Genomic DNA, 144,179 nt, shown 5'->3' with positions numbered 1-144,179 from the left:
TTAGAGAAGGATAGCTGGTGGTGATTTAACCTGAACTAGGTCCTGCAGCTGGTGTGGGAATAGAACTTGCACTATTAGAGTTTGTCTGTATCACAAACCACTATCTAGCTAACTGAGAATCAATCCTCCCTCTCCACCACCCTCTCCCCCCCTAAACTCCTATCATCTTTCTTATGACAGATGTCTAGCTAAATGATTTTTATAATTTCTTGCTATGTTACCCCCACCACCCTGCCTTTTTTAATAAAGGAGATATATTCGCTGGTTTCAATTTAATGAAACCTTCCCTGAGTCTCAAAGTTTGGACATTCAAACCAACAAATCAATGATCTCACTCGCCACTTCGGTTAAAATGCTCGAATGCAGTTGAATAGAAGGATCGGATCTCATAGAAAACCTTGATAATTCTAACAGGATTTCATTGGGTAAACACAGGACAGATGTTCCCGATGACTGGGGAGCCCATTAGCAAGTGGCCCAGTGTAAATGATAGGAATTGACCTTTTCGGATTGAGAACGAGGAGAAATTTCTTCACCCAGAAGTGGCAGGTCTGTGGAATGTTTTGCCATTGAAAGCAGTTTCAAGGAGGAGGTAGATATAGCTCTTAGGGATCAAAAGGAGAAACGGGAACATTGCAGTTAATCAACCAACACAGTACAATCATATCGGCATATTCCTGTTCCAATTGTTTTGTTTTAAAGTCCGTTAGTGGTGGGGACCTGTCAGACTGCACTGCCAATGTTTTACTCAGTACTGTTTCCCTGGGGATTGTAATTTTCTTGAGTTCCTCCATCCCTACATGTTCTGATTTACCGTTATTTCGGGGATGTGACTTGTTCATTGCTCACTGACTTATTTTTTTTTAAGTACTCGTTTTTAGAAACTCTTACTATATTTCTAGCTATTTTTCTCTCTAAATTTTCCCTTTATTGACCTTTTTAGACATGCCTTGATGTTCTTTCACATTCTGCCCAATCTTCTGGCCTGCCACCCATATTTGTGTAATTCGATGTTTTGTCTTTCAGTCTAATTTTTAATTAAACTGTTGTTTAATTTTTTTTAAGTTAATAATGGCTGTAGGGTGCTCACCATGGAAGTTTTACAGAGAATAAGATATAGAAACAGAGAAGATAGCAGCAGGAGGAGGCCATTCGGCCCTTCTAGCCTACTCCGCTATTCATCACGATCAGGGCTGATTGTCCCACTCAAAATAGCCGAATCCTGCTTTCTCCCCATAACCTTTGACCCCATTCACCTCAAGTGCTACATCTAGCTGCCTCTTAAATGCGTTCAATGTTTTGGCATCAACGACTTCCTGAGGTAATGAATTCCACAGGCTCACCATTTTTTGAGTGAAGAAATGTCTCCTCATCTCTGTCCTAAATGGTCCACCCCAAGTCCTCAGACTGTGACCCCTGGTTCTGGACACACCCACCATCGGGAACAGCCTCCCTGCATCTACCCTGTCTAGTCCTGTTGGAGTTTTATAAGTCTCTCTGAGATCCTCCCTCATTCCCTAACCTAGTCAATCTCTCCTCATATGTCACTCCCACCATCCCCGGAGACAGCCTGGGAAACCTTCACTGCACTCCCTGGAGAGCAAGAGGCATCCTTCCTCCAAACAGGAGACCAAAACTGCACACAATATTCGAGGTGTGGCCTCACCAAGGCCCTGTATAACTGCAACAACACATCCCTGCTCCTGGACTCAAAACATCTCTCAATGCAGGCCAAGATACCATTTACCTTCTTTGTTGCCTGCTGTACCTGCACGCTTACCTTCAGTGAGTGGTACACAAGGACACCCAGGTCCCACTGCAGACTGTCGACATCTTACAGGTAGTAATCTGCTGCCTTATTTTTGCTTCCAAAGTAAATAACCTCCCATTCATCCAAATTATGCTGCATCTGTCACTGATTTGCCCACTCAACCCAACCTGTCCAGATCATGCTGAAGGATCTCTGTGTCCTTCCCACCCAACTTGGTATCATTTGCAAACTTTGAGATGTTACGTTTTGTTCCCTCATCCAAATCATTAATGTATGTTATGAATAGCTGGGGTCCCAGCACCGGTCCCTGTGGCATCACTAGTTACTGCTTGCCAGTTTGAAAAGGACCCGTTAATTCATAATCTTTGTTCCCTCTTTCTTCTTTCCAGTTTTTTATCCATCTTCATACACTTGCCCCACTCCCATGCACTTTAATCTCGCATAATAATCTCTTTTGTAGGACTTTGGGCTTTCAGAAAGCATTTGACAAATATACCACATTGATTGTCTCCCCTTTGTCAACTCTACGAGTTACAACTTCATAGAATTCCAACAGATTTGTCAAGCATGGTTAAGGAACAGAATTAAAGCTGTTTAGCCCATCGAGTCTGCCATTCAATCACGGCTGATATGTTTCTCAGTTCCATTCTCCTGTCTTCTCTCTGTAACCCTGATCCCCGTATTGTCAAAAGCCTATCCTTCTTTGTCTTAAATACACTCAATGACTTGGCCTCCACAGCCTTCTGTGGCAATGAGCTTCACAGATCAACCAACCTCTGGCTGAAGAAATTCCTCCTTCTCTCAGTTCTAAAGGATCGTCCCTTCACCATGAGGCTGTGCCTCAAGTCCTAGTCTCACCTTCTAGTAGGAGACATAGATTTAGGGTGAGAGGGGAAAGATATAAAAGGGACATAAGAGGCAGCCTTTGCACACAGAGGATGGCGTGTGTATGGAATGAGCTGCCAGAGGAAGTGGTGGAGGCTGGTACAATTACAACATTTAAGAGGCATTTGGATGGGTATATGAATAGGAAGGGTTTGGAGGGATATGGGCCGGGTGCTGGCAGGTGGGACTAGATTGGGTTGGGATATCTAGATTAGATTACTTACAGTGTGGAAACAGGCCCTTCAGTCCACACCGACGCTCCGAAGAGCAACCCACCCAGACCCATTCCCCCACATTTACCCCTTCACCTAACACTACGGGCAATTTAGCATGGCCAATTCACCTGACCTGCACATCTTTGGACTGTGGGAGGAAACCGGAGCACCCGGAGGAAACTCACGCAGACACGGGGAAAACGTGCAAACTCCACACAGACAGCCGCCTGAGGTGGGAATTGAACCCGGGTCCCTGGCGCTGTGAGGCAGCAGTGCTAACCACTGTGCCACTGGTCAGCATGGACAGGTTGAACCGAAGGGTGGAGTTGTGGATAGTGAGGAAGGAAGTGACAGGTTACAGCGGGATATAGATAAGTTGCAGAGCTGGGCGGAAATGTGGCAAATGGAATTCAATGTAGCTAAGTGTGAAGTCATTCACTTTGGTAGGAGTAACAAGAAGATGGATTACTGGGCTAATGGTAGGCTACTTGGTAGTGTGGATGAGCAGAGGGATCTTGGTGTCCATGTACACAGATCTCTGAAAGTTGCCACCCAGGTAAATAGTGCTGTGAGGAAGGCATATGGTGTACTGGGCTTTATTGGTAGAGGAATTGAGTTCCGGAGTCCTGAGGTCATGTTGCAGTTGTATAAGACTCTGGTGAGGCCTCATCTGGAGTATTGTGTGCAGTTTTGGTCGCCATACTATAGGAAGTATGTGGAAGCTTTAGAACGAGTGCAGAGGAGGTTTACCAGGATGTTGCCTGGAATGGTAGGAAAATCTTATGAGGAAAGGCTGAGGCACTTGGGGCTGTTCTCATTGGAGAAGAGAAGGTTTAGGGGAGATCTGATAGAAGTGTATAAGATGATTAGGGATTTAGATAGGGTAGATACTAAGAACCTTTTACCGCTAATGGAGTCAGGTGTTACTAGGGGACATAGCTTTAAATTAAGGGGTGGTAGGTATAGGACAGATGTTAGGGGTAGATTCTTCACACAGCGGGTTGTGAGTTCATGGAATGCCCTGCCCGTATCAGTGGTGAACTCTCCTTCTTTATGGTCATTTAAGCGGGCATTGGATAGGCATTTGGAAGTTATTGGGCTAGTATAGGTTAGGTAGGATTTGGTCGGCGCAACATCGAGGGCCGAAGGGCCTGTACTGCGCTGTATCCTTCTATGTTCTATGTTCTATGGGTCTGTTTCCATGCTGTACATCTCTATGACTCTATGTTCTTCACATTTCCAAAATCTGCCTCCCAATCTGCTCCTCCATGTCTCTGTTGCTATTGGGGGTGGGGGGTGTCTGTCAAAATTCCCAATAAAGTGACTGCTCCTTCCCTGTTTCTGACTTCCACCCATAATGACTCAGTGGACAAACCCTCCTCAATGACCTCCCTTTCTGCAGCTGTAATACCATCCCTGATCAGCAATGCCTCTCCTCCACCTCTGATCTCCCTCCCTATTCCTTTTGAAACATCTAATCCCTGGAACATCCAACAGCCATTCCTGCCCCCGTGATATCCAAGTCTCTATAATGGCCACAGCATCCTAGCTCCAAGTACTGATCCCTGCTCTAAGTTCATCACCCGCATTCCTGACACTTCTTGCATTAAAATGGACACACTTCAACCCATCACACTGACTGCAACTTTGCCCTATCAACTGTCTGTCCTTCCTCACAGACCGTCTGCACGCTGCATCACCAGCTACTCCATCCTCTGATCTGTCGCTCTAGTTCCCAGCTCCCTGCCAAACTAGCTTAAACCTTCCCGAAGAGGCCTAGCCAACCTCCCGCCCAGGATATTGGTGTCCCTCCAGTTCAGGTGCAACCCGTCCTCCTTGTACAGCTGCCACCTTCCCCAGAAGGTATCCCAATGATCCATATCTCCGAAGCCCTCCCTCCTATGCCGGCCCTGCAGCCACGTGTTCATCTGCACTCGCTCTCTGTTCCTAGCCTCACTAGCACGTGACATTACTACTCTGCTTGGCCTGCCTTTTAGCTTCCAACCTATATTCACTTTTCAGATCCTCATCCCTTTCGCTGCCTCTGTCATTGGTTTCGATGCAGACCATGTCTTCTGGCTGCTCTCCCTCCCCCTTAAGAATCCTGTAGACTCGATCCGAGACACCCCTGACGCTGGGAGGTAACTTACCATCCCGGAGTCACGTGCAGGACCACAGAATCGCCTGTCTGTTCCTCAATGCCAGAGACCTGGCCGCTGTGGCTTTCCCCTGGTAACTTGTACCCCGCAACAGTATCCGAAACGGTATACTTACTATTGAGGGGAACGGTCACAGGGGGTCCCTGCACTGTCTGCCTATTCCCTTTCCCTCTCCTGATGGTCACCCAGCTCCCTTTATCCTGTAATTTAGGTGTGACTCACTCCCTATAACCCCTCTCTGTCACCCCCTCTGCCTGCCAAATGATTCAAAGCTCATCCAGATCTAGCTGCAGTTCCCTAGCGCGGTCTGTGAGGAGCTGGAGTTGGGTGCACTTTCCACAGATAAAGTCAGCAGGGACATCAGTGGTAACCCTCACCTCCCACATCCTGCAGGAGGAACACTCAACTGCCCTAACCTCCATTCCCACTGTTCTGAATTACAAAAGAGACAAAAAAAAAACAAACTTACCTTACCAACCCTCTACCCATTTATTTGATTTTAAATAAATTCTTCTTGTCTGGCTGAGAGCGTAGAATATCGAACAGCACAGGAACAGGCCCTTCGGCCCACCATGTTGTGCCAAACATGAGGCCAAGTTAAACTAATCCCTTCCGCCTGCCCTTGGCCCATATCCCAGCATTCCTTACATATTGATGTGCTTATCTAAAAGCCCCCACTGAATCTGCTTCCACCACCAGCCCTGGCAGTGGGTTCCAGACCCCTATCACCCTCTGTGCAAATAACCTGCCCCTCACATCTCCTTTGAACTCTCCTGCTCTCATCTTAAGTGCATGTCCCCTCGTATCAGACATTTCAACTCTGGGGGGGGAAAAGGTACTGACCGTCAACCCAATCGATGCATCTCGTAGTTTTATAGACTTCTATCCAATCCCTTCAGTCCATGCTGACCAGGTATCCTAACTTCATCTGGTGCCATTTGCCAGCACTTGGCAATAAATCTGCCAACGTCGTTGACTCTTAACTGCCCTCTGGGCAATAAATGCTGGCCTGGACAGTGATGCCCATACTGTATGAATATACAAAGAAGGCATGCAGTGTTGGTACAGTATTTGCCTGCAAAAAATGAGGTCTGCAGATGCTGGAGATCACAGCTGCAAATGTGTTGCTGGTCAAAGCACAGCAGGCCAGGCAGCATCTCAGGAATAGAGAATTCGACGTTTCGAGCATCACATTTGCAACAGTATTTGCCTGTGTTTAGCAATCTCACCAACTGGCAGAGAGCAGGGCAGCTGAAGCAGGTGGTGAAACTTTGGGTATTTTTCCATCCCCCACCACTGCCCGGGCAGTGCTTTGGCACCAGTGTTTCTCCCTCTGCCAGCTGAGTAACACCCACTGGCCACCTCATTTGCAAGTGAAATCTCTATGAGGGCACCAGTAGGCAAGTTGGCAAACTGCCCGCTGCATGGAATAATCCCTCGGCCCCGACAAAACTGCTTTTAGTGACCGAAGTCCTGGCAGCTGCTGGTCTGTGTCTCGAGTCCGTTGTCGTTAGGGTGACCCTGAGGTAGCTGAGCAAGCGATTCAGTTGTGGGAAACCGGGGGATGGGCAGGAAACGTCAGCCTTGCCCGCGCTGCCCACATCCCATTAACCTCAAATTCCCACTCAGCTCTTTCATCATTCCCACAAGCAACTGTGGGGACTTCCCAGATCCGAATCAGGGTTAACCACATTTGTTTCTTCAGCCTACTGATGGAATTACCAGGCTGATTTGCACACAGGAAGATCCCACCGGCAACAGCGCTTTTGGCAACGTTGGCCAAGGGATAAATATCGATCAGTACACCCTGGGCTGCTCTTCGGAATAGTGCCACGGGATCTCCCCCACCCACCTGAGTCTTGGTTGAACCCATTGAAGGAATGGAAGCTTACACACTGACATACCACCATGTTGGAGTGAGGGATGAATTGGCCTGCATTTGGGATCGGAACCATTTTTGATTATTGTTGTTCAACCAATCCATGAAACACAGAACTGTAGAATCCCTACAGTGGGGAAACGGGCCGTTTGGCCCGACAAATCCATACTGACCCTCCGAAGAGTAACCCCACCCCCTCCCAGACCCATTCCCCTTACCCTATCACCATACATTTACCCCTGACTAATGCTCCTAACCTATGGACACAGTGGGACAACTTAGCATGGCCGATCCATCCTATCCTGCCCATTTTTGGACTGTGGGAGGAAACCGGAGCACCCCCACGCAGACACGGGGAGAATGTGCACGCAGACAGTCACCCAAGGCTGGAATCGGACCTGGGACCCTGGTGCTGTGAGGCAGCAGTGCTAACCACTGAGCCACCGTGCCGCCCAGAAGCTCCTCTTGGTTGGGGTTGGGGGTGGGGGAGTACAAATAGAGAGCGAGAGATCTCCGTTTTTAAGGGGGAGGCAAGGGGACAGTCTCCTTTTATCGGAGGCCCCAGAGCCTGTGGAATTCTTGCTCTCTCAGACAGCAGGTGGGGAGTGGGCTCCTTGAATCTAGCCTGGGTTTGGCAGGTTATTGACAAATGAGCAAGGCGTAGACTGAGTACAGAAAGAGTCGGTGCCACCTAAAATACACTGCTAACTACCACTCGATTCACTTTCCCCAATTAGGCCCCAAAGCCTTCAATGTTATGAATTTTCAGGTTCTCATCCAAGTACTTTTTAAAGTTTGTGAGGATTCCCCCCTCAGTTATCCTCCCAGGCAGTGCCTTCCAGACTCCTACCACCCTCTGGGTGAAAGGAGGTTTCCTCAAACCCCCCTCTTAAACTTCCTGCCTTCCACCTTAAAATGGTGCCCCCTTGTTATTGACCCTTCTACTAAGGGGACCTACACTGCTTCCTATCCACCTTGTCTGTGTTCCTCATAACCTTGTACACCTCCATCAGGTCCTTGCTCTCAGCTCTATAGAAAACAACCCCTGCCTACCCAGTCTCTCTTCCTCGCTAAACTGCTCCATCCCAGGCAACATCTTGGTGATCCTCCTGTGCACCCCCGTGCAGTGCTATCTCATCCTTCCTATAGTGTGGGGACCAGAACTGCACACAGTCCTCCAGCTGGGGCCTGACCAGAGTCATGTACAGCTCCCACCTCACCTCCCTGTCCTAATCATCTATAGTGTTTCTCATTATCGATGAGTTGGAGGGCAGTAGAAATGAGACCACACAGCCATGGTTGGATTGAATGGTGGAGCAGGCTTGGGGGCCTGAAATGGCCACCTTCTCTTCCTAAGTCCTATGTTCTTGGCTTCAGATGGTAAAAGGGTGATACTGCACCACATCAGCACGACAGGTTTGATTGATCCCTGGTCTATCCTGTAAATCAGTGACTGAAAGCCAATTGCGGAGCCTTCTGACAGCGCCCCATTCCCCCTCCCCTCCCGCTCCTTCCTCACTGCAGAGGACTCCCAGACGTCAGATCCTCAATGGGACCCGGGCTGAGGTCTGTGTGTGGCTCAGTTTCACAAGGAGCATTTGCTAATGTCACCATCAGGGGGCGGCCTGAGCTTAGCTTTGCACAGCCCCCCCCCCAAGTCACACAAAGCCAGCCTGCTGCCGAAATTATTGCAGGAGTCCCTTGACCGGTCTCTGTTGTCATCTTTGTGTTGAATTACTTTCAGTGGAATATCCTCTGGATGCCTCTCTCTCACCCTCCCCTTGTTTCAGACGCTTCCAACACTGCCCTATAGCCTCTTTAGGCGGATTTAAGTGACACTACTGTTGTGAAATGCCTTCAAAGGCACTACGCAAATGCACGCTGTTGTTGTTGAATGGTTCCATTCAAGTCCCTGTACTCCCAGCGAGGGGACTAGCTTGGAACCAAAGGCCAGGACATGGCGAGGGGGCAAAGGTCCATGATAAATCGCGACCTGAGGTACAGCGCAGTAAAGTTCCCTCCCGAATGGAGGCCAGAAACCCAAGCACTTTGTCTTGTGAGGAGAATCGAAGGGTGAGGTGCCAGAACTGACACTGGGGGAAAAGAACCTCTGCTTCAAGGCAGATGCAAAAGGGTCAAGTTAAACAAAGAACTGCAGATGCTGGAAATCTGGCCCTGCGAGGCAGAACACACAGCACAACAGGCCCTTCAGCCCAACCCATCCATGCAGACCAGGCTTCCTGAACTAATCTCGTCCCATTTCACCATGTGGACTCAACCTGATTACCTCGAACCTTTCGAAATGCCCTGCTCTAACATCTTTAATAAGAGTGTCTCAAATCTCCCCTAAGGGTTTGAGTTATAAGGAGACGCTGATGCACAGAGGGTGGTGTGTGTGTGGAATGAGCTGCCAGAGGAAGTGGTGGAGGCTGGTACAATTGCAACATTTAAAAGGCATCTGGATGGGTATATGAATAGGAAGGGTTTGGAGGGAGATGGGCCGAATGCTGGGAAACGGGACTGGGTGAGGTTGGGATATCTGGGTCGGCATGGACGGGGTTGGGCTGAGGGGTCTGTTTCCGTGCTGTGTGACTCTATGCCACAGATGTTGAGCTAACTGGTCTGTCGTTTCCAGCTTGCTGCCTGCCTCCACTTTGTCCAAAGGGCTTACCTTCTCTGCTTTCCTTCTCCGAATCGAGAGTGTTTTGGAAAGTTTAAACCAATTACTACCCCACAAGCCATTACTAAGATTCTGAGGATGAACTCCATCATATCCATCCGTTTGCTCTGTGTCACTTCCCTGGTGATTGTGGTCTCTCTGATTTCCTCCCTCACTTCCATTTCCTACTTCATGTCGAGATCTGACCTGTTACAGAGATGTTATTTTACATCATGAAACCGATGTGAAATTCCTGCTCAATTCCTCTGCCATCTCTTTATTTTTAATTCCCCATACTCCCTTTCTATTGGGCCAATGGTCACTTTGTTCACCCAGTCCTTAGAGTGTAGGAGTTGACGACGTCATGTTGAGGTTGTACAGGACATTGGTGAGGTCTCGTCTGGAGAACTGTGTCCAGTTCTGGTCGCCCTGTTACAGGAAGGATATTATTACGCTGGAGAGGGTTCAGAAGAGATTTACCAGGATGTTGCCGGGATTGGAGGGCTTGAGTTAGAAGAAGAGGCTGGATAGGCTGGGAGTTTCTTTCACTGGAGCGTCAGAGGTTGAGGGATGACCTTATAGAGGTTTATAAAATCATGAGGGGTATAGATAAGGTGAATGGCAGGGGTATTTTCTCTAGGACAGGAGATTTCAAGACTAGGGGGCATATTGGGAGAAAGATTTTAAAAAGACTTGAGAGGCAATTGTTTTACACAGAGAGTGGTTCATGTGTGGAATGAACTTCCTGAGGAAGTGGTGGGTGTGGGGACAGTTACAATGTTTAAAAGACATTTGGATAAGGACATGGATAGGAAAGGTTTGGAGGGAGATGGGCCAGGAGCAGGCAGGTGGGACTGGTTCAGTTTGGGATTAGGGTCGGCACAGAGTGGTTGGGCCAAAGGGTCTGTTTCTGTGCTGTATGATTCTATGACTCGTTTATTTCCCCCCTTTTCACATAGAATCATAGAATCCTTGCAGCGTGGAAACAGGCCACTCGGTGCAACAAGTCCATACTGACCCTCTGAAGAGCATCCCACGCAGACCCACTCCCACGTTCTATCCCCCTAATCCGACATTCCCCACAGCTAATCCACCTAATTTACAGATCCCTGGAAACTATGGGCAATGTAGCATGGCCAACCCACCCGAACGTGCACGTGTATCAATAGTAACTCTTACTACCTTCTGTTTGTATTTGCAGCTGGCTTTCCCTTGCTCGCCAGTGATTCCCTCCACATCAGTGTTTTTGCCATTTCGTCTTTTCTACTCCACTTTCTGACCCTTCACGTTTGACGTGATGAGAGACCGCGTGAGTCAGGTCAATACTCCCCGGATTTGAGGAAAATGAGGTTGAGACAGACTTGATTCTGAAGGGTTTCGACAGAGTCGAGACTGAGGGGTTGTCATCTCCAGGCTGGGGAACTCAATGGTGGGGGGGGGGGGAGGAGAGCACAGTCTCAGGGTAGGGGGATAGTCATTCTGGACTAGATCAGGAGATATTTCTCCCCTCGGGGGAGTGGGGGAATCAATGAAATTCTCTCTCCCAGAGAGTGATGCATACTTCACTGTAGAGTACACTCAGGGGGTGATGTAGACAAGAGTTTCAGTCAAGGAAGCAAAAAGATGGAGGGAGGGAGTGGTCAATCTGTCTTGAATGGTGAAGCAACTGAAAGGCTCCCATTTTGGACACGGTGTTTTTGTAAGTGCTGAGGGTTCTCGTGTTTAATGCTGCTGGACTGGGGTTTGCCGAGTGTTACAGAGAGGGCAGGGAAGGGATTCAAACCTGCTCTCATTCCTCCTTGCATTTCTCCCTCCCAGGGATCACAGAAGAGTACAGGCCTCCGTTCTACGACGTGGTGCCCACTGACCCCACTTTCGAGGACATGAGGAAAGTTGTCTGCACCGACCAGTACAGACCCAGTGTTCCCAACAAGTGGCTCTCCGATCCGGTAGGCAGCCCGCGTCTTTCCGGGCGGTATTTCCCCTCCTCCGGGGGGGGAGGGGGGGGAGGGGCCACGCGTGTTGTGAGCAGGCCCAGCTCGCAGGCCGAAGCCCGGGCAACGATCTTGCATTTGGGTCGTGCCACCCAACCCCTCCCCCAGGCCGGACACAGCCCCTTCACTGGGACACTCAGCAGACCACACAAGGAGGCATCGGTTTTAAGCGGCACCTTAAATGCGGAAAGGGAGGGCAATCCAGAGCAGATTCCCCAGAAAACGAAAGGCACGGCGATGGGCCATGTCATGGGGGGGGGGAGGATTCTCGGAGCACGGCGATCCCGGAGGGTCGGGGAGGGTGCTGGAGGAGATGACACAGATAGGGAGGGCTACAGCCACAGAGGGATTGGAACAAGACCAACCCAGTTTGTCGGACTCCCAGAGCCGGATTGATAGGAAGCACACATCAGGTTCCTGACCTGAACAAGAGCCCCAATTTATTACAGGGGATCAGACTTTAGCAACAGGGAAATAAGTCTAAACTATTGCTGGATAACATTCCTAGTTAAAACTCTAATCCCCTTCTCAACTCCCCACTACATGTAAATACACACACACTTACACACACTCACTCACTCACTCACACACACACTCACTCACACACTCCCACGCACACTCACTCCGTCAAACACACTCCCTCACACACACACGTTCCCTCACACACACTCCCTCACACACACACACACACACACACACACACACTCAGTCCCTCACACACTCACGCTCACTCCCTCACACACACACGCTCCCTCACACACACTCCCTCACACACACAAACACACTCCCTCACACACACACTCCCTCACACGCACAGACTCCCTCACACACACACGCACACACACACTCCCTCACACACACACACACTCACTCCCTCAAACACACTCCCTCACACACACACGCTCCCTCACACACACTCCCTCACACACACACACACACACTCACTCCCTCACACACACACGCTCCCTCACACACACTCCCTCACACACACAAACACACTCCCTCACACACACACTCCCTCACACACACAGACTCCCTCACACACACACGCACACACACACACACACACTCAGTCACATACACTCACACATACTTCCCCGCACACACACATACTCTCACACTCACATAGACACACGCACATACTCTCGAACACACACTCACGCACACACATACACGCACACACACACTCTCACACACACACACACACACACACACACACACACACACACACACACACACACACACACACACACACACACACACACACCTACAAAAACAGAACTTGCTGAAGAGAGTCAGCAGATTCAGGCAGAATATCTGAAGGGCGGTCCCTGGACCTGAGACATTAACTCTGCTTCTCTCTCCACAGATGCTGTCAGACCTGCTGAGTTTCTTCAGCAATTGCCCTAATTGTTTCCGATTTCCACAGATTTACTTCAGAATAAAGTGGTTCATGATAGGGGGACGGTCAGCTCAGGGTCAAAGGGCGATGCCGAGATTGGGGAAGACTGGCTCACAATCTGAGTGTCACCAAACATATCCTGGGGCTATTTTCCTCCAAATCTCTGTTGCTAATGAAAACAAAGAAAGGTGTGCTTGTTGATAGAGGTACCCAATGTCTCAAAGCACCTTACACCCCAGGAACCCCTTTCCCAGTGTAGCGTCCTGTTCTCTTGTTAATTGGCCTCATAAGACTCCCGGAAACTCTGACACTGATCAGATGATCTATTTTAGTGATGTTGGTCGTTATTTGGGATCAATATTCACGACAACACCCTTCTCCACTTGGAATAGTGCCATGCGATCAGACCATTTGCCAGCACTGGGCCCATATCCCTCCAAACCCTTCCTATTCATATACCCATCCAGATACCTTTTAAATGTTGCAATTGTACCAGCCTCCACCACTTCCTCTGGCAGCTCATTCCATACACGCACCACCCTCAGCGTGAAAAAGTTGCCCCTTAGGTCCCTTTTATATCTTTCCCCTCTCACCCTGAACCTATGCCCCTCTAGTTCTGGACTCCCAACCCCAGGGAAAAGACTTTGTCTATTTACCCTATCCATGCCCCTCATGATTTTATAAACCTCTATAAGGTTACCCCTCAGTCTCCCACGCTCCAGCCCCAGCCTGTTCAGCCTCTCCCTGTAGCTCAGATCCTCCAACCCCGGCAACATCCTTGTAAATCTTTTCTGAACCCTTTCAAGTTTCATAACATCTTTCCAATAGGAAAGAGACCAGAATTACACGCAATATTCCAACAGTGGCCTAACCAATGTCCTGTACAGCTGCAACATGACCTCCCAACTCCTGTACTCAATACTCTGACCAATAAAGGAAAGCATACCAAACGCCTTCTTCACTATCCTATCTACCTGCAACTCCACTTTCAAGGAGCTATGAACCTGCACTCCAAGGTCTCTTTGTTCAGCAACACTCCCCAGGACCTTACCATTAACCATTCCTTCTTTATTGTTGAGGAATTCCCTGGGAAATGATATCCCTCCTTCTTGGACTGCACTCAATGAGCCATTCTTTTCAGGCACACCATGTCGGGGAAGAGGAGCTATTTGAGTACAGGAGGTACCGCCACATCTCCCGCCTTCGGGATGTGTGTGGGCCCAGGCAGCAGGAGTCACTGGCGAGGAGTAGGGCCCCTGGGAGGACCGGGGGAGGGGGAGCTGCTGAGTGGAGTGGCTGCCCATAGCTGTCCCAGTTTTGGCTCAGCATTGTTTGGGAATTAGCTGTGAGGCTGCAGTGGTCAGAGTGCCCTCTCTGATCTTGGTGGACACCCAGGCCCGCCCCACTCGCAGTCGGAACACACTGAAGTAATTCCAGCCTGGCCTCTCGATGACTCACTCCCAACTGCATTCAGTAAGTGAGCCACTAGGTGGAGCCACACTCCACCTGACGTTGGGAAGTGGGACACAAGAACAACTTACTGTCCCTCAATGGACCACCCTGAGGCAGCTCTACCAACCCCTGGCAAACCTGGAATCAATGGGTATCAGGGGGCAAACTCTCCGCTGGTTGGAGTCATACCTGGCACATAGGAAGATGGTTGTGGTTGTTGGAGGTCAGTCATCTCAGCTCCAGGACATCTCTGCAGGAGTCCCTCAGGGTAGTGTCCTGGGCCCAACCATCTTCAGCTGCTTCATCAATGACCTTCCCTCCATCATAAGGTCAGAAGTGGGGGATGTTCACTGATGATTGTACAGTGTTCAGCACCATTCGCAGCTCCTCAGGTACTGAAGCAGTCTGTGTTCAAATGCAACAAGATCTGGGCAATACCCAGGCTTGGGCTGATAGATGACAAGTAACATTCATATCACAAAAGTTAGGCAATGATCATCTCTAATAAGAGACAGTTTAATCACCGCCCCTAGACATTCAATACTGTTACTGTCACTGAATTCCCCACTAGCAACATCCTCGGGGTTACCACTGACCAGAAACTTAAATGGATTCACCACATAAACACAGTGGCTACAAAAGCAGATCAAAGTCTAAGAATCCTGCAGTGAGTAACTCCCCTCCTGTCTCCCCAAAGCCTGTCCCACCATCTACAAGGCATAAGTCAGGAGGGTGATGGAATACTCCCCACTTGCCCCTGGATGGGGGCAGCTCCAACAACACTCAAGAAGCTCGACACCATCCAGGACAAAGCAGCCGCTTGATTGGCCCCACATCCACAAACATCCCCTCCCTCCCCCCCACCGACGCTCAGTAACAGCAGTGTGTACCATCTACAAGATGCACTGCAGGAATTCACCAAAGATCCTCAGGCAGCACCTTCCAAACCCACCACCACTTCCATCGAGAAGGACAAGGGCAGCAGATACATGGGAACACCACCCCCTACAAGTTCCCCTCCGAGCCCCTCACCATCCTGACTTGGAAATATATCGCCGTTCCTTCAGTGTCACTGGGTCAGAATCCTGGAATTCCCTCCCTCAGGGCATTGTGGGTCAACCCACAGCACACGGACTGCAGCGGTTCAAGATGGCAGCTCACCCCCACCTTCTCAAGGGGGCAACTAGGGACAGTCAATAAATGCTGGGCCCAGCCAGTGACACCCACATCCCATAAGTGAATTAAAACGTCACAGGAAGTCCTTATCTGCATGAGTGGATAATCTTACCCAACAAATATACAATGTCTGCCAACCTCAGTCACTGTGGTCAAGATGTTTGGTTATTGAAACAGTTGCACAGGGTGAAGCTCCCTGGCCCATCCTACCTGTGGTGGCCGTGAGGAAGGCCAGCCAGCCAGATTCCACCTTTTAACCCGGCGGATTGAGAGTTATCACGCTTCAAATGCAGAGCCCAAGTGCTTTTCCACGACAGCGTCTCATCCGCTTGTTCAGAGGATTACCACTCCCACTGCACCACAAGAGCCCATCCTCTCCAAGCCCCTCACCATGATGAAGCTGTCTCTCGGCCTTCCCTGGTTTGAAGGAAACGAGCCCAGCCTTGCCTTGTTGCTGACAGTCTCCATTCCTGACGCACCCTTGTACATCACCTCAGTACTCTCTCGAGTGGGGCCACGTCCTTCCTGCATGGTGGTCACCAGAATTGTCCTCTCGCTGCAGGCTATCCTGTGTTTTATACAGCTCGGGATTAACCCCCTTGAACCATGTACTCTTGGCCTCAGGTAAAAACGTTTTCATTCTCCGCTACCCCAAGCGAATATAGTCACATTCTCATCAACCTCTCCTTCCCGCGCAGTCCGACCCTCCCAGGATTCAGTCTGGCGGACCTCCATGGCAATCCCATCCTGCCTTAGAGTCCCTCACCTTGTTTGAATTAGACCTCATCAACTAAGGCTTGCGGGTCAGATAATCTAGTCATTTGTTTTGTTTCCTGTTCGTTCCCAAATGGGCCTGTCAGGCAGCAGTGACGCCATTACAACAGCGCACCCCTGGCTGTAAAGCACTTTGGAGAGTCCTAAAATTGCAAACGGCGCCATCTAAATGCAAGCCTCTCCTTCACTGCGAACCTCCTAGCAGAGCGCTTTAGGGAACATCTCCGGGACACTGCACCAATCAACCACACTGCCCTGTGGCCCAACATTTCAACTCCCCCTCCCACTCTGCTGAGGACATGGAGGTCCTGGGCCTCCTTCACCACCGCTCCCTCACCACCAGATGCCTGGAGGAAGAACGCCTCATCTTCCGCCTCGGAACACTTCAACCCCAGGGCATCAATGTGGACTTCAACAGTTTCCTCATTTCCCCTTCCCCCACCTCACCCTAGTTCCAAACTTCCAGCTCAGCACTGTCCCCATGACTTGTCCGGACCTGTCCGACCTGCCTAGCTCCTTTTCCACCTATCCACTCCACCCTCTCCTCCCTGACCTATCACCTTCATCCCCTCCTCCACTCACCCATTGTACTCTATGCTACTTTCTCCCCACCCCCACCCTCCTCTAGCTTATCTCTCCACGCTTCAGGCTCACTGTCTTTATTCCTGATGAAGGGCTTTTGCCCGAAACGTCGATTTCGCTGCTCGTTGGATGCTGCCTGAACTGCTGTGCTCTTCCAGCACCACTGATCCAGAATCTGGTTTCCAGCATCTGCAGTTTTTACCCTGCTATGTCAACTGTCATGGAGCAGTTGCAGCCTGTGGCCACCAGGTGGTGGTATCTTACTGGATTGTCTCTCCCGAATGGTGTTAGATTGTCCTGTGGACAGTGAGGCATTGACTGGCTGCAGACAAAGCCAAGGGCGATGTATTCATTTCTGGCTTCCTTTTTTTTTCGCTGTCGTTTGGCTCACGGTTTTGTTTGCTGGCTTTCTTTAGATTCTCTTCTCCCTGGCCAAGCTGATGAAGGAGTCGTGGTACCAGAACCCAACAGCTCGGCTGACTGCCCTCCGCATTAAGAAGACGCTAAGCTCCTTGGCCAGTTCAGGCAACCTGCTGCACAAACTCAAAACAGACAGCTAGCTCTTCTTAACTCAGTCCCCCCCAAAAAATACAACGACAACAAGCAGAGGTCTGACAGACCTTCTCAGACGGCAGCTGCCAGTTCATCTACCGCAACCCCTGTCCAATCCCCCCACCCTCTTCCTGACCTGCCATACAATTTCTGCCTCTTCTGCAGCGCTGGCTTTAATTCTGTCTGGAGTCTGCCTCGCAGTGAGATCTGTGCACTGGCTGGTGTGTCAGGATCAAGGCGTTTTGGGAATTGGCTGTGCTCATCTAGGGGGAATGGTGTGGTCCTGGTGTCGTCCATTCCAACACATTGAGAGTGTGTGTGTGTGTGTGTGTGAGAGAGAGAATCGATGTGTTTCTATGTAATTGTGTGTGTATGAGTCTGTGCGTGTGTCCCCATATGTGTGTGTATCAGTGCCAATGTGTGTCCATGACTGTATAATAATGCCTGTGGTAACTCAGTACCTGTGTGCCTAGTGTGTCCTTATCTATGACAGTGCCTGTGGTGAGTCAGTACATTGTACATCAATGCTTGAGTGTGTCCGTGTGTGTGTGTGACAGTTCCTCAGTGTGTGTTTGTCAGTGCCTTTGTGACTATGTCTGTCTGTGTCCACCTGTGTGTGCGTCAGTCTGTGTACCTCTATGTGTCTGTTTGCAGTATCTTGTTGTTGTACATGTGCCTCTGTTTGTGAGTAAGTCTCTCTGTATATGCCTGTGTGTGTCAGAATTGACCAGTGTATGTTCGTACGCACACTAATGTCTGTGTCCACATCCGTGTGTAAGGCTACATGTCTGTCTGTGTATGTTGATGTGTTTGTGTTCATGTGTGCACACATGTATGTGTGCTCATATGCCTGTGTATGTGTATCTGTGTTACTCTGTGTATGTGTGTGTACCTGTAGCTGTGTGACTCTGTATGTGTCTGTGAAAGTGTGTTTCTGTGAGTGTGTGTGGGCGTCTGAATGTTTTTGTATGTGAGTGTGTCTCTGTGTGAGTGTGCCTCTGTGTGAGTGTGTGGCTCTGTGAGTGTCTTAGGTCAGTATGAATCTGCGTGTGCCTGTATGTGGATGACTGTGCATATATGTGAGTGTGTCTGTGTATCTCTATGTTTATTTGTGTGTGCGTGTATATCTGTGTGTGTCAATCTGTGTGTGTATGCATATGCGCGCGTGCCTGTGTGTGTTTGCATGTATGTGTGTGTGCATATGCGTGCGCGTCTGTGTGCGTGTGTATCTGTGTCAGTGTGTGTGGATGTGTGAGTGTGTGTGCGTATGTGTAACTGTCTGTGTGTGTGCGCGTGTATCTGTGCCTGTGTGTGTGTATGCATGTGTCTGTGTGTGTGTGTGTGTGCACATGTGTCTGTGAGTACGTGTGTATGTGTGGATGTGTGTGTGTGCGTATGTGTGGATGTGTGTGTGCATGTGTGCATGTATCTGTGTCTGTGAGTGTGAGTGCGTGTGCGTGTATCTGTGTCTGTGAGTGTATGTGTGTGAGTGCGTGTATCTGTGTGTGTGTGTGAGTGCGTGTGAGTGTATCTGTGTCTGTGTGTGCGTGTGTGTATCTGTGTCTGTGAGTGTGTGTGTGTGAGTGCGTGTATCTGTGTCTGAGTGTGTGTGTGTGTATCTGTGTATGTGTGAGTGCGTGTGCGTGTATCTGTGTCTGAGTGCGTGTGTGTGTGTGCGCGAGTGTGTGCGTGTATCTGTGTCTGTGAGTGTGTGTGAGTGCGTCTGCGTGTATCTGTGTATGTGAGTGTGCGTGTATCTGTGTCTGTGAGTGTGTGTGTGAGAGTGCGTGTATCTGTGTCCGAGTGTGTGTGTGTATATCTGTGTATGTGTGAGTGCGTGTGCGTGTATCTGTGTCTGAGTGCGTGTGTGTGTGTGCGCGAGTGCGTGCGTGTATCTGTGTCTGCGAGTGTGTGTGAGTGCGTGTGCGTGTATCTGTGTGAATGTGTGTATGTGTGAGTGCACGTGTATCTATGTCTGTGTGTGTATCTGTGCAAGTGTGAGTGTGCCTATCTGTGCAAGTGTGTGTGTGTGTGTGTGTGAGTGTGCGTGTGTCTATGTGTATCTGTGCGAGTGTGTGTGTGTACATGTGAGTGTGCGTGTGTCTATGTCTGTGTGTGTGTGTGTGTGTGTGTACATGTGTGTGTGCGTGTGTCTATGTCTGTGTGTGTGTGTGTCAGAATTGGCTTCAGCAGTGATGCCCTTCCCAGTCTTTGGGTCTGGATCAATATCAGCTTCAGCAGCACAGGTATGGGGAGCAGGAAATAAAAGGCTATTGTGGGATTTGGTGAGGAAAATGAATTCACTCTAGACACCTTGTGCATTCTCAGTGCTCTGTGATGCTGCCAGTGAGAGATTAAGTAAAATAAAAACGCATCTATTTTGTTTGCATTAATGTTATTCTAATTAATCCCATAATCATCATATTTGAAGTATACTTTATTAATTGCACTTTCACAGGAACAATAAAGCAAATGAAATCCAAAGCAAGAAATATGTGTCAGTTGCTTTATTTTTGCTTCTGTTTTGTTATTTTAATTAAATTTAATGTAAATTCTCTTTCTGGATCCCACTTGCACCCTCACATATACATCCACCCTGTCATTCTGACGTCAGAGTGTGGTATAACCCAGGCCAGTAATTCTTAAAATGCACTGAAGGAGAAGTCTAGACTTGGCTGAGTGCTGTACTCCAGTAAGTGCATCAAAAGACAAAACTCTGGAATGCCTTACCTACCTTAAAATTTTCCCTCTGACAAACTTTGGTTTTTTTTAAAAGAAACTTCATCAGAGATCCATCTTGGCTTTGCATTGTGCTATGTTCTCAGTTATAGAATCCCTACAGTTTGGGAAACAGGCGAAACGATTCCATACCAACCCTCTGAAGAGGATCCCATCCGAACCCCATTTCCCCCTGACTAATGCACCTAACCTACACATCCCCGAACACTATGGGCAATTTAGCATGGCCAATTCACCCTAACTTGCACATCCCTGGACTGTGGGAGGAAACGAGAGCACCCAGAGGGGGCTCACACAGACAAGGGGAGAATGTGCAAACTCCACACAGACAGTCACCCGAGGCTGGAATCGAACCTGGGACCCTGGTGCTGTGAGGCAGCCGTGCTAACCACTGAGCCACCATGCCACTCATACAGGTGTACAGGATGGAAATGGACCCTTTGGTCCAAACATCATGGTGAATTCCTGCAGGGCATCTTGTAGATGGTACACACTGCTGTTACTGAGCGTCGGTGGGGAGGAGGGGGTGTTTGTGGATGTGGGGCCAATCAAGCGGCTGCTTTGTCCTGGATAGTGTCGAGTTTCTTGAGTGTTGTTGGAGCTGCCCCCATCCAGGGGCAAGTGGGAAGTATTCCCTCACATTCCTGACTTGTGCCTTGGAGATGGTGGGACAGGCTTTGGGGAGTCAGGAGGGGAGTTACTCACTGCAGGATTCCCAGCCTCTGACCTACTCTGGTGAGTCCAGTTGAGTTACTGGTCAATGGTATCCCCCAGGATGTTGTTAGAGATTCAGTGACAGGAACACCATTGAATATCAACGGGCAATGGTTTGATTCTCTCTTGTTGGAGATGGTCATTGCCTGGCACTTGTATGTCACAGATATGATTAGCTTTTTAATCAGCCCAAGTCTAAATGCTGTGCAAGTCTTACTGCATTTGGGACTGCTTCAGTATCTGAGGAGCTGCAAATGGTGCTGAACACTGTACAATCATCAGTGAACATCCCCCACTTCTGACCTTATGATGGGGGGAAGGTCATTGATGAAGCAGCTGAAGATGGTTGGGCCCAGGACACTACCCTGAGGGACTCCTGCAGAGATGTCCTGGAGCTGAGATGACTGACCTCCAACAACCACAACCATCTTCCTATGTGCCAGGTATGACTTCAACCAGCGGAGAGTTTGCCCCCTGATACCCATTGATTCCAGGTTTGCCAGGGCTCCTTGATACCACACTCGGCCGAATGCCGCCTTGATGTCAAGGGCTGTCCCTCTCCCCTCCCCTCTGGAGTTCAGCTCTTTTGTCCATGTTTGACCCAAGGCTGTAATGAGGTCAGGAGCTGAGTGACCCTGGTGGGACCCAAACTGGGCATCACGGAGCAGGTTATTGCTGGGCAGGTGCTGCTTGATAGCCCTGTTGGTGACCCCTTCCATCACTTTCCTGATGATCGAGAGGAGACCGATGGGGACGGTAATTGGCCGGGTTGGAGTTGTCCTGCTTTTTTGTACAGGACACACCTGGGCAACTTTCCACATTGTCGGGTAGATGCCAGTGTTATAACTGTACTGGAACAGCTTGGCTGGGGGAGCAGCAAGTTCTGGAGCCCAAGTCTTCAGTCCCATTGCTGGAATGTTGTCAGGGCCCATAGCCTTTGCAGTATCCAGTGTCTCCAACCGTTGCTGATATCACATGGAGTGAATCGGATTGACTGGAGGCTGGTATCTGAAATGCTGGGGATCACTGGAGGAGGCCGAGATGGATCATCCACTCAGCGTTTTTATTCTCATTGGTAAGGCTTGAATGTGTTGCTCATCCCTAATTGCCCCTTGAATGGAATGGCTTGCTCAGCCCTTTCAGAGGACAGTTAAGCGTTATTGCTGTGGCTCTGGTGTTACATGTAGGCTACCCCAAGTAAGGACAGCAGATTTCCTTCCCTGGAGGGTGTGAGTGAACCAGGTGGGTTTTTATAACAATTCATAATAGCCAGTCATGGTCACCATTAAACTAGCTTTTAATTCCAGCTTTTCATTGCATTGTGTTTTGACTATGTACCATGGGGGGGATTTGGATGGATTAGCCCCAGCCTCTGCCTTACTTTCCCGCTGATAGTACCACGTTCCCAATGACTCTGTGGCTTACACATTGTTGGAGTGCTTCAGCCTGGTCTTTTACACTGATTGCAACACTGAGGAAGGAGCCACCTTCACCTTGTCACTGAAAATCGAGGCCACCTGCTAAATCCTTGCTGGGTATCGGATTTGGGAGCAGAGGGTGAGGTTAAAGTGCCAGGGACACGAAGAAAACTTCAATCATTGAATCACTGCAGCGTGGAAGCAGGCCATTCGGCCCATCGCGTCTACCCTGGCCCTTCAAAGAGCATTCCACCCAGACTTATCTCATCCCTGTAACCCTGTATTTTCCTCCTAGACTAATCCACCTTAACCCGCACATCCCTGGGCACTATGTGACAATTTAGCACGGCCAATCCACCCTAACCTGTACATCCCTGGGCACTATGTGACAATTTAGCATGGCCAATCCACCCAAACCTGCACATCAGGCGACTGACTGCGTGGAGTTTGCACGTTCTCCCCGTGTCTGCATGGGTTTCCTCCGGTTTCTTCCCACAGTCCAAAGACGTGCAGGTTAGGGGAAGTGGCCATGCTAAAATGCCCGTAGTGTTAGGTGAAGGGGTAAATGTAGGGGAATGGGTCTGGGTGGGTTGCTCTTCGGAGGGTCGGTGTAGACTTGTTGGGCCGAAGGGCCTGTTTCCACACTGTAAGTAATCTAATCCCTGGGCACTATGGGGCAATTTAGCATGGCCAATCCATCCTAACCTGTACATCTTTAGATTTTGGGAGGAAACCGGAGCACCCGGAGCAAACCCACGCAGACACGGGGAGAATGTGCAAATTCCACACAGACAGTTACCCAAGGCTGGGATTGAACCCTTGTGCCTAGTGCTGTGAGGCAGCAGTGCTAACCACTGAGCCACCTTAAATCGACGGGAGGTTACACCCCGAAGGTGATGGAGAGAATGTTCAGACAGTCGAAAGTGTTTAATGGGCTCAGTCAGGGAATTGGTAAGGCCACTGTTGTGCCCTTCCGAAACTCCCTGGATTCAGGAATTGTCTAGGCCTGGGTCCCTGAGAGTGTGGTGGAGGCAGGCTCCATTGGAAAAATTGTCTCATTGCGCAGCACGCATGGGGGCAGGGGTGGGAGCTGTGAACGGCACGAGGGGCTGAATGGTCTTGTTTGGTTCTGTAACAATTCTGAGGTACATTAAAACGTCAAGTCATAGCTGTACCAGGTTCAGCTCATTCAGTCCTGAGCTGACACGCATATTTTATGAGGAGGCTGTCGCGATTGTCACAGGGGCTGCCACACAGAATACGAGTTCCCTGATTGGGGCTGTTAATCTGGGCCGATCAAGGAGCCCTGGCTGACAGATACAAACAGGAGGGTCAGAGTTTCAGTTCACTCGGAGAGCTGGCTCTGAAGGAGCTGTAACATGCACGTGGAAATAAAGGGGAACTGGGTGATAGGATCCGTGGACTTACTTCAGCTTGACATGAAATGGGTTGGACCGCCATCCTTTGGACCATGCAAGACCATGAGGAGAACACTGAAACACAGTGGGTCGGAGACGATAGCCAGAGAGTGTTTCCTTTTGTGGGAGAGATAGCAGCTTTTCTTTAAGGCCGAGATCCATCCTGTCTTCTCTCAGAGGATGGGTGAAATGTGGAATCCCAGCTCCCCGGAGGCTAGATTTTTAAATTCATTCTGGACATGTCACTACGGTCCATTACAAAGCAACGAGTGTGTAACTGATTTAAACTGACTGGGGAGTTAGCACGGAGATCACGAGGGTGAAGACGGGGGAAGTAGGCAGTGAAACGATGAACATGGGAATGCCTTAGAGTCATCCAGCACGGAAACAGACCCTTCGGCCCAACTCGTCCATGCTGATCATATTTCCGAAACTGAATTAGTCCATTTGCCGGCACCTGGCCCATATCCCTCTAACCCCTTCCTATTCATAAACCCATCCAGATGCCTTTTAAATGTTGCAATTGTACCAGCCTCCACCACTTCCTCTGGCAGCTCATTCCATACACGAACCACCCTCTGTGTGAAAAAGTTGCCCCTCAGGTCCCTTTTAAATCTTTTCCCCTAACACCTTAAACCTATGCCCTTTAGTTCTGGATTCCCCAACCCCAGGGAAAAGACATTGTCTGTTTACCCTATCCATGCCCCTCATGATTTTATAAACCTCTATAAAGTCACCCCCTCAGCCTCCGACGCTCCAGGGAAAACAGGCCCAGCCTGTTCAGCCTCTCCCTTTAGCTCAAACCCTCCAACCCTGGCAACATCCTTGTAAATCTTTTCTGAACCCTTTCAAGTTTCACAACATCCTTCCGATAGGAAGGAGACCAGAATTGCACGCAATATTCCAACAGTGGCCTAACCAATGTCCTGTACAACCGCAACATGACCTCCCAACTCATATACTTAACACTGTGACCAATAAAGGAAAGCATACCAAACACCTTCACTATCCTATCTACCTGCGACTCCACTTTCAAGGAGCTATGAACCTGCACTCCAAGGTCTCTGTGTTCAGCAACACTCCCCAGGACCTTACTATTAAGTGTATAAGTCCTGCTATGATTTGCTTTCCCAAAATGCAACACCTCGCATTTATCTAAATTAAACTCCATCTGCCACTTCTCAGCCCATTGGCCCATCTGGTCCAGATCCTGTTGTAATCTGAGGTAACCCTCTTAGCTGTCCACTACACCTCCAATTTTGGTGTCATCTGCAAACTTATTAACTGTACCTCTTATGCTCGCATCCAAATCATTTATATAAATGACAATAAGTAGTGGGCCCAGCACCGATCCTTGTGTCAAAACCAGAGGGATGAGTGGTAGTTTTGTTGTGCGGAGAATGATTGGGGTGCTGGGATTGATGTTGGCAGGTCTGCAGGAGAAGGGGGATATAAGATAGGGAGAGACAATCAGTAACACCATGAGGACTGGGTAGAGAAGACAGCTGCTCAGGGGTTTGGTGGGAATAGGGATGGAAGTGGGTCTCGTAGGGTGTTGGAGTGAGAACATAAACCAGTGGAGGTCCAGCCCTACGACAGAGAGAGAGAGAGAGAAAACTTGGAGAAGTGGACAGATACCCTTCTGATATTTACTGTCCACCCAGATCAAAACTGGACCGGTGTACATCGTCAGAATCAATCACTCCCATAATGCGAGGTGAGATGACAGAGTTACAACCACAAAGGCTGACTACCTCACTTGCAAAGTCCATCTATCGCTGTGACTCTGTCATGTGTGAAATGCATATTTACTGAGCAGTTAAATGGTGCAATGAGTGTACAAAACGGTGGATCAGGCAAGACTTAGCGACTTGAAAGGATGAATTCAACCAGCAGTTGAAGAGTAAAGGTACACATCCCATGCTCACTCACAAACAATCTTTTTCCAGGAAACATGAGCCTGTGCTCAAATCCCAGCAGATTAAAAGGCCTTTCGCTTTTCAAACAGCACACAGGAACTGTCCTTAGCCTTCCTAGAATCCCTATAGTGTGAAAACAGGCCATTTGGTCCATTGTGTCCACACTGACCCTCCACAAAGCATCCCATCCAGACCCACTCCTCTACAGCATCCCTGTAACCCTGCACTCCCCACGGCAAATTCACCCTCACATGCACATTCTTGAACACTATGGGACAATTTAGCATGGCCAATCCACCCTAACCTGCACATCCCTGGGCACTATGGGACAATTTAGCATGGCCAATCCACCCTAACCTGCACATCCCTGGGCACTATGGGACAATTTAGCATGGCCAATCCACCCTAACCTGCACATCCCTGGACACTATGGGACAATTTAGCATGGCCAATCCACCCTAGCCTGCACATCCCTGGGCACTATGGGACAATTTAGCATGGCCAATCCACCCTAACCTGCACATCCCTGGGCACTATGGGACAATTTAGCATGGCCAATCCACCCTAGCCTGCACATCCCTGGGCACTATGGGACAATTTAGCACGGCCAATCCACCCTAACCTGCACATCCCTGGGCACTATGGGACAATTTAGCATGACCAATCCCACCCTAACCTGCACCTCCCTGGGCACTATGGGACAATTTAGCATGGCCAATCCCACCCTAACCTGTACATCCCTGGGCACTATGGGACAATTTAGCACGGCCAATCCACCCTAACCTGCACATCCCTGGACTGTGGGAGGAAACCGGAGCACCTGGAGGAAACCCTCACAGACACTGGGGTAATGGTTAAACTCCCTAATAGATGTTGAATGTTTAGATGCCAGTGCCAGTCACTGCCTGTTTGTTTTGAACCGTCCCTGGGGCCCTAGAATAATTGCATTCACTCTTTCCTATACACGAGATCAAAAAAACCAAACAAACAGAGTCTAAAAAGCCCACAGCAATACCTTTTCTAAAAAGTCTTACATGGGATGTGCCTGTTGCTGGCTGGGCCTGGGTGGTTATTGCCCGTCCCACATTGCCCAGAGGGAATGGTTTTCGGGTGAACCGTGTGCCCGTTCGGGACTGTATTGCCGAACCCAATCTTGCAAGTCATGGGACCCAACCTCGTGTCACCCTCACTGCGTACCCATACAGGACCTTCCCCATGGATCCTGCACCAGACTGCATCCCTCTCACTCCCAGGAGGCCCAGAATTGGTGTTCCTGATGCTATTTCACCCTCCCTCTCCACGTCTGGGAATATCAAAGTCTTCTCCCCATCAGCAACTTTGCTGGAGCTGTCCCTGTTGTTGCGTGAAGGGTCGTCCTATAGTTAAACAGGGACTGAGACAGTTGGCTATGGAGTCATGCTGTAGGCTGCTTCTTTTAGCCTGCCTTCAACTTTTGGACCGCCCTTTCTGCTAGATCATTGGACGATGGCTGGTATGGAGCTGTCCTTATGTACCGTATGCTTTTGGACTTTAGGAAGTATTCGGATTCGCTGCTGGTAAATGACATCCCATTGTCCGTGACCAATACTTCCAGGAGACTGCATATCGTGAACGATGGGCGCAGTGTCATCCTGGAGTTTGCTGAATGAACTTTCTGCACGTCCAACCACTTTGAATGGGTGCCCACAAATGATCAGGAACGTCGAGCCCATGAGAGGACCAGCATAGTCAACATATAACTGAGTCCAGGGATTTCCCAGCCATTCCCACAAAAGTGGGGGCCCCGTTGGTGGTGATTATTGTCCTTGTTGGCACTCTGGGCACTGCCCCACCAGTGCAGCTATGTCGGCAGCCAATCCTGGCCACCAGATATAGCTTCTTGCCAGCATCTTCACTTTGGAAGCCCTTGGTGAGGTTTGGCCAGTATCTGGCAGGACCGTTTACTCAGGACAATGGCCTGTGTCTCCCACAGTAATATACTGTCCTCTACGGTGTGTCTGGACTCGCCGGGTCACAGGAAGGTTCCAATTCCGGTTGCGATGGCCAATCTGTTTCCCCCATTACCCCCAGCTGTTTTCGTTTCACCAGCACAGGATCTTTGTGTCCACAGTCGGATATTGTCGGTGGTGACCAGAAAGGTGCCCAGGCGTTTATAACCAAAACGGACTCTTCCATGGAAGGCACCACCAGATGGACTATCTGCCAAGGAGAGGTGGCTCAAGGCTTCCGCACGAACCGCTTGGTTTCCTGGATGGTGTTCTAACATGTACATGTGTGGCAGCATCTGGTCTTCTTTCGGTAGCCCTAGCAGGACTCTGTGATTGGTCACGACGACAAATCCGTTGGTGGAACATTCCTCACACCTAAGATGGCCACCAAACCTTCCTTCTCTATCTGGGCATGTTTGCATTCGGCGTTAACCAAGGTCCAGGAAGTATATGCTATCGGGCATTCCTCTCCATTGGGCCAACAGTGATCTAACACTGTCCCGATATTGTACAGGGAGGCATCGCATGTCAGCACTACCTCGGACTGTGCCCAACGCCTTCGACAATGACAGCTGCTTTCTCACTTCCCTAAAGGCCACTTTTTGGCTACTTCTTCTAAAGCTGACCCTTTCTCAACAGCAGGTGTAATGGTGCCAAGGTGGAGGCCAGGTTATGTATTAATTTTTTCTGTAATAATTCACTAACCCAAGGAAAGGCCTGTGCTCCAGTACAGCTGGGGCGACTCACCTCTCCTTCTCTTCCAATGGGTGTAACCTGGTCTTGTTGACCCTGTAACCCAAGTAGGTCAGTTGGGTCACCTGGAACATACATTTTTCCCTTCTAAAGGCACCTGGGAGAAACACTTAAGGGCGATGTCCCAAGTTCTCTTTATTGGTCTTCCCTGTTATTAGTACGTCATCCAGATAAACGGCCACCTAGGGGAGCCCTTGTAAAATGTTCCCCGTGGTCTGATGATCCCCCAAATGGCCATCTTGGGTATGTCGGTGCAAACCCTTATGGCTATTAATTGTAGCATATTCCTGGGGCTCCCCCTCCAGTCGCAATTGCAGGCAGGTGTGGCTCATGTCCAGTTGTGGAGCAGTCCACTGTGAGGGCTGGGGTATTAACCAGCTGGGAGGAGGGCTTTACCATTGGTTTAAAATCCCCACAACCAGCAAACTGAGCCATCGGCTTCACGATCAGGGTGACTGCCGCTGCCCATTCTGCCAGCTGGTTGGATGATTCCTCCGCGCTCCAGCCACTCCTTTTGCCCGCAAGGCAATTGGCACCGGGAGGGCCTTGCGAAATCTCGGGTTCACTTCCTGGTCAATGTGAAAACTGATGTTGGCCCTTTTGATAGCTCCAAGCCCTTCCTGAAATACCCCTGGGTCTTGCACGAGGAGTTCACTCAGACAGCCCTTTTCCAATTGAAAAATGTTGAGGTGAATCTTTCTCGACCAATTCCACCCCAATAGGCTGGGCCGAAGCCTTTTACTCCCATCACAGGAGACTGGAACCAAAGTCCTACTCTTAATCTGCAACGGTTCCTCAGTGTACGTTCTCAGTCTGACTGAGGTCTTGAGCAAACTTAAGGGTTGGAGTCCCAAGTGAATCTTGTTCAAGACCAGTTCTGCAACCACAGAGACAGCGTCACTGGTATCAACCTCCATCAGAACTGGGTGATCATTTAACGAAACTTTAATTTGAATCGGTTCCAATTTGGCCGTCACTAAGCAACTTATTTGTTCGAACCCACACGTAGGGGGACTTTCCAGGGTGTGCACTCTCCTGGGTACCGGCCTACGAGTTTTCTTCCCCAAGTCAGGCCTCCTCTGCTGTCTCGAGTCCAAATACCGCAGCAACTCCAATGGCTCACCGGCCCAGCTCCTGAAGAACTGTTTAGCCACTTGGGCCAAGGCTTGGCTTTGTTGTGGGGTCCTGCTGTGGGCTGGCCTAAGGTCCCCCTGCTTCAGATATACCTTGCAGAAGGCTCAGCGATTGCCTGCATTCAAGTGGTGCTCCCCAAGCTCAGTCCAACAGGTGAGGGAGTCCACGTCCACTGGGATGGCCTGTAGCTGCCACGTTCCACTTGGTGCATTTTCTAATGAGAAAGCCAGTTGGAGGGCCTGTTTGAAATCTAGTTGGGCTTCAGTTAGTCGGCGCTTCTGCATGGTTACATCATTTATCCCACATAGCGAACGTCAGGGTTAACCCAAAATCACATACCTCAGCCAATCGTCTCAAACTTGTCGAATTTCCCAATACAGATTCCCCCTAGTTCTCTAACAGCCGAATAAAACCCACAGTGTCTCAGGATTTGAGGTGGTTTGGGGTTGTCATATTCCTTAACCAACTCTTGGACGTTCTTAGCGTCTGGTTTCTCTGCGAAAGCGATCATTGAAAATGCTGCAGGTCCACCAGCAGGCAGCAGGATTACTCGTTGCTTTTTACCTGTCCCAGAGTTATTTTGCCCAGAAACAATATCGCATTCTTTCCACATCCTGGGCTCAGTCTTCAACAGCAGGATCAAACAAGTCAAACAAAGGCATAATGCCAGAACTGCTTACCTCAACTGGCTATCGCAAGCAAATGTTCTTCAGGCATGTACTATCCCACTCTCATCACCACCGAGAGGCAGGTTCCCATCATCAAGCGACTCGTTACTTACTCGTATATAGTATACTGGCTGTGGTCAGCCAATTCAGAATCAGGCCCCTGAACTGAGGAGATTCCAAAACTCCCCTGGTTATGTTGCTTTTAAAATACTGGAGTGCTTTAATAATTTAATTCATATTGCACACTTACATGACAGTTATGCTCCATTGGAACACAAACATACATTATTCACGCCAGGTCAGGGCTACATTAGAAACTGCGAATACAGAATGCCACAACTCAGACAGTGTTGTCTGGGCACGTTAGTCAGTCAGGGCTTTCCAGATTGCAACCCCCAGTCAAGAACCTCATAATCAACAAGATCCACCTGGTTCCAATCGCGACAAAATCTTAGGTACAAATAAAATAGAGAGAAAAAGGTTACCCAGACAGGGTTTTTCCTGATTTGGACAAGAAAGGGCCTTTTTGTTTTATTTACAGGTTTTTGTTTAAGTGACTGAATTCAAATTTCACCATCTGCCACAGCAGGATTCCAACCCTTGTTGGCCTAGGGCCTCTGGATTCTAATTCAGAGGCTGGGACAGGAATCATAGGCCCCAATTCCCAAAGACAGGCCCAGGCCTTGGTTATTGGGCTCCAAGTGACTGGGTCACTATGTTCCCCCTGGCAATGGTGGATGTGTTTTATCTGTATTCAGGAGCTACCAGCCTTTCATTAACACCCCGCCTGTCTTATCGGGAAAGATACGGCTGTTACGTTATGAGGAGCTGACTCATCATTGATGGGATTGGTGGAATCCTGGGCTTTCCAGTGGATTGCAGCATCAAGGTCAAACTATTTAGGGATCGACTCTGACAACAATTTGTGGCATTGCGAAACCTGCTGAGTTTACAATCTGGAATGCATGCTACCTCACAAGACTGGCTCCCTTTGTCCCCACCGCACCTAACGTTTCCCTGGAAATGGATTCACCGTGGTGCGGACAGATCCTCAAACACTTCCTGTCTGGCCCGCCATCGGTATTGTTTGTCTGTTGGGAATATGCCCTGGCACCTGGTCAGATTTGTGTGCGGGCTGAGGTTTGTCCCATCGGGAATGGGCACTGTAAGTGGATCTAAACAACTCGGCAATGATACAGGAAAGGACAGGGAGGCTAAAACCCCAAGTAATTGGTGAGATTTGTCCCTTTCTTGTCCAAATATTAGAACATTGAACAGTACAGCACAGGAAGGGGCCCTTTGGCCTACTACGTTGAGCTGAACATGACGCCAAATTAAACTAATCCCCTCTGCCTACCCTTGGCCCATATGACTGTATCCCCTGAATGTTCATGTGTTTATCTAAAAGCCTCTTAAAAGTCCCTGTCATGCCTGCCTCCACCAGCACCCATGGCAGCCCGTTCCGGACTCCTACCACTCTCTATTTTAAAAACAATCTGCCCCTCACATCTCCTTTGAACTCTTCCCTCCTCATCTCAAATGCATGCCCCCTAGCTTTCGCCATTTCGTCTCTGGGAAAAAAATTCTGCCTCTTAACCCTATCTATGCATCTCGTCATTTTGTAGACTTCTATCGAGTCTCCCCCTCAGCCTCTGCTGCTCCAGAGAAAACAACCCTGGGTTTTTCTAGCCTCTCCTTATAGCTCAGCCCCTCTTGGGCAGCACGGTGGCACAGTGGTTAGCACTGCTGCCTCACAGCTCAAGGGGCTCAGGTTCAATTCCTGCCTCAGGCAACTGGCTGTGTGGAGTTTGCACATTCTCCCCGTGTCTGTGTGGGTTTCCTCCGGGTGCTCCGGTTTCCTCCCACTGTCCAAAGATGTGCAGGTCAGGGTGGATTGGCCGTTGTAAATTGCCCGTAGTGTTAGGTGCATTAGTCAGGGGGTGAATGGGTCTGGGTGGGTCGCTCTTTGGAAGGCCGGTGTGGACTTGTTGGGCCGAAGGGCCTGTTTCCACACTGTAGGGAATCTAATCTAAACTAAACCCCTTCCACACCCCCTTCTTAGCCTCCACATCTTTCCTGTAATGTAGTGACCAGAATTAATGTTAAATTGACCTTACTGAATGATGCTTCAGCTCTCCTGGTAGCACTCATATCTCTGAGGGAGGAGAGCGGTGGGTTGGAGTATCCTGACACAGTCTTAAGCCCAAACACGTGAACTGGTATTTTCATAGGGTACAAAGGGCTGTTCAGCATTTGTCTTCTCCCAGATGTCCATTTCATTTCCCAGACCTGGCGAAGCTTATTGGCGTGAAAACAGAAGCACTCCTTTCAAACTGGCATGGCACGGAGCCCGGACTCATTTAATGAACGTCACAGGACCACAGAAATCAATCCCATCTTCCTGGCAATGAAGTCTTTGAAATCCGGAAAATTTACAAGGTGTAGGGTGTAGGTTTGCTCGCTGGGCTGTACGTTTGATATCCAGACGTTTCATTACCTGGCTATTACTCCACAAGGTGTGGAGTACAATAAAGTCACAGCAGTGTTGACTGGAAGGGCATTTATGAGAGAATTTGTAAAGTTGTCTCCATGAGGGAGAGAAAGAGAGCGTATGACTGCAGGAAGAGTGCCTGCTTTATCCCATGGTATTAGCAGTCCTTAGCTCACATCTCTCACAACAGCTTCCAAATTACTTGACATCTCACCTCTTTGATGGCCATTCAGCCCATCGAGACCACACTGACCCTCCAAAGAGCGTTCTCCACCCCCCACCCCTCAAAAACCTTGCATTTCCCACGGCTAATCCGCCTCGCCTGCACAATTTAGCAAGGCTAATCCACCCCAACCTGCACGTTGTTGGAGGGAATCAGAGCACCCGGAGGAAACCCACACAGACACGGGGAGAATGTGCAAACTCCACGCAGACGGTCACCCGAGGCTGGAATTGAATCCGGGTCCCTGGCGCTGTCGGGCAGCAGTGCTAACCACTGTGCCACCGTGCCATCCCCTTGTGCAGCCCTCATCTTAATAGCTCCAGTATCAGCCATCATGTCTTCAGCTGTCGAGCCCCTAAACTGTGGGGACCTCTCCTTAAACCTCACCATCCCCTCTCTCTTTCACCTTTAAAATTCACTTTAAAACCTACCTCTTTGACAAAGCTTTTGATCATCTGCTCTATTATCTCCCTAAGTGCCAGCAAAGTGCCTTGAGATGTCTGATTATGTTAAACTGCTGCAAAAATGTGAGTGATGTTAGCTTTTGAATGCTTGCATGTTTCTTTGGGTGTGAGTGCCTGTATGTCTGTGAACACAAACGTGCACGTGTGTAGGAGTGTATACCCGAGTGGCATATCCCTCCCCAGTGCAGATAACCATGTGTATCTGCCGGAGTGTGTCAACATGACTGCATATCTGTGGGTGCATATACTGTATATATACACATATAGGAACAGCAGTAGGCCATTCAGCCCCTCAAACCTGTTCCTCCATTCAAAAGACAGAAGTCACACGACACAAGGTTATAGTTCAACAGGTTTAGTTGGAATCACAAGCTTTTGGGGTGCTGCTCCTTTGCCTGATGAAGGGGCAGCGCTCCAAAAGCTTGTGATTTCCAATAAACCTGTTGGACTACAACCTGGTATCGTGTGACTTCTGACCTTGCCCACCCCAGTCCAACACTGGTCCCTCTACTCCATTCAATGAGAACATGGCTGATCCGTGGCCTAAGGGTAACTGGACAAAGGGAAGAAGTTATGCGTGGAGTCAGAGAAAATGGGTGAGATTCTTAATGAGTACTTTGCCTTGAGGAGAGGGTCATGATGGATGTTGAATTTAGGGATAAATGTTTGATTACTCTAGGTCAAGTCGACAGAAGGAGGGAGGAAGTGTTAGGTGTTCTAAAAGGCATTTTAGAACATAAGGTGGACAGGTTCCCAGGTTTGGATGGGATTAATGCCAGGTTACTGAGGGAAGCGAGAGAGGAAATAGCTGGGGCCTTAACAGGTATCTTTGCAGCATCCTTGAACACGGGTGAGGTCCCAGAGGACTGGAGAATTGTTAATGTTGTCCCCTTGTTTAAGAAGAGTAACACGGATAATCCAGGTAATTATAGACCGGTGTGCCTGACGTCAGTGGTAGGGAAGCTGCTGGAGAAGATACTGAGGGATAGGACCTATTTACATTTGGAAGAAAATGGGCTTATCAGTGATAGGCAGCATGGTTTTGTGCGGGGAAGGTCATATCTTACCAACTTAATAGAATTCTTTGAGGAAGTGACAGAGTTGATTGATGAGGGAAGAGCTGTAGATGTCATATACATGGGCTTCAGTAAGGCATTTGATAAGGGTCCCCATGGTAGGCTGATGGAGAAAGTGAAGTTGCGTGGGGTCCAGGGGGTATTAGCTAGACAGATAGAGAACTAGCTGGGTAACAGGAGGCCGAGAGTTGGACTGGAAGGGAGTTTCTCAAAATGGAGACCTGTGACCAGTGGTGTTCCGTAGAGATCCTTGCTGGGACCACTATTGTTTGTGATACACATAAATGATCTGGATGAAGGCATAGGTGGACTGATTAGCAAGTTTTCAGATGACACTAAGATTGGTGTAGGGGCAGATAGTGAAGGGACTGTCAGAGAGTGCAGCAGAATATAGATAGATGGGAGAGATGGGCAGAGAAATGGCAGATGGAATTCAATCTGGGCAAATGTGAGGTGATGCATTTTGGAAGATCCAATTCCCAAGCAAACTAGACCGCAAATAGAAAAGCCTGGAGGAAAATTGATGTACAGAGAGATCTGGGTGTTCAGATCCATTGCCACCTTCAAGGAACAACGCAGGTCGATAGAGTGGTCAAGAAGGCATGCGGCATGCCTTCATCGGACGGGGTATTGAGTACAAGAGTTGGCGGGTCATGTTACAGTTGTATAGGGCTTTGGTTCAGCCACATTTGGAATACTGCGTACAGTTCTGGTCGCCACATTACCAAAAGGATGTGGATGCTTTGGAGAGGGTGCAGAGGAGGTTCACCAGGATGTTACCTGGTATGGAGGATGATTTGAATAAATGAAGAGAGATTGAGTAGTTTAGGATTATTTTCGTTAGAAAGGAGGAGGTTGAGGGGGGACCTGGTTGAGGTCTACAAAATCATGAGAGGTATAGACAGGATGGATAGCAAGAAGCTTTTTCCCAGAGTGGGGGACTCAATTACTAGGGGTCACAAGTTCAAGGTGAGATGGAACAGTTGAAGAGAGATATGCATGGAATGTTTTTTATGCAGATGGTGATGGGTGCCTGGAACGTGTTGCCAGTGGAGGTGGTAGAGGTGGGCACAATAGTGTCATTTAAGATGTATCTAGACAGATACATGAATGGGCAGGGAACAGAGGGATACAAATCCTTAGAAAATAGGCAACAGGTTGAGATAGAGGATCCGGATCAGCGCAGGCTTGGAGGGCCGAAGGGCCTGTTCCTGTACTTTGTTCAAATTACATCGGCCTGCCTTTGGCCCATATCCATTAATACCTGAGCTTAACAACAAAAAAAAATGCACCTCAGACTTAAAATTAACATCTGAAATACATACATGTGAGTGCATACATGTCTGTGCGATTGTGGATATGTGTAAGTGTGTGTAGGTGAGTATATCCGAGCGTGTATATGTATATACATTTGTGTATGCATGTATATCTGAATGAGTGTGTACATGTGTGTATCAATATACATGGGTGTATGGATATGTGAGAGTTTGTGTATTATAATTTGTCCTTTTGTTCATTCACCCTGTTCTCACATGTTTCTGCTCTACCTTCTCCCCTTCAGGCACTGCCGGTCTCCCGTGGTTACAGCTTGTTTGTGTTCAAGCCCACACAGTGCCAAGGACAATGCAGCAGAGCCCGATAACATCCTTGACCCAGGTTGCCATTGAGAGGCAAGGTCAGAAAGCCTGGCAGCCAGTGAAACTCCCAGAGCCGGTCATTGCCGAGTTAGTTCATCAGGATTTTACAGTTGGTCCCTTGGCCGCAGCATTATTCAGCTCTGAATGAGGGTCGCCGGACTGGAGGCATGAACTCTGTGTCGGTAACTAAGATTTTGTGCCTGAGATAGTGCTGTGTACACTTCTCCCTGTACTCTTGCACTTGAGTACACATGACAATAAAACCTCAACCTAAATCTCGATCTAATCTCTGCACACATGCTGTCAGACCTGCTGAGCTTCCCCAGCACTTGCTGGCTTTCCTGCTTCTGCGCCATTGTTCAGTAACATCTCAGATTCGACAGAGTAAGCTCCAGACTAAAGACTTGAGAAAGTAATCTGGGCTGATGATGCCACACTGCTAATTGCCCTTCCAATGAGGGCCCGTCTGGTCTCTTAGCGGGACGTAGATGATCCCAAGTCACGATTATTGAAGGTTATGACATTCCCAACTAATACTTACCACTTCGACTGACGTCACAAGACCAATTCTCTGGGCCATTATCAGATTGTTGTTGATAGGAGCTCCCTGTGGGCAGGTTTGGCTACCACATTTTGGGGTGGCACAGTGGTTAGCACTGCTGCCACACAGCGCCAGAGACCCGGGTTCAATTCCCGCCTCAGATGACTGACTGTGTGGAGTTTGCACGTTCTCCCCGTGTCTGCGTGGGTGTCCTCCGGGTGCTCCCGTTTCCTCTCAAAGTCCAAAGATGTGCAGGTTAGGTGAATTGGCCATGCTAAATTGCCCTGAGTGTTAGATAAGGGGTATGGGTGGGTTGCGGGTCGGTGTGGACTGGTTGGGCTGAAGGGCCTGTTTCCACACTGTAAGTAATCTAATCTAATTTCAATATTAAGAAGGAAAAAAGACTTATCGTTAATTTATTCATAGGATGTGGGCATCCCTGACCAGGCCAACATCTACTGCCCATCCCTAATTGCCCAGAGGACAGCTAAGAGTCAACCCCATTGGCTGTGGGTCTGGAGTCACATCCAGTTCAGACCAGGTAAGGAGAGCAGTTTCCTTCCCTAAAGGGCACTATTAAACCAGGTGGGGTTTTCGGACTATGGATTTGTGGTCATCATTCGACTCTTAGTTCCAGGTTTTTTTGCATTCCAATTCCACCATCTGCCGGGTCCCCGGAACATACCTGGACCTCTGGGTTACGAGTCTAACAATAAAACCAAAATGTTTATCCTCTTTCACAACCCTGGATCATACCACAGTGCCAATTCAGTAAGCCAACTGCAGAGGTGGGGTGGATGGGAAAGCATCAGTCCCATTAGCAGAAGGGTCAATAACCAGGGTGGGGCATCCATTTAACTTTGAAGGTGAAGGGAAGAGTTGGCAAGAATTGGTTTCGGGGGAACTCACTGCCTGAACAGACAGATGACGGAGAGGCTCTTGTAGTGGGCGGCACGGCGGTTAGCAGTGCTGCCTCACAGCACCAGGGACCTGGGTTCAATTCCTGCCTCAGACAACTGTCTGTGTAGAGTTTGCACATTCTCCCCATGGGTTTGCTCCCACAGTCCAAAGATGTGCAGGTTGGGTGAATTGGCCGTGCTAAATTGCCCATCGTGTTAGGTGAAGGGGTAAATGTAAGGGGGGTGGGGGGCGGGTTGGTGTGGACCTGTTGGGCCGAAGGGCCTGGTTCCACACTCTTAATTAATCTAATCAAACATTTCAGCAGTATTTAGACATTCACTTGCATTGCCATAGCCTCCAAGGATATGGGCTAAGAGCTGGAAACTGGGACTGGGATGATCCGACCTTTGTTGACTTGTGCATCCCAGTGGGCCAAATGTCAACGTGAATGAGTCTACAATCCAACGATTTGGGGGTGTGAGGTTTGTGGGGACGTCTACCATGCATGGAGGCTGGAGGATTCTTTCACTGAAGTCTTTCTTCGTGCTTCAGTTGGCGTGGAAGAAATGTGCACGGAGACACGTTTCCATCATTAGACGTTGGGTGGGCCCCTTCCCCTTCCTTTTCATTGGGCTTTCAAGGATAGACCCTACTGTGTATTCCCCTCTCCCCCTCCAATCACCACAATATGGGAAAGAGCCGTGACCAACCTGCATCAACCTGACTGGTTTTCCAGCACAGAAACGATGGGGCCAATGGCTGCACCATCCTCTAGTGTTGAATATGGCTGGCTGGCTGAGCTGATGGAGGTGCTTCAGCCATTCCCAGTTTTCACTGGGAGAGATGCAGGGAAACGACTCAAGGAGTCAAAAACGGGAGCGCGCCCATTGTTCGGATTGAAATCAGGAAATGCTTTCCTTTCCAACAGCAAATCAGGAATTCAAGACTGAGATGATTAGATTTTTAATCGGGGAAGTGTGTATAGGTGGGTGCAGTGGCAGTGCCCCCTGCATTAGTAAGCCAGGGGCGAATGCTAATGCAGTGCTCCCTGTCCCCTTTTCCTACTGTGTCCCCGCTTTGAGGCCTGAAAGCTGTCGGGATCCCCTGAGGGATCTCAGAGAGACTGGGAGGACAGCGGAACAGCTGCTCAAGCTTGCTCATTGCAACCTCAGGCTCATGGGCAGCAAACGCTCTGACTGTGACCCTGTGTTTTCAGCTCGGGCGCTCAGACCCCGATTGTGGGAAACACTGCTTTATACTTGGGGCACACAGGTTCAAATCCCACAACAGCGGCTGGTGGAGTTTAACCTCAGTGACAACATCTGGGATTGAAAGACTCAGTGTTGGCGACCATGACAACTATCTGTTGTTGTAAGAGCCTATCTGGTTCCCTTTTGAGAAGGAAATCTGCTGTCCTTACCTGGTCTGGCCCACATATGACTCAAGACCCCACAGCGATGTGGTCGTCTCTGAAATCAGCAAGCAACTCAGCTCAAGGGCATTTAAGGATGATGCTAGGGAGGGGAATTCCAGGGGTTTGACCCAGGGACACTGAAGGAACGGTGATATATTTCCAAATCAGGATGGTGAGGGGCTCAGAGGGGAACTTGGTGTTCCCATTTATCTGCTGCCCTTGTCCTTCTAGGGGTGGTGTGGTACCTCACAGTACCAGGGACCTGGGTTCAATTCTAGACTTGGGGGACTGTCTGGGTGGAGCTATTGGAGCTGGCTATTGCCTGACATTCATGTGGTGTGAATGGGACTTGCCACTTGTCAGGTCAAGCCTGAATATTGCCCAGATCTTGTTGCATTGGAGTGTGGATTGCGGAGTTTGTGAATGGTGCTGATCATTATGCAAACACCCCCCACTTCGGACCTTATGACAGAGGGAAGGTCATTGATGAAGCAGCTGAAGATGGTTGGGCCTGGGACACTACCCTGAGGGACTCCTGCAGAGATGTCCTGGGGCTGAGAACATCCCCAGCTTTAGACCATAAGACATAGGAGTGGAAGTAAGGCCATTCGGCCCATCAAGTCCACTCTGCCATTCAATCATGGCTGATGGGCATTTCAACTCCACTTACCTGCATTCTCCCCGTAGCCCTTAATTCCTCGTGACATCAAGCATTTATCAATCTCTGCCTTGAAGACATTTAGCGTCCCAGCCTCCACTGCACTCTGCGGCAATGAATTCCACAGGCCCACCACTCTCTGGCTGAAGAAATGTCTCCGCATTTCTGTTCTGAATTGACCCCCTCTAATTCTAAGGCTGTGTCCACGGGTCCTCGTCTCCTCGCCTAATGGAAACAATTTCCTAGCGTCCACCTTTTCCAAGCCATGTATTATCTTGTACGTTTCTATTAAGTCTCCCCTTAATCTTCTAAACTCCAATGAATACAATCCCAGTATCCTCAGCCGTTCCTCGTATGTTAGACCAACCATTCCAGGGATCATCCGTGTAAATCTCTGCTGGACACGCTCCAGTGCCAGTGTGTCCTTCCTGAGGTGTGGGGACCAAAACTGGACACAGTACTCCAAATGGGGCCTAACCAGAGCTTTATAAAGTCTCAGTAGCACAACCCTCTTGAGAAAGCTTTGACCTCACGATGGGACGGGCGGGGAGAGGGGAGGTGTTTATTTGTTCCGATAGGTCATTCATGTGGAATTTTTAACTCTTAGTTTCTCTCTGTCCACATTCCTTTTGTAGGTTAGAGATATTTTTACACATCTCTGGAGTGGGTCGGACCTGAGGCCGGGAAGAAGACCCCAGATCGGCGTCTTTTGATTTGTGTCAGGACCAGGGCGACTGCAAAGGGCTCGGAGAGGTGAATGCACGCCCCTGTTGAGGTCTCTCCGCAGCATCTTGTCAACATTGAGCACGCCGCGGGAGCGGAAGGGTTACAATGTACAGCTAGAGTAAAAAAAAGGTCAAAGCCGAAGGGCCCCTCCCCTCCTGGGGGCTGGTTATTTGTGAATTGCATCGGTGAGAAGGCGGAGTGATCCCTTCTTGTAGATTTCACTCTGTGAGGCGGCCCCGTAGTTGGTTAATTTCAACCCCCCTCTCCCTATCCTCTAGTCAGTTTCACCCACGCCGCATCTCCCGGGCGATGGCAAGCTGCAGGAATGGCTAAAGGCTACCCGTTCTATGCGGTTTTTTTCCTCTTCAACGTCCACACCGGCGCCGGTAAGTTCTCTCGGGGAGTTCACCTGCTGTGAGGGGGAAGGAAGAGGACGGCGCCCGGGTCCTGTTTGGTTTTGAGAGAGGAGGCGGGTGGTGTTGCTAAAGAAAACAGAAGGCGTCTAAAATGTTTATTTACATCTCTGTTCTCGCAACATGGCGCCCGGAATCGGATACAATGTTGTTTACAAAGGGGGGGGGGGGCTGGCACCTCGAGAGATTTGCCAAAAATAAGAGGAGCCAGTGAACCGCTTGGATTTAGACCTAATTTCTTATGGCCAGCCACCCGCATTGTGCATGTGTGTGATCTCTCTCTCTCTCTCTCTCTCTCCATTTCGCTTCCATTTTCACTGATGCTTTGTCTCAATTGTTGCGACTGGTTGAAACAATCCATCTTGTTTTCCCTCCTCCCACCCATGCGCGCACACATAAACGACAGGTATTTTCTTCCTACAGGGGCCTTTGTCTTGGCCCTGCTGAATAAGTCACTGAAGTCCCAAATCACAATGAATCTCTCTCTCTTTCCCCCCCCCTTCACTTTAATTGTTTCCCCCACACGTCACCAGTTCTGTGTAAATCCAGTGCGGGGGAGGGGGAGTCGGATGTTTATTGTCAGAGGCAAAGGGAGGGCGGGGGGTATTTTCTGAGATGAGGTGTTTAATTGGTGGCTCCCAGTCATTACTGACATGAACACCTCATCACCACAACGCCCGCTTCCCCCCGTGGGCATTGGGTGACCCTGTGTTTGGACTGTGTCCCGGTGTGACCCCTGCTTTCTAACTGAGTGAGAATGATCAGCACTGATGCAATTTTTTTAAAATTTTATTTTTCTGGGTTCAGTTCCTTTTTGAACCTCCTGTCGCCCCCCCCCCTTATGTTTTTGAAGTGCCTGTGCCCCCTGGGCACTTTGCCCAAAAAGTGCCCTTTTTTTTGGTGGGGTGGTGTTTTGTGACCCTGGCCAGTGAGTCCTGGGTCACCACAATGCTGTGTTGATAAACATGCCTTTATTGTTTTTAAAAAGGAAGAGTTTCCAGAAGGCTCAGATTTGTTTTTTTTTTAATTTCTTTACTTTCAACTAGTCAGAATTTTTACAGCAGGGGAAGAGGCCCTTCGGCCCATTGCGTCTGTTGCAGTCATCCAATCCGTTCCCATCTTCCAGCACTTGACCCAGAGCCTTGTATGCTAGAGCATTTCAAGAGCTCGTCAAAATATTTCTGCTCTCAATCTCCTGCTCCTGACCTTAAAACTATGCCTCCTGGTCATTGACCCCTCTGCTAAAGGGAGAGGTTTCTCCCTGTCTATTCTGTCTTTCTGCCCTTCAGTATTTGTACATCCCCAGCAGGTTCCCCCTCCACCTTCTCTGCTTCAAGGAAAACCACCCCAGTGTATCCAGCGCTGAAATGCTCCATCCCAGGCAACATCCTGGTGAATCTCTGCACCTTTCTACCCCCCCCCCCCCCCCCCCCCAATCATTTCTATGGTGTGGTGGCCAGAATTGCACACAGTACTCAAGCTGGGGTCTATTAGCACTGCTGCCTCACAGCGCCAGAGACCTGGGTTCAATTCCCGCCTCAGGCGACTGACTGTGTGGAGTTTGCACGTTCTCCCCGTGTCTGTGTGGGTTTCCTCCGGGTGCTCCGGTTTCCTCCCACAGTCCAAAGATGTGCGGGTCAGGTGAATTGGCCATGCTAAATTGCCTGTAGTGTTAGGTAAGGGGTAAATGTAGGGGTATGGGTGGGTTGCACTTCGGTGGGTTGGTGTGGACTTGTTGGGCTGAAGGGCCTGTTTCCACACTAAGTAATCTTGAAAAAGAAGCTCCATCATAACCTCCCTGCTCCACTGTCTTGACTAATACCTGCAAGTATCCTATATGCTGCCTTAACCCACCTTTCACTTCCTATGGATGTGACCACTGATGTTACACCAATTTTTTTTACTCTTCCTTGGATCCAACCATTCGCTGGGTACTCCTTTGCCTTCCCAAAATGCAATTTGTAGCACAAACCCAGGCCAGAGTTGGGCAATACTATCTATTACAGAGACTGGCATATACACGTGCACACAGACATGCACCATGACACCACCTTTTTTTTTGAGCTCCATGCTACAATTGTCTTTCTGTTGGGACTACTTTGGGGAAGGAGGTGATATTGATGGGAAAAGGAAGATAGGTGCTCCGTTTTCACTTTGGAACTGCCGGCCCAAATCTGAACTCGGACGACAAGTTGACACTTGTTCATACTCCAAGAACATCTGAAGAAACTCAGCAGGTCTGACAGCATCTGGGGAAGAGAGAAATTGAGTTAATGTCGAGTCCAGTGACCCTTTAGAACTATAAAGCCATAAGACATAGGAACAGCAGTCGGCCATTCAGCCCATCGAGTTTGCTCCTGCATTCAATGATGTCATGGCTGCTCTGTTACCCCCCAACTCCCACACTCCTGCCTTTTCCCCATCACCCCTCCATTCCCCTTCCTGATTAAACATCCCTCTGTCTCAGCCTTGAATATACTCACTGACCCAGCTCCGACAGCCCTCTGTGGGAAAGAATTCCACAGACTCACTCCCCTCAGAGAAGAAATTCCTCCTCATCTCTGTCTGCAATGGGTGACCCCTTATTCTGGGATTGTACCCTCTGGTCCTAGACTCTCTCCCACAAGGGGAAACAACCTCTCTGCATCCCCCCTGTCAAGTCCCCCAGGGAATCTTGGATGTTTCAATAAGGTCACCTCTCCTCCTAAACGCCCAATGAGTCCAGGCCCAACCTCTCCTCAAGGGACAGCCTTTCCATACCCGGGATCAGCTGAGTGTACCTTCTCTGGTCTGCCTCAATCTGTCTTTCCTCTGATAAACGGACCCAAAACTGTTCACGGTATTCCAGGTATAGTATAGCAAAATCTCCTCCCTATTTTTATAATCTATTTTTCCTTTTTGGAAGGAAGCCTTTTCTTTCCTGTGTATTACTTATCTTGGAATTGGCAGAACAGCTCCTTTTTTTTTCTTTCACCGGTGTTTTTTTTATATACAATTATTGCTCTTGACTCGCCCCTGCACTTTTCTGCCATTGTTGTTGCTGAGTGTGCCTTCCCTTGTGGGATGTGTTATTTTGAGAGAGAGCCTGAGGATGCAATGATGTTTGGCCGGATGTGTTTTCTGCTGCTCAAAGCAGATGTTGAGTTAACAGCACTCGATCTGTGTGCCATTATTCTCTCGCTGAAATCCTAGGTGGCAAGATTGTGTAATCTGATTTTCGAGGTAACCAAGTTATGGCATGTGCTGTAGGATCATGTTTGAATTTTTACTGCTTCACCTAAAATATTTCTGCGTTTTAATGAGAGTCAGTAGCTGCTTCTCTTTCCCCAGCCTCCCCCTTTTTTATAATTTAAAATCTGCAGATACAAAAGACACTGGGGTCTTGGAATAGTGAGCAGAGTAAAAGGTGGTATTTTGGGACTTTTTAAAAAGGAATTAACCATTCCTCCCTTTTTTTTTTGTAGTAAAATACACTGTCTACCCTGATAAAGAGATGATCTGCTCTTTTTTTTTCTGTAATGCCTTTCAGAATTTCCCAATCCGATGAATTGCTTTTCGAGAGTCGTTGTGTTGGAAACATGGCTTCCAGGTGTGCACAGGCAGACGCCAGGCTAGGGATGTGATATTGAGCAGATGATCTGTATGGGTTGAGGATAGATATTGATGGGTGCAGCAAGAGTCTGGTTCTCCTCAGAAAATTGGAGCAGAGAATCTCGCCCACCCTTTTTTTTTTCTGTATGTAGAAGTGCTTCCTAACATCTCTCCTGAACCTTGATTCTCAGACTATGCACTCCAGCCCCGTTCTCGAATCTCCAACTAGTGGAAATAGTTGATCTTTATTCACTGTCATTTTTTTTTAAATGTGAGCGTGCAAAGAGTTAATGGTGATTCCTCAGTATTGCATTCGGAATGTCAGCCTTGTGTTAATCCCCCACCCCAATGCCCTGGAGGGGGTGTTGGACCGAGAACCCTCTGATTCAGGAGTGAGTGTGCTGGCTGTTGTGCCACAGCTAATGGGGGTGTAATCTGTGAGTCATTTGTAGGAAAAGCCCTTCCTCATTAAGATTTTAAACTCCGTATGATTCACTGACCTGCAACAGGGAGCCTGTCAGGGTTTAGGCTTGGTTCAAGTGACTAGAAGGGCTGTTGGTCTGTGTAAGGTGTGGGAACTCTATTCAAATTTCCTTCTATCCCTAGGGAATACCTCTTTGGAGGCAGACCAGCCAGCTAGCTCCAGGGCATGGGGATCTAGTCAGCCTTGGATCGGGTGAGCTGTTCCCAGCTGGTGTGATAAGTTAGCGTTCTCCCTGGTGACTTTGTTAGTGAGGAAGGAACTTGTGCAGGATTCACAAGTGAATTAATATGCGGAGTGCCTTCACTTTGCAGCCAATAGGATATCTGTTAAAGGGCCATCACTGCTGTCATGTAGATGAGACAGCAAGCAATTTGGTATACAGCAAGATCCCACAAAACTGAGTGCCCAGTGACTTCATCGAGTCCAAGAGATGTATAGCGTGGAAACAGATCCTTTGGTCAAAACATGAGGGTCTTTTCCCTGGGATGGGGGAGTCCAGAACTAAAAGGGCATAGGTTTAGGGTGAGAGGGGAAAGATATAAAAGGGGCATCTTTTTCACACAGGGTGGTATGTGTATGGAATGAGCTGCCAGAGGAAGTGGCGGAGGCTGGTACAATTGCAACATTTTAAAAGGCATCTGGATGGGTATGAGTAGGAAGGGATTGGAGGGATATGGGCCAGGTGCTGCTTTTCAAGTGGTTAATTTTTGAAAAGACTATTGGTCAGAACACCAGGGAGGACATCCCTGCTCTTTTGGAGTGGAGCTCTGTTTAATGTACCATTCTGAAATTTGCCCTTTTTTTTAAACAGTGCAGCACTCCCACAGAGTGTCGGCCTGGAGTTTTGTGCTCGAGACTTTGAGCCGACACTGAGATTTGTGGGGGTGAAAGAGAGCGAGAATGTGGTCGGAGGTGTGATGCCAACTGAGTAGCTGCTAACAATTTGGATGTGTTTGAGGGCATGGGTAGTGTTGGGCTGTTGATTACTTGTGTGAGGTGCCTGGGGGTTAACAGTCTATAAAATTGGAGAGGGTTGTCATTGCAATCAGCTAAATCTGAGGCTGGGTACAATACCAGCCAAGGGCATTAAAGTTTTGTTTGCCTGTGGTGTACAACAGCCTTCGTAAAGCACAAAGAAACTTCTAGCAATGTGATAGGCTATCATAGTGCACTGTGTGCGAGATCAGGGTGTGGTTGCCTTTTAAGTCAAGGTGACAGCCGAATTATGTTATCTGGGACTCAGGATTGACAATCCAGTGATAATGTTCTGGGGGAAAACAACAAAGGCTGGAGATAAGTGGGCCGGACAGCATCCAGGGAGGGTGGGTAAGCTAACATTTTGAGTCGAGATGACTCCTCATCAGTGCTGAAGTAAAGTAAAGTGGGGGGGGGTGGGGGAGAGACAGAGACAGCATTTATGCTACAGTTCGGGGCAGAGGTGGTGGGTGCAGGCTGCTGGTGGAGAAAAGATGTTAATAGGTTCCATTAAGTGATGGGGATGTGAGAAAGGCACACCATTGTTCTGCCAGACTGGGAAGGACAGACAGTCCCTCTGGAGTGGGAGGAGGAGGACATGATTACAAGCTGAAAGAAATGGGAATTGGTTCACCATTTTTGAAAGGTACTTGAAGGCCTTCCGGACCTGGCAGTATCTCATCACTTGGAACACGGCCTTCTGGTCCACTCTCATTGAAAGTCTGGTGGGTAAGAACCCCACCCCCTTCACTAAATTCCACTCTGTCCTTTCGAGTCTGGGAGGTAGACACACCATTGTTCTGCCGTTCTCTCATTCCAATCACTTAATCTGAGCGAGCAACACCCTTTCGCCCCCAGCACAAACCTCCAAACTATTGCACGTGTGTTGCCCACTCCACTCTGTGTGTCTGATTCCAGCATCTGCAGTAATTAGATCCTCCATAATGTTCTGGGGAGCCGGGTTAAAATAAAAACCTGGAATTGAGGGGCAAACGACGACAGTGAATCCATTGTCGATTGTTGGAAGGACCCATCTGGCTCACTAACATCCTTTAGGAACCATCCTTGCCTGATCTGGCCTACACCGGATTCCAGACCCACAGCAAGGTGGTTGACTCTTGATACATCAAAAACCTAGAAGTTAGGAAGAGGCCATTCGGCCCTGCACTGCCATTCTTTGCAATAATGGGTGATCATCCAACTCAACAGCCTAATTCTGCTTTCTCCCCATAACCTTTGATCCCATTTGCCCTAGTGCTTTATCTAGCCATCGCTTGAATGTAGTCAATGGCTTGACCGAAACCTGGATGGGTAGTGTATGCTGGCCTAGCCAGTGATGCCATCTTCCCATGCATGGGAAGAAAAAAAATCATGGGACTACAAGTACGGCATACATCTTCGTGACAACTTATTTGAAATGTTACTTTCTGAGATACTGACACTTTGCCTGCACCCCTTCCTTCCCATTTCTGACTATGTTGAATCACTGTGATTTACTGTACGGTCCTCCCAACACAAGAATAGTTAGTCATATAAATATTGGATAAAGGCTTTGCAGGGACCACTAGCTTGGCATTAAATTGGTACGCAGGTACCTACTGTCCCCGAAGGGTAGCTAAAGAATACCTCGACTGAGGTAAAGGAAATATCATTCTTTTTTTTATTCAGTTCATCTTGCCACCAGGCTGTGAGGTCAACTTTCATTGTGTCACCCTTTGTGTTGTCTCCTGTCTCTTTTTTTTTTCTCTCTCACATCAGAGTCGGGTTTAACCCCTTGTGTGACCCTCTTGCCCAACTGTGTGCTTGGAGGTGCCATTGTTGTTTGGCCTCTTCACGCCCGAAGTTCCCACAGAGGGGGGGTTTGTGTCGAAAAGTGGGACTTGGTTGCAAAAGCAAAATGCTACGGGATGCTGAGAATCGGGAATACGGACGCTAAAAGGTGGGGGAGGATGGAAGCAAAAGGGGTCAGGGTTCCTGACTGCTCGCCGTTTAGCCTGCCCTTTTTCTGCATCTTTTGGGTGAGCGTTTAGAAAATACAGACTCTCTCTCTCTGCAGGCAAGGTCAGCACACTCGATGACTTACCGACCAGACGGCCATGTTCCAAGTGATGAGATGCTGCTATGCCCCACTATTACAGGCCAGGGCTGGCAGGGGATTAACAGGGAAGGAGTTCAATGACTTCAGCAGTGGTGCAAACTATTTATTTTCTTTTCTAATGATGTTAGCTGCCGAAAATATACGATACAGAGCAGTTTGTTTGGAGTGGTTCAGTGATGCCAATGTTGACAAGTCTTGAGTGTTTCATATGGCAGTACACTTTTATCTTGCTGCAGTTTTGGTGTGGCATTTTGGTTAGCATGCAGCGTGGGGACAGGCCATTCAGCCCTGTTGCTTTGTGGTGTACGAGGACTGCCAAGTAGTAAGTAATACTCGTGCCACACAAATGCCAGGTAATGACCCTCTCCAATAAGAGAATCGAATCACTACTCTTTGTTAAATGGTGTTACCATTGACCAGAAACTCAGACTCGCTGTGTAAATACAGTGACTACCAAAGCAGATACCAGGCAGGGGGGGAATTCAACAGCAAGTAACTCCCTTCCTAGCTCCCCAAAGCCTGTCCCACCATCTGCAAGGCACAAGTCAGGAGGGTGAGGGAATACTCCCCACTTGCCCCTGGATGGGGGCAGCTCCAACAACACTCAAGAAGCTCGACACCATCCAGGACAAAGCAGCCGCTTGATTGGCCCGACATCCACAACCATCCCCTCCCTCCCCCCACCGACGCTCAGTAACAGCAGTGTGTACCATCTACAAGATGCCCTGCAGGAATTCACCAAAGATCCTCAGGCAGCTCCTTCTAAACCCACCACCACTTCCATCTAGAAGGACAAGGGCAGCAGATACATGGGAACACCACCCCCTGCAAGTTCCCCTCCGAGCCCCTCGCCATCCTGACTTGGAAATATATCGCTATTCCTTCAGTGTCGCTGCGTCAAAATCCTGGAATTCCCTCCCTCAGGGCATTGTGGGTCCACCCATAGCACGTGGACTGTAGTGGTTCAAGATGGCAGCTCACCCCCACCTTCTCAAGGGGCGATTACAGATGGGGTAATAAATGTCAGTGCCACCCTAATGCCATACTTGTTTAAAAGAAAAACCCCTTCCCATCCACTTCATCTTCCCTGACTATGTATTCTTCCACTCCTCCCCACCCCACTGTGTGTTCATTATTTCCACTCGACTGCTCCCAGTGCAACCATTCCATATGTTTCATCTCTCTGAAGGCATTTCCTCCTGAGCCCCCTTCGTTTTCCCCCCCCACATTGGTTTTATTGGTGATGTTAACATTGGGCACTTAACTTAGGATTCCTCCTCTTTCTTCCACCCCCCCCCCGTCCCCCCCGTCGAAAATAGGAGCAGGTGGTGGTCATTCGGCCTTTCAAACCTGCCCCACCATTCAATATGGTCATGGCTGATCATCCATCTCAGTCCCAGGTTCTTGTTTTAATCCCATACTCTCTGACCCTTCAGCCCTAAGAACGATACCAAGCCTCTTGGAAGTATTCGGTGTTCTGGGCTCAACTGCTTTCTGTGGCAGAGAACTCCGCAGGTGCCCCCACTCTCTAGAGAAGGCATCTCTTCTCCTGCTCAATCCTAAGTGGTCAACCCTGTATCCTTTTAAAGGTTGACCCCCCCCCCCCCCCTTCTAGTCATTGGGATGATCCTTCCTGTGTTTACCCTGATACAGGGCCTTGGTGAAGCCGCATCCTGGAGTATTGTGTGCAATTCTGCTCTCCTATTTAAGAAAGGATACACTTGCTGTTAGAGGGAGGTTAGTGAAAGTTCACTCGACTGAGACTGGGGAAAACAGGGCTGTGCTACGTGGAGAGATTGGTTCAACTGGACCTGTATTCACACGAGCTTAGGAGAGGGAATCTGATTGAGACATTATTTTTGTCAAGGCTGGATAGATGGGATTGGTGGGGGGAGAGGGGGGAGGAAGAGCTGGAGCCCTACAATCCTGCCTTTTGGTTGTTTGGCACCTCCCACCTGCTTGACACATTTGCCCTCAGGTGCCAATGGGATACCGGCCACTCAAGGGACCGAACGGCTACTTTCCACCTAGTTTTGAATCCTTTCTGCTGTCGGTCAAAATTCCAACCCCCCACCCCCATCCTCTCCTCTCTCCTTCTGTTCCTGTTCACAAAGGTGCCTTGCTTCAGTAAGAAAACCCCTGGGTTGTGCTGGAGTTGGTAGGAAAAGGCAGCAGCCACCACCACCTCCCAGTTGCCTGGCCTCCCAGCTCTGCAAATCCCTTCCACCTCACCTTTTTCCCCCTTGTTTACGGCACTCTTTTAAATCCTGCTGCTTTTGACTGGATTTTGTTGGACAACTGCCATAATATGTGGCTCGGTTCTCTCATGACACTCCTTGTGAAGTCCATTATGGTAAAGGGCACTAGACAAATAAGCTACAGGTCTTGAATAACATGATTTTCGGATGTTGGTTTGCTCGTTGAGCTGGCCGTTTGTTTTCGGACATCTTGTCACCGTACTCGGTAACGCCATCAGTGAACCTCCGGGTGAAGAACTGGTGGTATAGTCTGCTTTCTGTTTGTGTTTAGGTTTCCTTGGGCTGGTGATGTCATTTCCTGTTCCTTTTCTCAGGGAGTGGTAGATTGGAACTAACTTGGTGTTTATTGATAGAGTTCCAGTTGGAATTCCATGCTTCTAGGAATTCTTGTGCATGTCTTTGTTTGGCCTGTCCTAGGGTTGATGTGGTGTCCTTCCTCATCCGTGTGTAAGGACACTAGTGAGAGACGTCATGTCAAGTTGATGTTCATGTATCCTGGTGGCTAGTTTTCTGCCTGTTTGCCCAATGTAGTGTTTGTTACAGTCAGTCATAGAGATGTACAGCATGGAAACAGACCCTCGGTCCAACCTATCCATGCTGACCAGATATCCCAACCCAATCTAGTGCCACCTACCAGCACCCAGCTGGGTATTCATATACCCATCCAGATACCTCTTTTTTTAAATGTTGTAACTGTACCAGCCTCCACCACTTCCTCTGGCAGCTCATTCCATACACATACCACTCTCTGCGTGAAAAAAGTTGCCCCTTAGGTTCCTTTTATATCTTTCTCCTCACCCTAAACCTATACTCTCGAGCTCTGGACTCCCTGACCCCAGGGAAAAGACTTTGCCTATTTACCCTATCCATGCCCCTCATAATTTTATAAGCCTCTAAGGTCACCCCTCAGCCACTGATGCTCCAGGGAAAACAGCCCCAGCCTGTTCAGCCTCTCCATGTAGCTCAAATCCTCCAACCCTGGCAACATCCTTGTAAATCTTTTCTGAACCCTTTCAAGTTTCGCAACATCTTTCCCATAGGAAGGAGACCAGAATTGCACGCAATATTCCTATAGTGGCCTACCTTGCACGGTATTTTGTAAATGACATTAGTTTTGCTTGTTGCCTGTATAGGGTCTTAAGTTCATTTTAGCTGCTGTTTTTAGTGTGTTTGTGGGCTACTATGATACCAAGGGGTCTGAGTAGTCTGGCAGTCATTTTCGAGATGCCTTTGATGTAGGGAAGAGGTGGCTATGGTTTCTGGGTGCGTTCTGTCTGCTTGTTGAGGTTTGTTGCTGAGAAATTGGCGGACTTTGTTCATTGGGTACCTGTTCTTTTTGACTATGCTGTATTGGTGATTTTCCTCTGCTCTGCGTAGTTAACAACACCAACCCAAGGAAACCTAAACAAATAGAAAGTGGGCCATGCCACCAGTGCTTCGTCCAGAGGCTCACTGAAGATGTTACCTAGTATGGTGACGAAACGACTGAAAAATGAACCTTCCAGCTCAGTGAGCAAACCTACGTCCAGGACCTCCAAGCTGAGCTACAAATCTTCTTGTAACTCGCTAATGTGATTTTCGGCACCAGGTTGTTGTTGAGGTGGGGTTGGGACAGAGCTGGATTAAACAAAGGGCCGCCTTGTGGCACAACAGCAGTGTCCCAACCTCTGGGCCGGGAGGCCCAGGTTCAAGTCTCAGCTGCTCCAGAGGTGTCATTTACATCCCCTGAATAGGTCGATTTTGGAAAAAGCTCTGGTTCCGCTGGGAACTGAGAAACCAAGTTTAACTCGATGGCCCTCTAGTGGATGCAGTGGTGGTGTCCCTATCTCTGAACCTGCAAGCCCAGGCTCAAGATCCAGGGGTGTGTCATGACCTCTCTGAGCAGGTTGGTTAGAAAAATAGGTTAAATGATTTCTTTTTTTTAAGCAAAAAAAAATAAAACCGAGCTGTCAGTACGGCTTGTGAATAACGGGGGCTGAAAATGCCCCAACAGCTTTTGGGTTGAGAATATCTTGATACTTTTTGCCTCTTCCATCGAGCAGAAGATGCAAGAGTGTATGGACGATTTTAAGAACCATTTCGTCCGCAGTTATTTGACTTCTGAACGGACCCCTCGAGATATTAGAGTTGATCTTTCTTGGCATTTTGGCTGTGACCCTATATGCTACATTCTGTTCGGTTGCCCTGATGTCATCCTTATGAAATGATGTGGAGAGCTGGTGTTGGACTGGGGTGGACAAAATTACAATCTCTCCAACACCCAGGTTACAGTCTCAACAGCTTCATTTGGAAGCGTGAGCTTTGAGCGCTGCCCCTTCAGGTAGCTGATGAACTTTGTGGGTGGCACAGTGGTTAGCACTGCTGCCTCACAGCGCCTGAGACCCGGGTTCAATTCCTGCCTCAGGCGACTGACTGTGTGGAGTTTGCACGTTCTCCCCGTGTCTGCGTGGGTTTCCTCCAGGTGCTCCGGTTTCCTCCCACAGTCCAAAAATGTGTGGGTCGGGTGAATTGGCCATGCTAAATTGCCTGTAGTGTTAGGTAAGGGGTAAATGTAGGGGTATGGGTGGGTTGCGCTTCAGAGGGTCAGTGTGGACTTGTTGGGCCGAAGGGCCTGTTTCCACACTAAGTAATCTAATCTAATCTGATGGAGTAGTAGTAGCTTCCAAATAAACCTGTTGGACTCTAACCTGGTGTTTGTGTGTGTTTTGTTTTGTTTTTTGTTTTTTTTAAAAACTTTATGCAAGGTATAGTTTGTCTGGTTAGCACATAGTACAATACTTTGCACCGTATCTCTAGGTACACGTGACATTAATAAACCAAATCAGATTAAAAAGTGTGGAAATGTAACTGCAAAGGTGGGGGGGGGGGGGGGGGGGGGGGGGAGAGGAGGAAAGGGTGGTGAACAGCAGAAGATTGATGCTTAACAGGCGATGTCTGTTCATTGTTCTCTCTGTGACCTCTCTAGAAGTTTGCTTGAGGCCATTGGAGTTTAAGAGGTGTAATCAGGATTAAGTAAGTGATAGGGATTCGGTGCTGTGGAACAATACAGGTCCTGTTTTGGATGCGTCTCCCTAGACATCACTCCCAAACGGCCTAGACACATTGTGACTGAAAGCCAGAAGGTGATCAAACTGTTTTTGTGTGGTGGTTTTGAAAAGCATTCTTGCCCTCTGTCAACTCCCCTCTGTGCTGCTTGGCCTACTCTCGTCCTCCAGTCTCTGCATTCTTGCTAATTCCGGCCTCCCTTGAGCATGGAGGAGAAAGTGAGGACTGCAGATGCTGGAGGTCAGAGCTGAAAATGTGTTGCTGGAAAAGCGCAGCAGGTCAGGCAGCATCCAAGGAGGAGAGCCGACGTTTCGGGCATGAGCCCTTCTTCAGGATTGGGCATTCCCTTGAGCGTCACTCGCTTTTTCTTCACTGCTTTCAGCTTCCTGGATTCCAAGTTCTGGAATTCCTTCCCAAATGCTTTCCACGCAAAGCAGAAGTTTTTGCTGTGCCCACGCACATGTGCCAGTAATATTTTTTTTAAAAATCCATCTGAGAAAATTTTGAGATGCTTATGAAATCTGGTCCAGGGGGCAAAGATTTGATCCCCAGTCTTTAATATCCCTCTATCTATTTTGTTTAAACCTTTCTCCTTGGGGGAACTGTCTGGAGGGTGGGGTAGAGGTTACATTTTTATTAATATCCTGGAACAGCTATGAAATGTGAATTCATTGTGTCATGGGAGGAATTTCTGGCTCCAAGTTTCTCCTGTTTCCAGGATATTACTCAGTTGGATGGGCTTTAGATGAGATTTACCAGGATGCTGCCAGGAACCGAGGGTTTGAGAGGCTGAGACTTTTTTTCACTAGAGCACAGGAGGCTGAGGGATGGCCGTCTCAAAGCTCTATAAAATAATGAGAAGTATAGATCAAGTTAATGGGAAATGTTTTTCTTTCTCTCGAGGATGGTGGATTTTGAGACTAGGGGGCACGTTTTTAAGGTGAGAGGAGAGAGATTTAAAAAAGACACTAGGCATACTTTTTTTTTACACAGAATGGTTTGCGTGTGGAATGAACTTCCTGAGGAAGTGGTGGATGTGGGTACAGTTACAATGTTTAAAAGACCTTTTGGATAAGGACATGAATGGTAAGGTTTGGAAGGATATGGGCCAGGAACAGGCAGGTGGGACTAGTTTAGTTTGGGATTATGGTTGGCATGGACTGGTTATAACAAAGGGTCTATTTCTGTGCTGTATGACTCTAAGTTGAAGATGGGGCTTTGTACCTCTTCCACGTCACTATTTTGCAATCTCTGACTCCCTTTTTGAATTTTATTTTTCTTGTCCCTGCTTGCATTTCCGTGTTGCAGGATTCTTGCTTTTTGCTGGGCTACAATGTGGCAGTCACCCAGTGGCTATATTAAGACTGTGTGTGTGATCAGTGTTGATTAGTGAGACAGTTACAAATGAGCCCCTGCACACTCTCCATCCTTTTATTGCCCAGGCAACTAGGGATTAAGCAGCTTGCTCTTCTCACCTGTCTAACATTCTCCTGCCCACACAAGGGTGATGAAATCAGCATGACATTGGACTTGGAGTGGAAAATCTCTAGCTAACACCAAATCTGCATCTGCCCCTTGGGGCATCTGATGAGCCATAAACCAGTGTTCCCTTTTTTTTGTGCAAGTCTGTCAATTTTTTTTTTGCCTGACTTTTTTATTTTTGCTAGTGTTTGCTTTGGTTGCTTGTCTAATTGTGCGTGTGCAGTCTTCAGCTGCTTTCTCCTGTCTCGAATCTTGTTATGTTAACGTTTTGTCTCCAAGTGAACATTTGGTGGGAGGAACCAGCAGGAGAAATGAACATAGCACATTACGGTGCAGTACAGGCCCTTTGGCCCTTGATCTTAAGGCCATAAGACATAGGAGTGGAAGTAAGGCCATTTGGCCCATCAAGTCCACTCCGCCATTCAATCATGGCTGATGGGCATTTCAACTCCACTTACCTGCATTCTCCCCAAAGCCCTTAATTCCTTGTGACATCAAGAATTTATCAATCTCTGCCTTGAAGACATTTAGCGTCCCAGCCTCCACTGCACTCTGCGACAATGAATTCCACAGGCCCACCACTGTCTGGCTGAAATGTCTCCGCATTTCTGTTCTGAATTGACCCCCTCTAATCCTAAGGCTGTGTCCACAGGTCCTAGTCTCCTCACCTAACGGAAAAAATTTCCTAGCATCCACCCTTTCCAAGCCATGTATTATCTTGTACGTTTCTATTAAATCTCCCCTTAATCTTCTAAACTCCAATGAATACAATCCCAGGATCCTCAGCCGTTCCTCATATGTTAGACCAACCATTCCAGGGATCATCCGTGTGAATCTCTGCTGGACATGCTCCAGTGCCAGTATGTCCTTCCTGAGGTGTGGGGACCAAAACTGGACACAGTACTCCAAATGGGACCTAACCAGAGCTTTATAAAGTCTCAGTAGCACAATGGTGCTTTTATATTCCAACCCTCTTGAGATAAGTGACAACATTCCATTCGCTTTCTTAATCACGGACTCAACCTGCATGTTTACCTTTAGAGAATCCTCGACTAGAGCTCCCAGATCCCTTTGTACTTTGGCTTTACGAATTTTCTCACCGTTTAGAAAGTAGTCTATGCTTTTATTCTTTTTGCCAAAGTGCAAGACCTCGCATTTGCTCACATTGAATTCCATCAGCCATTTCCTGGGCCACTCTCCCAAACTGTCTAGATCCTTCTGCAGCCTCCCCACTTCCTCAGTACTACCTGCCTGTCCACCGAACTTCGTATCATCAGCAAACTTCACTAGAATGCCCCCAGTCCCTTCATCCAGATCATTGATATATAACATGAACAGCTGCGGCCCCAACACTGAACCCTGCGGGACACCGCTTGTCACCGGCTGCCATTCTGAAAAAGAACCTTTTATCCCAACTCTCTGCCTTCTGTCAGGCAGCCAATCCTCAATCCATCCCAGTAGCTCACCTCAAACACCATGGGCCCTCACCTTGCTCAGCAGCCTCCCGTGTGGCACCTTATCAAAGGCCTTTTGGAAGTCTAGATAGACCACATCCACTGGGTTTCCCTGGTCTCACCTACCTCTTCAAAGAATTCTAACAGGTTTGTCAGGCATGACCTCCCCTTAGTAAATCCATGTTGACTTGTTCTAATCGGACTCTGCTCTTCCAAGAATTTAGAAACCTCATCCTTAATGATGGATTCTAGAATTTTACCAAAACTGAGGTTTGGCTAATTGGTCTATAATTTTCCATCTTTTGTCTTGACCCTTTCTTGAACAAGGGGGTTACAACAGCAATTTTCCAATCATCCGGGACTTTCCCTGACTCCAGTGACTCTTGAAAGATCTCAACCAATGCCTCCGCTATTTCCTCAGCCACCTCTCTCAGAACTCTAGGATGTATCCCATCGGGGCCAGGAGATTTATCAATTTTAAGACCTTTTTTAGCTTTTCTAACGCTTTCTCTTTTGTAATGGCAACCATACTCAACTCAGCCCCCTGACTCCCTTTAACTGTTGGGATATTACTCGTGCCTTCCACTGTGAAAACTGATGCAAAGTACTTGTTAAGTTCTCCTGCTATTTCCTTATCTCCCATCGCTAGGCTTCCAGCATCAGTTTGAAGTGGCCCAATGTCTACTTTTGCCTGCCGTTTGTTTCTTACGTATTGAAAGAAACTTTTACTATCATTTCTAATATTACTGGCTAGCCTACCTTCATAGTTGATCCTCTCCTTTCTTATTACTCTTTGTTATCCTCTTTGTTTTTGTAGCCTTCCCAATCTTCTGATTTCCCACTGCTCTTGGCCACTTTATAGGATCTCTCTTTTTCTTTAATACATTTCCTGACTTCCTTTGTCAGCCATGGCTGTCTAATCCCTCCCCGGATAATCCTTCTTTTCTTGGGGATGAACCTCTGTACAGTGTTCTCAATTATACCCACAAACTCCTGCCATTTTTGCTCTACTGTCTTCCCCACTAGGCTCTGCTTCCAGTCTATTTTTGTCAGTTCCTCTCTCATGCCCTCATAATTACCTTTTATTTAACTGTAATACCATTACACCCGATTTTGCCTTCTCTCTTTCAAACTGCAGACTGAACTCTACCATATTATGATCACTGCTTCCTAAAGGTTCCCTTACTTTTAAGATCTTTTATAAAAGTCTGGTTCATTGCAAAGCACTAGGTCCAGAATAGCCTGCTCCCTTGTGGGCTCCAGGACGAGCTGTTCCAAAAAGCCATCCTGTAAGCATTCCATGAATTCCCTTTCTTTGGATCCACTGGCAACATTATTTACCCAGTCCACCTGCATATTGTAGTCTCCTATGATCACCGTGACCTTGCCTTTCTGACATGCCCCCTCTATTTCCCGGTACATGTTGCGTCCCTGGTCCTGACCACTGTTAGGAGGTCTGTACACAACTCCAATTATGGTTTTTTTTGTCTTTGTGGTTCCTCAATTCCACCCACACAGACTCCACCTCATCCGACGCTATGTCATTCAATGCCATAGATTTAATTTTGTTCTTAACTAACAAGGCAACCCCACCCCCTCTGCCCACCTCCCTGTCTTTTCAATAAGTTGAACATCCTTGGGAGGTTTAACTGGCAGTCCTGACCCCCCTGTAACCACGTCTCTGCCTACCACATCATAATCATTCACTATGGTTTCACAGGTCGGCACAAGATCAATCTGAACCCCATCTATCCTACACTATTCCATTTTCATCCATATGTTTATCCAATGACCATTTAAGTACCTTTTTTTTTAAAAGTTGGCGAGTCTACTACTCCTGCAGGCAGTATTATTTCTGCTTCTTAGTTTTAAAAGTTGTTTGTGGACGACTCACTTTACTGGTTTCACCAAAACAAAATCGCAGTTGGCATGCTCTTGAATTGTGAATAGTATTTGTGTGCACAGTTTAGTGCCTTTTTATCCACTGAGCTATTCCTCCACATGCAAGGTGACCCCTGATATGGTTTACACAGGCTTAGCCTTTAAGGATTGTGTGTGTGTGTCTGAGTGGAGACTATGAAGGTATTGTACTCCACCTTGCCTCTGATCTCCTGAAGCACCGTTCTCTCACGCTCACTGCACAACACCAGGTTACGATCCAACAGGCTTATTTGGGAGTGCTGCTGCTTCAGGTAACTGTGGCAAAGGATCATAAGACAGAATTTATTGCGAATGATTAGAGTCCTGTGACTGAAGCAATATTGAACAAGCCTAGATTGCTGTTAAGTCTTTTATCTTTGAGAATGGGCTGTTGGTCTCTGTTCGTTTTAATATGTAAATCCCAGAACTTTGCTCAAGTCACATTCTCAAGATGATAACTTCAGGTTTTCTTACAAAATAGGTATTGTTTCAGTTGCATGACTCTGTGATCGTTTGCTATAAATTCTGTGTCTCATGATCCTGCTCCACAACTACCTGATGAAGGAGCAGCTCCGAAGCTAGTACTTCCAAATAAACCTGTTGTACTATAACCTGGTGTTTTTTTAAAAAAAATCTTTTTTCCACCCCAGTCCAACACCAGCTCTTCCACATCACGGCTAATAGCAGCAGGTTCCCCATAACTGGCTTCGTGGTCACCCAGATGCTAATGTCTGCCAGGAATGTAATGCTTGGAAATAACAGTTGTTGTAATTTACAATGATAAAAAAACACCGGTGTGGAAAGACTTTTGACTCAGGCCCATGACCTGAGCTGTGGCCTTCTGCCTTAATCGATTACAAACCCATTGGAGCACCAGTTATTGAGCCCTGATGCAGCCCCTGTCCCAAGCTCTTGTTGTAATAAATATCTGTGGATCCTTCAATACAACAACATCTGGTCCCAGTTTTTTGTTACACGAATAATGTAACACCGTGCCATTTCAGGTAAAACGCCCTGCTGGATGCTAATTTGAACATCGCAAAAAAAAAATCCAAAAATGAAAAGGTCTTGGAGTGTTGCTGAACAAAGAGACCTTGGAGTGCAGGTTCATAGCTCCTTGAAAGTGGAGTCGCAGGTAGATAGGATAGTGAAGAAGGTGTTTGGTATGCTTTCCTTTATTGGTCAGGGTATTGAGTACAGGAGTTGGGAGGTCATGTTGCGGCTGTACAGAACGTTGGTTAGGCCACTGTTGGAATACTGCGTGCAATTTTGGTCTCCCTGCTATAGGAAGGATGTTGTGAAACTTGAAAAAATTTACAAGGATGTTTTGGAGATGCTGGTGTTGGACTGGGGTGTACAAAGTTTTTTTAAAATCTCACAGCACCAGGTTATAGTCCAACAGGTTTAATTGGAAGCATGAGCTTTCAGAGCGCTGCTCCTTCATCAGGTGCTAGTGGATAGGATTGAGACCTCCACTACCCCCTGATGAAGGAGCGTTGCTCCAAAAGCTGGTGCTTCCAATTAAACGTGTTGGACTATAACCTGGCGTTGAGATTTTTAACTTTTTGTACAAGGATGTTGCCCGGGTTGGAGAGTTTGAGCTATAGGGAGAGGCTCAATTAGCTGGGGCTGTTTTTCCCTGGAGTGATGGAGGCTAAGGGGTGACCTTTTATAGAGAAGTTTATAAAATCATGAAGGGCATGCGTCAGGTAAGTAGGCAAAGTCTTTTTTTTGCACCCCCAGGGTGGGGGGAGTCCAGAGGTTAGAGGGCATAGGTTTGAGGGGAAAGATTTAAAAGGGACGTGAAGAGTAACTTTTTCAGAGTGGTACGTGTATGGAATGAGCTGCCAGAGGAAGTGGTGGGGGCTGGTACAATTACAACTTTTTTTTAAAAAGGTATATGGATAGGAAGGGTTTAGAGGGATATGGGCCAAATGCTGGCAAGTGGGACTAGATTAATTTAGGATAGCTGGTTGGCATGGGTGAGTAGGACCGAAGGGTCTGTTTCCATGCTGTAGAGCTGACTTTGCAGGTTAGGTGGATTGGTCATTGTTAAATTGCCCTGTAGCCTGCACATCCCTGAAAGCTATGTGGAGTAGCCATGGTAAATCAGGCTTATGGGGATGGGATGGGTCTGGGTGAGTTGCTGTTTGTAGGGTTGGTGTGGACTCATGGGCTGAATGGTCTGCTTCCGCATGGTAGGGATTCTGTATCTGCTGCCCTTTGTCCTTCTAGACAGAAGTGGTTGTGGGTTGGAAGGTGCTGCCTGAGGGTCTTTGAAATTCTGCAGTGCGTTTTGTACTTGGTACACACGGAGTGACACATCCCCTCCCTCCCCCACTGACAATCAAGTGGGCTGCTTTGTCCTGGATAGGGGTAGCTCCAACACTCGAGTGGGGAGTTTTCCATCACGCTCCTGACTTGTGCCTTGTCGATGGTGGGACGGGCTTTGGGGAGTCACTTGCTGCAGGATTCCTTTTGTAGCCAACCGGATGAGTTGAGTTTCTGGTCAGTGGTAACCCCCAGGGTGTTGATAATGGGGGGTTCAGCTAAGGTCTCTGGCTAAGTGCTAGCCTTGCTCATAATACCCACATCCAATGACTGACAGCATATTGGCAACTGTTTAGTTTTTTCAATGTGCAAATCATGAAGAATGGCTGTGCTGCTGAGGTAGCTCCTAGCAACCAGTGAGTGCCATGTTCTCTGGCAGTAGTTGGCACCAACTGGAGCAGTATGGGAAGGGAGGGTGACCGCATTCCTCCTCTAACATTAGTGTGTAAACTTTGGCATCTCCCACACTTCCAGCAGGTGGCCCACTGGCAGTAGTGGTTGCTATGGCAGAGGGGGCCTGGAAACAGCTAAACTTTTCACAAGGTTATCATTAACATCTTGTACATTACCCTAGTCTGGCTTTCTTTTTACTGTCATTTTAAAAAGTACACACTTCAAAGTATGGCTTGGAAATTCTATTTGCAGGCTGGGTACTCTCCCAACACCAACCGCGTGGGATGTAGGCCCTTCGGCCCAACTAGTCTAAACTAGCATTCGAGCTCTTCCTGGGCTGTTTTCCAGGTGCCTTCATCATGGCATGGTGGCTCAGTGGTTTGCACTGTTGCCTCGCAGCGCCAGGGACCTGGGTTCGATTCCAGCCTCTGGTGACTGTGTGCAAACTCTACACAGATATTCTCCCCGTGCCTGCGTGGGTTTCCTCTGGGTGCTCTGGTTTCCTCCCACAGTCCAAAGATGTGCAGGTTAGGTGAATTGGCCATGCTAAATTGCCCATAGGGTTAGGTGCATTAGTCAGTGGGAATTGGGTTTGGGTGGGTTACTCTTCAGAGGGTTAGTGTAGACTTGGGCCGAAGAGCCTGTTTCCACACTGTAAGGAATCTAGTTAAATGCACCAAGTGGCCTTCTCTTCCTTTTCCCTCTTGTGGCCTTTTCGCTTCCCATTTTAAATGTATCTATATTCTCCTTTTCAATAGGAGGTGGCAGTGCAGTGTGAAGTAATCTACAGGCCCAGGTTCAGGATCTGCAGGCATGGGTTCAAATCCCACGACAGCATCTGGACTATTAAAACCTGGAATAATAAACTAATCTCTGTCGAATGGTCACCGTTCCCATCCGACGAGTGTAGAATCCCATCTGGCTCACCAAGGTCTGCTGTTTGTATCCAGCCAGTGTTGTGTGTGACTCCAGACCCACAGCAGTATGGTTGATTCTTAATTGCCCTCTGAAACGAGTGAGCAAGACGCAGCCTTGGGTGTTTAGGGACAGGCAATAAATTCTGGCATTGCCTCAGCCAAACCCCATGTAAGAATAACAAAATTAGACTAATTGTGGCTTGCTGGTTTACTTCCATGCCAACTTCTGTTTTGTATGTAACTGAGAAATGAAAGTATTCAAACCGGGAACAAACCTTTTTCTCTTCTATTTCGAATATAATATTGATATTTTTTTTTTCTCTTCCCAGCTGCTCACTGCAGTGCCCTGAAGGCAAATCAGCATGATACAAAGTTCAGTTAATGCTTACCACACCCATTCTAGTGTCCATATTACAGTGAACGCAGAATTCAACGAAAGAGATCCCTCATCACTGTCGTGCCAACTTAGACCAGACAGTATTCTGAGCTCCAACCCCCCCCCCCCCCCTCCCTATTTTGTAGATTGAGTTGGTCATACAGCATGGAAACACCGACCCTTCGGCCCAACCAGTCCATGCCGCCCATAATCCCAAACTAAACTAGTCCCACCTGCCTGCTCTTGGCCCACCTCCCTCCAAACATTTTCTATTCATGTCCTTATCCAAATATCTTTTAAACTTTGTAACTGTGCCCATATCCACCACTTCCTCAGGAAGTTCATTCCACACATGAACCACTGTCCTGTGTTTCTTAAAAAACAAAGATTTTTGTAGTCATGTCTCTCAACACACTTTTTTTTTATTATTTGTAAACTGGAATCTGAAATTTTAGTTGGGCTAAAGAGGGAAGATGAGTAGTGAGAATGACCCACCTTTAGTCTGCAGAGGGATATAGATAAATTCAGTGGCAGTAGAAATAAAACGTGGGGAAAATGTGAGGTTATTTACTTTGGCAGGAAGAATAGAGGAGCTGAATATTATTTAAATGGAGAAAGACTGCAGAAAGCTACAGAACACGAATTTGGGAATCCTTGTCTGTGAATCAGAGGTCATTAGAGAAGGCAAATGGAATGTTGCTCTTTATTCCAAAGGGAATGGAGTATAGAAATGGGGAGGATTTTGCTAAAACTATACAAGGCACCAGTCAGATCACAGCTGGAATACTGTGAACAGGTTTGGGTCCCCTTACCTGAGGAAAGACAGACTGACATTGGAGGCAGACCAGAGAAGGTACGCTCGGCTGATCCCGGGTATGGAGGGACTGTCCCATGAGGAGAGGTTGAGGAGGTTGGGCCTGGACTCATTGGGGTTTAGAAGAATGAGAGGTGACCTTATTGTAACATCCAAGATCGGCTTCCAAGAGATCAATTGTGTTTGGGGATTCTGTAGTCCGAGGTACAGACAGATGTTTCTGTGGCCAGCAGAGACTAACCAGACTATGTTGCTTCCCTGGTGCCAGGATCCAGGATGTCTCGGAGAGGGGCCATAGGAAGGGAAAAGGTTGAGATTCTGAAGGGAGAATAGAGTTAGGCAGGAATTTAAACAGGAGGTCCTCGAATAGTAATATCTGGATTACTCCTGGTGCTACGAGCTAGTGAGGGCAGGAATAGGAGGATAGGGCAGATGAATGCATGGCTGAGGAGCTGGTGTATGGGAGAAGGATTCACATTTTTGGATCATTGGAATTTCATTTGGGGTAGAAGTGACCTGTACAAGAAGAACGGATTGCACCTAAGTTGAAAGGGGGCTAATATACTGACGGAGATTTGCTAGAGCTGCTCGGGAGGATTTAAACTAGTAAGGTGGGGGGGGTGGGACCCAGGGAGATAGTGAGGAAAGAGATCAATCTGAGACAGGTACAGAAGAGAGTCAAACAGACAAGGCAAGCAGGGACAAGGTAGGACTAATAAATTAAACTGCATTTATTTCAATGCAAGGGGTCTAACAGGGAAGGCAGATGAACTCAGGGCATGGTTAGGAACATGGGACTGGGATATCATAGCAATTACAGAAACATGGCTCAGGGATGGGCAGGACTGGCAGCTTAATGTTCCAGGATACAAATGCTACAGGAAGGATAGCAAGGGAGGAGGGGGAGTAGCGTATTTGATAAGGGATAGCATTACAGCTGTACTGAGGGAAGATATTCCCAGAAATACATCCCGGGAAGTTATTTGGAACTGAGCAATAAGAAAGGGATGATCACCTTATTGGGATTGTATTATAGACCCCCTAATAGTCAGAGGGAAATTGAGAAACAAACTTGTAAGGAGATCTCAGCTATCTGTAAGAATAATAGGGTAGTTATGGTAGGGGATTTTAACTTTTAAAACATAGACTGGGACTGCCATAGTGTTAAAGGTTTAGATGGAGAAGAATTTTTTCAGTGTGTACAAGAAAACTTTCTGATTCAGTTTGTGGATGTACCGACTAGAGAAGGTGCAAAACTTGACCTACTCTTGGGAAATAAGGCAGGGCAGGTGACTGAGGTGTCAGTGGGGGAGCACTTTGGGCCAGTGACCATAATTCTATTAGTTTTAAAATAGTGATGGAAAAGGATAGACCAGATCTAAAAGTTGAAGTTCTAAATTGGAGAAAGGCAAATTTTGCTGGTATTAAGCAAGAACTTTCGAAAGCTGATTGGGGGCAGATGTTCGCAGGTAAAGAGATGGCTGGAAAATGGGAAACCTTCAGAAATAAGCTAACGAGAGTCCAGAGACTGTATATTCCTGTTAGGATGAAAGGGAAGGCTGGTAGGTATAGGGAATGCTGGATGACGACAGAAAATGAGGGTTTGGTTAAGAAAAAGAAGGAAGCATGTGTTATAGACAGGATAGATCGAGTGAATCCTTAGAGTATAAAGGCAGTAGGAGTATACTTAAGAGGGAAATCAGGAGGGCAAAAAGGGGACATGAGATAACTTTGGCAAATAGAGTTAAGGAGAATCCAAAGGGTTTTTACAAATACATTAAGGACAAAAGGGTAACTAGGGAAGGAATAGGGCCCCTCCAAGATCAGCAAGGCAGCATTTGTGTGGAGCTGCAGAAAATGGGGGAGATACTAAATGAGTATTTTGCATCAGTGTTTACTGTGGAAAAGGATATGGAAGATATAGAAAGTAGCGAAATAGGTGGTGACCTCTTGCAAAATGTCCATATTACAAAGAAGGAAGTGTTGGATGTTTTGAAATTCATAAAGGTGGATAAATCCCCAGGATTTGATCAGGTGTACCCTAGAACTCTGTGGGAAGCTAGAGAAATGATTGCTGGGCCTCTTGCTGAGATATAAATATCATCGATAGTCACAGGTGATGTGCTGGAAGACTGGAGGTTGGCTAATGTGTTTAAGAAGGGTGGTAAGGACAAGCCAGGGAACTATAGACCAGTGAGCCTGACCTCGGTGGTGGGCAAGTTGTTGGAGGGAATCCTGAGGGACAGGATGTACACGTATTTGGAAAGACAAGGACTGATTAGGGATAGTCGACATGGCTTTGTGCGTGGGAAATCGTGTCTCTCAAACTTGATTGAGTTTTTCTCTTTTTTTTGAAGTAACAACAGAGGATTGAGGGCAGAGTGGTAGATGGACTTCAGTAAGGCGTTCAACAAGGTTCCCCATGGGAGACTGGTTAGCAAGGTTAGATCTCATGGAATACAGGGAGAACTAGCCATTTGGATACAGAACTGGCTCGAAGGTAGAAGACAGAGGGTGGTGGTGGAGGGTTGTTTTTCAGACTGGAGGCCTGCGACCAGTGGAGTGCCACAAGGATCGGTGCTGGGTCCACTACTTTTCGTCATTTATATAAATGATTTGGATGTGAACATAATAGATACAGTTAGTAAGTTTGCAGATGACACCAAAATTGGAGGTGTAGTGCACAGCGAAGAAGGTTACCTCAGATTACAACAGGATCTGGACCAAATGGGCCAATGGGCTGAGAAGTAGCAGATGGAGTTTAATTTAGAGAATTGTGAGGTGCTGCATTTTGGGAAAGCAAATCTTAGCAGGACTTACACACTTAATGGTAAGGTCCTAGGGAGTGTTGCTGAACAAAGAGACCTTGGAGTGCAGGTTCATAGCTCCTTGAACGTGGAGTCGCAGGTAGATAGGATGGTGAAGAAGGTGTTTGGTATGCTTTCCTTTATTGGTCAGAGTATTGAGTACAGGAGTTGGGAGGTCATGTTGCGGCTGTACAGGACATTGGTTAGGCCACTGTTGGAATATTGCGTGCAATTCTGGTCTCACTGCTATAGGAAAGATGTTGTGAAACTTGAAAGGGTTCAGAAAAGATTTACAAGGATGTTAGGGTTGGAGGATTTGAGCTACAGGGAGAGGCTGAACAGGCTGGGGCTCTTTTTTTTTCCCTGGAGTGTCGGAGGCTGAGGGGTGACCTTATAGAGGTTTACAGAATTATGAGGGGCATGGATAGGATAAATAGGCAAAGTCTTTTCCCTGGGGTAAGGGAGTCCACGGCTAGATGGCATAGGTTTAGGTGAGAGGGGAAAGAGTAAGGGGCAACGTTTTCATGCAGAGGGTGGTACGTGTGTGGAATAAACCAGTTGGACTTTAACCTGGAGCTGTGTGATGTCTGACTTTGTCCACCCCCCAGTCCAACACCAGCACCTCCGTACCACTGTGTCCTTCCAGTCCTGCAGATGAGTCACTCTGGACTCAATGTTCACTCCCCAGATGCTGCTGGACCCACTGAGTTTCTTCAGCACTTTGAGTTTGTTTGCCCTGAAATCTCCACTTCCATTTTTGTTTTGAAATATGTGGAAGCCCTACCACTGAATGGGAATTTCACCCTGCAGGTTTTCATCTCACCGTGTGAATCGTTTATCATGTTTATGTGGAACTGACCAAGCTGCTCATGGGTGCTTGCCTGGTCAAAGTTTTACTCCATTTGTCAGTAAAGAGCAGAAGTTTGTCCCCACCCCACCCCACCCGCTCCCTGGCACAGCAATTTCAAAGGGGCCACGTTAGTTGCAAATATTAAGACATCAAAGATCTTTGCTCTTTTATTTTTGGACTGGTGTCATGGCATCTTTATATTACAGGAGGTAGAATAACTCTTCCAAAAGTGCGATTGTCAAGAATTTTCTTTTTGGCTTCCAAGTCCAAGGGAGACCAGCAGACAGACATAGGAGCAGAAGTAGCCCTTTTGAGTCTGCTCTGCCATTCAATGAGATCATGGCTGATCTGATCATCCTCCCCTCTGCTCTCCCTGTACCCCTTGATCCCCTTTGTGATAATAAGACATAGAGGTTTTTTTTGTTTTGCAGTTACTGTGTGTAGGTGTACAAATACAAATCTGTGCTACTGAAATTTTTGTTTTGTTTGAATTAATGTTGGCACACTCATCTTTCCTTTTTAATCACCTGATCCCTGTGTCCTCTGAATACAGTTTTGTAAGCGAACAGCCCTGCTTGCATTTTAGTGAGAAGTTTGTCTGAGACTTGCTACAGTCTGTGGAACTTTCTGGAGGACAGTGGAGTCTGGGCTGTTGTGATTTATTTTTGAGGCTGATTCTTAGATGTCTGACAGGCAAGGGAGTGAAATTAGTGTTTAGTGGCTAGAAAGGCAAGATGACACTGCAGTTGGATCAGCCAAAAGTTTATCGAAGGGCATAGTAGGATTGACGCTTAATTTTCTTCCCAATTTTTATTTCTGTACAGCATTCTATTGCTTTTTAAAAATGTGTTTTGTGGTCTATAGTCTGCAGATCTCTTGCAGCAACTAATTTTCTAATTGTCACAGCTTGTGATCTTGAGTCTGATTTCCATTTTCCTTGGGTTTTGGGGACCAAGATCTTTGTGCTCCCATAATTTCCCCTCAAGGAGGGTGATGTATGCTGGCTTGTGCATCTCCCCTTTTCCTTCGGTTTTTTTTGTTGTTTGAGGAAAGCTGTTGCAGATTGGAAGGATTTTGGTGTGGGCAGAGATGTGGATTGTATTTATTTTTTCCCCAGCACCTGTGTGTGTGTGTGTGTGTGTGTGTGTGTGTATAGGACGCAGTGAAGAATAACAAGTGTGTAAAAATCCCTTTTATATTCTACCACCAGGAAGAAAAACACCTGAGTGGCCAGTGACCAGCAGTGCCCTTTGAGAAGGGCACTGCTGCATGGTCAAAAAAAGTGAAGGGGAGGGCAAGGATTAAATCAAGAGTTGGAGGGGAAGTGTGGATTGTATGTGCATGTAGGAGAGCTGAAAATGTGTTACTGGTTAAAGTGCAGCAGGTCAGGCAGCATCCAAGGAACAGGAAATTCGACGTTTCGGGCAAAAGCCCTGATGTAGGAGAGGAAGGACAATTGAACTAAGCAAATTGGAACACCATCTGTGTATTCCTTCAACTGGCATTGTTTTATCTGTGCGATACACTACACTAAAGGGCAGGAGGGAGATAGATGGATGTCTGATATTTGGCTCATTGCTGTTTTCTGTCATTTTCAATGCATTTACAAAAGCCACATGTTACAGGTATGTGGCTCCTCACTATACAGCCACCATGCAGTGTCAATAAAAAAAAATCACTTTTAAACCCACCATTTTAAGCTGACTGAGCAAATAAACTCGGTGATGTTCCCTAGAAAGGATAATGTTGTCTTTTTTTTGCCAATGAGTTGACAGTGCTCCCTTAGTACTGCACTGGAATTGCTGCAAGGGGAAGGCTTTCTTCTACTTTAAACTCTGATCCCACATGTTGGAAAAATTGAAACTCTTTTTCTCCCACGCTGTGGACTTGGTTAGGAACTGCTACATTTGCAAAGCTGCAAGAATCCCTGCAGTTTGTAAATGCCTCCAATTTCAAGCTTGCTTTGCACTTTTTTGCTTCCCGTTTTGGGAAGAGGCGGTGTTCTTCTCATTGGCCTGTAGATTGGGTTTTAATCCTGATAGCTGATGAAATTAGAATTCAGTTTTTTTTTTAAAATCTGGAAGTAAGAATCCAATGATCAATGATTTGGATGTGAGCGTAAGAGGTATAGTTAGTAAGTTTACAGATGACGCCAAAATTAGACAAAGAAGAAGCTTACCTCGGATTACAATGGGATCTTGAACAGATGGGCCAATGGGCAAAGAAGTGGCAGATGGAGTTTAATTCCGATAAATGTGAGGTGCTGCATTTTGGGAAAACAAATTTTAGCAGGACTTATACACTTAATGGTCAGATCCAAGGGAGTGTTGCTGAACAAAGAGACCTTGGAGTGCAGGTTCATTGCCCTTGAAAGTACAGTCACAGGTAGATATGATAGTGAAGGCGGCATTTGGTATGCTTTCCTTTATTGGTCAGAGTATTGAGTACAGGAGTTGGGAGGTCATGTTGTGGCTGTACAGGACACTTTTTTTTGGAATATTACGTGCAATTCTGGTCTCCTTCCTGTCGAAAGGATGTTATGAAACTTGAAAGGGTTCAGAAAGATTTGGAGGATTTGAGCTATAGGGAGAGTTGAATAGGCTGGGGCTGTTTTCCCTAGAGCATCAGAGGCTGAGGGTTGACCTTGGGGGTTTATAATATCATAGGATAAATAGACAAGGTCTTTTCCCTGGGGTAGGAGAGTCCAGAACTAGAGGTCATAGGTTTAGGGGGAGAGGGGAAAGATATAAAAGAGACCTAAGAGCCAACTTTCTCATGTAGAGGTGTGTGTGTGTGGCCAGAGGAAGTGGTGGAGGCTGGTACAATTGCAACATTTTAAGAGTCATTTGGATGGGTATATGAATAGGAAGGGTTTAGAGGGGTATGGGCTGGGTGCTGGCAGGTGGGACTAGATTGGGTTGGGATATCTCGTCAGCGTGGATGAGTTGGACTGAAGGGCCTGTTTCCATGCTGTACGTCTCTGACTCTATAACCTTGAATCCATTGTCAATTGCTGGGAAAAATCCATCTGGATTCACTAGTGTCCTTCAGGGAAGGAAATTGTCATCCTTACCTAGTCAGGCATACATCTATAACTCCCAGACCCACAGCAATCTGGTTGACTCTTGACCACCCTCTGCCCATCCCTCGCTGCCCAATAAATGCTGGCCCAGCCAGCGATGCCCTCCTCCAGTGAATGACATTTCAAAAACTATTTGCTATCCCCTGATTGAACACAGCAACATACCACATCAGAGAGTGGTAGCTAGCATTCATGGCAAGACCCAGTGCTTTCAGAAGGAGAACCAGTTGGGCCAGAAATGAACCCAATCTGATCGAACGCTTCCAGTGCCATTTGATGGACATTGTGGCAATGGTGAAGGTCGTTCAGCCCGTCAAGCCTCCTCCGCCATTGAATGTGATCGGGACTGTGACCTCAAATCCACATTCCCACCTTTTTCACCCCCTCCCCACGTTACAAGAATCCATCTATCTTGCCTTTTTTTAAAAGCAGAGAATGCTTTTGTTTGGTCTGGTTTTATTCCCTCCTTTAATGCACTGACTCTTGTAGGAATTATCCGTGTTGGTACTGTGGTTTTAAAAAATTTTGTTTTTTGTCATGTTTGCCAGACCCACATCCATTGTGGGTACCACCAACAGCATTACGTCCTAGTCTGGGGGGGGCACTTGAACAGTAACCAAAATACTACTGGCTACTTTTTCATCTCTTTTTTTCTCTTTTTCTTCCCCCAACCAAATGGGATGTTAGCGCAAACTCTGTGCCCCAACCTATTTACGATCCCATTTACCTATCGTCCTGCTATGGCTGACCTTCATTAGTTGCTGAACTCTGTCTGGCTTTGAAAGTGTCTGTGTGTCTCGATCAAATTTAGTTAAATGCTCTTCGGGTTGTTTGGTGATTGTGAAAGGTGTTACACTGACACACGCCAGCTGACCTGTGCTCTGAGGAGATGTTTGCCTTTAGTCAAAGACTTTTGACCTTTGGCCTGGAGGTGGGAAGGGTGGTTCAGTTAGGCCATGTCTCTTTTTTTTTGAGGCCTGATTTATTTGGGTTTGTTGAAGGTCACTGGTTTTGATAAGCTACTTGCTGACCTTTTTCATTTCCAGGTTGTGTAATGGTCTTGTTTGTTTTTGTCATGGGGATCTTGGGCCGGAGCAAGATCCTGACCTGTGACTGGAGAGCCTGACCACCTTCTTTTGAGGAGTTTTATTTAAGATGGCTGTGTCGCGCCATTCCATTTAAAGCCTTGTAGCCAAGCTGTTTGCTTGGCTCCTCTATATACAGGGTGTAATCTGTCTGGTGTCAGCATTCCTGTACAGGGAGTGCTTAACGGGGTGGGGGGGGTGCAGAGAAAAATCAAACCCCTCTCCAGTTATCCTTCACAGGGGTAGCAGGGCTTGTATTTGGAGTCTGTGAAGAAAACTGTTGGATGCTTAAAAGATATTGTCCGCATTGCATGGATGCGTCTGCTTTTTAGCTTCTTTTAATTTTGCTGTTGTGGTTTAATGGTGAGTGTTGAATAACTTTGGTCTTCTGCACTCTGAAAGGCAAACTGAATAGGGTCAGTATCCATTCCCAATCCAAATCTGTTGTTTGGCAGAGTAAACATCAATGACTGGGCCCAGTATTTATTGCCTATCCCTAGTTGCCCCTTGACTGCAAGGTGGCAGCTCACCACATTCGATGTGCTGTAGGTTAAATGCCCTTAGGGAGGGGAATTCTAGGATTTTGACCCAGCCAAGACTGAAGGAACGGTGACATATCTCCAAGTCTGGATGATGAGCTCTGAGGGGAACTTGCAGGGGCTGGTGTTCCTGTGCATCTGTTGCTCCTGGTCCTTGTTGAGGGGGTTTGGAAGGCGCTGTTGGAAGAACCTTGAGTTGCCAAAAGAGGTTTGTTTTAAATTTTGAGTGTCTTTGGTCAAGGCGATGTAGAAAGAAAACTGGTTTCCACTTGTGGAATGGGCCCAAAGTTGGGGCCACCTGTATACAGTGGCTAGTAATGAATAAGACCATAAGACATAGGAGTGGAAGTAAGGCCATTCGGCCCATCGAGTCCACTCCGCCATTCAATCATGGCTGGGCATTTCAACTCCACTTACCCACATTCCTCCCCGTAGCCCTTAATTCCTCAAGACATCAAGAATCTATCAATCTGTCAGGGAATTTGGAAGATAGTGGTCCTCTCGCATGACAGATTGTGTCTCTGTCCATCCCCTACCCCTGCGTGTGCTCTGGCTTCAAGTCCCACACCAGGACTTTATAGTCGAGCAAAGTATATTCCCAACGTGACCAAACATATTGAGGGTCAACAGGCAAATCCTTCCAACACGTGCCAATAGCAGACAGTGAGTGTGTGAGATGTTCTTGGACAGCTTGATCAAACGTAAGGCTTCTGGTTTCAGATTAACACCATGTACTTTTGTGTTGTGGGAGGTTAGGGGTCAAACTGTGGAAAACAAGCAGCATTCTTCATCCTGTCTTGGATGTGGAAAGTAGTCTGAACCAATTGAGGATAAAATTCCTTACCTGTAAATGTTCAGACTTTGCACATGGCTACTACGGGGAAGTGACTGAGGTAAATAGTTATGGGTCTATTTAAGAGGGAGCTGGATGAACATGAGGCAGAAAGAAACTAGGCCAACATTAGTGAGGTAAGGATGGATGGCATGACCTAGTCGGGTGAAATGGTCTGTCCTGCTGCTGTGAATACTTATTGATTCCCTGGCCATGTGTTCCCACCACATTGGGAACATCCTTCCTGTGTTTACCCTGTCTGGTCCTGTTAGAATTTTATAGGGTGGAGTGGGGGAATCTCAAACTGCACTGGATATAGTCTTAACCTGTCCAACTGCAGCAAGACATCCCTGCTCCTGTACTTGAACCCTCTCACTATCCCATTGACCTTCGCCACCTCCTGCTGCCCCCTGCAGGCTGACTTACAGTGACTGGTGTACAAGGGGACCCCGGTCTCACTGCACCTCCCCCCTTTCCCAATCTCTCGCCATTCAGAGAATAATCCACCTTCACATTTCTGCTCCCAAAGTGGATAATCTCACTTATCCATATTACTATATCTGCCAGGTATGTACCCCTCACTCTCAGTCCAAATCACAATGGAGCATCTCTACACCCTCCCTCAACTTCTGCTGTTAAGTCTTTTAGAATGGATGCTGGCGTTTTCCCCACCATCCATGTCAGGCTCACCAGTCTTTTGATTTTTTTTCTCTCTCTCACTCTTCCCACCTTTTTTGAAGTAGCGAGTTATATTATAGGACCTCAAACCCATGAGGTGAAACCTCCTCCAGGGAGCAGGCAAGCTTTGGCTGTTGGCATAGAAATAGACGGTAGTTTGCCCGCCATGCCCCCACCTCCCCCAGAAAGCCCTCACTGTCAAGGTCGAGTAAGCCGGGTTGGAAGACTGGTGTTACCTGTTGTGGGGGTGAAGATTTGGAGAGGACATCGAGAAGGGAGAGACAGAGGAGCCTTCATGTGTGTGGTGTCGCTTCTGGACTAACTGTGAATCGATCGGCCCTGCAGCAGGATGTCAGCTGTGTCTCTCTTGACTGCACGGAGCCAACACGGTTGCCGTGGCGACTGCTTACTAGGCCGTTCTCAGCTGTCGCTGTAATCGTCCTTTGGCGCCCAACCCTTTTCAGGTGGAACTCGACAGTGCCTTCAGCAACTCTTTGCCTTCCCTAGCCTGGTCTACGAGGAAATATTTCTGAAGGGCATTTAGCTTTTTTTTGGTCAAGATGAAGTAAAGTAAGGCTTCGTCTGATCACTGTGTGTGTGGCTTTTATTGTGCTGTCAGTCTGTTTTCACGTGTTGCTGCAGATCATCTCAAACCCGTTGTGCGTTGACGAAGGAGGCAGCCGTTCAGCCCCTCAAACCAATTCCCACCGTTCAATTAGATCTGGACTGGCCTGTATTGTAGGTAACTACCAGTTTGTGGGGCAGGAGAGAAGCATTGGGGCGTTTCATTCAAGATGGGCAATGGGTGTACACGCCTGTTTTTTTTTCCTGCAGATTTTTTACGTTTCTCTTTCTTTAGGTGGGGCATCGCTGGCCACTTGCCCACTTTTAATACCGTGATCCCCTACTGCCCATCCTTAATTGACCCTTGTACTAAGTGTCTTGTTCCCCCATTTCAGGGGGGCAATTCAGACTCTTATCATGTTGCTGTGGCTCTGCAGTCCTATGTGGTCTCAACTAGAATTCTGTAAGAATTGTCTTCTCCACAAGAATGAAGGAGCGTCACTCCGAAAGCTAGTGTTTCCAAATAAACCTGTTGGACTATAACCTGGTGTTGTGAGTTTTAACTTTAGACCGGGTAAGCGTGACAGACTTCCTTCCCTATTACTAAATGTTGCCCAAAGGACACTAGTCAGCCCATGTGGGTTTTTCCAATGTGACTTTATTCTCATCAGTTTTTAGATTTATTTAAATTCCAATAACTGTCATAAGAGTTGATCCACTGTCCTCTGAGCATTTGCCTGAGCCTCTGGGTAGCTAATGCAGTGACACTACCTCTCCTCCACCCACTGAAAGCCAAGGGAAAATCTGGAAGTACCTCCAACTTCTTTTTAACCTTCATATAATTGAGACTGAGTTTGGCAAACAAATAGGGGAACCTCTGATTTTTCCGGCAATTGATTTATCTGAGTTTTGCATTACTCTGCAAGATCGCAATGTCCCAATGCTGGGCTAAACTGTTATCCAGCATTCGAATGAAATTCTTCCCGCCTGTGTCCTTCAGATAATCGAGGTTCCTCTGTATACCAAAGATGAGGCAAGTCTTGGTGCATTGGTACAGGGTCCTGGTGAGACTGTTTGTTTAGAGTATGGGGTGTAGTTTTGGTCTCCTTACTCAGGAAAGGTTACACTTGCACTGGCGGCAAGTTACAGCAGGTCTTCTGGGGATGAAGGGGTTCATCTTGAGGAAAGGTTGAGTAGATTGAACTCCAGTGAGTGTAGGGACAGGAATAAGAGGGTGATCTTATTGAAACATCCAAGTTTCTGAGGGGACTTGACTAGCTGCTGAGGGGATGTTCCAGAACTAGGGGATCACAGTATTAAAAATGATGGGAGACCCCTTCCATACTGAGAGGAGGGTTGGAGAGCACATAGAACAGAGAAAAATACAGTGCAGTACAGGCCCTTTGGCCCTCGATGTTGCGCCGACCCAAGCCCACCTAACCTACACTAGCCCACTATCCTCCATATGCCTATCCAATGCCTGTTTAAATGTCCATAAAGAGGGAGAGTCCACCACTGCTCCAATAACACTCGAGAAGATTGACATCATCCAGGACAAAGCAGCCGCTTTCTGGTGCCAACCTTCTTGAGTGTTAATGGAGCTGCCCCCATCCAGGGCAAGTGGGGAGTATTCCATCACACTCCTAACACCTGTAGATGGTGGGACAGGCTTTGGGAAGTTAGGAGGTGAGCAGGTTTCCTAACATCTGACCTGCTTTGTATGGCTGCTGTGCTTTGTGGCAAGTTGAGTTTCTGATCGACAGTATCCCCCAGGATGTTGTTATGGGAGAATTCAGTAACAGTAACACCATTCGATATTGAGCAGCTATACTTAGTAGTGTGGATGAGCAGAGGGATCTTGGTGTCCATGTGCACAGATCTCTGAAAGTTGCCACCCAGGTAAGTAGTGCTGTGAAGAAGGCATATGGCGTACTGGCTTTTTATTGGTAGAGGAATACCACCACCGACGCTCAGTAGCAGCAAAGTGTACCGTCCACACGATGCACTGCAGAAATTCACCAAAGGTCCTCAGACAGCATCTTCCAAACCCATAACCACTTCCATCTAGAAGGCTAGAAAGTAGGGGGGTGGGGGGGGGAAGGCCTCAACCATACCAGCCATGATCTTGATGAATGGCAGAGCAGGCTGACTAACTGCCACCTGTTCCTATTTTTCAATGGCCTTACAAACTGGGGCCAGTTCTTGATTCAGGCTGGCACTGAAACTAGACACAAGCTGAAAATGTGTTGCTGGAAAAGTGCAGCAGGTCAGGCAGCATCCAAGGAGCAGGAGAATCAATGTTTCGGGCATGAGCCCTTCTTCAGGAATGAAACTAGACAGCCCTGGTATTAGGAGTGAATTTAGGATGATTTTAGGCAAAACATTTTAGTACATTTAATTTTAAATGAAGTTGCCCTGAGACACCCTTTTTTTTTTTTGGCAGCGCTCTTGTGTGTCAAGATGCAGCCCACCTGTATGGTGTCTGTTTGTGATGGGTTTTTTTTTCTGCAACTGAGCTCCAGGGTTTAGAGTCTGACTTAGGCAAGGAAGAAAGCTGGAACACCATCTCTGGCACTTCTTTTAAAAAAATTTTCCTCTGAGTTAAGTGACAAACATCCGAGAGATTGCGACTCTTTTACCCAATCATGCCTGTCATGTAATGGAACAGGGCCAACCAGTGAGCTCCTTCTATGCCATGTCCTGTGCCCTGTTGGTCTGAGTTGCCATGAAGATGATGGTGGGGGGGTATCCAAGTCTATCTGCTGACACCTCCCACTCCCCTGTAGATTTCTAGCTGGCAGCCCCTGCTCAAGAGGGGGGGGGGGGCTTCTGAAGGAGAGAGTAAGTGAATCCTGGAAGGGGGGCTCAAAGCATTAAGTCAGATTTGTGAATAATGAGTTTCTGGGCAAGATGGTGCCAAGCCTTGGGCAGCTGCCCTTGCATCGCCCCACCCCCAGGATTGCACAAACAAGAAGGGAATGCTTCCTGTCAAATTCCTGGAATAATCGTCATCCCCTGGTGATTTCGACATGAGCTTGATGAGCTTCGGCACTGGCTTTGCTCTGGGGTCTGGAGTCCTGGGCTGGGTGGGGTGTTTTTTTTTTGGAAAGTTGCTATCCTTCCTCCTTTTTCCTTCTGAGCTGTCTGTCAGGAAGTGCTCAATGTGAGCTGGTTTTCATGTCTGTTTTGAAGCGAATAATGGGACATTGCTCTGGAATGAGTCCTCTTGTATCTTCAGCGCTCTGTCTCTCCCCACCCTCCAGTAGCCGGAAAATCTACCACTGAGAGAGAGGAACGGGAGTTTTGTTCCTTTCCCCTTATTCCGACCCCTTCAAACCTTTAGTGCTTGCAATTTAATTAAAAATTAGCATGTTCTGTCTTCACAACTGGGATTGTCAAGAATCGATTGATATTTCATGAAAAAATTGGAGGGGGCAGGATTTCTGAATGTTGGAAATGCACCCCAATCACTTTCCACATGTGGAAAGAGATGAACAATTCGGATGCAAGCCCTTGTCTCAAACTTCAGTCAGCTTTTGATACCACTGCTCAGTTTGCCTCTCCTGTTCAGGGTGCTGTGTATTTCCAGCGGTGACATGCCTTGTGTTCTCTTAATCCCACCGCACTCCTCCCACCATCTACACCACTAGCCCTCCCACCCTGTTTTCTGATCTACATTGGCTCCACACCACCCATCTCCCACAAATGCTCATCCAGTCTTAACCCCTTTTTCTAGTTTTGCCCCTCCCCATTTCTGCTGCTATCTAACCCTCTTGCCTTTTCTCCATCTCCTCTCCTACCTTTTCGACCACTTTTACTGATGGCTGTCCCTTCCGTTCTCCAGGAATGGTGCTATGAATTTTCCTCTGTTAACATCTCCTGCTTTTTCATATCTACCTTTTTACCTCACTGGCCGAGTTTAGAGGCGCCATTTTACCAGCCCTCCCTTTCCTTTGTGGCCGTTTCTGTATGATTTACATTTTTCTGTGCAGTGCCTTGGAACATTTTCTTAGGAGCATTTCTGTGATTCCCTTCCGTCATCCCGGTTTGATGCGTGTACCAACCAAAGCAGTTGTGATCCGCTTTTGTTTTCAGTTTTATACTTTTCTTTTGGTTCCAAATGGAATTAGGATCTAGGAGGTGTTTACCGGTTCCTCGATTTCGGACTGCAGCCTGTGAAGTGGTGTTACGTTTTTTAAGCAGAATTCCTTGTTTGGTATTGTTTTCACATTTTGTTCCTTCATTTTTGTGTGGGCCTGCTTTCCCCCCCCCCATAGACACACACAGACTTGGGTGTGGAAATAAGCCACTCGGCAGAGCCCATCGAGTCTGTGTTCATGGCTGATCTGATCATCTAAGATTCCCAACAGTGCGGAAAGCGGCTATTCTGCCCGTTGGGTCTACGTTGACCCACCGAAGAGCATTCCCCCCCACCCATTTCCTGTTGTTCGGAGCGGCTGCTTTATGCTGTGTTCTGACTTGCTTACACCTAAACTTCCGAACAGCGATGGGGACAGAACTTATTCTCCTCTCTTCGTCTCTCCAATTTCCCCCGCCTCCACCCGAATTGCAGTCGCCAAAGCAGATTATCCAGGTGGTTGTGGGAGCTTGCTGTGCACAAACTAACTGCGGCGTTTGCTACGTGAACAGCAGTGACTACACCTCCAAAAGGCACCTCGTTGGGTGTGTCCCAGTGGTCATATGGGACCGGTATCCGTTGTCACGGCGATTCTGGTTTCCAGCAGGAATCTGCAGGGCGGACTTTGGAAAGATCTTGCATTCTTCGAGCAACCACTTGGATTCACACAGGGGATGCTGAGCAGTGTAACTCCAATTGGCTGCGATTGGAAGCTGATGTTTGTGGTGCTGGGTCGCACCATTGTATTGCCACTGGATGTTTTTTTGTTTTGGGAACGGTTGCGTTTGTGGGCGCACTGACTGAGGTCTGACCCTTTTCCTAAAAGGTCGCCTTTTTTTTTGTTTTTGGAAGAGTTTTTGGGTTTGCCATAGGCTCTGGATTGAAAAGGGATGGTCCCTTCCTGCCGCAATGGCGGAATTGTTTTAACGCTTCAAACCGGTGTTGCAGCATTAAGTCCTTGTGATTTTCAGGGCACAGAGCCTGTTGTGTCTGTGCAGGTCTGATCACACTGGTGATCACTAAGTCGGTGGATGCCAAGCCAATATTAGAAATTGGATTGGGTGTTGATGCTGTGGGGGGTGGAATGAAGTGGAAGATGCCAGACCAAGTGGGGTTTTTTTTCTCTTTAAATGGGGGAAGGGGATCGACGGTTACTGGGAAAAGGCAGGAAAGTGGAGTTGAGGGTGATTGGATCAGCCATGGCCACCATTGATTTAATATTCATATGTATCTTGTTCCAAAATACAGTGTGACGTGTATTGGGACTCTTGGCGCCATCTTAAAACACAAATGAACCAAAACACAAGCTAAAGGCAGAAAATAACAAAATAGTGTCCAACTTTACAGTCCTTCCTGTAAGATGCTGGGCTTGGTGGCCAGGCACTAGTCCTGATGAGGCTGATGCCTGAAACGCTGATTTTTTTTTTTCCCCATGCTGCCTGACCTGCTGTGCTTCTTCAGCAACCCTCTCTCTGGACACTGATCTCCAGCATCTGCAGACCTCCCTTTCTCCTACCTAGATCCTTTCACCATGTATTGGATGCCTCGATGGGCTGAATGGCTGAATTGGATGTCATATATATCTCCCTCTCTCTCTCTCTCACACACACACACACGCCTTCCTGCACCCATTCATCCCAGACACTGGGAGGCGCTGAGCAGGGCAACCCAATACATTTTGCTAAATCACTGAGGGAGTGCAGAGTGATTTTTATGTTGGGGTGGGTGCAGCCTTGTTACAAGTTCCTTTCAAATGATGGGATTTGTGTTTTATTTTTGCTGCTGACATTTGGATTGTTGCCAGCAGCTAGCTCTCGCCATAACCTTGGTGATGGCTTCACAATGTCTTGTCCCCATTAATCATAGAAACCCTACAGTGCAGAAACAGGCCATTTAGCCCAACAAGCCCACACTGACTCTCTGAAGAGTAACTTTTTGATTTTGTTGATTTAAGTCCGAGAGCGCCTCATGCAAAGGGTGGGTGACCACAGCATTCACTTGACCACATCTGCTTGGGCATTTGCTGATCTACTTTGGTGCCCACCCCAGGTGAGGCTTCAGCTTTTTTGTTGGAATAAAAAGTTGAAGCCTTGTTTTCAGATCTCTGCTCTTTGATCTCCACCTGGGTTTTGTTCTAACCAATCTAGTATCCCTGTTTTTCTTTAAATTTTATTGTTTTTTAATTTTAATTTTTTGTGTTAACTTTTTAATTATTGCTGGCTGTGCCTTCAGCTTGCCCGGGCCCCATGCTCTGGAATTCTCTTCCTTTCCTCCCCCCCCCCCCCCCCCCAGCCTGAGGTGTGGTCTCCTGATGGTTTGAGCGGGATTTTCCACTCTCGCAGGAAGGCTGTCCCAACAATCACTCTGCAAAGTGAATCAATGCTTGCTGTTGTTATATTGTGTGCATTCCAAAGTTTATAGCCTTTTTTCCCACCTTCACATTTAGTCTCCTAACGCCCTCTTTCTATTTACCTTTTTTTTCCTCCTGTTCCCAAACTGCCCATAACATTTCTGATTTCTCCCTCTCTCAGTCGTCTCCAAACGTGTTCAGTTGGTCTAGCTAACTGAGGTGTCTCTGTGTACTTTTTGAGGCCTAGTTGGCAATTGATCTCAATGTTGCAGTGAGCCCCTTCTTTCTCTCTTCCCCACTCTTGTCCTAACTTAATCAATCAAGCGGGCGGGGGGCACCAACTTAACATGGAAAGGGATTGAAACGGAATTTCTCCTTCCATCTCCTGGCCCATTATTCAGTCCAACTCGCTGCTGTTTCTTCACAAGAATAGAAGAAACGGGCAGGAGTAGGCTGAAACTTGCTTGGCCACCCTGTAACTGCCAGGAATTGAAAGCTAATTTCCAGTTTACTGTTACTGATAATAGTACTAAAAAAAAAAGTCCTCCAGGACGTTTATATATTTTTTAAAAAGTACTTCCGTTCACCAAGTAAACCAAAGATGTTGGATATAACAAAGAGAAAAAACTGTTTTAGGCAGTGGAAGAAATGAACAACCTTTTCTCCATTCTTTTAGAAGATGGGGCACTGTATTGGCGGCATTAAAGAAACCATTTGATACAATTTGTGGTTGGTCTTTCACCCCACCCCCTTTTCAAATGTGTTTAACAGTGGAGGAATCCATTTCCTCGCCCCCGTCTCCTGATCTCGGCACTAAACTGTTATTCTGAGACCCCCTTACCTCCTTCCCACCCCCGTGTTCTAGATAACCCCAGTCAAAGGGCAGCAACATTTTCAGTACAGACCTGGCCCAAACCTTTCCGAGTTGAGTCTGTCTCAATGAGATCCCTGCTCGTTCTGCTCAACTCCAGAGAATATCAACCCAATTTACTCCATCTCTCCTCCATGGGATCGATTGAGTGACCTTTTGCTGTGCCACCTCCAATTTGAATGTAATCTTGAAATATGAAGACTAAATTTGCACGCTACATTCTAGATATGATCCCACCAAAGCCGTATATGATTGTAATCAAGCCTTCCTTTATTTCTATATGCTCATCCCCTTCACCTGCCCATGTGCGATACGAGGGAGCTAGTGTGAACCCCTTATGTCATATTTGTGCCCCAGATCAAAGCAAGGTGATCTCCATGTAGCTGCAGGAGCAGGATGGAGTTTCTCCCTGTCTACACTCTCTCTCTGTGCCCCTCTGAACTTTGTACATCTCCAATTCCTCTTCGGTTGTCTCTGGTCTAAAGAAAACCAACTCAGTCTATCCAGTCTCTCTTTCTTCACACTGAATCTCTCCAGCCCAGGCAACATCCTGGTGAATCTCCTCTGCATCCTCTCCAGTGCAATCCCATCCGTCCTGTAGTGCGGTGACCAGAACTGCACACAGTCCTCCAGCTCTGCTCTAACTAATGTTATCTACAGCCCTATCCTAATCTCCCAGCTCTTGCGTTTCATGTGTTGACTAATTAGAGGCAAGTGGGCCATATGCATCCTGAAAGAGAGAGAAACTGTGTATGTATAGACAATCAAAGGGCAAAAAGAGATTAAGCAGGTTTACTGGTAATTACAAAATATGGATTAACCGTTGGAGATGCGAGCATGAAATATTGGATAAAATGATCGAGCTTTAGTTTAAATGTCAGTCACCGGGCTCGGCAGCACAGAGAGGCCCTTTCAGCCCATCGAGTCTACGCTAGTCCAAATCAACCCTCTAGCTATTCGAATTCCATTCTCCAGTACTTGGTCCATAGCCTTGTATGTTTGGACATCACTAGTGACCCATCGAAGTCCTCCTTCAGTGTGCTGAGGGTTTCTGCCCCTCCCACCCTGACCAGGCAGGGAGGTCCAGATTCCTCACCGCCCTCCTGGGGGAGAAAGGTGTTTCCTCGCGTCCCCTCTAAACCTGCCCCATCCCTTACATCTATGCTGTGGTTGTGCGATTATAGTCATGTGGACTTTGAATAAGTGGCGATAGGATTGAGTAAATGTGAGACTTCTTTGGAAACAGTCTGTTGAAATAGGCAATGCCATTTTGAATGTGTATGTGAATCCCATGTGTGAATCCAAGTTTAAACACACAAACCTGAGCTTTGTGTGTCAGTGGATATCGAGGGTCAATTCACCCTTTCACCACCTCGAACAGCTTATCTATCTGCCTGTATTTAGAATTGCCAGCTATAATCCGTGGGTTGTAATTGGGAGGGAAATGTTTGCAGATGCAAAATTGGCTTAGCCGTAGAAGACCGAGGGGTGTTTATCTGACTGGAGATCTGGGACCAGTGGTGCTCTGCAGTGATCAGTGCTGGGACCTTGTATATATGTAGGAGGTCTGATTAGTAATTTTGTAGATGACATGAAAAATTGATGGAGTTATGGGTGGTGAGGAGGGTTGTCAAAGGTCCAGTAGGACATAGATCAGTTGGAAAGTTGGGCAGGGAAAAGGCAGGTGTGGTTTAATCCTGACAAAGGTGAGGTGATGCATTTTGGGAGGTCAAATCCAAGGGGAACGTATTGATATCCGGAGGGATCTTGGAGTACAAGCTCAGCTCCCTGGAAGGGGCAGCACAAGTGGGTAAGGTGGTAAAGAGGGCAATACAGCATGTTTACCTTCAGGCAGGGCACTGAGTATACAAGGTGGCAGGTCACGTTACAGCTGTATAAAACATTAGTGAGGCCACATTCGGAGTCTTGTGTGCAGTTCTGATAAAATTATCAGGGTCATGGATAGGGTGGGTGATTGGAGTCTTTCTCCCCGGGGGGGGGAGTTGAAATGAGATGTGTAAGGAAAGCCTTTTACCTGGACCATAGTAGGTGCCTGGAACACACTGCCGGGGGGAGGTGGTAAAACCCGATACAATAGCAACATTGAACAGGCATTTACACAGACACATGAACAGGCAGAGAATTGTGGGATATGGACCATGTGCAGGCAGATGGGATTAACTTAGAATGGCATCATGGTCAGCACAGACATGGTGGACCGAAGGGCCTGTTCCTGTGCTGTACTGTTGTGTTTTTAGTGAGGTGGGAAACAGCGAATTTATCATAGTAAGGCTCAGGCTGATTGAATTTATCTTGTCTGCACGATGCATGGAGTTTGACTTTGGGCCATCTTTTGTTTAACTCTGTGGGTGTGATTTGCTGTGGTGTTAGGTCCCGTGCTCCAATCTGTCTCGTGTCTCCGCGCTAAAGCGAAGCATCGCTGCATTGCAATCTTGTGTGCTTTGTGCACGCGCAACTTTCGGCTGGCGCCATTTTACCCTGAGCGTGGGGCGGCCCCGGTGTTGTCGTCCGGGGAGCTCTCTGTCTGTCTAACTGGTGCGTTCCTGGACTGATATTGAAGACTCTGGAAGTTGGCTGAAATCGGGAAGGGTGCAGGGTGGTCGGTGATGGGTTGGGGATCCAGGAAACGTTTTGATTTTGACTTTACTTTGATTTGCTGTAAGAGGAACCGTTTTGAGTTTTGTTTTCTTATTTTTTTTGTGTGGGATCTGGGTGGCTGGCTTTTTTTTTTAAACGCTCCCCACTCCAATGAGTCCCACAAACTTGCTGCATTGTAATGGCGCCTAACTGTATTAACAGCTATTATCATGTCAGTAATCCGAAAGTTGGCTTCTCTGCCCTGGATGGGCCTTGAGGCCACTGCAGGTGGGAGCAGAGTCCATTTGATTTCTTTTTCTGTTAGAGTCTAAAAGGCTTCTTTTTTTCTTCTTTCAAGCGTTGAAGTGCTTTTGTAAGGATTGTTTGAAGACAAACCAAACTTGTGAGACAGATGGGGCGTGCCTGGCCTCCCTCTCCCGAATTGGGGGTGTTGAGCACGAGATCAGAGTGTGTGTGCGGCCCCAAGACTTGGTTCCACCTATCTACTGTCGGAATAACAAAGAGTATGTGACTACAATCTGCTGTTACAAAGACTTCTGCAACAACCTGGAGCTACCTCCTCCAGAAGGTAGGTTCCAGGGAAGCTCTCAGTAACTTTATTACTGTACCTGCCCTCGCCCCTCCCCTGAGCTCTGGGTTCTGGCAGCCATTTTGATGTCCCCTGCTGCCACCATCCCCATTCCCAAGAAATGGCCAGTCCAGCCTTGACACTCCCAATCGTGAGCTCCCATCTCATTTTCCCCAGTAGCGGCTTTCCATACGCTCCTCGGGCAATTGGTACCGCCTTTCCGTGTCTGCTTTTGCCTCTGTCTGGTTTCAACACTGCCTGCTGGGCAGGTCTCGCCAGCACACAATACAAATGGGATTGGTTTAGACTGGGCTAACTATGCCCAGTCTGGTGTGTTCAGCAACTGGGCACCGGGGTTTTGAAGTTAAAGCTGTTCATGTGCTCTCGTTGCTCCCATGCTGGCACCATCTCAGGTTGTCTAAGTGGCCTGATTTTGGGCTGGGGGTGTTTGGGGCTATGCATGTTGAGTGGGGTGCTCAATTTATGACCCAGAGCCCCTAAGCACGAAGCACTGGATTGCAAAACCAGGGCTATAGTTTGTCGCTGCTCTGGGGTGTCCTGCCAACTGACGCCAGGGTCAAATATATACTGTAGTAAAAAATGAGGTCTGCAGATGCTGGAGATCACAGCTGAAAATGTGTTGCTGGTCAAAGCACAGCAGGCCAGGCAGCATCTCAGGAATAGAGAATTCGACGTTTACCTGTACCTCCACACACACCATCTATTGCATCCGCTGCACCCGATGTGGCCTCCTCTATGTTGGTGAGACAGGCCGCTTACTTGCGGAACGCTTCAGAGAACACCTCAGGGACGCCCGGACCAACCAACCCAACCACCCCGTGGCTCAACACTTTAACTCTCCCTCCCACTCCACCGAGGACATGCAGGTCCTTGGACTCCTCCACCGGCAGAACATAACAACACGACGGCTGGAGGAGGAGCGCCTCATCTTCCGCCTGGGAACCCTCCAACCACAAGGTATGAATTCAGATTTCTCCAGTTTCCTCATTTTCCCCTCCCCCCGCCTTGTCTCAGTCGGTTCCCTCAACTCAGCACCGCCCTCCTAACCTGCAATCTTCTTCCTGACCTCTCCGCCCCCACCCCACTCCAGCCTATCACCCTCACCTTGACCTCCTTCCACCTATCCCACCTCCATCGCCCCTCCCCCAAGTCCCTCCTCCCTACCTTTTATCTTAGCCTGCTTGGCTACTCTCTCTCATTCCTGATGAAGGGCTTATGCTCGAAACGTCAAATTCTCTATTCCTGAGATGCTGCCTGGCCTGCTGTGCTTTGACCAGCAACACATTTTCAGCTCAAATATATACTGTGCAGTCAAGGGAATGTTTGAAGCACACCAAGCCACACCCAGCCTGCTCTGGTTCTAAAGAAGGCGGTGTCCTACGTGTATCTAAAAACACTCTTTAAAGACATCCTCCTCAAAACCAAGTTTGTTATAACTTTGAGTGGTATTGGCACATGGGCATTCCTAAATTTCTGTCCAATCGCCTGTTGTTCTGAGACAGTTAATTGAGGCCTAGCTAGACCTGTGTCAAGTTGGTATTTATGCATTATTATCCTTTTTTATTTAAAAGAAAAGACCAGTGAGCTGCTGTCTTGGCCAATATGTTTTTTTAAAAAATATGTCTCTTTCCCCCCCCCCCCCCCCCCCCCCCCCCCCCCCCCCCCCCCCCCCCCCTCAACGACTGAAAGATTTGTGTAACTGTCTCTCAATCTTGCCTCTGTTTGGGAAGGTTGTGCGCAAAATGGTGGCAGTGTTTGCCTAGTGCCAACAGCAAGCGCACTTCAAGGTGGCACATTGGCCCTGAAATATTTGTGGAGGGAACCTCCTGAGACGTGCGCTAAATGAAGGCGAATTGAGAAAACAAGACCGACTTTATTAAAGCATTTCATCTTGCCACTCGTCAGGACCATTGCAAGAACACCAATTTGAAGGGAAAGCTGACATTCCTCCTGCAGGAGGATGGGAATTCCCGATTGGACTCTGGTCAAGGTGTTTCTATGAAAAAATGCCCCTATTGCTGTTGATTGACAGTTAACAGCCGCACTCTGTTAAGTTTTTCATCAGGCAAGTCGATGCTGCTCAGGGCATTATTTTGAGAAAGGAACCAAGAAATGTCTATTGCCCATCTTGAATTTAAACTGGCACAATATGTACATTTTTTTAGTGTATGTGTCTTTACTTGAGAAAATTGGCCAGATGTTCTCCCCTACTGTTGAGTGCAAACCAACATTCACTAGTCGATTGAGATTCCTACAGTTCCACGTAGGATAAGATGGGCTCTATTGGTGATGGTGTAAATAGGCCCTGAAATGTTTTGTTCACAATGTAAACCTTGCACTGAAATATGGTGCATCAAAGCCATCTGTTGGATAACCGTTAACCTGATCTGATCGTTTTCTTGTATATCACCCCAAACCCCTGGGCTTAAAGTCTGAAAGGCTGCATGACACTGTGCAGCAGCAATGTTAGGAGGGGTTTGCCACCAATAAGATAGTGCCACAGAGTGTCGTGTGTGAAATTCAGTGCCAGCTATGTGGGCAGTCTGTCCCAAATTAGACTGACCCACATCAAACAGCGCATCCCAGATAAACAGTACTGGCTGCACCCAACCATCTGCACTTGCAAAGCACCCAACCTTAGATGGTGTTCTGCAATTGGACAATATTTGCTGGCTAATCCTGTGTGCGTAAAGCATTCTGCTGACAACCCATATTGCAATATTAGTCCAGCTCGCGCATGCACCAGAAGCTACCTATCCGAATGCAAGGGGCCCACTCTTTGCATAGATAGAGAACGTGGATGTGTACTACACCTGTTTCAACTCCACAAAATAAATGGCAGCCATTTGCTACTTCGTGCCTTGCCTCTCCCGAAGTTCGTCGAAGCGTGACTGTTAACTGTCAATTGCCATCGATGAGTGTGTTCTCCATGGCAGCACCTTTTTTTTTACCAATTGGAATCTGTTTGCCAGCTAATCAACCAGCGCAAACCTTTCGGGCAAAATAAGTGATGTTGATGAAGTCGGGGGTGGGGTGCGTGGGGGCACAAGTCGCCCTGTGCCGCCGCCACCTCCCTATTTCCTTCAGTCAGATCTACTGCTCCGAAGCCGCCATTTTGTTGTGGTGCCTCTGGGCTTGAGCTGCATGTGCGCAAATGGCAAATCCGGTTTGCTGAGGGAATTTTCTCCTTTTTCTACCCTACAATGATGGTTGGAGCCTGCAATTCTTCAGAAGGGTGGTGTTTGGCATTGTTGACCTTCTAACTGTGGGTATTTACTGACACTGTACAGCTTTGCTGTTGGGTGGGGGGCATCTATGTGCTGTTGTACCATTATTTTATCCTCTTGAACATCAAGTGACACCGTGGGTTTGAGGGGTAAGTACATGAGGTCAGTGCCATGTTCCTGTGCACCCATCGTTTGGGCGGGTGCTTTCCAATCTCTCTCTCCATCCTTCTGGTGGCAAGACCTCCTGGTATTAGTCTTGACGTGCAAGGGGCGGGTGGCTGTGAGCATTTTGTGTTGATTTTTGGCAGTGCCACAGTCCAAACTGAGGAAACTGGCAGCAAGCCTCCCATGTTGCCATCAGTGAGTGGCACGATGGAAAGATGGGGTTGGCATCATTTTTCCCAGGGCTTAGGTTGTGACTAAACACTGAAGAGTTCCCCCGATGTATATTTTACAACTTAATTCCACGTCGGTGGGAGCAATGTCCTGTTTTAAGTTTAGAGAGCTGTGTGAGTGGCCATTTTGAAATGTTTGTAACCGTGGCCATTTTGATCGAATTAACTGCTGCCTTTTCTCATTGTCTTTTACCCCCAACACCAGGTCCAACAGATGATGCATTTGATGGCTGGGGCCCAGTGGAGTTAGCTGCAGTGATTGCTGGTCCAGTGTTTCTCCTGTGTGTGCTGTTGATGGTGACGGTTTTCCTGTGCCACTACCATCACCAGCGAGCCTACCACGACCGCAACCAATTGGATATGGAGGAGCCGTCCTGCGACCACATGTACGTCTCTGAGGGGAAGTCGTTGAAGGACCTCATGTTCGATATGACCACTTCAGGCTCAGGATCTGGTAGGGCTCAGGGTTAGCTAGGGTTGCTGTGTGAACTGAGGGGGTGATATTGGTGGGTGGACAATGTGTTGGATCGATGACTTCCCCCTCGCACACGCCCTCCCCTTTGTTCTGACTGGTGTTTCTCCCAGAATGAAGGCATTCTGGTGTCCGACTGAATGTCAGAGGTGCGATTGCCACCTTGCCTCCCCTCCCCTCAACATGGCCCAAGACCCCTGTTCATGAAGACTCCCACGTGGTGTGTTACTGCTCCACAGCCCCCGTGCCCCTCTTAGCCTGCTCTCTTCCCCCTCATGAAGGTGTTGACTCTGTGATCAGAGTCTCCAACGATGCGCTCTGAGAGCCACCATGGCTGTTGACGTTGCTGTTCTGCACGTGCTCCCACATTCCCCTCTGTGTGCAATCACATGGCAGCGATCTGCATATGGAAAGCCAGCTGACTTTTTTTTTTCCCTGAGGGCGTGTTGCCTGACTGAATTGGTGTCGTTTGGGGCATTAACCCAATTCTTTGCACTTCTGAGGTTCACATCCAAGATTCCCCCTTGGTGCCAATTTGAAGAAGAGCTAGAGAGGTATTTCCAGTTCTTCTTTCCATATTCGTCATCACCTCCCTCCTCTGGGGGAGAGAAAAGGTCACATTATCTGCGTCTTGTGCCTAGTTTGTGCTTGCGGAGTTGACTTCTGTCATGTTACTGTCAGCACCCTTCACAAATAGCTCCCCGTGTGGTGCTGCATGAGTGTTTTGGCAGCTCCGCCTGCCAAAATGGCAGCATGTGGCTGAGCAAACTTTCAAGACTTGGTCTGGGAATCGATTGGCAATGATTTGTTCTCCCTGCAGGCTTGCCGTTGTTCGTGCGCCGGACCATCGCTAGGACCATTGTCCTCCAAGAAATAATCGGCAAAGGTCGCTTTGGCGAAGTGTGGCGTGGGAAATGGCGAGGTGGAGACATTGCCGTCAAAATCTTCTCCTCCCGGGAAGAGCGCTCGTGGTTCAGGGAGGCAGAGATCTACCAGACTGTCATGTTACGCCATGAAAATATTTTGGGATTCATCGCTGCAGACAATAAAGGTATGGCAGCCATTTTGTTTGGCTTGGTGTTCCTGGCTGGCTATCATGTGTGTAGTGTCAACTTCCTAAAGGGGTAACACTGCTACCCCAAATGGAACGGAGCAGCTGATCTTGAGATCCAGGGCACTGCCACTGCCCTGGCACTGTCTGAAGTGCTAACTGGCATTCAGTGTCTTTGGGATATTCTCAAGCTGCCATTTTGGCAGAGGAGTGTTGGGTGGGGGAGCAGGGTCATGTGACCAGTTCCATTTTGTTCCGTGAATCCAACTGATGTCTCCACAAATTTTGACATAATGCGATTCCATTATCATGCAAGCACGCAAGTTTTAAACAAAAACGGTGACTTGTGGTGTTCCCATGCCTCTCCCTAAAACAGCAAAATCTTTTGCTAAAAGAAAGATTACCTGACCAGAATTTAAAAGTGTGCCACATCCCAGCATATTTGGGAAGAGTGACTGAAATCGTGGTCCAATAAGTGTGTCTTTTAGAGGTGTCTTAAACGGAGAACGGAGAAATTTTTTTTAAAAGGGAAGGCATTCCAGCGTGAGGGCCTCAGAAAATTCTGGAGCCTGGGGCCTTGGCATCGGAGACAGCGAGTCAAAATTCAGGAGGTTTGGACCTATCTGACACCCTGCTGGCCAAACCAGATTAGTCAATGTGTTTTGACGGCCCAATGCAGGAGGAAGAAAGGATGAGAAGTATTTTGGCTGGGAGATGTATGGAGCAGGAATACTGTTCCCTTGCTGTCACTCCTATGATTTAATGTGGTTGTTCTGAATTGGAACATTTTGCCTCAGTTGCTACAAAGAGCCCTCCCTTTCTTGTGTCAGTTTTATTTTTAAGTTGTGTTGCTTTCGTTGTAACATTTTGTCCCCAACTGTGTTTGCAACCTAGATAATGGGACGTGGACTCAGCTGTGGTTGGTGTCTGACTACCATGAGCACGGTTCCCTCTTCGACTACCTGAACAGGTATACAGTCACTGTCGAAGGCCTGATCAAGTTGGCGCTCTCTGCTGTCAGTGGGTTGGCGCACCTGCATATGGAGATTGTGGGCACTCAGGGTAAGGCAAGATTGTGGTGTCCTTTCCTACTTGGAAAAATTGCTAGCGCTGTATCGCAGCTCCCACTTTGAGAGATCTACCTTCGGTCTGATCTGCCTGTACTGCATACAAAGCAAAACTCTTCATTGTACTTGGGCGTATGTGACAATAATAAATCCAAATCCAATCAAAAGCAAGGAACACTCCCTTTCTTGTATCTGTTTTATCTTGTGACTGAACGTGCTTAACCACTGCATTCCCATAACCCTGTGTGCCTCTGGTCAGCAGCAAATCTATCACTACCTTTTTTTTTGTTGACCAAACCCCAAGATTCAGCCCTCTGGTAGAGAATTTGAAAGATTCTCCAGCCTGAGTAAAAGAATTTCTTATGTCAGACCAAATTGGCATCTCTTTTTTTTTTTTGTCCCCACTCATCTTGAAATTTTGCCCCCCTGTTTTGAGACCGAGATTTGCTCAGTATGGTTAGCAGGTGACTGGTCAGTGGCATCACAGCGAGCTGAAGGTTGGCACGACTCCCCCTGGAGATGTAAGGGAAGTGGGCACTTTTTTCAATGCTGCTTCTCTCCCGCTGGCTCCCTTGGTTCCGCAGATTACCCGTTGGACAGCAAAGGGTGACAGCAGGCCGGAAAGTAAATTCTCCCCAAAAAAAACCCCGTTGAACTGCCCTTGATCCGAGGGAGGGCACAGGAAGAGGGCCGCGCCACTCTGCGTAGAAACCATTCCAGCCCCATTCTGTGTGACTTAACAGGCGAGCCAGGTGAGCAACTTTTTTGGCCACCGATTTAAGCCCTCTGCAAATCGAGGGATTAAATTCTCTACCACTCCCTCCTGCACAGGAATGCAGTTGCATAACAGGAAGCATTCACTCTCTCAAGCTGCTTTGCCTTGAGGTAGTACAAATGTGGGAACTTGCATAGGAAATCACATTTTGAGGGAAGGCTAGACTTGAACACTGTGCGAAAGGGGGTATGGAGTTAAGTTGAAAGTGGGTTGTGAGGAGGCTCATGGTAGCACCCTGTGTTTGTGCTAATCATTCAGGCCCCCCAACCAGCATTGTCCTAGAGCTGTGTGGATGTGTAAACACCAACTCCACGGAGTCTCTGCCTGAAAGTGGCGCAAATAGTTCTGTCACTGTGAAACCCATACTGACCCTATCGGGGCATTGGTTCAAAGCCCAGCATGGTAGCTGGCAGAACTTAAATGCCACTCTGAAATCTGTTTTGAAGCCAGATGGTGGTGACCACTAGCGATTTTCTTTTTCTTCTTGTTGGAAGAACCCCATCTGGGTTCACTGCTGTGGAGGGAGAGAAGTCTGCCATCCTTGCCCTGGTTTGGCCCATGTGTTGCCAGACTGGGAGTCCATGTCGGTCAGCCATGTTGCTGTGGGTCTGGGGCCACATCTCTCTAATTGTCTAACTCTTGTCCTTGCTTTCAAACCACTCTGATTTCCACTCTTGTACCTTGGGATGTACAGGAGGATAGAATGTGATTGCTTCACCACTGAAGTAAAAAAAAAACTACAGTCTGTTCCACTGTAACGTGGTAGTTAGTTACATTCTTGTGTGACCTCCATGTTCGAGAAAATCTCACAATAGAAATAACCGGGTTTGGGACACCAAAAATATCAGTTAAATTCCAACTTGCTTTGCAAAAGCAATACTGTTGTCTGCTGGAAGCTCCTCTGGTTCAAAGTTTTTAAAATCATGAAGTTATTGCCAAACTGCATTCAAGCAGGCCTTACTGACATCACCCCAGGTCTCCACAATGATGTCGATAGCGTTCTTAGTGTTAAAGCTCTTCCAACGTTGAACAGCACTGTCCTCATTATAGCTCGTGCCTTTCTTGGAAAAAAAACCATTCGCCAATCGTGTTAGAGCCAAATTGCATTGCCAAAATGCACATTGTCGGTACGTCTATGACCAAGCTCCCTTGTCCTATTATTCTACACCAAGCCACGTGAGGTCCTGTCTGAAAGCCGCCTTGTCGGTCCCCTGAATTCTCTGGGGTCATGGTTTTGCTGTAACCTGGGTAATGGCGGTCTGGGATTGGGTGTGCAATTGTCTCTTGCAGCCCAGTGAAAGTGCTTAGTGTTTTAGCCAAGTACATGGTGGCTGTGGTGTGACAAGGTCACAAGCATTGGTGGGATTCTCTTCACCAGCATATCACAGAACCCCTACAGTGCGGAAACAGGCCACTCGGCCCAACAGGTCCGCACTGACCCTCCGAAGAGTATCCCACCCAGACCCCATCCCCTATCTTTTCCCTGTAACCCTTCATTTCCCATGGCTAACGTATCTGGCCTGCACGTCCCTGAACACCTGAATGGGCATGCTAAATTGACTGTGGGAGGAAACCTACGCAGACACTGGGAGATCGTGCAAATTTCACACAGACCGTGGCTGTCCAGGTAATTGTGGGTGGCACAGTGGTTAGCACTGCTGCCTCTCAGCACCAGAGTCCCAGGTTCGATTCCAGCCTCTGGCGACTGTGCAACTCCACACAGACATTCTCCCCGTGTCTGTGTGGGTTTCTTCTGGGTGTTCCGGTTTCTTCCCACAGTCCAAAGATGTGCAGGTCGGGGTGAATTAGCCATGCTAAATTGCCCACAGTGTTAGGTACATTAGTCAGAGGGAAATGGGTCTGGGTGGGAACCACGTTTCCTGATGCAGCCACTGATTCCATTCAGTCGGTGGTCCCTACAAAGCACCCACCCGAACTGTCTTTGGTTATCCAGATGTCTCGGATCTGTAATCCACCGTGTGATGGAGCCACGCTCGTGGGGGGAGTTCCCACAGTTTTACCATCCGCAGCTTGCACAAGTTTTTTCTGCTTGGGCTCCACGACTTGCTCCAACATTCTGTGCCATTCACTTGAGATATGGCCTCCCCAGTATCATGCCAGGGATTCTGTCTCAATCCAACCAACAGGACCTGTCACAATGGAGAGAAAGCAACAGGAAGAGTACGCACCGAGCCCACAAACTGAAAGCTCCCGAGTGGCAAATGAGACCCCTGCGAGGGAATGCCAATGGCAATAGACAGGGTGCCACCTTGAGCCAACACTTGGATTGGTGCAGAGGATAGATGTCAGGGCAAGTTGCGCATGCCTTGGCATGTTGACAAAGGGTGTGATGGATCCGTGTTATGGTTTGTCTGGGGTGCCTTGAGCTGCTGTGGTTACGCAAATGTTTATCTGCACGTCGGTTACCGTCTGGAGCAATGGAGAGTGATCCTGGAGGCTCCAATGTAGCTAAGCTGGTATAATCTCCCACTCTTACTGCCCCCTTTTTTGGAACATGTGGGGCCTTCACTGCTTTGTGTGTCTAAATGCACCTTCCTTGTCCGTCAAGTCCTGGAGCAGAGCTTGAACTTCTAGCTCCGAGGTGGGGGCACTACCCACTGTCACAAGACCTTTTCTAGGCGGCAGTGGTTAGCACTGCTGCCTCTCTGCGCTAGAGACCCGGGTTCAATTCCCGCCTCAGGCGACTGACTGTGTGGAGTTTGCACATTCTCCCCGTGTCTGCATGGATTTCCTCCGGGTGCTCCGGTTTCCTCCCACAATCCAAAAATGTGCAGGTCAGGTGAATTGGCCACGCTAAATTGTCTGTAGTGTTAGGTGAAGGGGTGGATGTAGGGGAGTGGGTTGCGCTTCAGCGGGTCGGTGTGGGCTTGTTGGGCCGAAGGGCCTGTTTCCACACTAAGTAATCTAATCGTTTTTAAAAAAAAAGCTCCTAGGGATGTTCAGGGGTGTTTAATGGCTTGAGGCATTTTCTTTTGGGGAAAAAAAAGACAGACATAATTGGAAATGCCCAGCAACATTGGAGAATAATGCATTTTTAAAAATCTTATATGAAAAAGAAATCACTGGGCAGAGTTATTTCTGCTGGGTCCCATGGAGTGTGTTGATTGTGTTTTTTTTCTGCCATGTGTGAGATCCCATGTTTACCTTGTGTCCTTACAGGCAAGCCTGGCATTGCCCACCGAGACCTGAAGAGCAAAAACATTTTGGTGAAGAAGAATGGCACGTGCGCCATTGCTGACCTGGGCCTCGCCGTCAGGCATGACTCGCTGACTGACACCATCGACATTGCCCCCAATCAGAGAGTGGGCACAAAACGGTACCAGCTCCTTCACCTCCCTCCCGCCTCCATTTTGAACTTGCTCCACCATTCACCATGGGAGATTGCCCGACTCCATCCCCTGTTCCCACTTTCCTACCCACATATCCTTTTGAACCCTTTAGCCCCAATAATAATATCTAACTCCTTTTGAAAATCTGCTTTGGCCTCCACTGCTTTCTGTGATGGAGAAGTCCACCCGGGCTGTCTGAGTGAAGAGATTTTGCATTGCACGCATTGGGCTCTGGCCTTTCGTTCTGATGGAAGGTGAGAAGGCTGTGGGTTTGAAATCGATTGTCTGTTGGGGACAAAGTAAACTTCAACCGATTTTATTTATTTTTTTTTCTTTTTTTAAAAAGTCATTTGAATGCAGTCTGGAATCTAAGAGATGAAAACTCCTGTTCAGTGTGGGATTTTGTGTCGAACGTTTGGACTAGATTGTTCTGTAGCCAGTTGTGTTCAATTCCTCTGGCATTTCTTCGTTCCCTGTTTACAATTTCCCTCGCTTCCGACTGTGTAAGGAACCTATGTTGAGCCTTGCTCGTTCTTTCGTCTACATCTACTTATAGAAGCTTTTATAGTTACTATGTTTCCTGCAATTTTACTTGTACTTTCTTTCCCTCTCTCGTTCAAATGTTTTGCCTTTTGCTGAATCCCAAAATGCTCCCAATTCTAAGGCTTGTTGCTTTTCTTTTTCTGGAACTGTTCCATGTCTCCTTTTTTTTTTGAATCTGGTAATATCCCTGATTTTCTCTTCTAAACCATACTTTAGTCGCGGATCTTTTTTTATATTTAGTAAGGTTAATAAACCTTGCGCTCACATACTCCTAGTTCCCTTCGTGTAGTTGCCGGAGTACTGCCCTTCTGGGGAGAGGAATCTGCCATCCTTATCTGGCCTGGCCCACACGTGACACCAGGAACAACCCCCCCCCCCCCCCCCCCCCCCCCAAAGTGGTTGAATCTTGCCAGACATTTCACAGGGAAGTCCAGTCCCTCATGCCAAGAATGCCATGTTTGCTGCCCTGATAACCGCATCCAAGGAACAGACCACTGGTGGAGGTGTAAGAATAACTTACTGGAATAACCATTCTGCCAACCAGAAAAGACTCCACACCCCAATGAGGGGTGACTGGAGCGATGAAGATTAGGATGATTTTGATAGGCTAGATGACTGGGAGAAGGCAGAGAGTGGGAATGAAAGGGTTTGTTTTCTTCAGAATGGCAGCCAGTGACTGGTGGAGTTCCCCAAGGGTCAGTGTTGAGACCACAGCTATTTACGTTTTATATTTAACCATCTGGGTGAAGCAACGGAGGATGTGGCTGCTAAGTTTGCAGACGAAGCTAAAGGGATTGGTTGTGTGGAGGAAGCTGGGAGGCTGCACAAAGACTAGGAGAGTGGGCAAAGATGTGGCAGATGGAATACAGTGTGGGAAAGGGTGTTATGACATGGGGTTAATCCCTGTGCTAATTTTAAACCAGATGCACACGCAAGCTCACCTTGCATTGTAATCTGTTAAATTGAGTGTCAAAAAACTATGCTGGATATCACAGTTTAGAGAAAAGAATTAACAATTTTATTCTTCAAGTCCAAAAGAAGACATTAGGCAACAACTATTTATAACTGCTTTCTTTTTAAACCTATCTTTTACCTCCCACTCTACAATACTAGTCTGAGTTTTTTAAAAAAAAACTCAATTAAGATTTACAAAAAAAAAAATCACGTTTCGAAACCAGCCAGCTTTGCTGATATTTCTTTGTAGATTTTCCTCTGGGTCATCTTTGGTTGTCTTCTGCTGCAGACTTTTTTTTTTCCTTATGGACAGATACCTTTTCAGAGAGCTATTCTGCTGGCAGTCTGGTGCTTGGCTGCTCTTCTCCCCAGCTGTTCAAAATACCTGATTTTATATACCCCGAAACATCAGACAGTCTCATTAGTTTGATGTCATCAAAGCAGTAAAATTCAAATTCGATTGGTTTTTGGTATCTTGGGGCATAATTTAAACTGGCCGAATTCAAATTTGTGTACCATGGCAACACAACTCCAGCTATTGTTTCACAACCAAATGTTACATTTTGAAATTGGTCAGCGCATTGCTTTCAGTCAGCTTTCACTATCTCTCTCAAAGGTACAGTACACTACACAACGACCCCTTCATAACAGCTAGGACAAATAGAGATGTAGAGTGTTTCCTAAATAGGGAACGACTTTGGAAATGTGAAGCACAAAGGGATTTGGGAACCATAGTACAGGATTGTCTTCCGGTTAATGTGCAGGATCAGCTGGTAGTTAGGAAGGCAAATGCAATGTTAGCATTCGTTGAGGGGGCTAGAATACAAGGAGAAAGTGAGGACTGCAGATGCTGGAGATCAGAGCTGAAAATGTGTTGCTGGAGGCGGCGGAAGAATTGTTTGCTGTCTCGCCGAGTGTTGAACTCGTTAATCCGAGAGCGTAGGGGAATGAAGTCATTTTCGGCTAGAATGCAAGAGCAGGGATGGACTGTCGAGGTTGTATAAGCACTGGTCAGACTGCATTTGGAATATTGTGAGCAGTTTTGGACCCTGTATCTAAGGAAGGATGTGCTGGCCTTGGAAGGGGGGTGGGGGTCCAGAAGGGTCCTTCTGGGGTTGAAGGGTTTGTCATATGAGGAGGGGTTGAGGACTCTGGGTCTGTATTTCGAGTTAGAAGGATGAGGGGGAATCTGATTGAAACCTACAGAATACTGAGAGGCCTAGATAGAGCAGACATGGCAATGCCATTTCCACTGGAGACTAGGACCTAAGGGAACAGCCTCCGAAGTGATGACCCTTCAGAACTGAGATGAGGTGTCATTATGTGGAGGGGGTGGACAGAATTTAACAATCGGACTATAACCTGATGTCATAACAAGTCTTTGGAGCATTGGAAGAACTAGCTTTCAGTAGCAGCAAAGGTTTGTACTTCCAAATAAATCTGTTGGACTATAACCTAGTGTTGTGTGATTTTTAACTTTGAGATGAGATGGAATTTCATCAGCCAGAGGGCAGTGAATCTGTGGAACTCTGCTTCAGAGGGCTGTGGAGGCCAAGTCATTGAGCGTCTTTAAGACGGAGATGGATAGGTCCTTGATTAGTAAGGGGATCAAGGATTACAAGGAGAAGGCGGGAGAATGGGGTTGAGAAACATAGCAGCCATCGACTGGCGAGCAGACTGAATGGGCTGAATGGCCTAGTTCTTACGGTCTGATGTGGAGAGGATGTGTCGACGTGCAGGTGAGCACCAATGTTGGAGCCCAGTTCCAAACTTGGTCAAGGGTATTCTCCATCAGAAAGACCAAACTGTTTTAGCTTGACGTTAGCCTTTTTTTTTTGTTGGTCTCTCTTTTTAATCTCTTTCTGTTCCCTTTTTTAAAAAGTCTGTCTCTTTTTTTTTTCTTTTTTGAAGCTACATGGCCCCTGAGGTACTGGACGAGACGATCAATATGCAACACTTCGATTCCTTCAAGTGCGCCGACATTTACGCCCTGGGGCTGGTGTATTGGGAGATTGCTCGAAGATGCTCTGCCGGAGGTACGGAGCTTCTACCAGACCTTTTGTTCCTCTACACAGTGTGTGCCCAGCCCCACTGGGTGCTCTGGTATCTGTGCCATGAGCTCTTGGCCTCACGCTGTTGCGGCTTTTTTCAATGTAAATCAAGTATTCTGGCCCAAATTTTCACTTGAAGCACAAGAAAAGTTGTCTCCTGTCTGTCCTGTCCTTTTATTGGATCACAGCTAATCTGTATCTCCCCACCTCTGTTCAGTAACCCTTTTATCCCCTTTTTACTGGAGCACGATTCTATCTGAGCAGCGAGTGGTTCCTTTGTTTTTCACCTTTTTCCCCTCGTTCCTGCCTTCATACTGGTGTTTCTGGCTGTCATGAAGTTGCCAACCCTTTGGGGATTGGAGATTAACCTCCAGATGTTGCTGGGAGTGGATATTCAGGAGTAAAACTTATTGGGACGTTGAAAAGACTTTTTTTAAAAAAAAATAGTCACGCACAGCGCAAAAACGGACCCTTTGATCCAACCTGTCCATACCCGAGATCCTAACCTAATCCAGTCCCATTTGCCAGCACCCGGCCCATATCCCTCTCAACCCTTCCTATTCATGTACCCATCCAGATCCGTTTTTAAATATTGTGATTGTACCAGCCTCCACCACTTCCTCTGGCAGCTCATTCCATACACGTACCACCCTCTGCGTGAAAAAGTTGCTCCTTAGCACCCTTTTTAAAATCCCCCCCCCCCCACCACCGTACACCTGTGTCCTCTCATTTTAGACTCCAGTACCCTGGGGAAAAGACCTTGACCTCTATCCATTTATAAATCTGTTTTCATATAGGGATGCCCTTACATTCAGTGCAGGGATTGGGGTTGTTGAGATGGTGGGACGGGCGTGATTTAATCTGATTAGGTTCACCTCCTGGGAGGCAGATAGTCGAGGAGGTGGATCAACTACAGGTCAAGGTGGTCTGAGGTGGCTAGTCATGTGAGCAAACCTCCGGCAATCTGGCCAACCAGAGTTGGCGACCCGAGCTGGGGGATGGAATAGATGGGCACCATGATGGCTGCAAAGGTGGCCATTTTCTGTCTTGGTGCGTGCTTTCTTCCTTCACTGAAGATGTCAACGTGCTCTCTGTTGCCGAGGTGGCATTTTTCCAAATTTTGATGGCTGACTGGGGCTTTGTTGCCCTTGCTGGCAAAAATCGACCTTGTTTAGGTTCCTTGGCAGAAAGTTAGTGCTTATAAGTTCTCTTTTTTCTTTTTGTTAATTCTTTCAAATTCTATTAAGGTAGTGACCTATTGGAAAATAGAGAGCATTGAGTTTGACAGGATGTTTTTTTTAATAGATATTTTTATTGGGAATTTAACATTTTGACAAATTTACAAAAATAAGCAGAATTTTCAAGCACAAACATTAATATAAAAATAGATCTTAAATATATAATCATCAAAATTCAACTAATCCACAATCATCCAGAGTGTATAGTTGAGTCGCTTACATCCTTCAAATAAGAGAAAATGTTCTCTAATACACTCATACCAGTATGATAAAAAGGAAGCTATTTCCAAACAATAAGAACAAACAAAAAAAAAAATTTAAACATGTTTGAATGGAGATCTTCCCCCTTGTTCTCAGGGGGCCTTACTACCTTTCCAACGTTCCACCATATCCTCTCCCAAACAGTGTCCCACCCTGACCCGGGCGCTCCTTAATAGGATTTAGATACAATACCGAGCTAGAGTTAACAGTGAGCGCCGCACTCCCACCCCTCCCCACCCATACCTGAGTATATCTAATAGCATCAATGCCACGTACAAACACACATAACTATAACATTACAACTCCAACAGATTACAGTTAAGTATAATAACATAGCAAGGAAGACAACCCCGCTCCCAGAGGCAAAAGTAAAGTAGAATAAAGTATCCATTTCTCCCCACGGAGTGTGGGAGAGGCAAGCCAACATAAATTGTCTCTTACGATTTATTTAACCGAGTCTAAAAGTTTCTTGGCCTCTTCCGATGATCTAAAATTATACTCGGATCCTTTGTGGGTAAAGCATAACGTCGCTGTGTAGCGTAAGGTGGATTGAATATCTAAGTCCCTTAGACATTTCTTCACCTCATCAAACGCCTTCCTCCTTCGTGCCAAAGCCGGGGAGAAGTCCTGAAATAACATAATCTTGGATCCTTCATGAATCATAGCTTTAGGATCCTTTCCAAGCTTTCTGGAGGCATCCAGGAGTATCTGCCTCTCCCTATAACTCTGCAGCCGGAACAGGACCGGGCGTGGGCGCTGGTTTGGGCCAGATCCGCGTACTGCGACCCGGTAGGCCCACTCCACCCTTACCCGGTCAGTTTCAGCCCCCAGGTTTAAAAGCTGGGGCAGCCATCGCTCCAGAAATACTGCTAACTGTTCTTTCCCTTCTTGCTCTTGAAGGCCCAGCAACCGAATATTTTTTCTCCGATTTCTGTTGTCAATATCATCCATGTAAATTTCAAAGGCCCGGACTCTCTGCTCCAGAGCTCTCACCTGTTCTGCAGCTGTTTGAGCTGCAGCCTCGGAGGTCATGGCCTTTAGCTCCGCCCCCTCCACTCGGCCCTGCAGCTCCTCCATGGTTTGATTCTGTTTCTGCAGCTTTTCTTCGAATGCATTCCATCTCTGTCGGGATTCTGCGATGAAATTGACGAGTGTCAATTCCAGCCTGGCAATCATCTCTATAAGGCCTGTTTTTACATCAGCTGCAGCCGGAGGAGAGGAGGGTGGGGGAGGGGTCTTTGTTTTCTGAGAGCTGCGGGGTCCCTTTGATTTACTCATTATCCACTCAGGATTAGACTATTTAAATATAATATTCAGCAGCTAATTAAGATTAAAGAAATTTTTTGGGTGGTTTGGCAAGTGTGGTGGGGGCAGGTAACCCACTTTACCCAGGTTTTGGGAAGGGCTCTGTAGATTCAGACTTGCTGAGTCGCCGCCATCTTGGATTTCCTGACAGGATGTTTTAACATTTACTCCTAGGAATCCATGAGGATTATCAGCTGCCGTACTTTGACCTCGTGCCCTCTGACCCCTCCATAGAGGAAATGAGGAAGGTCGTTTGTGAACAGAACCTGAGGCCAAATGTTCCCACTATTTGGCATACTAATGAGGTAAGTGTGGAATTGAATGTAAGCTCAGGAGTAGGCCCTTCCCCCTCGAGCCTGTTCTGCCATTCAATGAGATCATGGATGATCTGTAACTTAACTCCATAGACCTCCATCAGGATGGCTCAGTGGTTAGCACTGCTGCCTCTCAGCACCAGGGCCCCAGGTTCGATCCCAACCTCTGGTGACTGTGTCTGTCTGTGTGGAGTTTGCACATTTCTCCTCGTGTCCGTGTGGGTTTCCTCCCACAGTCCAAAGATGTGCAGGTTAGGGTGGATTGGCCATGCTAAATTGTCCCATAGTGCCCAGGGATGTGCAGGTTAGGGTGGATTGGCCATGGGAAGTGCAGAGTTACAGGGAATGGAATGGGATGGGTCTGGGTGGGATGCTCTTTGGAGGATTGGTGTGGACTTGATGGGCCGAATGGCCTGTTTCCACACTGAATTCAATGATGCCTGCCTTTGGCCTGTATCCCTTTTGAAGACCTTTCTTCGATTAACAAAAATTTATCTCTCTGCAATTTTTAGAATTAGCAACTGATCCTCTTAGTTGTGGTGGTACAGAGCTTCGATATCACTGATGAGTGAGACAGGCTGCCGAAGCTCTTGCGATTCTGTCGAGCGCCAAAATGAAAGCATACCAAATCGTTAAAGGGAACAGCAATTGATAGCAGAATGGGAAGTGAGGTTGGCAAGTGGACTCTACAAGGGAGAATGCCCCGAGGAATGACTGTGCCCCCACCCCACCTAACCTTTTTTTTCTTTCATTAAGAAAGTTGTGCTGCCCCCTAAAGGCTTTAGCTGCTGGGAGGGAGCTGTGGGTATTCCTTTACATAGCCTGGAGGGCCAAGTGCCATTGACTGACGAGGCAGGAATTACTGCCTCACAGCAACAGGACGGTGCCTCCTGAGTGGCTCTTTGGACAAGAATGCAGTAATCGTGGAGGTGATGGCCTAGTGGTATTATCACTAGGCCATTAATCCACTGACCCAGGTCACGTTCTGGGGATCTGGGTTTAAATCCTTTTTAGTGGAGTTTGAATTCACTGAAAATGTGGAATTCTCAGTCTAATGACGACAAATCCGTTGTTGGAAAAACCCATCTGGGTTCACTAATGTCCTTCAGGGAAGGAAGCTGCCATCTTTACCTGGTCTGGCCTACACGTGACTCCAGACCCACAGCCAACGTGGCTGACTCATAACTGCCCTGAGGGATGGGGCAATAGATTCTGGTGGAGTCAGCGATGCCCACATTAGAAGCACACAAAGTTGTGCTGTCTTCAGTGTGCACATAAGCATCATGGTTAGCGTTGTCTTCTGTCTGCCTGCCCCCCCCCCCCCCCCCGTGTATGTGAAAGGTACCTGTGGCATTATTTCAAAGAGAAGCAGGGAAGTTTCCCCAGTGTCCTACCTGATATTTATCCTCCAGCCATCGTCACAAAGAGCAGGAAGAGCTCCTGTGACTCCTTTACACTCTGTTTTCCCCCACCCCCATTGACCTGTCCTTCAGAAGTTTAATGTTGTACTGCTTGGGGAATCTAGGCTATTTCCCAGGCCTTGAGGAAAGATATATATGGCGGGCCCTCTGAGGTTGAGGGAGCGGGAGGGTCACCTCTGGCCTCATAGGTGAGGCACGGTTATTATTCACGTGTGTCTCTCTGCCCGCCAGGCATTACGCGTCATGACCAAGATCATGCGGGAGTGTTGGTACGCCAATGGGGCTGCCAGGTTGACAGCTCTCCGCATCAAGAAAGCATTGTCGCAGCTAAGCATTCAAGAGGATGTGAAGATCTAAGTAAGGCGAGTGGGGGGAGAGCAAGAGAAAATGTGTCTGAACGAAGCAGGGAAGCATGGCATTGTGGACGCAAACCTACACCACCTGCCACTTTAGCTGCAGAGCAACGTCTACCTCAGTACACAAAGAGCCAATCCTGCAGACGTGTTGACTGTTGTATTTGGGGTAAAGAGGGAGGGGTGTCGGGAGGGAATGCAACAGGGTGGTTGGGGGGGGGGGGGGGCATGAATTTTGAGGCAAGCAGAAGCAAAGTGTGACTACAGTAAGTATTATGGATAATTTTAACAGCAAATTACCACTTTCCATAATTTGGAATGGACAAGATGGCTTCCTGGCAACAGTGAAGTTTGGAACTGCTTGTGATTTTTAAGAATTGGTAGCTGCGTGTTTGTTTTTCAACAAACAATGACTATATTTGACTTGTTTTGAAATTGCAATGTGTTCCTTAACCAACCCCACCCCCAACCCCTTGAGTTGTGATATCTCTTTTTTTAAATTTTGTTTTAGGGATTTTTTTGGTTGTTTTTACTGCCTTTGTTTTTTTTTTAAAAGGTCTGCATTAGAAGTGGAGAAGATTGTCCTCAGTTGTTTTTTATTGTTGTATGAAAGAATTTTAAATAGTCGGGTAGAAGGAACAGGAGAAGCGATTTTATTGAGGTGTGTTCTCTGATCCTTCATGTTAAGAAACAGGTTTTCTGATTATTGCATGAGACAAGTTGACGTATCGGAGAGGGGGAAACTACATCTTTTCATCTTCAGTGTAGCCTGACTGACCTGAGTGTATCCCTCATGATACATCCTTTTCAAATGGGTGTTAACCATTCGATGGTTCCTGATGGTAGAATCTGCTACCACTGCACTTATGGTGCTTTCAAGGGGAACCTCCCAGGATTTGGGGGGGGGGGTGGACAACAGTACATCGTTGTGGAGCTGAATTAACTATATTTCTTTCAAACAACGCAGGAATGCTTTAAAATGTGAGCCCTTCACCACACCAAAGGCCCCTTCTGTTGCTCTGGTGTGAGATATTTGCACTACTGTCCATCCAGCTCAGAGGATGTATCATGAGTCACCATTTGTGGTGACTATCCTGCATTATGGTCACCATTTGCTGTCTGTCTTTTTGGGCCTTTTTGTTCCAATAGACTTTTTTTATTGAGACAAGCAGCCTAGGAGATTTCCCCCACCCCAGCAACATCACTGCAGTTTGTCCGTTAGCTTTTTTTAAAAAAAAATGTTGTTTTTCACGGAGATGTCAGAATAGCAAAGTGGCCAGCAGGAAAATGGGTGAGGCAAGATGGCCACCATTTTGACCTCCACTGTTTCTTTTTTTTTCCCTGGACATGAAGTGGGCCCATTTTGAGGTATTGAATTCTTGAACTGTGGTGAAGGTGTTGACTTAATTTTAGTCTCATTTCTTCCCCCCACTCCCCAATTACAGTATCTTTAGGGGGCAGCTTTCAAATATGCCCAGAAATAGCCCAGGCTGAATTATTTAGGACAAACGTCGGGCCCTAACCTCTGAGGGGTTTGCTGGTCATGGCCGAAATAGGTAGTCCCCATTTGGGGCTTTGTTCCAATGGACTCCTTTTATTGAGACCAGCAGCCTAGGAGATCCCACAGGAAGGATGGCATTGCTAGGACTAAGGTATGAGAGCCTTTGTACTAGGAACCTCCTGTGTTCAAGTACAAAACAGCTCAGCACTGCCCTCTGGTGGCTGTGTATTTATGAAAACTGATGGACAGACTTCTCGAAGCACACTGCACGGCACCTTGGGCCTTCACTGACTTTCTTGAGAAAGGAATGTCAGTATGTTTTATCTTGATTGTTTTTTTTCCCCCCGTCTTCCTCTGTTCCCCCACCACCCATTCCTCTTTCACTTGTCACCAAGCCAGTTTTTGTTTTGCAACTGGCCAAATGACATTCTTTAGCAATTTGTTTTATTTTTGAGCTGGCTGTGTTTAAATGAGCAATGTTTTTTTTGAAGTGAGCCTTTGGGATTGCTCCAAATTTAATGCCACATGAGAGTAAAGGACCTGCGTAGTCAGCTTTGCTGCTGGCATGAGGCAGTTGGCTTTGGGCACAAGGGGTAGTTGATTGAGCTCTTGGCACCATTTCAGGTTGAGGTGGGAGGGTGGGCAACACATCCTCAGTGAGGGCAAAGATCACGGATTTCAATCTCTCCATACGTCGTTTTTGTTTTTACGAAAGCTCATGAGACACTACCTGTGCAGGCCAGGGATTGAAACTTAAACCTGATTTGATGTGCTACAGATTGCATTATTTATGAAGTGAATCGTAACTTGGCTTTGGGGGGAGCAAAATAATGCACTTGCCTGGCTTCTCCAACCGCTGGGCATTTTCAGTTGTCGGCCATCTTGAAAGCACGATGCTTTGGTCACTTTTTTTGACTGCTTTTAAATTGTGGATTAAAAGATTTATTGTCTGAGCAGCGCACTGTTTTGAGTGAGGGGCCTGCTCTTTAAAATTTGAAGAGGTGTTGTCGTCATATGGACATTGCTGTCTGACTGAGGTTTTACTGGTCAGGCCTGGTTGCCAAACCAATCTCCTGGACGATGAGGATACTGCTACTTGAATACTGATCTCATCACACTGAGGCAACAATGTGTGAGCTGTAGAAACAGGGCTATATTAAGGCTGTTTTTTTTTTTTGTCACCCTCTCATCTTGGCCCTGATTTGGCACAGCATTAAGATCAGTGCTGTTGGGACTGTACCATTTTAAAAAGGTTGGTAGATGCTCTTACTATGGCAGCTGTGCCCTTTTTTTTTTCTTTAGCCTTTTTGCCTCTCGTAACTGGTGTGAGCTGTCCTGGCATTGAATGCCCACTTGAATTGGCACTGAATGCCAAAATTGATTGGCATGTACTGCACGTGGGAATCTGTTACTCATTTAACTCCAAACTACTGATTTCTGCTCATCTTTTTTTTTAAAAAAAAAGAAAAATTACCTCACGGTATGCAGATAGAAAATGTTACGAGTGTTCTGATGTGAAACTTGATATTTTAGACCTTGTATTTTGACTTTGACATGCTAGGTAAATTTAAGACTACTGCTGTTGTATAAACAAATCACTTCACATTTTGAATATTTTTGTATGGGGGCTCTATGCTGTTGTGGCTGGTGACAATATTTGTAAATCTGTTTCTTGCTGCTAATAAGACTGCAAATGCTGCACGACCTTATTTTAAAAATGAAAAGGGCCCACTGTACGATTGACTGGCCGAAATCTTGCTGGCAAAGGTCATCGGTGGGTAGAGGAGATGGCATTTAACCATCTGCCTGGCATCCATTTTGGGTGGGGAGAAATTTGTTTTGATGTTTTCTGCACGTACTGCTTTCAAAAGGGCAATTTCTTCCCTCCATGCCATCCCGTGCACACTCCGAAGGGGCAGTTACCACAACACTTGACATCCTTGCTGCTCTGAGGGGTAAATCCACTCCCAAAATTTTTCAATGCTCCTGCCCTTCAGAGGAAAAGCCATGTGCCCCTCCAAAAGCAAGTTGCCAACTTTTTTTTTGAGGCAAGGCAACACTGGATGGACTGGAGGATTGTTCTGAGTATTGGCTGTAGCCATGCTGCACCACAATGCATGTTGGGAACCAGAGAAGCCATATTGGAAAGGTTAAGTTAATTTGCTGAAAGGCGCAACTTGGGTTTCAGGTAAAATGTTCTTTGGGGGGAGGGGAGAGATTCATACCCAAGTTTGATTTTTGTCTTTAGTCAAAGTAATCTTGGCCTCCCCTCCACCTTTTGCTCACCTTTTTTGGTCCACTTGTAGCATTCTTGTCATTCTACTTTTGTCTGAGCTCTTGGGTGGCATTGACCAGGCCAGACCTGACTTGGTGGTGCCATGACCAGCCTGCAAGTGGCACACCAGAAAAGGAGGGCTGGTCATCTCCATGGTTGTAAAAAAAAAATAGTTTGGTTTGCGCCAAGGTTACAAATAGAGGACCTTTTTAGAAGTATTGCCACTGTTGTAACATTGCCAATGGGCTGCCACATTTCCCCACACAGCAATGTGATGGCGGACTGCTCGAGTGGAGTTGTTGAGGGATTTTTCAGTGTGCTTTCTCTTCCCTTTTTCCCCCCCTCCCAAAACTTGCACACCACCAGGGGGTGCTCTCTTGCATGTGTTCTCCAAACAGGATGATGCTTGCATTCAGCTGGGAGTGAGGGTCCCAGTCTGCTCAAACACTTTGACTGAAAAGCAGTAGTCCCTCTGGCGCTGCTGAGATTATGGGCTCAGGTTCCATTTCGGTGTTTGAGCTTGTTTCAGATTCCTGCCTCAGCGTCGGCAGTCACATCTCCAGTCAGTGCTGCTCTCGTCAAACTTTGTTTAACTTCTGTTGATTTGAAACCGGCTCGGTTAGTGAGGCGGTTGGTCGTCCATTTACCAAATCCAACAAGGTTTCGGCCTATCTCACTATATTCGAACTAACTGGAGTGTGTTTTAACTGATGTATTGCATTCTTCACTGTTTTGTGATCAGATTATGTGTGTACATATTGAAAGAATAAAGATAAGGTTTTTTCATTTTGTGTTGGATTTTAATTTGCTGAAGCGATTTTGACCTCTTTCAGAGGTTATACAGACAAGAGCAAGAATTTGGCTTTTTCTGTTGACTTTTTTGCAAATTTTAACAAAAAGGTCCTTGAATCATGTTGCTACACAAATTGATCTTACATCAAGTAACTGCAAGGGGAAGAAATCACAGCTGGGAGGCGGTTACCCTCGAATAGCCTCACCGTAGGGTACATTGGGGATTAAGTGTGTGTCAGAAGGATGCTCCCAAATTTTCACTAGTGAGTGTTTTTTTGGACAGGACGTATTAAGGTAACTTGGAAGACTGGATTTGTACAGTGCATCAGGAATTGTTTCTTGGAGCAGTACTTCACAGAACTTAGCTGGGGCTAGGCCATTTGAGATTCAGCAATGCCTAATGAGGTCAGATTAATAAGAGATCTCGTAGTTAAGGATCCTGTTTGTGGGGGGTGGGCAACAACTGGTCAAAGTCAAAATTCAAATTGAATTTGAACAACTCTGCTCTCGAACTAGTATCTTTTTTTTACATGGGATGTGGGCATCGCTGTCCAAGCCAGTGCATGTTGCCCATCCCTAATCGCCCCTTGAGCTGAGTTTGTTTGAAAGGATTTTTAAAAATATCAGGAGTAGGCCGTTTGGCCCCTCTAGACTGCTCTGCTATCCGTTTTTATTATAGCTGATCGTCCAACTCAGGCCCCTGTGCCCCACTTTCTCGCCACATCCTCGCATCCCTCTAGTCCCAAGAGCTCTAAGCATTCAACGTTTCTTGGCTGCTTGAGTCAGCCATATTAGCCATGGGTCTGGAATCCCCTGTGGACCGGATTTAAAAAATGGCAGATTTTCATCTGAGGTGATGTTTGGTGAACTCGATGACAAATGAGGTTTTTTCATAACAATCCTGGTCACCATTATGGAGAGTTTACATTACCTTCCACATTTTAAGTGAAGTTAAATTTGTTCTGTTTCCATAATGAGACTTGAACTTGTACCTTTCACACGAACCTCCAGGTCTAGTGGATGATTAGCATTCTTCCCCCTTTTTTCCTGAGGAAGAAATGTTTCTCAACAGCAGCTTGATATTAATTATTTTCTTTTGCTGGGAACCAGTGGCCAACAATACCTTTGCCTGTCTCTGAAGTTGTCTTGACGTCAAGTGTGAGACAATGGTCCTTTGTAATTTTCCAGCCGAGCTCTGGAAATAATCCTTTCTGAACAAGCTCGTGCATGCCATCCAATCCAATCCAATCTCTGCAGGCAAGTTTGAATATTCACACTCCCTGCAGGAATGTGAGGAAAGAGGACAAAGGTGAACACGTTTCAAATACCAACTCCAGCTTCCATTTGTAAATAGACCCAACAACCCCAGCCTACAAATAGGGTTAAATGCAGGCATCGAGCTGTACAGTATGGAAAACAGACCGTTTTGGTCAACCAGATATCCCAATCTAGTCTAGTCCCACCTGCCAGCACTTAGCCCATATCCCTCCAAACCCTTCCTATTCATATACCCATCCAGATGCCTTTTAAATGTTGTAATTGTACAAGCCTCCACCACTTCCTCTGGCAGCTCATTCCACACACGCACCACCCTCTGTGAAAAAAGTTGCCCCTTGGGTCCCTTTTATATCTTTCCCCTCTCACCATAAATCTATGCCCTCTAGTTCCGGACTCTCCCCAACCCAGGGAAGAGACCTTGGCTATTTACCCAATCTGGAGAAAGTGAGGGCTGGAGATCAGAGCTGAAAACTGTGTTGCTGGAAAAGCGCAGCAGGTCAGGCAGCATCCAAGGAGCAGGAGCCCTGCAGAAAGGCTTATGCCTGACACATGGATTCTCCTGCTCTTTGGATGCTGCCTGACCTGCTGCACTTTCAGCAACACACTTTTTTTTCAGCTATTTACCCAATCTAGGCCCCTCCTGATTTGATAAATGCTCCAGGGAAAGTAGCCCCGGCCTGTTCAGCCTCTCCCTGTAGCTCAAATCCTCCAACCCTGGCAGCATCCTTGCAAATCTTTTCTGAACCCTCAAGTTTCACAACATTGTCGTGTTTTTTGTTATTGAAGACTGGCGGTGGCTGTCAGAGGAAAATACTATTGATGCTGGAAATCTGAAATTGAAACAGAAAATACTGGAAATCCCCAAAATCCATCTTGATCACTAATGTCCTTTTTTTTGGGAAGGAAATCTGTTGTTCTTCCCTGGTCTGGTCTGTATGTGACTGCAAGCCCATAGTAATGTAGGTAACTCGATAACTGCCCTCTGAAAATGGTTTAGCATTCTGCTCTATTCAAGGGGGTTTTTTTTTATTATAAAATTTCCTAGCATTTACTGCTATTAGGGAGGGAATTTCAGGATTTTCACCCAGTGCCATTGTAGGAACGGCGATTTTACTTTCAAGTTAGGATGGTGAATGGTTTGGAGGGGAACGTGGTGTATCTGCTACCCATCAGGAAGGGAAGTCCAGAGCTTCAGACCCCAGCAATCCACAGCAGAGCCAGAAGTGTAGGAACATGGTTCCAGGAGTGGGGTTGTATGGGGTTGGAGGAGGTAACTGAGATAGGGAGAGGGTGTTGGGGCTGGAGGAGGTGACCGAGATGGGGAGGGGGTGCAGGGGCTCGGAGGGATTGGGGAAACAAGGCAGCGAATCTTACAGCCTGTTTCAGAGCCAGTTTTGTTACATTGTACGTTAAGGTGAACAGAACAGAACAGAACAGGACAACAGCTGATAGTTTTAGACAAACCCCAACCAGGTCGCTATCGCCTGCATCCTAACCCAGGTTTTATTGGGGGCAGGGGGTGGAAATAGTCAAATCTCCGAGGTTCAAAAGCGGAATGGCTGAGGAATCCATTTTAAGCCTTGGGCGGTTTGCTGGGTCCTGTCGAGGTCTAGGCCTGAGATAGAAGGCCTCCCATTTCCTGTCTGTGTAGAGTTTGCTGCACGCTGGCGTGGCGAAGAGCATTGGTCCCAGTAAAAGCGAGGACAGAGAAAGATGGTTCAATGGACAGCAGTTAGTTGGCTTGTGGAACCCGACAGGCTGGAGGCCTGGCGGTGCTTTCTATGGCATCGCTGACCAATACACGCCCTGTAGGTCAGCGTCGGGTGAGACCCTTTGGTTCATGTCGGCAAGAAAGTGAGAGATGTGTGGGAACCGGAGACCGTAACAAACAAACTGTTGTCTGAGCGTGACTATCTCATGATGCACCAAGTCGCTGAGGCGGTTTGTACTGAGCTCCACTCCAGTTGCTGCGGTGTTCCCAACACGCACATTTCTGTCCCAAAACAATGGAGACATACATATCAAATCATATACCTGGAAAACCAAACAGGGGTCTGGCCAACTCCTCATTAATTTCTTCGAGTTCCAACAGATCCAGAGTTGAGAACTGCTTACAGGTAAATTTAGCAAAAAGGAAAATGTCTTGTGGAGAAACAGGTGGCCTGTGTGTGGTTCTGTTTTGATTTTTCAGGATAAGGAACTCTATCCTCACAGCCAGCGAATGTGTGCGCATGCTGATGGAGAGGTCCCCACCTTTTGTAGTTGTTGTTGGCTGCTAGACACTCCTCCAACCATGACAGCCATGGACTTTCGGAGACAGCTTGCATTTCTGTGGCGCCTTTTGAAATCTCGGGGTCCCTAGAAGTGCAACCGTACCTTTCATGTAATGGGGTGGGGACAGGAGGAAATGAGAGGGAATTTCAGGACAGAATTCCAGCACTTGGGACCCAGGCAGCTGAAGTCACAGCTATGAGGGTGGTAGTAGGATTTTAAAAGCGGGGATGTTCAAGAAACCAGGATTGAGGGTCTGCAGGTGCCTTGGAGAGTCATTGGGCTGGAGGAGATCCCAGAGATGGTGGGTTGCTGCTGGTGGTGAGTGCTGTTCAATTAGGTCTCTCAGCCAGTATGCCTTTGAGAGATGCAGAGGCGTAGATATGACCAATAGCCAATATCTTTTCCCCAGGGTAGGGGAAACTAGAGGGCATAGGTTTAAGGTGGGCAGAGAAAGGTTAAGAGTCATAGAGATGTACAGCACGGAAACAGACCCTTCAGTCCAACTCGTCCATGCTGACCAGATATCCCAACCCAATCTAGTCCCACCTGCCAGCACCTGGCCCGTATCCCTCCAAACACTTCCTATTCAAATACCTCTTTCCCCCCTCCCTCCCCTCGCCCCAGATGCCTTTTAAATGTTATAATTGTACCAGCCTCCACCACTTCCTCTGGCAGCTCATTCCATACATGTACCACCCTCTGTGTGAAAAAGTTGCCCCTTAGGTCCCTTTTATATCTTTCCCCTCTTAGTCTAGACCTAGGCCCTCTAGTTCTGGATTCCCCAACCCCAGGGAAAAGACTTTGCCTATTTATCCTATCTATGCCCCTCATAATTTTGTAAACCTCTATAAGGTCACCCCTCAGCCTCCGACACTCCAGGGAAAACAGCCCCAGCCTGTTCAGCCCCTCCCTATAGCTCAAATCCTCCAACCCTGGCAACATCCTTGTAAATCTTTTCTGAACTCTTTCAAGTTTCACAACATCCTTTCCATAAGAAGGAGACCAGAATTGCACACAATATTCCAACAGTGGCCTCACCAATGTCCTGTACAGCCACAACATGACCTCCCAACTCCTGTACTCAATACTCTGACCAATAAAGGAAAGCATACCAAACACCACCTTCACTATCCTATCTACCTGCGACTCCACTTTCAAGGAGCTATGAACCTGCACTCCAAGGTCTCTTTGTTCAGCAACACTCCCTTGGATATTACCATTAAGTGTATAAGTCCTGCTAAGATTTGCTTTCCCAAAATGCAGCACCTCGCATTTATCTAAATTAAACTCCATCTGCCACATCTCAGCCCATTGGCCCATCTGGTCCAGATCTTGTTGTAATTTGAGGTAACCTTCTTCGCTGTCCATTATACCTCCAATTTTGATGTCATCTGCAAACTTACTAACTGTATCTATTATGTTCACATCCAAATCATTTATATAAATGACGAAAGGTAGTGGACCCAGTACCGATTCTTGTGGCACTCCACTGGTCACAGGCCTCCAGTCTGAAAAACAACCCTCCACCACCACCCTCTGTCTTCTACCTTTGAGCCAGTTCTGTATCCAAATGGCTAGTTCTCCCTGTACTCCATGAGATCTAACCTTGCTAATCAGTCTCCCATGGGGAACCCTGTCGAATGCCTTACTGAAGCCCATATAGATCACATCTACCACTCTGCCCTCATCAATCCTCTTTGTTACTTCTTCAAAAAACTCAATTAAGTTTGTGAGACATGATTTCCCACGCACAAAGCCATGTTGACTATTCCAAATCAGTCCTTGCATTTCCAAATACGTGTACATCCTGTCCCTCAGGATTCCCTCCAACAACTTGCCCACCACTGAGGTCAGGCTCACTGGTCTATAGTTCCCTGGCTTGTCCTTACCACCCTTCTTAAACAGTGGCACTACATTAGCCAACCTCCAGTCTTCTGGCACCTCACCTGTGACTATCGATGATACAAATATCTCAGCAAGGGGCCCGGCAATCACTTCTCTAGCTTCCCACAGAGTTCTAGCTTCACACCTGATCAGGTCCTGGGGATTTATCCACCTTTACCTGTTTCAAGACATCCAGCACTTCCTCCTCTGTAATCTGGACATTTTGCAAGATGTCACCATCTATTTCCCTACAGTCTATATCTTCCATGTCCTTTTCCACAGTAAATACTGATGCAAAATACTCATTTAGTATCTCCCCTATTTTCTGCAGCTCCACCAAATGCCGTGTTGCTGATCTTTGAAGGGCCCTATTCTCCCCCTAGTTACCCTTTTGTCCTTAATGTATTTGTAAAAACCCTTTGGATTCTCCTTAATTCTATTTGCCAAAGCTATCTCATGTCCGTGTTTTGCCCTCCTGATTTCCCTCTTAAATATTCTCCGAATTCCTTTATGCTCTTCTTCAGATTCACTCGATCTATTCTGTCTATAACACATATGCTTCCTTCTTTTTCTTAACCAAACCCTCAATTTCTTTAGTCATCCAGCATTCCCTATACCTACCAGCCTTCCCTTTCATCCCAACAGGAATATACTTTCTCTGGATTCTTGTTTTCTCATTTCTGAAGGCTTCCCATTTTCCAGCCGTCCCTTTACGTGTGAACATCTGCCCCCAATCAGCTTTTGAAAGTTCTTGCCTAATACCGTCAAAATTGGTCTTTCTCCAATTTAGAACTTCAACTTTTAGATCTGATCTATCCTTTTCCATCGTTATTTTAAATCTAATAGAATTATGGTCGCTGGTCCCAAAGTGCTCCCCCAATGACACCTCAGTCACCTGCCCTGCCTTATTCCCCAAGAGTAGAGCAAGTTTTGCACCTTCTCTAGTAGGTACATCCACATACTGAATCAGAAAATTTTCTTGTACACACTTAACAAATTCCTCTCCATCTAAACCCTTAACACTATGGCAGTCCCAGTCTATGTTTGGAAAGTTAAAACCCCTTACTATAACAACCCTATTATTCTTACAGATAGCTGAGATCTCCTTACAAGTTTGTTTCTCAATTTCCCTCTGACTATTAGAGGGTCTGTAATACAATCCCAATAAGGTGATCATCCCTTTCTTATTTCTCAGTCCCACCCAAATAACTTCCTTGGATGTATTTCCAGGAACATCTTCCCTCAGCACAGCTGTAATGCTATCCCTTATCAAAAATGTCACTCCCTCTCCTCTCTTGCCTCCCTTTCTATCCTTCCTGTAGCATTTGTATCCTGGAATATTAAGCTGCCAGTCCTGCCCATCCCTGAGCCATGTTTCTGTAATTGCTATGATATCCCAGTCCCATGTTCCTAACCATGCCCTGAGTTCATCTGCCTTCCCTGTTAGGCCCCTTGCATTGAAATAAATGCAGTTTAATTTATTAGTCCTACCTTGTCCCTGCTTGCCTTGTCTGTTTGACTCTCAGCTGTACCTGTCTCAGATTGATCTCTTTCCTCACTGGGTCCCACCCCCCCACCTTACTAGTTTAAATCCTCCCGAGCAGTTCTAGCAGACCTCCCTGCCAGTATATTAGTCCCCTTCCAATTTAGGTGCAATCTGTCCTTCGTGTACAGGTCACTTCTACCCCAAAAGAGATTCCAATGATCCAAAAATGTGAATCCTTCTCCCATACACCAGCTCCTCAACCATGCATTCATCTACTCTATCCTCCTATTCCTGCCCTCACTAGCTCGTAGCACTGGGAGTAATCCAGATATTACTACTCTCGAGGACCTTCTGTTTAAATTCCTGCCTCACTCTCTGTAATCTCCTTTCAGAATCTCAACCTTTTCCCTTCCAATGTCGTTGGTTCCAATGTGGACAATGTCCTCCTGCTGGCCCCTCTCCCCCGTGAGAACATTCTGCACCCTCTCTGAGACATCCTTGATCCTGGCACCAGGGAAACAACACACCATTCTGCTTTTTCTCTGCTGGCCACAGAAACGTCTGTCTGTGCCCCTGACTAGAGAGTCCCCTAACACAATCGATCGTTTGGAATGTGATGAGCACTCCATTACATTGGAGTCTGTTTTGATACCAGAAACTTGGCTGTTTGTGTTACATTCCCGTGAAAGTGCATCACCCCTACATTTTCCAAAGCAGCATACTTGTTTGAAATGGGGATAGCCACAGAAGACTCCTGTTCTACCTGCCTACCTCTCCTACATTCGATGGCGTTAACCCATGTACCTGACTGTATCTGCGGCTTTTCTCCCTTCCTATAACGACCATCCATCGCACCCCCTTTTCTTGTAAATTTCTCCTTGCCTCTAACTGTTGCTCCAGCCGATCCATTCAATCTGACAGAATTTGCAACCAACGACATTTATTGCAGATATAATTCTCAGTAAATCGTAGACTCTCTGGAAACTCAAGGGACCTGAGGGCAACTTTTTCACACAGAGGGTGGTGCGTGTATGGAATGAGCTGCCAGAGGAAGTGGTGGAGGCTGGAACAATTACAACATTTAAAGGCATCTGGATGGGTATATGAGTAGGAAGGGTTTAGAGGGATATGGGCCAAATGCTGGCAAATGGGACTAGATGAATTTAGGATATCTGGTCAGCATGGACGAGTTGGGCCGAAGGGTCTGTTTCTGTGCAGTACAACTCTCTGACTTTATGCTCATGAGCTCATCACTGTATCGGTGTGCGTGACCTGAGGCTGGAACTGATTAATGTAACATCAGCAAGGCACTCTTGTAGTGCAGTGGTAGTGTCGTTCCCCCCTGGACTGGGAGACCTGGTTTCCAGCCTCACATGCTCCGAAGGGTGAGTCGAAAAATAGGTTAACGTTTTAAAACACAAATCACTGGGGTGCAGTGAGCTCAGTTGGCTGCTAACAGAGTGGGTTCAATTCCTGCACCAGCTGAAGCTACCCTGATCTGAGGCATGATAACCCTGAGGTGAAAAACCACTGTCTGTGTGTGTGTGTGTCTCTTTCTCTCTCTGTCTCTGATGCCGGAGTGGCCTGGTGACCTTCTGGGACTCGGCTGCCTTGCCCTACACCTGTCTCATCGTTGGCTGTGATGAAGATCTTTTGGACCCTTTGATATCATGTTACCCAGTTCCTTGTGAGTAAGCTTTCCGCTTCGGGTAAAACACCTGACTGGAGTCAATTCCCACAGGGCTGGAGTGCCACGGAAAGATTTGAAAGTAAGGATTGGGAATTTTAAAGTCGCCAAGAGCAGGGAGCATATGCAATAACACTGCCGAAGCCCCTGCACTGCAAATGGTCCAGCGAGTCCACTGATGGGTCCATTGGGAGTTCCTCTGTTTCCCATTTCTGGGGATTGGCCAGTATTCATTGCAAGCCCATTGCCTCTGCATATTAACTTACAGTTCTCCATTCTGGTGCTAATTCTCTCTCTTAGTGTTTTTGTACACTGTGGTATTCCTCCCCTGCTATGCTCTCCTGCTTCCCACACCCCTGCTGTTTTCATTTAAAGCCCTCCAGCACAACACCATGCAAGGTTCTCACGTCCCAGTTGTGTTTAGCTGCAACCCCTCCAGCTGCTACAGATGCCACCTTCCCCAGAGCCAGTCCCAGGAATCGAAAACCCTTCCTCCTGTACCATCTTTACAGACAGACAGCGCTTCGGATGGGGAAGATGGGCGCAAAGAAGGTCACCACCACCAGAAGAAGAGACAGAGCGCCGTAGATAAAGGGGAGGGCATTTCCTCCCAACCAGGAAACAATGGACCCCCCGAAGTCCACCCTCCACCCAGTGAGAACCAGGGGGTACCCACTGCCCCACAATTACAGGTAACTGAAAGCTGTGATCCTCTGACAGTCCCATTGTCAGACACAGAACTGGACGGTGCGGACCCTTGCCTTGGCTCAATGTCACCAGAGCGGGTAAATGACCCCAGTGAGGAGCTGGATAGCTACCTCAGCCCAGCGAAGGTCCAGCAGTTCGTGCTCACCTTGGGGATGCAGACAGCTACCCCAGAGACAGGACAGTCAAATGGACAACGGTAACCCCAGAGACTGGGGGTTAAAGAAGGTTCCTTTGCAATCATTTAACAGGGCATCCACTCACTAGGTGGGTTCCGCTGAAGCCACAGCTAAATAATAAGAGACTGGATGATTAATAAAGGGACTGTAAATATGATAACTGTAAATTCGTTTAATTCAATCTGTTTATTTGTAAGGTTAAGACATGCAACGTGTGTATCTGTGAACAATATGACAGGTATCAAAGATTTATTGCAATGTATATGTTTATGAACAACATGACAAATTGTACAGGTACCAAAGATTTATTTTATGAATAAAGTATATTTTGAAATAAAAAAAAATCTTTACAGCCATGCACTCATTTGCCTTATCCTCCTATCTCTGTTCTCACTTAGAGATGTACAGCACAGAAACAGACCCTTCGGTCCAACCCGTCCATGCCGACCAAATATCCCAACCCAACCTAGTCCCACCTGCCAGCACCCGGCCCATATCCCTCTAACCCCTTCCTATTCATATACCCATCCAGATGCTTTTTAAATGGTGTAATTGTACCAGCCTTCACCACTTCCTCTGGCAGCTCATTCCACACACGTACCACCCTCTGTGTGAAAAAGTTGCCCCTTAGGTCCCTTTTAAATCTTTCCCCTCTCATCCTAGTCCCACAGTGAGACCAGGAGTTCAGGACATCACTGAGGAAAAGCAACCCAAAACAGAAAGGAAAGAAACAGACAGAGCAGATGGGCTGTGGCTGACTGGCTAAATGGCCATGTTTCAGTCTGTTCCAGTCTCCACCCTCCCGCAGGCACGCCCTGATGAATCACGCAGCCCTGATTAGGATCGGCCTCAGTGCAGTGGCTGGAACCATTGGAAAGAGCAAAGTCAATCCGACTTCACTTGGAAGTGTTGATCAGGCCTCTGGGCTGCTTCGGCACAGAGTGAATAGTTGGCTATTCTGTCACCCTGTCACTTGTAAGCAAGGCAGTATATCTCTTTGCATTGTGTGCTCATAAACAAAGCAAGGAAAGAGATTTCACTTGGACAGCGTCTTTCGCAAACTGTGCAAGTGCTTGCAATGTGTAGTCACTGCTGTCATGTAGGAAACAAGGCTCAGTCCTCAAAACAGCAAAGTGAGCATGAGCTGTGAATCTGTTTTAGAAAATTGGTTCCATTCATTTCACGGAGAAAGTGAGGTCTGCAGATGCTGGAGATCAGAGCTGAAAATGTGTTGCTGGAAAAGCGCAGCAGGTCAGGCAGCATCCAAGGAGCAGGAGATTCGACGTTTCGGGCATAAGCCGTTCTTCAGGAATGAGGAGAGTGTGCCAAGCAGGCTAAGATAAAAGGTAGGGAGGAGGGACTTGGGGGAGGGATATCACATCTCCATCGCCCCTCCCCCAAGTCCCTCCTCCCTACCTTTTATCTTAGCCTGCTTGGCACACTCTCCTCATTCCTGAAGAACGGCTTATGCCCGAAATGTCGAATCTCCTGCTCCTTGGATGCTGCCTGACCTGCTGCGCTTTTCCAGCAACACATTTTCAGCTCCATTCATTTCACGGATGGGACCCACTGTCAGAGGGAGCAGATCTGTCCGTACCAGCTTGCTAAGGTCCCAGGAATCCTACCTGACCAAATGTAGTTGGCCTTATTCCAATGGACCTCCTTGTTATCTTAGAACAGCCTCTTCTGGAGATCCCAGTGGGTCAGGCAGCATCCATGGAGAGAGGGCGAGCTACCGTTTCCAGTCCAGATGACCCTTCCATCAGAGCTGAAGTGAAGTGTGGAGGGGGCAGCGTTAATGCAATACTGAAGGGTGGAGTGCTGGGAGAGAAAAGATACTGATAGTTCGGATTAAGTGAGAACAGCAGAACACTGGTGTGTCTACCTGCCTCTTCTCAAATAGGCCCATCCAGTCCTCCTCCACCAGTCCCCTCCTCTGCCTCACTAAACTGGTCCTCACCCTCAATAACTTTTCCTTTAACTCTTCCCATATCCTCCAAATCCAGGGGGTGGCCATAAGTACCTGGATGGATCCCAGCTACGCCTGCCTCTTTGTTGGCTATGTCAAACTCTTCAGTACCTACACAGGCGCTGTGCCTCAACTCTTCCATCGTTACATCGATGACTGAACTGGCACAGTGCCCTGCACCCAGGCTGGACTGAAACAGTTCATCGACTCCATCCCCAACTTCCACCCCCACCCCTCCAATTCACTTGGGTCCACCTCGGGCACCCCCTCCCCACCTCTCATTCCTTGACCTCTCCCTTTCCATCTCCAAACTGACATTTACTACAAACCCACAGACTCCCATAACTACCGGGACTACACCTCCTCCCACCCCATATCCTGCAAGGACTCCATCCCGTTCTCCCAATTCCTCCACCTCTGCCGCATCTGCTCAGACGAGGAGACGTTCCACTCCCACGCATCCCGGATGTCCACCTATTTTGAACAATGTGTTTTTCCTCCCTCTGCCATCCAGACAGCCCTCCATCCCATCACCTCCATTCCCCGTTCCACTGCTCCCAACCTCCCCCCCTCCCAACGCAATAAAGACAGAGTCCCCCTTGTCCTCACCTAGCCCCCCATCAGTCTCCACACCCACTGTCTCATCCTTAAATCTTTCCGCCAACTCCAATAGACCCCCCACCACCAAGAACAGCTACCCCTCCCCACCCATTGTCCACCTTCCGCAAGGACCGTTCCCTTTGACAGTCCTTGGTTCATGCCACTCTCCCCACCAACCCCACCCCCAATCCACACCCCCACCCCCGGTATCTGTAACCAAAAAAGATGCAAAACCTGCTGGCACACCGTCCCCATCCCCAGGGCCTCAAACAGCCCTTCCCGGTGAGACAGAGGATCACCTGCCTCTCCTCCAACCGAGCTTCCTGCATCAGGGGCTCCCGCTGTGGTCTTCTCTACATCAGGGAGACCGGACGTCAACTTACGGAAGGGTTTACCGACCATCACAGCCGGGCCCTCAGGGACGATTAGATCGCCCAGTCCCTGCCCATTTTAATTCCCCTTCCCATTCCAAATTGGAGGAACAGCACCTCATCCTCCGCCTGGGCAGCTGACAGCCCGGAGGGCTCAACATTAGATTAGATCAGATGAAAAGGCAGTACATTTCCTGACACAGTCATTAGAAATCTCAAACAGGAGCTGATGCAAATGCATTACCTGTCTCTGAACTTTTCATAATTATCCACTGGGTGGGGTGCTTTCACAGGATTTATAAAGTTGTTTGAAATAGATTAGAGTCCCGACAGTGTGGAAACAGGCCCTTCGGCCCAACAAGTCCACACTGACACTCCAAAGAATAATCCACCCCTCTCTGACAAACACTATGGGACAATTTACCATGGCCAATTCACCTGACCCACACCTCTTTGGACTGTGGGAGGAAACCAGAGCAAACTCACACAGACACAGGGAGAATATGCAAACTCCACACAGACAGTCACCCAAGGCTGGAATTGAACCTGGGATCCTGGTGCTATGAGGTAGCAGTGCTAACCACTGAGCCACTGTAATTTCCTTCTTTACTTTCTACCTCTTGTCCAGAGGCTCTGCGTAGATTTCATGTTAAACTGCCTTAGCTTAGCCTGCCAATTAGAATTCCCCATTACTCCAACTCTGTTTAGTTTTTAATAGCCAACCCTTAATCGATGCCATCAGACTGTGGGAGCAGAGTTCGACCATTCGGCCCATTGAGTCTGCTCTGCCATTCAATGGTGTTTCTCAACCCCCCTTCTCCCCATCGTCCTTGATCCCCTTACCAATGAAGAACCTATCTATCTCAGGCTTAAATATACTCAGTGACCCGGCCTCCACAGCTCTCTGCAGCAATGGGTCTCGTAGATTCCCCACCCTCTGGCTGAAGAAATTCCTCCTCATCTCTGTTCCTTCGCTCTGAGACGGTGCCCTCGGGTCCTACTCTCTCCTCCGAGAGGAATCATCTTCTCCATGTCTATTCTATCCAGGTCTCTCAGTATTCTGTAAGTTTCAATCAGATTCCTCCCCCCCCCCCCTCATCATTCCAAACTCCATCGAGTACAGACCCAGAGTCCTCAACCCCTCCTCAGACGAAAAGCCCTTCATCCCCAGGATCATTCTTGTAAACCCCCTCCAACACCCACTCTTGTCCCTCTCTTACCCTTTAGATATCGAAAAATACTTTTGCAACCTTCTGTTATCATTTGAGCTAGCTTACTCTCAAATATTATCTCCCCCACCCCTCCCCTGCTGGTTTTGTGAGGATTCCCATTCCTCTAGTTTCCCACTGCTTTTTTCTGAATGCTGGAAGGGTTAATGTCTGCTGGCACATCACTAACTATCCCCGGTGCCGTGTTTCTGTATCCTGACCTGTGTGGAACTGAAAGCTTTCTGACAATGCAACTTACACCATGATCATCAGGTAACATCATCAAAAGAAAGCCCCTAACAGGTTTGTCGAACACGATTTCCCCTTCATAAATCCTGCCTCACCAGATCGTTTATTTTCTCTGTGTTGCCTTACCACATCCTTGATGACAGATTCTCGTACTCCACTCCCCCCCCCCCGCCCCTGCCAGTGACATGAAGCTCCATGGCCCGTCTTTTTTTCTCCCTCCTTTCTACATTTTCACCCTTGGAATCTGCAACCGCCTCTTCACAGCACTCTGGGTGTGTAGGCAGTCATCAAGGAATCCGACCGGACATTCAGGAGAAGAGTCAAGATGTGGTGCTGGAAAAGCACAGCAGGTCAGGCAGCCTCTGAGGAGCAGGAGAATCGACGTTCCCCTCTGCACCAGGGAGAGTGGTGAGACTGTCCAACTCCCTCCCACACGCAGTGACAGAGGTACAAAGCCCCTGCTCCAGAGTTGCCTAGCAACATCGCCGAACAGGTTGAATAAAACAAAGTGTTACGCAATTCAGGAAAAAGGAGATAGAGAGATGAGAGAGAAGGCAATAGAAGAATACAGAATCATACAGTATGGAATCAACCCTTTGGTCCATTGATTCTGTACTGACTAAACTTCTCTAAATCTACACTGGTCTCACTTCCCACACTAGGCCCCATAGCCTTGACTGTTATGACACTTGAAGGGCTCATCCAAGTCCTTCTTTAAAGGTTGTGAGGTTTTCCCTCCTCAGCTCCCTTCCCAAGGCAGTGCCTTGCAGACCCCCACCAACCTCTGGGTGAAAATGTTTTTCCTCAAACCCCATCTGAACCTCCTGCCTTCCATTTTAAAATGGCGCCCCCTTGTTATTGACCCTTCAGTTCAGTTACTTCCTGATCACCCTGCCCCTCACAATCTTACACACCTCTCTCAGGTCCACCCCCGCCCCACCCTCCCTCCCCACCGCTCAGCCTTCTCTGCTCTCGAGAAAACCTGGTGTTGGAGTCTAAACCACATATGATTCTACACTGAAAGATGGGGATGGGAGGAGGCTCACAGTTTATCTGAAAACCATCAAGGAGCATGCTGGCCAAGTGGCCTGGGGTGGATGAGTCCCTTTGAAGCAGTAACAAAGAGGATTGATGAGGACAGAGCGGTGGATGTGATCTATGTGGACTTCAGTAAGGCCTTCGACAAGGTTCCCCATGGGAGACTGGTTACCAAGGTTAGATCTCATGGAATACAGGGAGAACTGGTTCCAGAATACAGGCAGTTCTGGTCGCCTCACTTTAGGAAAGATGTGGAAGCTTTGGAGAGGGTGCAGAGAAGATTTACCAGGATGTTGCCTGGAATGGAGAATAGGTCGTACGAGGATAGGTTGAGAGTTCTCGGCCTTTTCTCGTTGGAACGGCGAAGGATGAGGGGTGACTTGATAGAGGTTTATAAGATGATCAGAGGAATAGATAGAGTAGACAGTCAGAAACTTTTTCCCCGGGTACAACAGAGAGTTACAAGGGGGCATAAATTTAAGGTGAAGGGTGGAAGGTGTAGGGGAGATGTCAGGGGTGGGTTCTTTACCCAGAGAGTGGTGGGGGCATGGAATGCGCTGCCCGTGGGAGTGGTAGAGTCAGAATCATTGGCGACCTTTAAGTGGCAATTGGATAGGTACATGGATGGGTGCTTAATCTAGGATAGATGTTCGGCACAACATCGTGGGCCGAAGGGCCTGTTCTGTGCTGTATTGTTCTATGTTCTATGTTCTAACTAGCCATTTGGATACAGAACTGGCTAGGCCACTGTTGGAATATTGCGTGCAATTCTGGTCTCCTTCCTATCACAAAGATGTAGTGAAACTTGAAAGAGTTTAGAAAAGATTTACAAGGATGTTGCCAGGGTTGGAGGATTTGAGTAAAAAATGAGGTCTGCAGATGCTGGAGATCACAGCTGAAAATGTGTTGCTGGTCAAAGCACAGCAGGCCAGGCAGCATCTCAGGAATAGGGAATTCAACGTTTCGAGCATAAGCCCTTCATCAGGAATGAGAGAGAGTAGCCAAGCAGGCTAAGATAAAAGGTAGGGAGGAGGGACTTGGGGGAGGGGCGATGGAGGTGGGATAGGTGGAAGGAGGTCAAGGTGAGGGTGATAGGCCGGAGTGGGGTGGGGGCGGAGAGGTCAGGAAGAGGATTGCAGATTAGGAGGGCGGTGCTGAGTTGAGGGAACCGACTGAGACAAGGTGGGGGGAGGGGAAATGAGGAAGCTGGAGAAATCTGAGTTCATCCCTTGTGGTTGGAGGGTTCCCAGGCGGAAGATGAGGCGCTCCTCCTCCAGCCGTCGTGTTGTTATGTTCTGCCGGTGGAGGAGTCCAAGGACCTGCATGTCCTCGGTGGAGTGGGAGGGAGAGTTAAAGTGTTGAGCCACGGGGTGGTTGGGTTGGTTGGTCCGGGCATCCCTGAGGTGTTCTCTGAAGCGTTCCGCAAGTAAGCGGCCTGTCTCCCCAATATAGAGGAGGCCACATCGGGTGCAGCGGATGCAATAGATGATGTGTGTGGAAGTACAGGTGAACTTGTGGCGGTTATGGAAGGATCCCTTGGGGCCTTGGAGGGAAGTGAGGGAGGAGGTGTGGGCGCAAGTTTTACATTTCCTGCGGTTGCAGGGGAAGGTGCCGGGGGTGGAGGTTGGGTTGGTGGGGGGTGTGGATCTGACGAGGGAGTCACGAAGGGAGTGGTCCTTGCGGAACGCTGATAGGGGAGGGGAGGGAAATATATCCTTGGTGGTGGGGTCCGTTTGGAGGTGGCGGAAATGACGGCGGATGATACGTTGTATGCGGAGGTTGGTGGGGTGGTAGGTGAGAACCAGTGGGGTTCTGTCTTGGTGGCGGTTGGAGGAGCGGGGCTCAAGGGCGGAGGAGCGGGAAGTGGAGGAGATGCGGTGGAGGGCATCGTCGATCACGTCTGGGGGGAATCTGCGGTCCTTGAAGAAGGAGGCCATCTGGGCTGTGCGGTGTTGGAACTGGTCCTCCTGGGAGCAGATGCGGCAGAGACGAAGGAATTGGGAATATGGGATGGCGTTTTTGCAGGGGGCAGGGTGGGAGGAGGTGTAGTCCAGGTAGCAGTGGGAGTCAGTCGGTTTATAGTAGATGTCTGTGTTGAGTCGGTCGCCCGAGATAGAGATGGAAAGGTCTAGGAAGGGGAGGGAGGAGTCTGAGACAGTCCAGGTGAATTTGAGGTCGGGATGGAAGGTGTTAGTAAAGTTGATGAACTGTTCAACCTCCTCGTGGGAGCACGAGGCAGCGCCGATACAGTCGCAGGAAATGTAAAACTTGCGCCCACACCTCCACACTCACTTCCCTCCAAGGCCCCAAGGGATCCTTCCATAACTGCCACAAGTTCACCTGTACTTCCACACACATCATCTATTGCATCCGCTGCACCCGATGTGGCCTCCTCCATATTGGGGAGACAGGCCGCTTACTTGCGGAACGCTTCAGAGAACACCTCAGGGACGCCCGGACCAACCAACCCAACCACCCCGTGGCTCAACACTTTAACTCTCCCTCCCACTCCACCGAGGACATGCAGGTCCTTGGACTCCTCCACCGGCAGAACATAACAACACGACGGCTGGAGGAGGAGCGCCTCATCTTCCGCCTGGGAACCCTCCAACCACAAGGTATGAATTCAGATTTCTCCAGTTTCCTCATTTCCCCTCCCCCCACCTTGTCTCAGTCGGTTCCCTCAACTCAGCACCGCCCTCCTAACCTGCAATCCTCTTCCTGACCTCTCCGTCCCCACCCCACTCCGGCCTATCACCCTCACCTTGACCTCCTTCCACCTATCCCACCTCCATCGCCCCTCCCCCAAGTCCCTCCTCCCTACCTTTTATCTTAGCCTGCTTGGCTACTCTCTCTCATTCCTGATGAAGGGCTTATGCTCGAAACGTCGCATTCTCTATTCCTGAGATGCTGCCTGGCCTGCTGTGCTTTGACCAGCAACACATTTTCAGCTTGGAGGATTTGAGGCAGAACAGCCTGGGACTGTTTTCCCTGGAGCGTCAGAGGCTGAGGGGTGACCTTATAGAGGTTTATAAAATCATGAGGGGCATAGATATGGTAAATAGACAAAGTTTTTTCCCCAGGATTGGGGGAGTCCAGAACTAGAGGGCATAGGTTTAAGGTGAGAGGGGAAAGTTGTAAAAGAGACCTAAGGGGCAACTTTTTCACGCAGAGGGTGGTACATGTATGGAATGAGCCGCCAGAGGAAGTGGTGGAGGCTGGTACAATTGCAACATTTAAGAGGCATTTGGATGGGTATATGAATAGGAAGGGTTTGGAGGGATATGGGCCGGGTGCTGGCAGGTGGGACTAGATTGGGTTGGGATATCTGGTCGGCATGGACGGGTTGGACCGAAGGGTCTGTTTCCGTGCTGTACATCTCTATGACTCTATGACCTCCCTCTCAGTCTACAGCTCACCTCTGATCTGGAAGAGACCTAAAGACTGTGTCCCTCCTGGCCCTGTCTGGCAGACAGCCGCTGGCCTTTCATTGGGAGATGTCCCAACAGCTTGTGTTCCTGCGGGCCTGATCCTGTCTCCTCAGCGTCCGGGCCTTTGTGTGTCTATTGGAGCCCAGCACACAGCCAGCAGAAAGGGAAAGCCTGCCAGGCCAGTGCGAGGGAGTCAGCTGAACGCTGAACCCATTGGCAGTGAGTTGGCAAAAAAAAATAATCCGGGCAGCTGATTCCGATGTGCAGCCCAGTTACAGAGAGTAAAAGTGGTGTGCGAGCATTCACCAGTGAACCTGCTTTGAAGTAAAGTGGGCAGGCACTTGGGTTGACCAGACCAAGGAGGTGTTCTCTTCAAATCTGATTTTTTTTTAATTTCAAAAATATACTTTATCCTTAAAATAATTTGATGGTCTGTACAGTCGGTCATGCCATACATACGTAAACATTTGCATACAGAGATCAGAATTTATCATTTGTATATACAGGTCTGTACGTTTATTAATCATATGCTCATATATTTAGCTGAGGCATCAGCAGAGCCCAGACGACTGCATAGGCCCCCTGTTCTTTAGACAGGCAGATGTTACATGGGGGTCTTTCCCCACCGCGCCTTGGCGGCAGCTGCCCCAAGCTCCAGCACATCCCTCAACCCATAGTCCTGGACCTTGGAATGTGCCAGTTTGCAACACTCAGTCGGGGTCAACTCCTTCAGCTGGAAGATCAACAGGTTTTGGACCGCACCTCTTCAAATCTGATGCTCGCCATTTGCTATGACACAAGTCCCTCACCACAGCTTAATTGGAGTGTGTCTCCTGTACAGAGTTCTTTACCAACCCCATCCTAGTGACTGTGTTTATTTAGTGAGGTACATGACTGAAAAGAGGAAGCCATGCGAAATGGGGAAGTTCATGTCCATATAACTGCCCCGCCTTTTGGCTTCTCTGCACTTCCCATTTTTGATGTCTCTCAGATGTAAATTGTTCGTCCTTTACCCACTTCTGCATTGGCCTCATTCTCACGCCCTTCTAATGACGCCTCACAGCTCCTTCTCCAAAACCTTGTCTTCCTTCCGACTCCTTCGGTCTCTTGTGGGGGGCCCTCACCAAGCGCTCACGGCTGGCATTCCCTGCCTGCGGCCGCATCGTTCGCCTCCTTCCCATGCCAACCTCGGTTGGTGCCCGGGTGCATTTTGGCCGTTCCCCAGTGGGAACTTGAGAGAGGTGAGCAAGAGTGGACATTCTGGAATTTTAAACCACTCTCAAAGTGGAAGGCAGAGTGAGGTAGCAGTGCTCACCACTGTGCTACCCTATAAATACAGTTGAGATGCTAAATCGAGACCTTGCCTGATGTCTTGGGTGGACGTATAGGATAAATCAGCACCATTTTGTGGATTTTCCCAAAATTTATCCCCTGGCCTAAATCATGGATTATCTCTCCGTCATAGCATGGAGCTTGCTGTGAGCAAGTGAGCTTGCCTATATTACAGAGGGACGACACTGCAACATTTAGGAAGAGTGGTTCATGTTGCTAAGCCCCCGAGGAACATAAAGTAAAACCACCAGTCCGTGTACGTGCAGCTTTGCAGCTGCTAACAGGCCAAAAATAGACCCGTGTAGAGAAGCAGTGTGTCGTTCTGTTTGTATTATCAAAACCGCTGTTCAACCACCAACTCCTGCCTCCAGCCCAGCCCCAGAACTAATTTCGATCGATTGCAAATCTGACCTCCTTTCTGGAAAAAGCATGGTCAGGTGTCCTGTTCTGATGTGTGCACCTCAGTGCCAAAATGGAGGGACGCAGACATGCACCCACCCCTCCCCACACCCTTGCCGAGAGTGAAGGCTTGGACGAGAGGCTGGGATCAAAAGCTGAGGGAGGCGGGAAGCTGCCTTTCTCGCTGGCACAGCCTGGGAACTGGCACTCATCGCCCCTTGGCGCTGCCACCAATGACCTGCACCCTGGATGTACAGTTTGGAAAGTCGGTTAGCTCAGTTGGTTGGTTGGACAGACGGCTTGCTAACTTTCTCTTATATTTCCAAAATATGCCTCATTCATAACAAAGTCTTGATACACGTACACAGCAGTTCAGTTCTGCCACAGCCTTTGCAAATGGAGAACAAGCCAACATTGGGGTGGCATGGTGGCTCAGTGGTCAGCACTGCTGCCCAGCGCCAGGGACCTCGGTTTAGATTCCTGACTTGGGTGGCCGTCTCTGTGGAGTTTGCACGTTCTCCCCGTGTGTGCATTGGTTTCCTCTGGGTGCTCTGGTTTCCTCCCACAGTCCAAAGATGTGTAGAGTAGAGTGGATTGACCATGGGAAATTACCCATAGTATTAGCTGCATTAGTCAAGGGTACATATATAGGGGAATGGGTCTGGGTGGGTTACTCCTCGGAGGGTTGGTGTGGACTTGGGCTGAAGGGCCTGTTTCCACACTGTCGGGATTCTAATCTAATCTGGAGTCTGACTTTCTCCAACAAACAAGCCCTGAGGTATTTCTTACTTAAGCAAGATACTGTTTTTGAGGTTCTGATAACGGAACAGGCTACGTCCCCCCTTCCAATTATACTCTGGCCACTGGATGGCTGGCTAATTTTTCTTATATTTCAAAAAAAAAACCTTATTCTTAAAAAGCATCTTTTTGAACATACAGAGGAACCTCGATTATCCAGCATTCGATTGTCCGAATATCTGATTATCTGACAAGATCACAAGCTCCGAGTGCTCGGCTAAACTGCGTTATCTGGCAATCGATTATCTGGCATTCAATTTGCCAAATAAAGTAGCCCTTGCCTGTGTACTTTGGATAATCAAGGTTCCTCTGTATATGTAGTCAGAAACGCGGTTCGGTTCTGTCCAGTAGCAAACAAACAAACGTTGGAGTTTGACTCGATCCCAACCAATCTCTTCCACATACAAGACTGCATTTATACACTAGAAGGGTGCCCATAACTGATCAGCCTTCAGTTGAAGGATTCAGCCTTCAGCCAGCTCCCTCTCACATCACCCGCACTGGCCTGGCAGGTTTTCCCTTTCTGCTGGCAGTGTGCTGGGCTCGAATAGATACACAAAGGCCCGGACGCTTAGGAGTCAGGATCATTTAACTTCAGCAAGGAGGCCTCAGGCTTCCCCACGATACCTTGGCGACAGCTGCCTCACGCCAGGTGGTTTAGCAAAGCAGCTATCAAATCCAAAAGAACAAGCTCATGTTTGCATCACAGTTTCCAGCCAATGGGAGGCATGGTTCCTGTTGTCATGCGTTAGACAATTTTCTCAGAGCAAGCTCCCGCAGCCAGTAATGGGACGTCGGTCAGCGAATTCATTCCAGTTACGCTGGTCAGGACCTCAGCTGGGGGATGGAAACTTTGCTGCTCTTTGAACAATGCAACATGATCTTATCCAGGAGACTGCAGCGGAGTGTCAGCCAAGACTTTGTGGTTCGGGTCTTTGGGTTAAGACCTGAACCGTCTCTCCCTGGACAGAGCCAAGGCTGATACCATTTCACCCTTTTCCCCAAATCTCCTCGTTTTCCTTCGGGTTGTTTCAGCTGCTCGTCGCTCCCTCTGATTTGATTTGATTTATGATTGTCACATGTACCTAGGTACAGTGAAAAGTTTTGTTTTGCGTGCAGCACAGCTAGATCATTCCACACGATGTGCATTAGGGTGACAGAGCAGAGTGAGGGGTGTAATGTTACTGCTGCAGAGAGGGCGCACAAACAGCAGGATCAACATTTAAATGTAAAATTGGACAGGTCCTGATAACAGTGAGGAAGAAGCTGTTCTTGAATCTGTCGGCACGTGTTTCAGTTTCTGTCTCTTCTGCCTGATGGAAGAGGGTGGAAGCGAGGGTAATCGGGACGGGAGGGGTCTTTGATGATGTTGGCTGCCTCCCCGAGGCGGTGGGAAGTGTAGACGGAGTCAGTGAATGGAAGGTTGGGTTGTGTGAGGGACTGGGCTGTGTTCACCACTCCCTGTAGTTTGTTACAGCCCTGGGCAGAGCAGCTGTACCAAGCCATGATGCACCCGGATAGGATACTTTCTGTGGTGCATCTAGAAACATTGGTGCAGTCTTTATGGACAAGCTGAATTGCTTTAGCCTCCAGAGGAAGTAGAGGCATTGTTGTGCCTTTTTGACCATCACATCAACATGAGGGGACCAGGACACCAACCCTACTGCAAGTGGAAAGAGTTTCTTCCTCTCGGCTCTATGAAACTCCCCTCCAAAACTTATCCTTTGTCTTAGATTTAGATTTATTGTCACATGTATCGATAAACACAGTGTAAAATATTTTTTGGTGCGCAAAATGCAATGGCGCCACACTCCAGTGCCAACTTGAAACGCTGACTATAATGCGAGCTAGTTCCTCTTACCCTCCGCTTCTCGTGACCCTCCGAAGCTGCTTGACATTGGCTGGGGTCTCAGTAACGGGCTCCAGGGTGCTGCCTGTAGCCATCGCTGTCACTCCCACAACCACCACATCCAAGTTGGAGCCAATGGCCTGGTCTCATACCTCTTGCTCCACTGTCATCCCCCTTCCTGCCAATGCTCCTCCAGGGTCCTAGCTCTGGGCTCCTCAAACACTAACACAGAGACAGAGCCAGCCGTGGATCTGGGGCCCAATGGTGTGGATGCTGTATGGTGCCCATGAGCGGCTGAGCCCCAAAATCAGGAGTTTCCCCCACTGCCGCCATCTTGAGGATATTAATCTTCTCTGCTCCAGGGAAAACGGTCCCAGCTTCTTCAACACCTTCATCCCTGGCACATCTCCCCCCCATGTCTCCGGCACTCTTTACTCATGCATGGCCTTCCAGATGGGATCCCGTAGCCCAGCTGGACAGTGTTATTGGAAAGGTTTGGCGTGACATCGATTGCGTTCTTGCGATATTGCGACATTGGCCTGTTTCCTCACGGACGTCACCTCTTCACACTCATTCCAAAAGTTGGAGACTCCTTCCTGCTGCTTCTCAACCGGCATTTCCCTTCAACCTTCAGAAGGTCCCAACAGAGGAGAAGCAGGCCATGTGGGCCATTGAATCCGCACTGACCGTCCGAACAGGAGCATCCCACTCAAATACCTCATCCCTGAAACCCTGCATTCCCCACGGCCAATCCACCCTAACCTGCACATCCCTGGGCACTATGGGACAATTTAGCACGGCCAATCCACCCTAACCTGCACATCCCTGGGCACTATGGGACAATTTAGCATGGCCAATCCACCCTAACCTGCACATCCCTGGGCACTATGGGACAATTTAGCACATCCAATCCACCCTAACCTGCACATCCCTGGGCACTATGGGACAATTTAGCATGGCCAATCCACCCTAACCTGCACATCCCTGGGGCACTATGGGATAATTTAGCATGGCCAATCCACCCTAACCTGCACATCCCTGGGCACTATGGGACAATTTAGCATGGCCAATCCACCCTAACCTGAACATCCCTGGGCACTATGGGACAATTTAGCATGGCCAATCCACCCGGACCTGCACATCCCTGGGCACTATGGGACAATTTAGCACGTCCAACCCACCCTAACCTGCACATCTCTGGGCACTATGGGACAATTTAGCATGGCCAATCCACCATAACCTTCACATCCCTGGACACAATGGGACAATTTAGCATGGCCAATCCACCCTAACCTGCACATCCCTGGGCACTATGGGACAATTTAGCAAGGTCAATCCATCCCTAACCTGCACATCCCTGGACACTATGGGACAATTTAGCATGGCCAATTCACCCTAACTGCACATCCCTGGACACTATGGGACAATTTAACATGGCCAATCCACCCTAACCTGCACATCCCTGGGCACTATGGGGCAATTTAGCATAGCCAATCCACTATAACCTATACATTGCTGGACACTATAGGACAATTTAGCATGGCCAATCCACCTGAACGTACTCATCCCTGGGCACTACGGGACAATTTAGCGTGGCCAATCCACCCTAACCTGCACATCCCTGGACACAATGGGACAATTTAGCATGGCCAATCCACCCTAACCTGCACATCCCTGGGCACTATGGGGCAATTTAGCATGGCCAAAACACCCTAACCTGCACATTTCAGGCCACTATGGGACAATTTAGCATGGCCAATCCACCCTAACCTGCACATCCCTGGGTACTATGGGACAATTTAGCATGGTCAATCCACCCTAACCTGCACATTTCAGGCCACTATGGGACAATTTAGCATGGCCAATCCACCCTAACCTGCACATCCCTGGGCACTATGGGACAATTTAGCATGGCCAATCCACCCTAACCTGCACATTTCAGGCCACTATGGGACAATTTAGCATTGCCAATCCACCCTAACGTTCACATCCCTGGGCACTATGGGACGATTTGGCATGGCCAATCCACTCTAACCTATGCCACTTCCAGAGCCCTGATGGACACGGTAAATGATGCCAAGCTGCACGACGTCTTCAGCACCCCTGCAGACGGAGCGCAGCGTAGAAACACCTGGACATGGCAGACAGGTCTATCCGCTCAAGGATAGATTACCTGTTTGTGTCCCGAACGCTCTTGGTCAGATCCACCGACGTCAAGCCGGTGTTCTTCTCTGACCACTGCCTCCTGCTGGCCGACTGTCACCTACAGGACGAGCAGCGGGCTGGCAAGGGAACGTGGAAGCTGAACACAAAGCTGTTGACCCTGGGAAACATTGAGGAGCTCAAGGGGGACTACGCAGGTTGGAGAACCGTGAAGCCCCTCTTTGAGTCCCCAGCAGACTGGTGGGAAACAGTAAAAGGGAACATCAAGAGGTTCTTCATCCTGAAAGGTGTTCAGGAGGCGAGAGAGAGAGACGGGGAAAACTGTCCCAGCTCCAGGAAAGTATGCAGAACCTGCTCCTGCTGCAGACGTTGGGGGTCGATGTCACGGAGGACCTCCAGGAGGTGAAGGGCCAGCAAGCCTCGCTGTTTGCCTCGGAGGCCTCCAAGATAATCTTCCAGTCCAGGGTCCGCTCGGTAGAGCAGGACGAGACGTGCTCACGTTTCTTCTTCCAGAAGGTGCACAAAGAGAGCTCTGTGCTCAGCAGCCTGAAGGAAGAAGACGGCTCGACAACGTCATCTCAGGCTGACGTCATGAGGATCAGTAAATCCTTCTATGCCAGTCTGTATGACGCGAAGCCGACCGACAGTGCAGCCTCCCAGTTGTTCCTGTCCTCTATCACGGAGGTCTTAGACGACAGAACACGCGAGAGGCTGGACCAGCCGCTATCTCTGGACGAGCTGACCAAGACCCTCGAGTCCTTCGAAAAGAATAAAACTCCTGGAAGCGACGGCTTACCGGTCGAGCTCTATTCCGCTCTGTGGGACTTGATTGGCCAGGACCTGCTGGAGGTGTATGTCAGTATGCTTCGGGCAGGTACCATGAGGGAATCCATGAGGAAAGGCATCATCACCCTCATCTACAAGCGGAAGGGGGAGAGGGAGGAACTCAAAAATTGGAGACCAATCTCACTGTTGACTGCGGATTACAAAATTCTGTCAAAGGTAATCGCCAACCGGGTCAGGTCTGCTCTGGGGTCGGTGATTCACCCTGACCAAACCTGTGCTGTGCCGGGCAGGAAGATCGCTGAGAGTCTCGCACTCCTCAGGGATATGATCGCCTACGTGCAGGATGGAGGGTTAGACGCCTGCCTCATCAGCCTGGACAAGGAGAAAGCCTTTGACAGGATATCACACACGTATATGAGAGATGTTCTCTCCAAAATGGGCTTTGGGGAGGGAATCTGCAATTGGATCAGACTGCTCTACACCAACATTGTCAACGCAGTCTCAATCAATGGGTGGGAATCAGATAGCTTCCCAGTCAGATCTGGAGTCAGGCAGGGCTGCCCTCTCTCTCCTGCCTTGTTTGTGTGTTGCATAGAGCCATTTGCCGAGTCCATCAGGAAGGATGCGAGCCTGAGAGGGGTGACTATTCCTGGCAGCAGGGGCCTGCAGGTTAAGGCCTCCCTGTACATGGATGATGTTGACGTTTTCTGCTCGGATCCGCTGTCCGTGCGCAGAGTCATGTGCATTTGTGACCAGTTCGAACGGGCCTCGGGGACCAAGGTAAACCGAGGCAAGAGCGAGGCCATGCTCTTCGGGAACTGGGCCGACCAATCCTCGATCCCCTTCACCGTCAGGACCGACCACCTGAAGGTGCTGGGTATTTGGTTCGGGGGGGCTGGGGCGTGCATCAAGTCTTGGGAGGAGTGTATCAGCAAAGTGAGGCAGAAACTGGGCAGATGGAAGCTACGGTCGCTCTCCATCACGGGAAAAAACCTGGTCATCAGGTGTGAGGCACTGTCATTGCTGTTGTACGTGGCACAGGTCTGGCCTATTCCCAGAACCTGTGTTGCTGCAGTCACCCGGGCCATCTTCCAGTTTATTTGGAGATCAAAGATGGACCAGGTCTGAAGGGACTTGCTGTACAAAGATCTGGGCAACGGGGGAAAAAATACACCCAATGCCACCCTCACCCTGATGGCCATCTTTGTGTGTGGCTGCATCAAGCTGTGCGTGGATCCCCGGTACGCAAACACCAAGTGTCACTACGTACTGAGGTTCTACGTGTCCCCGGTGTTGTGAAGGATGGGCCTGGCCTCGCTGCCGCGGAACGCTCCGAGTAGTTGGACTGTTCCGTACCACCTGTCCTTCGCGGAGACGTTTATGAAGAAAAACACCTTTGACAACAAGTCCATCAGGAAGCGGTCAGCACGTAGTGTCCTGGAGACCCTTCGGGAAAAGGAAAGGGCTGATCCTATTGAGCGGTTCCCTGAGCAGACTGTCAAAGCCATTTGGCAGAATGCCTCATCGCCAGAACTTTCCAACACGCACCAAGACATGGCTTGGCTGGTGGTGAGAAGGGCTCTGCCTGTGAGATCCTTTATGCACGCCCGGACTCTCAGCCGCACCGCACGCTGCCCTCGAAGCGACTGCGGGGGGGACGAGACTGTCACACACCTCCTTCTGGAATGTGCCTATACAGAGGAAGTCTGGAGAGGAATTCAGTGGTGTTTGTCGAGGTTCGTCCCGAGCAGCGCCGTGACGCAGGACTCCGTGCTCTACGGCCTGTTCCCCGGGACGCACACCGAGACGAACATCAACTGTGCCTGGAGGATCATCAACTCGGTGAAGGACGCTCTCTGGGCGGTCCGAAACCCGTTGATCTTCCAGCTGAAGGAGTTGACCCCGACTGAGTGTTGCAGACTGGCACATTCCAAGGTCCAGGACTACGTGTTGAGGGACGCGCTGAAGCTTGGGGCAGCTGCCGCCAAGGCGCTGTGGGGAAAGACCACCGTGTAACATCTGCCTGTGTAACGAAGAACAGGGGGCCCACGCAGTCATTTGGGCTCGGCTGACGCCTCAGCTAAATATGTAATCATACAGACCTGTAAATAGGAACGATTATTCTGTTCCAGTATGCAAAGAAATGGAAGGTTTGCATATGTATAGCATGTCCACTTGTACAGATCATCAAAGTAGTTTATGAATAAAGTATATTTTTGAAATAAAAAAAATCCACCCTAACCTACACATCCCTGGACACTACGGGACAATTTAGCATGGCCAATCCACCCTAACCTGCACATCCCTGGGCACTATGGGACAATTTAGCATGGCCAATCCACTTGAACCTGCACATCTCTGGGCACTATGGGGCAATTTAGCATGGTCAATCCACCCTAACTCGCACATCCCTGGACACTATGGGACAATTTAGCATGGTCAATCCATCCTAACCTGCACACCCCTGGGCACTATGGGACAATTTAGCATGACCAATCCACCCTAACCTGCACATCCCTGGGCACTATGGGACAATTTAGCATGGTCAATCCACCCTAACCCGCACATCCCTGGACACTATGGGACAATTTAGCATGGCCGATCCACCCTAACCTGCACATCCCTGGGCACTATGGGACAATTTAGCATGGCCAATCCACGTGAACCTGCACATCCCTGGGCACTATGGGACAATTTAGCATGGTCAATCCACCCTAACCTGCACATCCCTGGGCACTATGGGACAATGTAGCATGGCCAATCCACCCTAACCTGCACATCCCTGGGCACTATGGGACAATGTAGCATGGCCAATCCACCCTAACCTGCACATCCTTGGGCATTATGGGACAATTTAGCACGGCTAATCCACCCTAACCTGCACATCCCTGGGCACTATGGGACAATTTAGCATGGCCAATCCACCCTAACCTGCACATCCCTGGGCACTATGGGACAATTTAGCACGGCCAATCCACCCTAACCTGCACATCCCTGGGCACTATGGGACAATTTAGCACGTCGAATCCACCCTAACCTGCACATCCCTGGGCACTATGGGACAATTTTGCATGGCCAATCCACCCTAACCTGCACATCCCTGGGCACTATGGGACAATTTAGCACGGCCAATCCACCCTAACCTGCACATCCCTGGGCACTATGGGACAATAAAGCACGGCCAATCCACCCTAACCTGCACATCCCTGGGCACTATGGGACAATTTAGCACGGCCAATCCACCCTAACCTGCACATCCCTGGGCACTATGGGACAATTTAGCACGTCCAATCCACCCTAACCTGCACATCCCTGGGCACTATGGGACAATTTAGCACGGCCAATCCACCCTAACCTGCACATCCCTGGGCACTATGGGACAATTTAGCATGGCCAATCCACCCTAACCTGCACATCCCTGAGCACTATGGGACAATTTAGCATGGCCAATCCACCATAACCCGAACATCCCTGGGCACTATGGGACAATTTAGCAAGGTCAATCCATCCCTAACCTGCACATCCCTGGACACTATGGGACAATTTAGCATGGCCAATTCACCCTAACTGCACATCCCTGGACACTATGGGACAATTTAACATGGCCAATCCACCCTAACCTGCACATCCCTGGGCACTATGGGGCAATTTAGCATAGCCAATCCACTATAAGCTATACATCGCTGGACACTATAGGACAATTTAACATGGCCAATCCACCTGAACGTACTCATCCCTGGGCACTACGGGACAATTTAGCGTGACCAATCCACCCTAACCTGCACATCCCTGGACACTACGGGACAATTTAGCATGGCTAATCCACCTAACCTGCACATCCCTGGGCACTATGGGACAATTTAGCATGGCCAATCCACCGTAACCGGCACATCCCTGGACACAATGGGACAATTTAGCACGTCCAATCCACCCGGACCTGCACATCCTTGGGCACTATGGGACAATTTAGCATGGCCAATCCACCCTAACCTACACATCCCTGGGCATTATGGGACAATTTACCATGGCCAATCCACCCTAACCTGCACATCCCTGGGCACTATGGGACAATTTAGCAAGGTCAATCCATCCCTAACCTGCACATCCCTGGACACTATGGGACAATTTAACATGGCCAATCCACCCTAACCTGCACATCCCTGGGCACTATGGGACAATTTAGCATAGCCAATCCACTATAACCTATACATCGCTGGACACTATGGGATAATTTAGCATGGCCAATCCACCTGAACGTACTCATCCCTGGGCACTACGGGACAATTTAGCGTGGCCAATCCACCCTAACCTGCACATCCCTGGACACAATGGGACAATTTAGCATGGCCAATCCACCCTAACCTGCACATTTCAGGCCACTATGGGACAATATAGCATGGCCAATTCACCCTAACCTGCACATCCCTGGGTACTATGGGACAATTTAGCATGGCCAATACACCCTAACCTGCACATCCCTGAACACTATGGGACAATTTAGCATGGCCAATCCACCCTAACCTGCACATTTCAGGCCACTATGGGACAATTTAGCATGGCCAATCCACCCTAACCTGCACATCCCTGGGCACTATGGGATAACTTAGCATGGCCAAACCGCCCGAACCTGCACATCCCTGGGCACTATGGGACAATTTAGCATGGCCAAACCATCCTAACCTGCACATCCCTGGGCACTATGGGACAATTTAGCATGGCCAATCCACCCTAACCTGCACATCCCTAGGCACTATGGGACAATTTGGCATGGCCAATCCACCGTAACCGGCACATCCCTGGACACAATGGGACAATTTAGCACGTCCAATCCACCCGGACCTGCACATCCTTGGGCACTATGGGACAATTTAGCATGGCCAATCCACCCTAATCTACACATCCCTGGGCATTATGGGACAATTTACCATGGCCGATCCACCCTAACCTGCACATCCCTGGGCACTATGGGACAATTTAGCACGTCCAATCCACCCGGACCTGCACATCCCTGGGCATTATGGGACAATTTAGCATGGCCAATCCACCCTAACCTACACATCCCCAGGCATTATGGGACAATTTAGCATAGCCAATCCACCCTAACCTGCACATTTTGGGCGGCACGGTGGCACAGTGGTTAGCACTGCTGCCTCACAGCGCCTGAAGACCCGGGTTCAATTCCCGACTCAGGCGACTGACTGTGTGGAGTTTGCACGTTCTCCCCGTGTCTGCGTGGGTTTCCTCCGGGTGCTCCGGTTTCCTCCCACAGTCCAAAGATGTGCGGGTCAGGTGAATTGGCCATGCTAAAATTGCCCGTAGTGTTAGGTAAGGGGTAATGTAGGGGTATGGGTGGGTTTCGCTTCGGCGGGTCGGTGTGGACTTGTTGGGCCGAAGGGCCTGTTTCCACACTGTAAGTCTAATCTAAGTCTAATCTAATCTAATCCCTAGGCACTATGGGACAATTTAGCATGGCCAATCCACCCTAACCTGCACATCCCTGGGCACTATGGGACAATTTAGCATGGCCAATCCACCCTAACCTGCACATCTCTGGGCACTATGGGACAATTTAGCATGGCCAATCCACCATAACCTTCACATCCCTGGACACAATGGGACAATTTAGCATGGCCAATCCACCCTAACCTGCACATCCCTGGGCACTATGGGACAATTTAGCAAGGTCAATCCATCCCTAACCTGCACATCCCTGGACACTATGGGACAATTTAGCATGGCCAATTCACCCTAACTGCACATCCCTGGACACTATGGAACAATTTAACATGGCCAATCCACCCTAACCTGCACATCCCTGGGCACTATGGGACAATTTAGCATAGCCAATCCACTATAACCTATACATCGCTGGGCACTATGGGACAATTTAGCATGGCCAATCCACCTGAACGTACTCATCCCTGGGCACTACGGGACAATTTAGCGTGGCCAATCCACCCTAACCTGCACATCCCTGGACACAATGGGACAATTTAGCATGGCCAATCCACCCTAACCTGCACATCCCTGGACACTATGGGACAATTTAGCATAGCCAAACCACCCTAACCTGCACATTTCAGGACACTATGGGACAATTTAGCATGGCCAATCCACCCTAACCTGCACATCCCTGGGTACTATGGGACAATTTAGCATGGCCAATACACCCTAACCTGCACATCCCTGAACACTATGGGACAATTTAGCATGGCCAATCCACCCTAACCTGCACATTTCAGGCCACTATGGGACAATTTAGCATGGTCAATCCACCCTAACGTTCACATCCCTGGGCACTATGGGACGATTTGGCATGGCCAATCCACTCTAACCTATGCCACTTCCAGAGCCCTGATGGACACGGTAAATGATGCCAAGCTGCACGACGTCTTCAGCACCCCTGCAGACGGAGCGCAACGTAGAAACACCTGGACATGGCAGACAGGTCTATCCGCTCAAGGATAGATTACCTGTTTGTGTCCCGAACGCTCTTGGTCAGATCCACCGACGTCAAGCCGGTGTTCTTCTCTGACCACTGCCTCCTGCTGGCCGACTGTCACCTACAGGACGAGCAGCGGGCTGGCAAGGGAACGTGGAAGCGGAACACAAAATTGTTGACCCTGGGAAACATTGAGGAGCTCAAGGGGGACTACGCAGGTTGGAGAACTGTGAAGCCCCTGTTTGAGTCCCCAGCAGACTGGTGGGAAACAGTAAAAGGGAACATCAAGAGGTTCTTCATCCTGAAAGGTGTTCAGGAGGCGAGAGAGAGAGACGGGGAAAACTGTCCCAGCTCCAGGAAAGTATGCAGAACCTGCTCCTGCTGCAGACGTTGGGGGTCGATGTCACGGAGGACCTCCAGGAGGTGAAGGGCCAGCAAGCCTCGCTGTTTGCCTCGGAGGCCTCCAAGATAATCTTCCAGTCCAGGGTCCGCTCGGTAGAGCAGGACGAGATGTGCTCACGTTTCTTCTTCCAGAAAGTGCACAAAGAGAGCTCTGTGCTCAGCAGCCTGAAGGAAGAAGACGGCTCGACAACGTCATCTCAGGCTGACGTCATGAGGATCAGTAAATCCTTCTATGCCAGTCTGTATGACGCGAAGCCGACCGACAGCGCAGCCTCCCAGTTGTTCCTGTCCTCTATCACGGAGGTCTTAGACGACAGAACACGGGAGAGGCTGGACCAGCCGCTATCTCTGGACGAGCTGACCAAGGCCCTCGAGTCCTTCGAAAAGAATAAAACTCCTGGAAGCGACGGCTTACCGGTCGAGCTCTATTCCGCTCTGTGGGACTTGATTGGCCAGGACCTGCTGGAGGTGTATGTCAGTATGCTTCGGGCAGGTACCATGAGTGAATCCATGAGGAAAGGCATCATCACCCTCATCTACAAGCAGAAGGGGGAGAGGGAGGAACTCAAAAATTGGAGACCAATCACAATGTTGAATGCGGATTACAAAATTCTGTCAAAGGTAATCGCCAACCGGGTCAGGTCTGCTCTGGGGTCGGTGATTCACCCTGACCAAACCTGTGCTGTGCCGGGCAGGAAGATCGCTGAGAGTCTCGCACTCCTCAGGGATATGATCGCCTACCTCAGGAGGGTTAGACGCCTGCCTCATCAGCCTGGACAAGGAGAAAGCCTTTGACAGGATATCACACACGTATATGAGAGATGTTCTCTCCAAAATGGGCTTTGGGGAGGGAACCTGCAATTGGATCAGACTGCTCTACACCAACATTGTCAGTGCAGTCTCAATTAATGGGTGGGAATCAGATAGCTTCCCAGTCAGATCTGGAGTCAGGCAGGGCTGCCCACTCTCTCCTGCCTTGTTTGTGTGCTGCATAGAGCCATTTGCCGAGTCCATCAGGAAGGATGTGAGCCTGAGAGGGGTGACTATTCCTGGCAGCAGGGGCCTGCAGGTTAAGGCCTCCCTGTACATGGATGATGTTGACGTTTTCTGCTCGGATCCGCTGTCCGTGCGCAGAGTCATGTGCATTTGTGACCAGTTCGAACGGGCCTCGGGGACCAAGGTAAACCGAGGCAAGAGTGAGGCCATGCTCTTCGGGAACTGGGCCGACCAACCCTCGATCCCCTTCACCGTCAGGACCGACCACCTGAAGGTGCTGGGTATTTGGTTCGGGGGGGCTGGGGCGTGCATCAAGTCTTGGGAGGAGTGTATCAGCAAAGTGAGGCAGAAACTGGGCAGATGGAAGCTACGGTCGCTCTCCATCACGGGAAAAAACCTGGTCATCAGGTGTGAGGCACTGTCATTGCTGTTGTACGTGGCACAGGTCTGGCCTATTCCCAGAACCTGTGTTGCTGCAGTCACCCGGGCCATCTTCCAGTTTATTTGGAGATCAAAGATGGACCAGGTCTGAAGGGACTTGCTGTACAAAGATCTGGGCAACGGGGGAAAAAATACACCCAATGCCACCCTCACCCTGATGGCCATCTTTGTGTGTGGCTGCATCAAGCTGTGCGTGGATCCCCGGTACGCAAACACCAAGTGTCACTACGTACTGAGGTTCTACGTGTCCCCGGTGTTGTGAAGGATGGGCCTGGCCTCGCTGCCGCGGAACGCTCCGAGTAGTTGGACTGTTCCGTACCACCTGTCCTTCGTGGAGACGTTTATGAAGAAAAACACCTTTGACAACAAGTCCATCAGGAAGCGGTCAGCACGTAGTGTCCTGGAGACCCTTCGGGAAAAGGAAAGGGCTGATCCTATTGAGCGGTTCCCTGAGCAGACTGTCAAAGCCATTTGGCAGAATGCCTCATCGCCAGAACTTTCCAACACGCACCAAGACATGGCTTGGCTGGTGGTGAGAAGGGCTCTGCCTGTGAGATCCTTTATGCACGCCCGGACTCTCAGCCGCACCGCACGCTGCCCTCGAAGCGACTGCGGGGGGGACGAGACTGTCACACACCTCCTTCTGGAATGTGCCTATACAGAGGAAGTCTGGAGAGGAATTCAGTGGTGTTTGTCGAGGTTCGTCCCGAGCAGTGCCGTGACGCAGGACTCCGTGCTCTACGGCCTGTTCCCCGGGACGCACACCGAGACGAACATCAACTGTGCCTGGAGGATCATCAACTCGGTGAAGGACGCTCTCTGGGCGGTCCGAAACCTGTTGATCTTCCAGCTGAAGGAGTTGACCCCGACTGAGTGTTGCAGACTGGCACATTCCAAGGTCCAGGACTACGTGTTGAGGGACGCGCTGAAGCTTGGGGCAGCTGCCGCCAAGGCGCTGTGGGGAAAGACCACCGTGTAACATCTGCCTGTGTAACGAAGAACAGGGGGCCCACGCAGTCATTTGGGCTCGGCTGACGCCTCAGCTAAATATGTAATCATACAGACCTGTAAATAGGAACGATTATTCTGTTCCAGTATGCAAAGAAATGGAAGGTTTGCATATGTATAGCATGTCCACTTGTACAGATCATCAAAGTAGTTTATGAATAAAGTATATTTTTGAAATAAAAAAAATCCACCCTAACCTACACATCCCTGGACACTACGGGACAATTTAGCATGGCCAATCCACCCTAACCTGCACATCCCTGGGCACTATGGGACAATTTAGCATGGCCAATCCACCCTAACCTGCACATCCCTGGGCACTATGGGACAATTTAGCATGGCCAATCCACGTGAACCTGCACATCTCTGGGCACTATGGGGCAATTTAGCATGGTCAATCCACCCTAACCCGCACATCCCTGGACACTATGGGACAATTTAGCACGGTCAATCCATCCTAACCTGCACATCCCTGGGCACTATGGGACAATTTAGCATGACCAATCCAACCTAACCTGCACATCCCTGGGCACTATGGGACAATTTAGCATGGCCAATCCACGTGAACCTGCACATCCCTGGGCACTATGGGACAATTTAGCATGGTCAATCCACCCTAACCTGCACATCCCTGGACACTATGGGACAATTTAGCATGGCCAATCCACCCTAACCTGCACATCCCTGGGCACTATGGGACAATGTAGCATGGCCAATCCACCCTAACCTGCACATCCCTGGACACTATGGGACAATTTAGCATGGTCAATCCACCCTAACCCGCACATCCCTGGACACTATGGGACAATTTAGTACGGCCTATCCATCCTAACCTGCACATCCCTGGGCACTATGGGACAATTTAGCATGGCCAATCCACCCTAACCTGCACATCCCTGGGCACTATGGGACAATTTAGTACGGCCTATCCATCCTAACCTGCACATCCCTAGGCACTATGGGACAATTTAGCATGGCCAATCCACCCTAACCTGCACATCCCTGGGCACTATGGGACAATTTAGTACGGCCTATCCATCCTAACTTGCAGATCTTTGGACTGAAGGAGAAAACCCACACAGACACAGGGAGAATGTGCAAATCCCCACCCCACAGACCGTTGCCCAAGGCTGGAATCAAACCTGGCCCCCTGGCACTGCGAGGCAGCACTGAGCCACCATGCATTGGTGATAACTTGCTGGCTGAGAATTGGGCTCTCTGTTCGGATGTTCATCCTCCCAGCCACCCTGAAATCACATGGAGATTGGGTATTCATCCAATTTCTGTTGCAATGATTTGATTTGATTTGTTATTGTCACACGTACCAAGATACAGTGAAAAGTATTGGTTTGCGTGCTATCCGGCCAAAACATACCTTATACAAGTACTCCAGGGTATTAGAACAGAATGCAGAATACAGTGTTACAACTAAAGAGACAGTGCAGAGGAAGATCCACTCTAATATATGAGAGGGCCGTTCATAAGCCTAATAACAGCAGCAAAGAAGCTGTTCTTGAATCTGTTAGTATGTGTTTTCAACCTTATGTATCTTCTGCCCAATGGAAGCAGGTGAAAGAGATAGAAGCCTCCTCTATTTTTTCCTCCGACATTGGAAGCAGAGAGTGGCATGTTCGTGCCATGACCAAACACCAGGCCTCAGGCCCTATTGCAGTCCATCGGGATAGACATTTACTAATGTTTTCGGGAATTGTTTTTAGACTGGATAATACTATCAGATTGTGTCCCTTCTACTCTGCCCCTCACCAAGCCAATCAGGTCCATGTCAAAACTGACATAAGTCATATCAATAATATCTGGCAAAATTGGATGCATCATGGTGGGGGGGATCCAATGTACTAACGAAAGATTATTGGCAACTTTGGATTATCGGTGGGTGGATTGCTGGATTCCAAGGCAAGACGA

General features: G+C 48.2%; 2 protein-coding genes across 5 annotated transcripts in view; both read left to right on the top strand.

Annotated features, from left to right (window-relative positions):
* The window catches only part of LOC132805816 (activin receptor type-1-like), a 132,816-nt gene extending 112,835 nt beyond the window's left edge, over positions 1 to 19,981 (top strand). For both annotated transcript variants that reach the window (XM_060821103.1, XM_060821102.1), the window contains exons 10-11: positions 11,387 to 11,517; positions 17,365 to 19,981. In XM_060821103.1, the coding sequence (XP_060677086.1) occupies positions 11,387 to 11,517; positions 17,365 to 17,508 (275 nt within the window). In that variant the 3' untranslated portion in view covers positions 17,509 to 19,981. The remainder of the gene's footprint in view (positions 1 to 11,386; positions 11,518 to 17,364) is intronic.
* A 20,512-nt stretch (positions 19,982 to 40,493) lies between these two features.
* Positions 40,494 to 102,889, top strand: LOC132805844 (activin receptor type-1B-like). Of its 3 annotated transcripts, none has more exons than XM_060821152.1 (9): positions 40,495 to 40,767; positions 83,685 to 83,915; positions 87,764 to 88,012; positions 88,851 to 89,081; positions 89,976 to 90,143; positions 94,104 to 94,260; positions 97,682 to 97,806; positions 100,800 to 100,930; positions 102,592 to 102,889. In XM_060821152.1, the coding sequence occupies exons 1-9, from the start codon at positions 40,707 to 40,709 to the stop codon at positions 102,715 to 102,717; spliced, it is 1,479 nt and encodes a 492-aa protein (XP_060677135.1). In that variant the 5' UTR covers positions 40,495 to 40,706; the 3' UTR covers positions 102,718 to 102,889. The 3 variants fall into 3 exon arrangements, with proteins under 3 accessions (XP_060677136.1, XP_060677135.1, XP_060677134.1); XM_060821151.1 differs by lacking the exon at positions 40,495 to 40,767 and adding an exon at positions 47,919 to 48,034; XM_060821153.1 differs by lacking the exon at positions 83,685 to 83,915 and having other exon boundaries at positions 40,494 to 40,767.
* Positions 102,890 to 144,179: the final 41,290 nt, after the last annotated feature.

The sequence above is a fragment of the Hemiscyllium ocellatum genome, chromosome X (genome assembly GCF_020745735.1).
Source record: "Hemiscyllium ocellatum isolate sHemOce1 chromosome X, sHemOce1.pat.X.cur, whole genome shotgun sequence".
NCBI classification, from domain to species: Eukaryota; Metazoa; Chordata; class Chondrichthyes; order Orectolobiformes; family Hemiscylliidae; genus Hemiscyllium; species Hemiscyllium ocellatum.
Note: the sequence above shows the minus strand (reverse complement) of the source record. Positions and strands in the feature narration are given on the sequence as shown.

Bases quoted from the DNA above. Each gene is read 5' to 3' on its own strand.
- LOC132805844 (XM_060821151.1), top strand. From the start codon at position 47,941: ATGTTCCAAGTGATGAGATGCTGCTATGCCCCACTATTACAGGCCAGG. The intron at 48,035-83,684 runs GTGCAAACTATT...TCTTCTTTCAAG, and splicing joins GTTCAATGACTTCAGCAGTG to CGTTGAAGTGCTTTTGTAAG. The intron at 88,013-88,850 runs GTAGGGCTCAGG...TTCTCCCTGCAG, and splicing joins CACTTCAGGCTCAGGATCTG to GCTTGCCGTTGTTCGTGCGC.